The sequence below is a fragment of the Acipenser ruthenus genome, chromosome 6 (genome assembly GCF_902713425.1).
Source record: "Acipenser ruthenus chromosome 6, fAciRut3.2 maternal haplotype, whole genome shotgun sequence".
Classification (NCBI taxonomy): Eukaryota; Metazoa; Chordata; class Actinopteri; order Acipenseriformes; family Acipenseridae; genus Acipenser; species Acipenser ruthenus.
This window is the reverse complement of record NC_081194.1, coordinates 55,087,281-55,221,483: the sequence shown is the minus strand read 5'-3', so window position 1 is coordinate 55,221,483 and position 134,203 is coordinate 55,087,281. Positions and strand designations below refer to the sequence as shown.

At 39.3% G+C, this 134,203-nt stretch overlaps 1 protein-coding gene and 1 long non-coding RNA gene across 5 annotated transcripts; both read right to left on the bottom strand.

The window, feature by feature from the left end:
- Positions 1-15,158: 15,158 nt before the first annotated feature.
- On the bottom strand, positions 15,159-112,927 carry LOC117411313 (tau-tubulin kinase 1-like). 4 transcript variants are annotated; one of them, XM_034018627.3, is made up of 15 exons: positions 112,791-112,927; positions 106,450-106,608; positions 101,971-102,118; positions 94,967-95,040; positions 76,862-77,002; positions 71,823-71,927; positions 58,778-58,843; positions 58,157-58,249; positions 57,878-58,003; positions 56,618-56,772; positions 47,962-48,163; positions 45,499-45,674; positions 38,480-39,035; positions 17,539-19,124; positions 15,159-16,283 (listed from the first exon to the last, which is right to left on the bottom strand). In XM_034018627.3, the coding sequence occupies exons 2-15, from the start codon at positions 106,555-106,557 to the stop codon at positions 15,827-15,829; spliced, it is 3,993 nt and encodes a 1,330-aa protein (XP_033874518.1). In that variant the 5' UTR covers positions 106,558-106,608; positions 112,791-112,927; the 3' UTR covers positions 15,159-15,826. The 4 variants fall into 4 exon arrangements, with proteins under 4 accessions (XP_033874518.1, XP_033874519.2, XP_033874517.1 ...); XM_034018628.3 differs by lacking the exon at positions 112,791-112,927 and adding an exon at positions 111,978-112,108; XM_034018626.3 differs by lacking the exon at positions 112,791-112,927 and adding an exon at positions 109,700-110,298.
- Positions 112,928-118,023: 5,096 nt separating this feature from the next.
- On the bottom strand, positions 118,024-121,331 carry LOC117410487 (uncharacterized). Its single transcript, XR_004545695.2, has 3 exons — positions 121,200-121,331; positions 118,795-118,999; positions 118,024-118,481 (listed from the first exon to the last, which is right to left on the bottom strand). It is a non-coding gene; the product is annotated as an uncharacterized LOC117410487 (long non-coding RNA).
- Positions 121,332-134,203: the final 12,872 nt, after the last annotated feature.

The following is a 134,203-nucleotide window of genomic DNA, read 5'->3' as shown; positions in this document are numbered from 1 at the left end:
CCTTTTCAATGTTAAATGCTATTAGGAATGCAATGTTGTTTTTTTTCATGTGATTGCTGCTAAAGGTTACAAGCGGAGTTGATAATTTAAAATATTAATGTAATATTTAATCCAGCTGGGAAAAATATGCAGTTTTAGGTTTCTGAAAGGCACTGAATATAACCACTTTTGTGGCGTATTAAAGGCGGCTGTTATGTGATTGTAAGTAAAAACCAAAATTAACTGTTTAAATAAAGTTTGTTTATCATGACTATGTTCTAGATTATTGTTGGTTTCTTAAAAAAGTCTGACATGTCTACTAAACATTATTTAATTAAAAAAAAAAAAAGATTTTAAAGAAAATTACATTTTCACATATACATTTTTTTTAAACTACCTTTTATATTGTTTGCAACTGTTCTTAGTAGTTCTGAGTACTCAAATATTGAGTGGTATTGATTTTTTTCATATGACCAAAGTGTTTCAAAATTTTTTGAATTGTCTGGTGAGTGATGCAAATACTATCCCCATGGATACCAATAGTGTTCCTTGAACCCCACCCCTAACCCACCCCCACCAAGTAAGGCACTGTAGCTCTTAAAATAAAAAAGAACCAGATTCTATCTGTTATTACCATAAATTATCCAATTTCTGATCATGTGGCAATGTGACCTTTCCTATTTTTCAACTTATTCTCTCTCACTATACTAAAAATGGCCTGGACTAGAGACTGTGAATTCTGCTTACGACCTCCTTTGTCTCGCACAGATACCTTGCTTTGTGGCAGTACAAGTTCCTTTAAAAATACATTTGTTTGCTTGCTTGACTTGTAGCTAGATAAGTGGTTAGGGATCCAAGCACAGCACAAGGACACACTGCTGCATATTAACCCTGACTGACAATGCCCAGGATGGGAGCTTCAGGCCAGATCTATACCAGTTGAACTTTCCCCATCTCTAATACATACTGTTTATATTGGAAGCATGTGATACTATTCTCATTGGAACTGATTCGAATCACAAAACATTTGTGTGGCTAAAGCATCAAAGGAACCATTGTTAGATTATATATTTTTTTGAGTGCTTTAGTTTTCTAATTAATGGTTTCTAGTTGATCAATATCAATTGCATGCACTGTAAAATACAATCATTAATTGTATTGAGGGACAACCAAACTCAGTAATTTTTCAATCTAAATTTATACCCATGCCTCAGCCTATTCGTTTTTTAAACTACCAGAATTTGGACAGACATTGGAGTGCATACAAGAAGACAGTCATATACCGTAAGAGGCAGGCTTACTGCAGACATTAACTTATTTAAAATAATCTCTAGTTAAAGGGCTGTGGCAAAGTGGTAAGTGGTACATGCAGGTGCAGGGGTAATACAGTGCAGTAATGAAACACAGAGAGTTATAATCCCGTTTGAAACAGTTTCTAATTGTATCCGGGTCTGGTGACCAAATAATAATCTCCGGCAATACACAACAATGTGTAGTGCACCGAGTATATAACAACAGGGTTACAGTCCGAAATAATAAACACGAATATCCGTCCCACAATATACTAACACGGTCACCAGTCCTGGGTGCGTGCAGTACTTGGAGCTAAGCCAGGCCAGGGGCGGGGTTAAGGATGTTCGTCATTACGTTGCATCAGTCACTACACTCCAGAAAGACAAACAACAAACATGGCAGGCAGAGAGTGTGATGAGAGAAAAGTACAGCCTTGGGACACTGAGGAAGTGCAGGCTCTAGTTTCTCTGTGGGCAGATAGAAGTGTTTAGGAAGACCTGCAGTCGTGCGCCTGAATTTATGACGATTTGAACAGTACACTTAACTCACACACTCAAAAACACAAAATTCTACCAAATTTCTCATGTTTGATCTTTATTATATTAATATAAAGATAAAAAATGCTGCAAAGAAAAGAAAAACTTATTTACAAAAATATAATAAAACAAAATGCTGTACAGCTGTACCATACATACACTACAGTTCTCGTAGCGCTCGCGCAGCTTCCTTTTTTAAGCACCCAAACAAAAAACAAATCTAGAAAAAACAACAACTAGCCTTAAAGGGGATATCTTTGACAAATCATATTTTTAAAAACTTATTTTTCCCCTTGAACAGATATAGCGATACAAGATAGAGCTGTACCATTAGTCTATTAATTTCTTAACACCTTCTGTTTGCGTATCTTATGGCAAACCGAGTTCATTAATAACAATAATTAATAAAAGCTTTTTGTTGCGTGTGACGTCAGTAGCACAGCACAGCTCTGCAGTGGAACAACAACCCAGTCTCTCCTTAACCGCACTGTGAGGGCTCGGTACGGCCCAGGTGTGGCTCGGTTGTACAGTGGAAAAGAGGCATTAGATTTAATTGCTCTCATCCCATGACTTCAGTCAGCTCATGAACTTCAAACAGTTATTATTCCACATAATGAGTTTAACCTCAGATCTCTTTAACTACATTGGACAAGCACGGTACCAAAATTCAATGTTAAAATTCAATGTTAAATATATGTGCATGTTACTTCTCGTCTGATATTAAACTGTGAATGTTTACTTTTGGGGAAGGAAAACTCTTTAGCAGCAGCTCTTCATAAATCAAGCTCATTGTGGTAACAGTGTACACTTGTGGGGTGTCAGAAATGTTCAACATTGCGGTATTGAACAAGTTTACACTATTAAGCAACAATATCTATTGCAGTAGTGATTACCTCAGCAACAGTTGGGTATCCTAAGCTGAAGATGATGACACTTAGCAAAGGTCAATTATCTACATGAAATGGCCGCTGCAGAGGATATTCTCTCTGCCTCGCTTCGCCCACGCTACTCCACTACTCCGCTCGCTCCACTGGCTCCCGATCACCGCTCGCATCCAGTTCAAGACTCTTGTACTAGCCTACAGATGCCTTGACCAGTCTGCACCCAGCTACCTCCAGACCCTCATCTCTCCCTACACCCCCACTCGACCTCTCCGCTCCGCCTGCACTAGAAGACTAGCTCTACCACCGCTACGCTCCCCTGCCTCCAAAGCCCGCTCCTTCTCCACCCTTGCTCCGCAGTGGTGGAATGACCTTCCTACAGATGTCAGGACTGCCCAGTCCCTGACCACATTCCGGCGCCTCCTTAAGACTCACCTCTTCAAAGAGCACCTGTAGAACTCCTCTGTTTGTATCCTGGGACACTATCACCCTTCATGTAAATGTGCTTTATTTTGCTCTTATCAGCCCCCTATTTTACTGCATTTAATCCTGTACTTCAGAATACTGTAATCTGCCAAGTTTTTAACCTGTAGTACTGTGTATTTAATCACATCCTGATGTAACTATCACTATTTAATCATATCCTGATGTAACTATCACTATTACCTGCTGTATTATTGAATTGTGGTTTGTCAAACTTGTACTTTGCTTGAACAAAAGTTATTGTATTTCTTGCTCTTATTGTATTACTTGTATTGTAACGCTTGAAATGTTTTTGCTTACGATTGTAAGTCGCCCTGGATAAGGGCATCTGCTAAGAAATAAATAATAATAATAATAATAATAATGAATGCTATTATAAACAGCATAAATAACTTTTTAATGTAACTATTCCACACAACAGTGAGTGAGATACTGTAATATGTTACCTTGACAAATGTAGAGTACTGTGTTGGCCATGATGTCCTGGCCCACCTCTTCTATGGTGTCTTACTTCGTACCCTATGTATTACCTCAAGATGTTCCATTGGACTGAGGTGTAGGAACAACATGTTACGAGCACTCAATGTTACTCAAGGTCTTTGCCCTGACAATAAACAATGCTCCCTTTTACTGTACATAAAGTAAGGGAGTGTGAATGGCAAAGGAGCATTTATCCATCAGCAACTTGGTTCTGCTCAATACCAATAGACTGATTGACAAATCCAGTCTAACCAGATGGCTAAAAGACTGTGTGCTGTTGATAACCCATTACAGCCTAGAAGTCATTACTACAACCACAAGTGTGTAGTAATGAGTCCCAAACTGCATAAAATCCATACGTGTCAGTCGTTCTGAGAGAAGTTTCTTCAGACACCTTTATTGGTGTGAAAAATCTATCTTTTAGTACAATGTTAGCTCTGACACCAAAAGTCAGCTATAGAACTTGTTTTGTACTTTATTAAATTCTTGGGAGGGGACTCCAAAAAAAATTGTTCTTTAGGTTGAATACAAAAACAGTATGAGTGACATTCAAGCACCAATGGGATGTGTGCGGTTGTAGCGATTAGGGTAGGTGACAAGACGACGTTCATGATATGGTAGGTAAGACTTTGGTAGGACATAATAGACTGTGAATGCTTGCAACAGGTAAAATAATTAATAACATGCATAGAAATGATGATCATTCCTATTCACAATTTTGATTGGGTGGACTGTTTTATTCAGTGGAAGACTACTGTGTAAGCTGAGGCTACAGAATATAGGTACGTACAGTATCTCAGCCTGTTGTTGATGTTGAAAGATCTCCAGACTTGTTATAAACATCATCTGTATTTAGTTCTACCATTACATCAATGTGTGTTTAGATTATAGTTATTTCCACAGGGGGTTTACATGGTAATCATCAGTCTCTGAAGAGAACCTCTCCTAAACTACTACACCTAACCTAGCAATGATGGCATGGGCATGGGCACCACTCTCACTAACGAATTGCTTTACCCTTCATCACTCAAATTCATTATGTACTAGACAATATATCATTTTTGTTTCTGGTTTAAAATGCATAGAGCTAACAAAATAATCTTACCTGCTAATGGACACTGAGAAGAGTCTAGTAGTTTGAGTTGTTGCAAAGGAAATAAATGAAAAAAAAATGTAGAATGATCCTAGCTTTTTTAGATTGATATATATATATATATATATATATATATATATATACACAGTGGTCCCTCACTATAACGCGGGTCTCGGGGTCACACAATATGAGCGTTATAGAGAGTTATAAACGAGGGGAGGGGGTTTTACTGGATATTTTTTGTTAGCTCCCCCCCATGCATTTCCCCACATGATATATTATATATACTGTATGAAAAATTGCATGCATTTCATTTTAACAACATTCTTACAGACATCTACAAATCATATGACTTTAGAAAAGACAAAACCTGTGAGAGCTTAAATATGTGTTTAATCTATATTTGGTTTGAAACGGATGCACACTGGATTAAGTTGCAAACATTGATTTAGGAAAGTTTCTCTCTAGTTTGCTACAGTCCATTAGCTTGTCTGTCCAACATCTATTCAGATCAGTGGATTATGTTACATTATATATTGTAATGGGGGTTGCTCTAATTGTTATTGACTCGAGCTTTTATTATTATTTATTTATTTCTTAGCAGACGCCCTTATCCAGGGCGACTTACAATTGTTACAAAATATCACATTATTTTTACATACAATTACCCATTTATACAGTTGGGTTTTTACTGGAGCAATCTAGGGAAAGTACCTTGCTCAAGGGTACAGCAGCAGTGTCCCCTACCAGGGATTGAACCCACAACCCTCCGGTCAAGAGTCCAGAGCCTTAAACACTACTCCACATATGTTCTAGCAGACCTGGTCATTTATAAGTAATGAAAATATACTAAAGGGTAAAAAAAAAAAAAAGAAAAAAAAAGAAAAATGATCTAACAGCCTTTGTCAAAGCCACAGGGCATTGGGTATTTTCAGTTAATGAAAAATTCAGATCAGTATGTTTGAGGGTTCTCTTTTGTTTTTTTGCTTGTTTTTTAAGTACTGGTACTGTGCCGTATGTAGTCAGATATATATGATTCACAATGGTTAAAGCTGGAAAAGACAATATTTGTAAAGTTATAGAAGATTAAGTAACTCAAGCTGTTTCTAACCAGGCTAAGAAACCCGCAATTAAGTGAATGATTTAATCTTTATTGCTGCCACAGTATTTAGAATGCATTGTTTGGCTCCCAGTCTCTTCACTGAGAATAAGTAGAAATCTTAATTTAAAACTCAAGTTTACCTGATAGGAGTTATAATAAATTAACTTACATTTTCTCTTTGCTTTTTGTTTAATGTTAATATTACCAGCAAAAGCACTGTTATTTGAAGATCCAATAAAAACATAATAATTGTAAATTATGATTGATATAAATACATAATTTATTTGATTAGTATTGGGTTAAACATAAATATGTAATAATTCTTTGCCTATTTCTCATAAATTAATGTTAGGATTGTAATTTTACTTCATAAAAAGTATTTACTAATTTGAACATAAAACATTATTATCATAACCCTGGTTCCCTGAAATAGAAATGTAACCATTACCGAATGGGTATTTACCTCCTAAAGACCCGAAAAACCTGAACAAAGCTGCTCGGTCGAGCCTGTGACGCAGTCATGCCCGCCCCCCAGAGTATAAATGACTCAGCATCATTTTTCCTTCAAGCCTGCTGCAATCATGGACGCAGCGACCTTGAAAGTTAATGGTTACATTTCTATTTCAGGGAATCAGGGTTATGACAATAACCTAACGTTCCCTTTCAAGTACGAAATGTAACCATTACCGAATGGGTCAGTATACCGAAACCTTTGCAAGAGCAAGATTGCTGCAAGACTGGAATGCTACAAGGCTAAGCAACATAATACGCTAGGGCCTGCACTGGAGTGTATGGAGCTGCAGCTTTCTGTCCGACTGGAAAAGAGGTGGATGGAAGGCCTCCAATTCCAATGACAGGTTGACATGAAATGTCGAGATATTCTTCTGCAAAAATGAAGCAGGCTTTCGCAATTGAGAAGGCCTGCATCTCACTCACCCGCTTTGTGGAGGTGATTGCATGCAAGAAAGCTGCTTTGAGTGGTAGAAATGTCAGCTCAGTTGAATGCAAAGGCTGAAATGGAGGCTTCATGAGTGCATCAAGCACCACATTAAGGCGAGTAACAATATCCTTCATAGGCGGCCAAAGCTGCTGAGCTCCTTTAAAAAATTACCCTGTCAAGAAGTGAGCTCTTGGGGAGACCAAGTCAATTTTGACATGGCAAGCTGAAATTGCTACCAGATATACGGTACCTTTGATTACAACCCTCGTCAAACAGGTCCTGCAAAAATTGCAGTATAACTGCCATGAAACAGGTCGTGGGGTCGAACCTGAGGCGAACCTGAAAGATGCCCCACTTGTACCCGTACTGGGAGCACATGTACTCTGCTCTGGCATTGTGCAGGGTGTCAATAATCTTATTGGACAGGCCCAAATGGCTCAAATGCAGCCTTTCAGGGGCCACACCCAAAGCTGCAGACTTGATAGGTCAGGATGCCATAAGGTCCCCCACGCCTGACTGAGCAGGTCGCGGAGCTTGGGCAGTCTCCACGGCTGGTCACTAATGAGCTGCATCAAGGCTGAAAATCAGAGCCTCCTGGCCCAATAGGAGACTACTAAGAGCACCTTGGTCCAGTCCTGCCTGATTTTATCCAGACACAGCGAAAGCATAGCGAGCGGTGGTAATGGCATATAACAATGAGGGGACAGTGGGTCGATTCCTGGAAGGCAAAGAGATCTATCTCTGCACTCCCGAATCTCTCCCAAATGAGGCTCACCACCTCAGGGTGAAGCCTCCATTCTGAGCTGGGAACTCCCCTTGAGAGAAAGTTCTCGTGTGTCCAGAGCAAAAGCTTGTGGGCCACGCGATGGAGACTAGGAGACCTGAGGCCGTCCTTGTGGTTTATGTACACCACCACTGTTGTGTTGTCCATACGGACAAGCACATGTCTCCCTTGAACCTCCTGCAACAAATTCTGCAAGGCCAGGTAAACTGCCTGCAGCTCCAAAACATTATTTGGAGACTGCAATTTGAAAGGGGGTGTAGAATCTCTATAGGCATTGTAAACGTATTTGATTTATTTGAAATGATCTAATGTTGCAAGTGAGTTTATAATGATTGCACAAGATATAGATCTGTGGCATTGGCACTGCAAAGAGTTAGCCCCACAGACTTTTGTCAGGACATCTTTGCATAAGCCCATGGAGTTGAGTTATATATTCTATTATTCAGGGATCTACGCCTACCAGAAGAAAACAAAACATTGTACTACCTAGGAGGATGCCCTGCCTGGGAGATAGCTCCTTGGCTGCAAGCCACTTCCTTTCAGGCAGCATGATACTGTGTGAATCAGCATACCTGCCAATTCCACCATCTCTGCTGTTCTACAAACCAAATAAATATCATGTCTGTATCAGCTTTGATAATCTGTAGCAAGTTGATACAGTCAAACTATTGTAGCATGCTGATTACTGAGATGCGTGACTAACAAACTGCCTTAAACTATTTCCAGACTGCATCTCAGATTATTGTCAGGAGTTTAGAGACATTCAAATCAGACACCACTCAGCTCTGATTTCCTCTGTGTTGTAATATTTTGTGGCACTGTAATTCTTTAAAAAATATGAAAAAAAGATCATGAAAAATGTTTACAGTAATCTGTTGCGTATCTGCCCGTCATATATCCACCCTAACCGTTTATCGGCCGTGATCAAATCTCTTCAGCTACATTAGTTTATTATTGAAAAGAGAAGATTAGATCAAAGATTGTAGATCCTACCAAAGCTTTTGTACACTGTGTTGCATGTGCTCCGTGTGCTGCCATTGCTGGTAGTGTCACATGAGCTGTGCAGTGTGTTGATATGTAAATAAATCCTGTTCACCTGTGGGTCATATCAACTTCAACCTCCGTCTCAATCTCCTGCCTGTCATTCAGCAGCGAATGCGCGCATCCACACTGCAGACGGCTACTCTGTCACAAGCATTAATACCCTGTATCTTTCTAAACAAGGGATTTAGGGGAGCTCCCTAATAAAAGCTGAATCTCAAAACAATAATTGTGTGAATACAGTTATTGTTACAGCTGTGTGTAATGGTATTTAAAACAGGATTCATTCATCCGACTTTTTACATATCAGCCCTTACTCTGGTCCCACCACAGTCGGATATGGACGGATTACTGTACTTTAATAAATCCTTTTAAATTATAAATCCATTAATTTTTACTTTTTGACTCAAAAGAACTTTCATCAAAAGCAATGTAACATGTCGTTTTGTCCTGTTTCTGTGTCTGAGCTGGTAGCAGAAACTCAAATGAGCTACATTTATTTAGTTGCATCTCCATGCTTTATGTCTCAGTTTATCAGCCACTGTATCTACATTTTTCATTCGTCATAATAAATGGTATTCCAGATATGTAGTACATTTTAGACCACGTCTGCAGTCTCTCCCCAGGGAGATGTAACTGCGTGGCATCCTGCTCCTTATTTTCCACATCTAAGCTAATGAGAAGAACCAATGAAACTGAGATGTTTCATTTCTGGCTGTTAAACTTTTAATAATTGTATTTGTCAACCGAAAAAAAAAACAATGTGTTGTTTTATGTTCATAAGGATTCCGATGTGGGCTTATCTAGAGTGTGTTTAAATCATATTTGATACTTATTTATATTCAAGTTCAGTTTTCATGAACCACTGTTGGAAGTGTTTTGTTAAGCAGTTTTAAAGGTCAAAGTTAATTAGAGAACTTTGTACATGATGGATTTTGATTCAATTTTGTAATGAGTTGCAATTCATTTTTTAAATTAGATAAGACAATTGTATTGCTGTTCTGTAGAGTAGGGTAGACTCAACACACAAACTTGAGTATAATGAAAACTGCTTTATTCAATTACTGTGTCTGGCTGCTGAGGTCTTTTAAAACTCTAGGGTTTTCATTTAAAGAAAATATATTAGTACAGCTGTCTTTAAAGAGTAACCACCGCCCTGTATGATACACTCCGATACAACCCAGTTTACTAATCTGTATAGAGAAAAGGGCGGGTGAGATTGCAGAGAGTGCCCGTCTGCATTATGAGATTCTTGAACATAGAGACTTTTCAACACAGAAAAGTTGGCAACAGCTTGGGAACATATGTTGCACAGTGGTTCTGTTATTGCTATTCTGCAATATATTATCAATTGTGATGCAAAATTAGAATGTGGTCCACCAATGGTTCACAGCATTATGTCTGCATCTTTTGTAAAACATTGCCATTGAAAAACATTTCTTAGAGGTAGATACACAATACCACCAAACTACATGAGCAAACCACATCATAACAGATTCACAAAAGGTCAATTTGTGCAGATGGTTGGGGGTCATGGAAGGATTATTTTTATATTTAGGTGATTAAAGTACCTTACTTGTTCTCTAAAGAAATATGTTTGACTTCTGAGTTAATGTCGCTTTGAACTGCTATAAAGAGAAGATTAAGAGGCAGACAACCAACCTGGCATTCAGTTACCCAGTTTACCTGTTAGTAAAGTAAATGTTTATATATATATATTTATTTATCAGTATCAATCCCAATCATCATAGAACAGAATAAGCAATTTAGAGAATTACTTAATTTCTGTCAGGACCATAATGAGCTGTCTATGATTCCTCATGCTTGGGGCTCAGTGGTTTTGTGCATGCTCATTCTAGGCATGGTGTTGATCTCAACTGTGGTGCATTGGAGACTAGGCTACGGTGGCTCAGGAGGATCATTAATGTTGGATTTTGACTGTCATCTCTGCGTACACTAGCAGAGTATTCAATGGAATGAAACAGTTGTCAGGATTCTATGATGTGTCAACTCAACTTTGTCCAACCCAAATAATTATGTTTCGTTACTTATTTTGACAGTTATGTTTAAAATCAACCGACCAACAACAATAAAAATATGCAGGCTTTTTAATGGCACCTTTTAATAACAAATGATGGCTGCTTTCTGATACAAACAAGATCCATGTTGTCAGATTTTTATAGACATGAGTTGAATATGAAAAAGAAACAATGGCTAATGAATCCTCACAATATCTTCCAAGAATAATATGATGCATGCCATTTTTATGGCCAATAAGTTTGCCATGCAGTTATTTTATTTCAGTTTAGTTTTACATTCTATTTGCGATGTATAAACAATATGTAGCTTCTTTCCTAAAAAATGCTAAACTATGTAGGCATAACCTTTGACCAAAGCTTTATTGTAGTTTATAGATCTACTTCAAACATCGTCTTGTGTGTTTGTGTGTGTGTGTGTGTTTTATTTAATGAATACATCACCGTGCTGTTTCAGATAAGGTATCCCTGATTTAGATGTATACTTAAAGAGGAACACCATTAAATTGTGATTGATACTTAATTATTTCAATGAGGGCAGCAATACCATATACAAGCAAAAAAGCTGCTCCCTCAAGTTCTTCAGAGTAAGATGGCAACTGAAAACGGTGGACGCTGAACTGAATTAAGTGCGGTTAAATTCTATTAAGGTAATTTACTTTAAGCAAACTGGCCTGCACATAGCTTGGAGAGTTGCAATAGCCATTGTTATCATTTTATATATATATATATATATATATATATATATATATAATCTTTGAGAACACATGTAAAATGCATCTCAGCATCTTTTTTTTTTTTTTTTTTTTACCCCACATGCTTAAATCTTTAACTGTGTAGTAATTATTGTATATTTGCTGATTGTGTTTATTGTTTGCACAATCTTCCCTCTCCAAGGAACCCTCATGTTAGAAGTTCATTATTCAATTCAGAATTAAAAGTGGTACAATCAGAACTGGAAGAGTCATTGTTCTTAAAAAAAGAAGCATTACACTTCATTTACAATTCCACCATGAAGACCCCAGCTACAACATAAATGCATGACACAAAACAAAAGTCCATTCACTGATAGGCCACATAGTACACCATTACGATTCTTCTGTTTTTATAGAATACATATAATACAGGGTTCATTAACTTGCAAATATGTTTTTATTGTTTTAAATGTTCAACAAATAAAACAACAACATATTTTAAGATTAACTGATGAGCATACATGAATATATCACTAAGATGATAACTTATAAATACTAGAAACTTTAATAAATGAATACTTCTATACAGTGTTATTCATTTGAATAAATGTAATACATTCTGAGACCAGAACATCAGTGATTTAGGGCCCATGGCATACAGGTCTATTATTATTATTATTATTATTATTATTATTATTATTATTATTATTATTATTATTAGCAATAGTGGAGTTTATACATTTTAAAACCTAAACAAGGGTCGTATAATGCAATCATTCCCTATTTACGATACTATAAACTGAGGATGTAGCCAATTTAGCTCTAATTCAATAGCTGATACATAAGGGAGTTTCCATTTTTATCAGTTGGAGTATGTTTTTAAATCAGGTACTATATTACAACTATAACCTATATATTTATAATAATCATTGATAAAATATCCACCTAATTGGAAGGTACAGTACTGATGCTTTTCATTATTCTTGAAGTCTTTAGCTGTCCTCTGAACCAGTGCAATAATTGTTATTAAAATGAGTGTTATGATTGTGTTATGATTGTCAAAAAAGATAGTTAACTACAGAAATTCATATTTAAAAAATACAATAAAATATTGTCTTGTTTTTCTCTCAATTTACCTTGCTTCCATTTTTTCCCCACAGTATGTGGAAATACATATAGTCTTCTTTACTAATAGGTTTCCATGATATACATTTTTGAAAATGTTTGTTTGTTGTCTCTAACCTTGAATCTCAGAAAAGGGGATGACAAATTTAACAATACATTTTTCAGTGAACTACGATTTATGACAGCATGGTGACAGACAGTGTTGTTTTGGTTTGTTTGATATTGATTGTCAACAGCCCATTTATAAACAATAATATGCATTTTGTGTAATGCACATTAGTATTTGATTCATAACATTATATTGTATTTGTTCTTGGAGGACTTTTGTAAAGATAATTCCTTTTGGTGTAGAACAGTAGTATAACACTGTAGGTCAGTTTTAAGCCATCAGAGGAGTGAATACTATAGGAATACTACAGTACCATCTATGGTCAATTCAGCATAATGGCATCCACATGTAAAGGTGTTCACATTCACTACACCATTTCTAAAACTACTATTCTGAACTTCACATGTGTAAACTTTAAGCACACTTAAGCAGAACTGGTTCTCAGGAGAAGCAAAATCTGAATACTCAAGAATAGGAAAAGCCCACAGCCTTAGCTCATTTCGTATTATGCTTAAATATAGGCCTCTTAAAGTAATACAGAACATTAATAATTTTACATTCTGTTTCATTGCTCAAATTACCCTTTAAATGGACTACGATTGATATATATTTACTGCATGTGTTACGTTTCTCTAGCAATTCCCAAAGCAATGCCAACGTTCAGGTCAAGCTATCACTCCAGATTCCTAAGGAGTGATAATAAGTCTAGAAAAAATCAATTTGTGCACTTTAAAAATAATGTACAATAATAGAAACAGAAAAGGTAGTGGGGCGTTATTGCCCATTGTAACCCACACAGACACCTTACTTACTACATATCTTGGCATCACTGAATAGATAATTGCCACCTCTTTAAATATAAGCAAAATATTTTAATGAGAAGGCCATTTCACAAGTGCAGATACCCCAAATCTTATCCATTTTCTATGAATAAAGAACAACTAGGGGTGGGGATGGGACAGTTATTGCTGATTAACCTCCTCAGACCCTTTGTTTACTAAATATCTTGCAATAATAATAATAATAATAATAATAATAATAATAATAATAATAATAATATATTGTTAAAGAAAACATGCATTAGGCTCAAAAAGTTAATCTGCTGAGAAGGAATGATGTTCTGAGGAAACGTGATAAACAATGGCATAAAAATAAATAATCATAGTTTTGTCTTGATTGATAGAAACATTTCAAACACAACCCTGTAGTGTATAGTATTACAGTAACTCTTTAATCTGTGTAATTTGGAAATGGCATTGAGGACCTGTCAGTTGAAGAAACTTTTGAACCCCCCCCCCCCCACTCCCACCCCTCGATTCAGCACCACATACAGTTTCCCAGTTCATTTTGAAGTCTCCATACATAAACTTACTTTTAATGCTATTCACTCCTCAGTAATGTTATGCTTAATCTACCAATGTTTCCTTGTGTTGCCTCAATGGTTAATAACATTAAAGGTTGACATTTTAGACAGCCTTCATTTTACATGTAATAAAGATTAGCTGAAGTGTTCAACAATGTGTAGCAAGTTGAAGAACCCAAACCTCTACTGCCTGGTTTTGTCAGCTTCTGATATATATTACATATTCAAATGCCTTAAAAAAAAAAAAAAAAAAAAAAAAAGATTTCTATCATCTTTTTTGCCAGATAAAAATAAAGATGTGTTTCTTTTCCAGAAATAAATACATTATATACACAATTTGATTAAATTATTATTACACACTGAAAATCATTCGAAGTATTAAAAGGCATGCCCATTTTCATAAAAGGGGTACAACGGAATCCAGGGCTTATTCAGTGCTGCTGTCTCATGTTATTTTTCTTCTGAGTCCAGACCAAATAAACATTTTGAGGTTTGCAAGACCTTAAAATTTAGCAATTTTTACCACTGTGAGAAAGAAATGAAACAATCGCATACACACCTACATAAATACATACATACATACATACATACATACATACACATATTGTACATACACCACCATAATATTCTTTTAAAACATACTTTTTTCATGTTGAGTTGGGTTAACATTTGTTTAAATGTATTGAATTCAAAAAGTTTGATGGGAGTACCGGGTAATTATCAAGCTATTCAGTATTGTGCCTGTGGCTATAAGATAATAGGTAAGAGAAGGTCAAGTGACAAGGATAAAACAAATGACCTTTTAATCATTAAATTAATAATACAAATTAACTCAATGGCATAACCTTGTTGTATAACATATAATGTATATGTTATAATTACATTAACTCCTTCACTATATACGAAGGCTAAGATCGACTGATGCCTTTGTGTTTTTGGAGCTGCAAGGACAATGCAGTGTATTGAAAAATCAGGGCTACTATAACTAATGGCATGTGTTTGATGTCACTTTAAAACAAATACCCACAATTTGCCTAGGCAAAATGTTATTTTGTTTCTCTTTATATAAAGAAATTGGAAGCCTTTTTCTTTCTTTTTTTCTTTTCTTTACTGCTACGGTATGTCCAAAATGGTCTGCATAACAATGGGACTTGCAAAGACATATCATTCCAGTCTAGCAAAGAGCTATTTTAAGCCCCCCCCCCCCCCGCCCCTTCAAATAAAACAAAAAACAAAAAAGAAAACACAGTTGCTGCATACTTGTTCCTCGATGTACGTCAAGATTGCAAGTTAAAAAGTTGGGCTTATATAAAAAAATTAAAAAGCTACATAAATGTAACTAATAAGCAGCAATTACTGTGCTCAAAGCTTTTTCTTTTTTGGGAAAATGGAAGCTCTGATAATGACAAAGTCCCTTTGGTGCTAAATCCTTCTCACCAATCTAAAGAATGCAATAGTTGTAAATTCTCTGTTAATATGCACTTATAGCGTGTTTACTAAGAACAATTATATCAATGCATGCTCTCCTCATTCTCAATTCAAAACACAATTATTGCAACACCAAGTGATTTGCAGTTTCATAATACTACTGAATAAAGGTCCCATTACATTAATATTATATAGCATACAATACACATCCAGCCCTACTATATATATAGTAAATACACATTTATATGTTTATGAATGTTTATATATAATATACAGGTAGGCAGGATTGGGAAAAATGCCACTGCCAGTTTAACGGTTTCTTCTTTACAGCATGATATCTTAAGATAGAAAGAAACCACAAACATGCATTTGGTCTGGCCCAGGACTTGAGGCAGAATTTTAAAGTAGATTATAAGCATGAATTATCATGTAAAACATACTTTTAAAAAGCAAGGTTATTAGCTGGCAGTAACCTTGCTTTCAGGAACTTCTTGTTTTCCTTTTGTGGGCTTGATTTGTATTTTCGGTCTCACCCTCCTTCCAGGCTTGCCAGCAGGTGACAGGGGTGAAGAGTCCTCTGTGATCCCAGCAGCCTGAGCTTTTGGCTTAAATGGAGGGGCGTTGTTTGCTCGGAACGAAATATACTGCCTCTTGACTTCAGTGGTCACTGGCTGCCTCCGCTGGCGTGATGGGGAGGGGCTGTCTGTTCGGGAGGTGGAGTAGCTCCTCGGGGAAGCACTGAGGCTACGTGGAGTGGGGAATATGTGGCTCCTAGATGACCCACGGATGGGCATTCTTGGGCTACCAGGGTAAAGAACCGGGCTGGTTGAAGGCTGGGGCTGCGATTGCATCTGTTTTGACCTCAGGTCATAATGGACATTCATGCTTGCATGCCCTGTTTTTTGCTCTTGAAGCCTGCAATGCAAGAAATAATACTTTATTAATTTAAAATTGTTGTCAATAAGTAAAATGTTAATAAAGGAGTACAGAACATGTTTCATTTTAGATCCTTTCCACAATTACATATGATGGCACTTTGTCTTATGATAACATAGTTAATTAAAAAAAAAAAAAATCCCAGATCTCTATTTAGACAATAAGGTAAAAAGTAAAGATTTGGATTAGAATATTTGTTATTTTTGCATATCAAAATTAAATCCACAGATCTCTGCTGTAAATTAAAACATTTACGTAATCCCACCCTGTGATGTAAATCAATTGATCTGACTGTAGACCACTGGAGTAAAATTGATGCACACAGCACCAGATGTAATTTGGTATTTGAAATATCTGCATATCCCAAAATGAAAGTATAAAAGCTAGCAAAGCACCAAAAGATATTCAGCACAACAATAATCTGAGCCAGAGATAATGATGCTAATTATGATAATATGTAAGAAAACGAACTAAAACATTTTTTCACTCCTTTAAAATTAGTATTTCTGTAATAACCCCAGATCCTATGATGCTGTGTCTGCTGTGCATCCCAAGATAAGAACTGCTATGAATACGAGTCCTTTTCAAAATATTATACAGCCAAGAAAGTAGAAAGGAAATTGAATCTGAACTAAATACTGTTATTACTTACTAATGATGTGGCTTGCTTTCTACTTGGCACTGAATAAATGTTAATGTAAATCAAAGGGCTTTCTGTTTGTTTCAAATCATCCCGACACAATGACCTTATATGGCAATATACTATCCACTGCATGTCCAATGAAGCGGAGATGAAAATGTGATGTTTAAGTTTAAAGAAAAGTAATCTCTCTTAAACTTAAACTAGAAATTAAGAGTTTGGGGGTCATTTTTGATCGTGATCTATCATTTGAGACTCATATTAGCTCTAAAGTATCTTTTTACCATTTGAGAAATATAGCCAAACTTAGACCAATTATTTCCATATCTGATGCCGAAAGACTAACGCATGCCTTTGTTTCATCTAGACTTGATTATTGTAATGAACTTTTTTCTGGTGTCCCAAAATGTGTGGTATATCGCTTGCAGCATATTCAGAAATGATTATTTATAATATGTTAAATGAAGAATGCTTATTAATTTAAATCCCTGGTAGCTGTATAAAGATACTATGCTTTTGTAGATATGCTTTTTGAATATAAACTCATGCAAAGTTATAAAAAAAAAAAAAAAAAAAAAAAAAAAGCATACATACCTATTTACAACTGTAGATTCAGATTTCTGCACACTAGGTACTGTCTGGGGGGGTGAGGAGGGGATGTTGGATCCTAAATGGGTTGAAATCTTCTTTACAGGCGTGACAGGTCTGGGGATTCTGCTATTAGACCTCTGTATTTTCTGCTCCTTGTCCAAAGATTGTGCCTTCTGTACGAATGCCTTTTTGGGGAAAGAATCATCAGAGTCATGGGTGTCTTCTTCAGAGCCTGTGGTTGACAGAGTTTCTGAGGCTCTTCTGCGATCATCCGCAGAGGAGACCGAGGATGAGGCCCCGGAGGTCAGCCTCATCAAACGGCCCTGACGTTTCTCCATTATTAGGCGAGCCAGATCTGGCTGCTTTGCCCTCTTGTACAGCCATTCTTTGGAAGAAAGAGGAGCTGAATGCTCTGATCCAGTGTCGTCTTCGGACAGCAAGATGGGTATTCGGCTCCTAAATCTGTACATTAGGACATTCCTTAGCATAGCTTTCTCTGCTGATACACTGGGACCTTCTAATGGTAATTCAGATGCTTCTTTAACTTCTTCAGGTAGTGGCCCCTCCTGTGGCAAACCATCTTCCTCCACAATGTTTTGATCAGACACTACGGAGACCAAAGCAGGTAAATCTTCTTCTGCCTTCTGATCATGTTTGTTTTCAACTGAAACATCAAGGATTTTAAGTTCTTCTGCAGGGCTTTGAGAAGAGCTTTCAGACTGAATAGCAGCCGGCACAGAACTTTCAGCTTCTGCCTCCTTTTGAGTAGAACTAAACTCACCATTCTCCTTCATTGTTTCTTTCTCTTGAAGCTTTTCTTCAGCCAAAGGCTCTTCAGTTGGACAGAAGAAATCAAAGTCGTCCTGTCTAAACTGCTGGCCACTGGAAGACATGATGTTCAAATGTGACTTTTCAGCAATGTGGACAAATGTACGCTCAACTTTGGTGAATGGAGAAGATGTGGCGGTGATTGCAATCAGTGGCTTTGGTTCAGATTTCAGAACTGAGGACAGTGTCCCAGGCTCGGAAACATCCAGTTGGCTACCCATGGGCTGAGGCCTCTCACTCTGAGGGGTGATGGCAGCCATTGTTCCCAAATCTACATCTGGTGCAAGGTCACCAACTATTAGGGACTTTCTCATATCACCTGGGGAAAATAAGACCAGGGTTTTGGAACCTTCTTCCATTTCAAGGTCTCCTTCTACAGTTGAGGCCCTGCCCTTGGATTCTTTTTGATCATCGGCAAGGAGAGTGGATGGGGCTCCATCCTGGCTACGCTCCGTGCTCTTCTGACTGAGCTCACTGCTTGACTCGCTGTGGGGCTCTGCTTCTTCTTTTAGCACGTCTTGCTTCTCTTCATCCTTTTCTTCTAGTGGTGTTACATTAAACTCATGGCGATGTGGCAAGTGGCCAGTTAAGACAACTGCTAGGAAATCCACTCTCTTTGTTCTTTGATGTTGGTGTAGGCCGTGTAGTCGCAGAACTTCTTTTTCAGGGGCCTGGTCCCTTGATCTGTATTCTTCATAAGGCAGACAAGAAGGCACCAACAAAGGCAGACCATTGTGCTCAAAAGATTTGGGGGACAGTACCTGAAACAAACAAGGTAAAGATTTATTAAATCAATGTTTACTAAGGCTGTGTTTGAAATAAGAAATGCCTTTTTCCCCACTGGTGTCATGGAACAGAATGTAAATTTATATTAAACAGATACAAAAAAAAAAAAAAAAAACACATTATATATGTGTATGGCCTGATGAGATACAGTAGAAACTGAAGACTACTAGTAATTAATCAGAAATAATTGTTTTAACATATCTGCAGCTCACCTCCACTATCGCCAGCTAACAGCACTACACCATTGGGAATCACTAACTTGATAAAACTGACAGAGCTTAACAAAGGGAGTATCCAATTCAGCTCATACGAAACCTCTTTATACTGATCCACAATACTACAATAAATACATGTATGTCTAAATATTCTATTTTAAGTTCTCTTTTCATGAAGGTTCTTACTAAAATACACAAAAGTAATCAATTAAAAAAGGATGTCCCAATACTTCTATATATGTCATTTGTACCTATTTCATTTGTTACCGAAATAAACTTTCACAGTGTCTGCTTTTAATAGAAAGCAAATAGGTTAAAAATATCATCACATCATCAGTTTGTATAGGTCATTTGTTCTAAAGTCTTCTTTGAAATGTACAGTCGGCATGGGATTCAGATTCAGACTGCAGATCCACCTAACCTCTATGCAGCCACATTAAGATGATGTCAGCTATTTATCCAGCAAAGTCATACATTTTTTAATGTGTGTTATGTAAGAAGAAGTTTGGAACTCCCAGATCCACTTAAAAGCTAAGGAAGGGCAGTACAGTAACAACAGAAGTTCAACCAATAAAGCATAGAAAGGATTCCTTTGATTGCTAGACAGGGTCATTCTGGTCTTGTTAGCACCCATTCCCATTATGAACAAAGAATATTTATCAGACATCTGTCCTGCCAACCACAACCTACTCTACAACACTACACATCATCATAGGCATTTAACACAGGAGACCATGCAACTTCTTGTAGTCTTAGTACAGCTTTGTTTAAGCTTTTTTATTTTGCTGCAGATGGTGAAGGGGTGGGACAGATGGTATTATCAACTATTAGAAAGGGGATTACCTGTAGTACCAGGACCAGTACCAGGTAGTACTAATGGGTTGACTTCTTACAAGGAACTATATCCAGAGAGCTCATTTTAATGCTGGTCAGCAGTTGCCAAAGTGGACCCAATACATTTGAACCCTCCAACACCACTCCTTCAAGCAGGATTCACTATCATGCTGAATTGCTAATGAGAGTTATTTTTCGTTCTTATGCACATTTTCTTTTCAAAAACAATTAGGTTATTCCATTGATTCAAAACAGAAATATATTCTAATATTGCTGCTTTGTAGATTAATAAAATAGTAGTTTGTATACCCAGGTTTTTAAAAAACATTTTACGTAGTATATGTGATTGTATGTAAAATGCCTAAGACTGGACTACCATTTGTAACAAATCTATAATTACTGTCCCTATTTGAAATCGTATTAACAGATAAACAAACATACAGTGGTCAGGAATTAAACTACCAGCACCGTACAGTATTCTATAAATGCACTGAATTTGATGTTTTTATGTTCTTTCAGCAAGAATCATTCCATTTGAACAGCAATATAAGCAGCCTTATTTACTTGCTTTTTTCACTTATATGAAATCAATAAAAAAGACACAACAATGTTTTAAAGTCCTGCCCCAAAACTTTTAATAACATTTTGGTTGTATACAAGCTTTTCCAGATTGTCTAGATTACATACATGAATAAAAAAGGCACAAAAATCCATTACACAGCTTTTTTTTTTAAATCACTCAGCCCATTTGTGATTTCAAGTTTTTCTTAGATAGTGTTTTGCTTTATATACAGCTGATAAGCACATTGTTGCATGCTAATGTGCATATAATGTGTGTGTGTGTATATATATATATATATATATATATATATATATATATATATATATATATATACACACACATATATATATATATATATATATATACACACACACACATTAGTAACTTGTATCAAAAAGTTTAAAATACATGCTTTGCTTGTAGATATTACAAGCCTACTGTACAGTGTTATTGCGTTACAAAACTGATTACATTTTTAAGAAAGGGTATTTTTTATTGAAAAGACACTCACGGATCACCTATTTGCAATAAAATCAAAATTTTACACATTTTTTTAAATGAATTTCAAACTAAAACGATGTTAATGATGAGGAACACTGAAATACAGGATGCTGCGGGATGTCACAAGTTGTACAGGCGTGTTTAAAGCTATGCTAACTGGGAGATTATGTAACTTTCAAAGAAAGTTAAATGTTAATCTCTAAATAAATATTATAAACTGTATCCTGTACAGTAACCAAAAAGACAACATATCCACATCGTATTTGCAATCTAGTACATTCACTGCACTGTTATGAATTTACTGATACAGTACTTATGAGCATATACCAGTGGTCTTGGGGTTACGGGTTAAGGGGGATAAAGTATATAACTTCATATTTTTTTCTGGGTCGCTTAAAACGCTATATATATATATATATATATATATATATATATATATATTTCCTATTCCCCATTACTAAACCATCAATAAAAACAACTACTAATATGACTACTTCTACTACTACTATATTATTATTATTATTATTATTATTATTATTATTATTATTATTAGCAATAGTGGAATTTATACATTTTAAAACCTAAACAAGGGTCGTATAATGCAATTATTCCTTATTTATGATACTGTAAACAGAGGATGTAGCCAAATTTAGCTCTAATTTAATAGTTGATAATAATAATAATAATAATAATAATAATAATAATAATAATAATAATAATAATAATAATAATAATAATTACAGAATCTCAAATTGTGTAATTAATTATAGGTCATATCAGGCACTGAGGCAACATCACTGATTTTAAAAGCATGCAATTTGTAACAAAATCCCTTAATTTTAAATTAAAATAAAAGATACATGAACAAATAAAATAAGTGGTCCCATGTAAATATTGGTTTACAGTAAGATTTTAGAATTGCTATTTTAACTATTTTGAGGTTTAAATTTAAGAACAAACCACCCATGCTCCAAATAAGTGGCTAGATTATGGTACATACCTTGTAGGCCACCCAATGCACACTAATTCATCTTTTAAATTATTCGCTTAGAAAAATAAAGTAAACTCTGACAAACTGACCCTTTCACAACTGACTGGGCTTTGCCAGCTGAAAGGCTAAGACAACCACTTATAAAAGGCGAATGAATGGGCACAAAACAGCTTGTACTGTTCCACGCCTGGATGGCTTACTTGCTGTTCAAAAAATGCATTTCTCCTAAAACTACTGGAACAGACTATTCTGATAAGATTCAATGGTTAAAAAATAGCCCTAGAAATGGGAAGTTTTAACATTTTGTAAAATATATTTTATTTTTCACTGACCCGTGAGTATCCTTTTACCAGCGCCAAGATACAACAACAGCAAAATAAATAAATAAATAAATAAAATTATTAAAATAATTGAAGTGCTTCATGCAAGAAGAGCTTACGTTTTTTTCAGTCGGTTTTTGTATAGCTATTTTCATTGTTTTATGGTCAGGAAAAAACCCTCATGAAATTGCCTTTGGAAATCTCTATGTGGGCAGTAAAGTGGTGAGTGAACTGGATTTATAAATGGTAATGTTACAAAGCTCATGACTCTCGTGAAGCACCTCTCGTTGAAAATGAATACAGTGAATGTGTGAAATACAGCATGTTTTTATACAAAGACTAAAATACATGCAGACAAACGCAAAATTGTTTACCTTAAAACACCCAAAATTTAGCAGCTTGTTAAAAAGGAACATATACATTCATTATACAGTATATTAATGCCTGATGCAGTGTCATTTACGAAAGAGAGCCTTTTACAGAGCAAATCCTTACCTAAATTTGTTTTGTGTTGATGAAGCCTACACCCTTTTCTTTTCATATACAAAAGGGTAAATAATTACCAGAAATTGGTATTTTGACTTACTATGAAACGTTTTTTTTTTTTTTTTTTTTTAATACGAATTTTGCTACTGCTAACATTTAAACTCAACTTCACGTAAGCTCTTTGAGGTGTATTCTGAACACCTCAATCAGCTTTTTTGATCAAAATGCATAAGTGGGCAAACAATATACTTTCAGGCAACTGAATCTAATAAGTTAATAGTCTGGTTGATGACAATACTTGTTTAAAATTCAAGTTTTAAACAGTGATATCCCTGATTTAGACCCATAAAACAGTTTGTATTTAACTTTCTGAACAGCTGACCCAAAAGTCTTTTAATTTGCCATGTCTTTTTTTGGATAAGACACCTTGAAAACAGCCTGAACAAAAATATATTTTGTTATGGCTTGTGGTTTCAATTTTAAGTTAGGTAATCTGGCATAACAAGTAATAGTTTTCTCCTAAAAATAATAAATAACGTATGTGTAATTCTTCTTTTCATTGTCAACATTGTGGCAACCTTTTACACTTGTAACTTTAAAGTCTGTTTCAAAGCTATTTTCAAAATGGCTGCTCTAGTGCACTGATAGTGTAAGGATTATTGTTCAAATTGTCAAAAAGGTAACACAGTAAAAACGATCCATGATGTGGTACGGAACAGAAAAGCCACAGCACTTATTATGTTTGCTTGTTTTTTAAAATCACTTTTCCTGCAGTGATTCAGAGGACAAATCTCAAACCCCAGTGCACTAGAGTGGCCATTTTGAAAAGAGCTTTGAAACAGAATTTAAAGTTATAAGTGTAAAAAGTTGGCAGGATGTTAACAATGAAAAGAGAAATGACAGGTACGTTATTAAAACAGTTGTAGCGGTATATTTTTCGGAACCCTGCTACTTACTCTTTAAGGTACCCTGTAACAGATCATCACATTCTGACTGCTATTTAGCATATGCAAACAATTGCATTAAGTGCTTGATTAGGCAAAATATAAGCAAAGTCTAAAACATCAAACCAACATAAAAAAAAAATAAAAACAATGAATTTACTAAACAGTGGGTAATCTCAGCATTGCAGTGCTTGCATTCATCATAGCAACACAAAGTATTTACTTTATAACAGAAGAATAACCTCCACTATAGATTATGTTCTTGTGTAACAAAAATTAAATTATGACACAGCAGTCTCACACTTCATTACAATTACAAAGAAGACATTAAATAACCCTGTAACTGTTTTCTTTTTGGTTACTCTCCTATTGTTACTAGGAGAATTATATAAATCAAACAGTTCATTGAAATATATAGTCATCATCAGTAACGCATCAATAAGTATTGCACTCAAGTGATGTACATGGAAGAACACTGTAATAGCAGCAAACACTTTAATGGCACCTAGTAAACTATGGTTTCCACTTACTAAGATAACTCTTTGGAAATAATCATTACAATGAAGTGAAAAACACTAAATAAAGGCATGGTGAATCATTTACTTGCATATTACATTACGTAAAGTAATGATACTAATGTACCAGTCCTAGCTGACTAAAGCAATTACAAATAGGTGCTGGTCTGCTTTGTTAAAAAAAAAAAAAAAAATTATATATTTTCTAGACCATAAGGTATAGCAGTTTATAACAATGGTATTACATATATTGTACAATACTTTTTTTTTAACAGGTAACAAAAAAAGTTTTATGCCTTATTTGCTAACATGTTGACAGTTGTTTTACGCACATCTAACTTAGACAGTACATTCAAGCAAAAACTGATTACATAGCCTATGATCAAAATATCTGTACATTACACTAGGCATTTCTCTAGTAAATGTAACAGGAGCAAAAGTGTTATTTTTGTGGCTTTAATTTGTGGCTCCTTTAAAAGTTCTGTGAACTAACTGTGATGTACAATAGAGGAGAACAACTGGATGACATACAGTACTGCTTCATTTACACAAGCATTGTAAAGAGCAGCAAAATCTATGCTTTTTATTTAATCATACCCAAAGTGTAGCTAATGGGTGAATACAATATAATTTCTGTTTTGTGAACCTAATACTTCAAAAGAAAAAGTAGAGACATTTTAGTCAGTTTCCATAATTTAGTCAGGGGACCACAAATGAGTGATTGAAAGGCAATGTATTCCACATAACAGAAAGAATGTCCAATCTTCTATTGTGTACTATAAAAAAGCAAACTGTGTTTGATACTATTAGATAGACTGTGCTGTCGGCAAAGTAATTATCAATTAGAATATATAAAATAATTACTATGAATGAATCTGAAACCAAAGAAATACTACAATGTGTGAACACTGCAATCACACTTCAGTAAAATGCAAAAAGCTATAAATTTAGCCCATGCATATTTGACAAGAACACCAAGCAACTTTTCTTTTACCATCTCTTGTATAGAACTACAATCTCACAGTATAGAACTACAATAAACTGCATATAGGCCTAACACTGTTTGACACACATTATTAATAGGCAGCATTTGTTATTTTTAAAAAAATATACTGCAAATAACCTATGTCCCAATTTTTCTTTCTGTATGCAGAGAAACCATGAGTGAAAGGTCTTGTCAGGGCATGTATTCTCACTAGGCAAAACTGCATCTTCTATCACACAAAATTGCTTTTCTAAATAGAACAAAGTGACTTTCAGTTTCATTTTAAACTGCTGCAGCAAGTCATGTCTGCATGTTATTGCACTATGTTAGTAGCAAGACACAAAACTGAACTTTTATTCATAATAGATTTCTTTAAGGTTTAAACTCTTGCATTAGTTCTCTTCTTTGTTCAGCTGCTACTGTACAGAGCAGATTTTAAACAGTGCAATGAGGTATTTTATAAAGGGGCTGTAGTGCATTGCAGGGGAAGGTGGGGGTATACGTGTTTGTTAAATTCATAAATGGAAGCACTGCTCTCAAAACAGAGAGACTTAATATTTCAGACACTGATTTAAACACTGGATCCCAGTTAGCTCTTCCACCCACATTTAACTCAGCTCAACTATTTTTTTACATGTACTTAACAACATTGATTTTAACGTGTAGTTACAGTCACCAACATATGATGCCTACAATTGGGGGGGTGGGGGGTTGAAACTATGCTTTACTTTTGGGGTTGTGACTTGAAGACCACAATAATGTCTGTGTCACTTAGACAAGCAAGTTAGATCTTTTTTATTGTTCAGGTTTTTGGGTCACTGCATTCAGTAGCACCTTATAAACAAACTGATGTGCAAAAACTTAATAATAATCCAAGTGATTATCTTTGTGGTAAACTATGAGAAAAATGATCACATTAAATTCCATCTCTGAGACTCCCATTTATTATAACACAAAGAGCCATTTCAAGAGATAAAGTGGGGAACACACAAACTAGGATTTTGAAATAGAGATGTTACTGTCACATCAGAGCACCTTAAGAAATTACAAGATATAAATCGAACTTGCTGATATGCTGAAGAAGCCACAAGTTAACACTGTATCAACACCCCTATACTATTCACATTTTATAACTCTACTGCATCTCTAGTGCTTGCACAATACACACATTAATGAACAAGCCGAAGAGTTGTTCAAGGGTCTTAAAAGGTTGCTTTTAAACAAAACCATTTAAGCTCTATTTTCCGATCAACAGATGCCATCTCAACCCTATTTCTCATGGGCATGTTAAGGCATTGCTAGAACAAAAGAATAGTGCTCTTTATTGTTTTGTAGAAATTAAAAATAAATAAATACATAAATACAGACGAAGCACATACACTACAGTAACAGCGTTATTGGTGGAAGATCATTTAAAAAAGCACAATGGACCCTGAAGAATTTAGCTATTATTTTTAGGCAGTTGTGATTACTATAAACACAGGTAACAGAAAACACACTTGACAACTAGCAAAAGCTTCTATGCCTATATAAATGGGAAGAAGATACAGAGGGTCCACTGTGCTCCTGTGTGAGTTTTTAAGCAAGACCTTTCCAAAATGTGAATAGCAACTTCTTTTTGTATAATAGAAACATCCAAAAAACTATATTATTTAAAAAAAAAATCTAAATTTACAATAGCCGTATTTTCTAATTTGTAATCTTCAACAGTGACATTTCCCCCTTATTTACACATGCAGAAACCAATACGGACACAATGTAATTTACACCGCTTGACAATCTTCTTTTGTTGCTATTCTTCCCATTGCAATAGATTTCATTATTAGTTTCTTGGGCTCAAGTACTGCACTGAACTTTGAATGCATGAAGCAGACAAAATTTATTGCATGAATAAGGTACATCCCTTCTTTCCAAGGGTGTAGTGAGGGCAGAGTGTGAGGGGATATAGCTCATGATTTGTTCATTAATTTGGCCAACATTTGCTGAAATTGTACCCTGGACATAGTGAGGACTGAAGGCCTAACTCTCTGGCCCCCAGACAAGAGGGGCATGTGCCTTCGATGGGGCATGCGAGCAGGGCTGCTCTCGGCTGAACGACTGCGTTGTAGGAAAGTACCACCAGGGTGAGGGTAGTGCTCCGTTTCCAGAGTTGAGGAGGAGAAAACATAGGATGCCAGTCTTCTCAATTGGTTGGACCTCGGGGAAGAGTGTTGGGATTGCCTGCCTTCCTCCAACTGAAAAAGACCAATAAGAGTGGAGGAAAAGGTGTCAGGCGGGGGAAGACTTGCACTTGCTTTCTGTGCATGCTGTTGAAATCTTTGCTGATGGTGAAGACACCAAAAAAAGAGACTGAAACTATTTTTTAGGTTGGCTTAAGCTAATTATTGGGGAGAATTTTGTTTTTGTATGTTTCAGGGCTACAGAGTACTTGACACACTTGCTCTAAAATAATATATTTTTTATCTACTGTGGTTCAAAGCATATCTATCTATCTGTCTATCTATCTATCTATCTATCTATCTATCTATCTATCTATCTATCTATCTATATATATACACACTCACACCATCAATTATATACCATATTTGTACAATATAAATTTAAGGACGGAAAGCAAAATCTCTTAAGCTTATTCAAATTCTGACTGAAAAAAACAAACAAAAAAAAAAAAAAACACACAACATGCTGTTAAACCTAAACCTCTGTTATTACTGTTTTGCAAAAGATACAGGAATCTTGGTCATCAATAACTTAATTATTAATTTGTTTCTGTATATTATGTATGTGCTTTATTTACTGATGTATGTTACTATGAAAGTAGCCAGCCTAGTAAGCATTTGAGATAACAATGCACTTTTTTGACAACCAGTTAACGTACATGTGAGTAAAAAAATCATGAGTTAGTCAGCTTTCTCTTTAAACATTAGACAGTATTTTTTCTTACAGAACTATATTTTCTAAAAGCGGACTATGTATTTGCCTTAGCAAAAAAAATGCAATACCCTATGAAGCAGAATGAATGCAAAACCCTAAGAAAATTTAAGGGCTAATAGTTGTATTTTGTGGCTTACCCCAGATACTTTTTTCTTCTTGTCGATTCCCATACAAATGGCACGTTGATCCCTTTTCCATGTGAATTACGAAAAATGGCTTACATTTAAATTATATTTAGCTGGGACACCAATCAATGTCATTTGAACTGTTACTGAAAGGATAAATGATTTATAAAAAAATTATTTGACTATGGACTAAATTAGCATGGCTAAGCTACCCAGATAAAACCATGAAATCCACCATCAATAGCCTTTGAGAAGACAACATGCAATGGTGGTAAATTGGAAGGAACAAGACGCCATTATGAAAGGGAAGTGGGGAATAAGGAGAATGTATATCTGAATGTACTGTACACTACCAGTCAAAAATGTCAAAACAATGACGACATTTGTGATAAACTTAACTCCCATCATGGGGATGCTTAATAATGTATGTTGATGATGATGTGATGTCATACATTTTGTTGCTGTTTCTAAACTTTTCACTGGTAGTGCATATCACATTGACTTTTTTTGAAAAAAAAAAAAAGAAACATTTGTGGAACAAATGTAGTCGTCAGTGTTCCCCCAACTATTTTGTAATTAAAGGTTCTATTACAATTCTGTTATATTTCATGGTCACCTAATTATTTAACAGAGACCAAATATTACCTCTTTGGAAATACTAGTGCACGAAAGTCTGTGTAAATGGTATTTAGAAACTGGTCCCTACCATTTTTTTGCCCCTTAACCAAAAATGCAACCTTTCTGGGCTCATTTTGAAACTGAATCAAACAATTCTTGAGGCAAGATTGAAAAATCTAGGTCCAGATATTCAAAAGAGATGCGAGTTTCGCAAGGGCAGTTGCAAGGATTTTGCGAAAAAACCCTTGCTATTTTTTTATTTTTATTTAATCGCAAATGTTTTTTCCTCAACTCTGGAGAAGTCCACCCACAAAGTTTTGGGGAAAAATGTTGCAGTGTTTGACTTCACTTAACTAATTCGCAAACAAGCTAATATACAATTTAAATACTATTTACTCCTATCAACACGGAGCTTAGAGCTCACTAAGCTTTGTATGAATTAACTTTAGTTCCAGTTGTTCAGAGTAGTGTGAGAACTGAAAAAAAACCCACAAATAGATATTATCTCCGTTCTGTTCCACCTTTCAACCTTTGTGGTGTTTTTAACTTAATAAAAATAAAAAAAAATTCCAGGGCTCTACACCTCTGCCGTATATTTGAAAGGTAATACTAAAAAAACATTTTTGTGACAAACATCTCTTCAAAGCATTATATATTTACCATAACCTACATATTTCTTATTGCAGAGCTATTCTGTTTTAAACAGAAGATATGCAGAAAAAATCCTCTCCAAGTAATTAATTACGTATGATTTTGTCATTTTAGTACATTCCAAGAATTCATGGAAAGTTCACCAAATAATGTATTTTTAGCTACATCAACATACACAAGAGCTTTTAAATAGTACACCAAAACCAATAATATAAAGACTATTGCTTTTGACTGCTGACAAGTTTAAATGTTACTTCAGATTACAAAACTTACAGTACATACTTCTGACAGACATCATTTCAGGTCAGAGTCTAGGGTCACCGACCCTGTGTGAAAAGTCGGAAGTAAGTAATTTAAAATCTTGCAACGCGTGTCTTTTTGGAAAGGCGTACGTACAGCCTTAACAGATTGTCAGATCTTTCATCTGTCATTCTAAAATACCTAAAATATCTCTCATTGTCACATACCCGCATCTCTCTAAATAATGTTTGAAATGATCCCTTTCGGGTTCCTGTTGGTTGAGAGGACAGAGCAACGACGTCGCTTTTGATTTTTTTTTAATCCTCTTGTATAGAGGTTCAAACTCAGCACATCTACTTAAATGTACATATATAGTATTGCATTCATATGAACAACAGCTGCGACCACTTTGTGCAGTCAAAAGGGATGTGACATGATGCGTCCCGTACAGCAAATAGTGAAGCTACACAGCTAGCTGTTATCATTGGTATGCACATTTCACAGTAAGACATGCAACAAATTCAACACGTGCACTTCTACATTCTTTAGGATATAACAATGAAAATGAAACACTGAACAATTAAATCATGAATCGTTAAATGATTGACAATACAACAAAAGAAATTCGTTATACAATAAACAATGCTGTTTTCTCAAGTCGACCATAAAATGTCTTAACTCTTAATATCCAGGAATATAACTAGCAAACCTCAGTTTATTAACAAAGCACTTCACTTGCCACACATATTTTTACAGCTTGTTTTCTGTGTACATATCTTAATAATAAGTTAATCTATTGATCTATAATGATCACGTAACGTGGATCTGGAAGATGGAAGCCTGAACTGAAGGCAAATTAAATATTGTGTGATTTGATTCGCTGCTGGCTGCTCTGAAAAAGCAAGCTAAATGTAATGTTGAATTTCATTAGCTGACTGTGATGTAATGCTTTGTCATAAGACCACGGGAAGAGCGCTTTTTTCAAATTATTGTATGTTTGAAAACAATGGAAAGAGACAGAGAGAACAGACTGAAAGGAACGAAAAAACTGTTATTAACCGATAAACAAAATCTTGAATATCGTTTTCGTCCCAGAACGTAATAAATAATTTTGTTTTGTTTTTTGTTTCTGTTCCCTGTACTGCTGTAAGGTATAGTGTTGGATGACAATAACATTTCCTGATATCGATTATCAGCTGTAAATAATCATGATTATTGGCTGAATAAATAATATATATAAAAATGCATTGTAACCTGTCTTGTTATTGATAATGCTTACAAAAAAAAAGAGCAAAAATACTGCACTGGTTTACTTTTCTGTCTACACAGCTGAAGAAGGGCTTTTAGTTTGAAATGTCTTGACATAAAATATGTTTTAATCATTTAAACCTTTCGTATACACCCAATATCGATGTATATTTTTCATAAACATATTAGTTAAATACGTACGTTAACGCCAGATGCCCACAGAGAAATAGGAACACAGTATATTTTAGACGCTGCACGTTTTCGCTACACGACAAGATGTAGTTATTCTAAAAAATTTATGTTACGCTGACGCTTGAATTGGCCTGAATTCTCCCAGAACTCGAGTTGATGGACAACGCCGAGTTTTTTACGAGTTACCTGATTTTACCCAGAAATACTTTTGTGTTAAAGGTCAAGAAGTGAATTTGATGCAGACTACATTATAGTCAAATTGTCAACGATTTAAAAGATAAATCCATCTAGATATTCTTTTGCATTTGTTTTACGCAGCACATATACATACGTTGCTCTATAACACTACATAAAGTGACTACAATTTTTAATATAAGCCAGTTGCTGTAAGATGGATCTTCACCTGCACTGTAAACACACGCTACAACACCTTGGAAAATACCTCATGACCAGGGAACTGAGTTTACAGTGTTTTGGAGCAATATTTCACTGGCAAGCCACGGCTAATTTATGCGTGACATCACACCAGGACAAGCTTGCCATCCTGCCCGCTGCTTTCCTGAATTACTGCTCACCAAAACTGCTCGCCATAACACAACGCACCCAGTGGAGAGATACCATGGTAAATATGTGTGTAATATATGGTTGCTCCAACACAGCAGGTGCCATTGGTATCTCTCCACAAGTCTCCTAAAGAGCCGGTACGATGGCTCTTTACCAAAGACAGCTTTATTAATTTAATGATGTTCAAGATGGATGCTGTTAAAGTTAAAGTAAATAAAATAAGAATGTAGTACCATCCATAAATCTGGATGGTACCTGCAGGACAGCAGCATCTTCTTCTTCTAGTAAAAAAAGTAAAATCACCGGGACTCGAGCGGCTGCCAAGAAAAGAGAGGTGCAGAGGGCGAGGGCATGATCCTATCATTTCATTATAATGATCTCTTACTGTTTGATGAAACAGTGACGCGATTATATAGCCAACAACCTCCCATGTACATTATTAATAAATAATGTGATAAAATGATCACGTTATGTCACATTCTCGTATGCATTCCTGTGAAGTCTCTCGATTTTGTCGGGACACTCCCGCGTAAGATCTTCTGCCTCCGGATTATTTAGATCGCCAATATTAACATAAACTTATGTTCCCCATCCGACCTGAGAAAATGTCTTAGGCTACTTTATAATGTTGATGTAGGCTATATCAGATTCTAATAGGCTACAAGTTAAAAAAAAAGTATTATTTACTGTATATGTAAGAATTATTATATTGTTTTGTTCAGAGAAAGTTGTGCAGTAAGTCCAAAAAAGGAGACCTCTTGTTCTCGTGTTTTCATAAGTTGACAGGTGTATTACTGTACTTGTTTTGCATGTTAAATTGCGGCTCATCTGTTGCCACAGAGATCCGACGCACTCTGTGTCTATTGCTCGGCTTTAAAAGCCTACAGTGAAGAAGCGAGAGACTGGCTATATTGTACGGAGTTCCTGAGCTGGGAGAATGCACCTTTTTTTTTTGGTTCTTTGTGTCTCGAAACAAAGACGGTAGATTCTGTATTCTTTTTTGTTTATTTGTTTATGTTTAAAGTGCGTCAGGCGACCGAGTGACTAAGAACCTTTGCAGCAAGGCATAGTCTACATAGACATGAAGGTTATCAGGTTGTGTGTGTGTGACGCTGTGTAAATCGACTGTACTATCATGTAAAGTCTGGTGTTACCTCAAGTAAATCCTATCACTATTGAACATCTTATTATAAAAAAAATGTAACAATAACTAAAACTTTCAGAATACTTCAGGGTCTATGTCTTGTTTTTACTGTGAACCTGAACAATAAACGCTCAGTTTTTTTGCAATCTGCCTCCTTGTTGTTGTGTATACTTCTTATCAGTCACTGATATTCTGCCCAGTTAAATACCTGTGCGGGAGATAATTAGATGTCCCTCACCTTTATTGAGGGTGAAGTAGTCGAAACATACAATTGATAATTTAATCTCTTGTTTGAATAAATAACTAAATTCCACTAACGCATTACAGCAGGGATGCATAGATGCAACAATCAGGCGATATTCTTCAAAATAAATTCACCGTCTGATTAAGGATGCTTGGCACAAGCTTTTCACTAAAAGCAAACGTGAAAATACTGCCAAGGAACAAATTCAAATTAAAAAACCTGAAACTCTGACACAAGAAAAAACTGTCATGTGCTACTCTACCATCAACAGACTACAACAAACCATGGAAGAGAGAGAAGTAAGGGCAAATGTAAACAAGGTTTTTTTTTTGTTTGTTTTTTTTTTTTCATTGTCATTGCACAAGACCAACATTTCTGATCTGTTTTATTTAAGATGCTAAAACATCTGAACAGGTAACATTGCTTTCACTTCTGTCCTCCATCTACTGCAATTGTTTACAACAGTGAATGTCCTGGTGTGACATCATGCTCTTCCGGGTAGAGGTCTCAAAGTTTTTTGAAAACGATCTAACCACAAATTTGCCTTTTTTTCCACTTTATAAGTAACAAATGTGAATTAATCTTTCAGGACATGTATAGAAAGTTTAGCTGCACTCAACAATGACTTTTTATTTGTACCCCACCTTTAAGATACAACAAACCCTATACATACCAATCATTGTTAGTCTCATAGGCAAACACCGCAATTAAAGTATTATTTAACCATTTCATTCCATTGATTGGCGTTTTTTTTTTTCTAAGAACCTGAATAACAAATGTATTTCAAACATTCAATAGCTATAAATCAAGAAAAACAACAAAATCTACAACCTGTGTACCCTCTCTCGTGTGCTCTACTCTCGTTTCTTCTCCTGTTTCCTCTCAAAGGCCAATCTCTTACCGGAAACTATATCCTATTTTCAAAAAAGTTCGCGCATCAACTAATTAAGAAACAGGATAGTCTTTTTTAAAGGGATACACACCTAAAAACAAACTTAACACAGAAAAACATAATAGACAGGAAAATCGGCTTAAATAATTTGATATACAGAACGTGCTTGCAAGATACCAAACGCTATTTGCATTCTGCATTAAGCACTCATGGGATTATTTTCAGATATGTGCGTGCATCAGTGATTCATTGCATTTTGTCCATGTGATTACTTACAATATTATTCATGTATTTTTAAAATATGAACTTTTGATATTATAAATGAGATGTACTTTTAAAACATCTCAAAATAATGCGACATTCAGCATGACACAGTACTTAATACTTTTAGAGGTGTTGTGTCTGCATATACGCAGAGAAGATTAAATTACTTCCAGATTGTCTAGTCTGTGCGCAGTGAAAGTAGAAATATTTCGGTTTTGAGGTGCCTGATGATGGCATGGAAGGAATATTAAAACAATATAACAAGACCTTGTTTTTCTCCATAGATATTGTGAAGCAAAGCACCACTAAGTTAAAGTTATTGCTTTTCTTGTGTAAATATCTGTTAACGTCTATATGTTTGATATTGCAATTGTGTTATTATATTATTTTGTGTTTTGGAAGACTTCGATATTATCGATATCAATATCGAAATACGTGCACAATATCAATATACAATTGTCATATCATATAAAACTGCAGTGTGGAGTGAATAATCTGGGCCTCGTCTCCAGGATTCACTAGCTTGGCTAACTTTGTTGATGAGGTTCTTTCGGTGAAAAGAGGTGATTAGCTTGACAGTAAGAACCAAGAAAACCCCAGTTGATATTTCAGTCCTCCTGATGGGCAAGTGGGTTACTACCATGAGGCAACATTTGCATTGGGCAATACTTGTAGGAGGGTTGTGTATTTTATTTTACAATAAAAAAAATGCTACTGGGCACAGCAGGGCTTACAAAAATAATTAAATGCACTTTCAATGTATTTTTGTCCTTTAAAGTGACGACATTTTATTTGAACCCTGAGCCCATAATTCAAATACTGTTGTTTTTGTTAGTAAACAAGATAATTTGCTCGAAGTCAAAATACCATGGTATTCCCTGTGAGAAGTCAAGCATGGACTGCCCGTCCCTACTCAACCCCTAAATTTGTTAACTAAAACACTGCCTTAATTCAAATTTATTTTTTCTCTCCCATTTTACAGCAAATGCAAAACAGCAAGACTTCAAAATGTTTTGAAATCCTGGCTACTGTATGTCTGTGCTTGTGGAACTGAATGACACTTATCCTGTTTACATCACATTAACGCCAGGTCACTGATGAGCAATAATAAAGCAGTATGCCAAATCCATGAACTCTTCAAGCTATTTCTTGTACGACACCCAGAGACACAGAAGAGAGTGGCTTCTCTAGCAGTTTCAAAATCCCCACAAGAAAATGAACATGACCTGGGACAATAAGTGTTGCTGGAATACAATCTTTAATGATTTCACCAGTATGAAAGCAAGAATATTTTTCATTATAAAACATGTGTTCTCAAAAGCCATAGGGAGCATACATGTCAATGTGTGTTATTTTTTATTTTTAACTTGGAAGTTAGAATGTGTAAATGCACTGCATTATCTGCCCTTAAATATTCAAAAAACACGTTTCAATAAGCAGGAACTAAACAACTGTGGTCTGCAGTCATCTGTATCCAAAACAATACCTACCTCAACAAAGACTTGTAATTAAACACGAAAAAGTACAGCTGGATGCTTCTCATATAATCAAGGTTGCAAAGTTTGTAAATAAAATGTATCCCCCAGTTAACTGTAAAAGCCTAAACTACATATGCAGTATTATAGCTCTGCTGTGTGTGCCATACTATGTAGTGTCACCTTATCAAAACATTTATATATATATATATATATATATATATATATATATATATATATATATATATATATATATATATATATATATATATACACAGTACTGTGCAAAAGGTTTAGGCAGGTGTGAAAAAATGCTGTAAAGTAAGAATGCTTTCAAAAATAGACATGTTAATAGTTTATATTTATCAATTAACAAAATGCAAAGTGAGTGAACAGAAGGAAAATCTACATCAAATCAATATTTGGTGTGACTACCCTTTGCCTTCAAAACAGCATCAATTCGTCTAGGTACACTTGCACACAGTTTTTGAAGGAACTCGGCAGGTAGGTTGGCCCAAACATCTTGGATAACTAACCACAGTTCTTCTGTGGATTTAGGCAGCCTCAGTTGCTTCTCTCTCTTCATGTAATCCCAGACAGACTCGATGATGTTGAGATCAGGGCTCTGTGGGGGCCATACCATCACTTCCAGGACTCCTTGTTCTTCTTTACGCTGAAGATAGTTCTTAATGACTTTTGCTGTATGTTTGGGGTCATTGTCATGCTGCAGAATAAATTTGGGGCCAATCAGATGCCTCCCTGATGGTATTGCATGATGGATAAGTATCTGCCTGTACTTCTCAGCATTGAGGAGACCATTAATTCTGACCAAATCCCCAACTCCATTTGCAGAAATGCAGCCCCAGACTTGCAAGGAACCTCCACCATGCTTCACTGTTGCCTGCAGACACTCATTCGTGTACCGCTCTCCAGCCCTTCGGCGAACAAAATGCCTTCTGCTACAGCCAAATATTTCAAATTTTGACTCATCAGTCCAGAGCACCTGCTGCCATTTTTCTGCACCCCAGTTCCTGTGTTTTCGTGCATAGTTGAGTCGCTTGGCCTTGTTTCCACGTCAGAGGTATGGCTTTTTGGCCGCAAGTCTTCCATGAAGGCCACTTCTGACCAGACTTCTCCGGACAGTAGATGGGTGTACCAGGGTCCCACTGTTTTGTGCCAATTCTGAGCTGATGGCACTGCTGGACATCTTCCGATTGCAAAGGGAAGTAAGCATGATGTGTCTTTCATCTGCTGCAGTAAGTTTCCTTGGCCGACCACTGCGTCTACGGTCCTCAACGTTGCCCGTTTCTTTGTGCTTCTTCAAAAGAGCTTGGACAGGACATCTGGAAACCCCTGTCTGCCTTGAAATTTCTGCCTGGGAGAGACCTTGCTGATGCAGTATAAATACCTTGTGTCTTGTTGCTGTGCTCAGTCTTGCCATGGTGTATGACTTTTGACAGTAAACTGTCTTCAGCAACCTCACCTTGTTAGCTGAGTTTGGCTGTTCCTCACCCAGTTTTATTCCTCCTACACAGCTGTTTCGGTTTCAGTTAATGATTGTGTTTCAACCTACATATTGAATGGATGATCATTAGCACCTGTTTGGTATAATTGTTTAATCATACACCTGACTATATGCCTACAAAATCCCTGACTTTGTGCAAGTGTACCTAGAAGAATTGATGCTGTTTTGAAGGCAAAGGGTGGTCACACCAAATATGGATTTGATTTAGATTTTTCTTCTGTTCACTCACTTTGCATTTAGTTAATTGATAAATATAATCTATTAACATGTCTATTTTTGAAAGCATTCTTACTTTACAGCATTTTTTCACACCTGCCTAAAACTTTTGCACAGTACTGATATATATATATATATATATATATATATATAAACATTTTTTGCATCAAGACACTTTCCATTTTTAATGTATCACATTCTCATGAAGGACTAAGAATAGTTTCATATCACATCATGAAGTATTAAGTCACTGTTTTATGTCACTCATGTAGTCATGAGTTTAACAGTTGCCAAAATAGGTGGTACTATAAAATGAACTTAATATATGATATATAAAAGGAAAAACAAAACAAATGCATGCTAAAAATTCTCACATGAATGAAAAAATAATGTATCCACTTACAAGTAAGAGAACACTGAAAATGCAAACAAAGAAAAATAAAGAAAAACTTTTTTTTTTTAATGGAAAAAATAAAAGGTAACATTTCAGTTATTTTTAAAACTTTAATGTAGCTAAGCAGTATCAATTAAGAAATGATCCAATCCCTGTATTAACTACTAAGGCAAATTCTAAATACAAGCCCAGGGAATGTGATATGTATACCATTCAGTCATGGATCCCTCACTGATAATCAGACCTCTTACCTGTCTGTGGGGGCCTGTAGGCTCGGATTCCCTCCGTTTCGGACGAGTAGAAGGCAGTGAGTGGCACGGCGACTGAGCCGGGCTTGCCATAAGCATTTCTTGCTTGCTTTCTGATATCGAGTGACCACGCCCACCACTTTTACGAGAAGTGTCCTCCTCGGCCACAGTGAGCATGCCCCTTGTCCTCCCTTCCTTTGGTCTCACCACAACATCTGCCCTTCCCAGTCTCCTCCTCTCCTCGTTCTCCTCAATGGGGCGAAGCTCCTCTGGTTCGTCGTCTGTAGTTCCAGAAGTGCTGGGCTCGGCTCCAGGGTGAAAATCCTTAAGCTCAGTCACTTTGTCAATGATTACCCATTCTTTGCTATCAAAGTCCTCCTCCTCCGCCAGTGGGACAGATTTGAAAGCATTGCTGAGGGCCTCATGCTCAACTGACACAGAAACCTCGATCCTCCCGCTGACTTGTCTGTCACAGTGCCCGGTATCGACAGACAGCATCTGAGCAGGTTGGGAAGAGTATACCTGTCTGGAAGGGGAACCGAGTATGTCCATCCTTGACCTAGAAAAACACAAAACATTAGGTTGTTATCATAACCCTGGTTCCCTGAAATAGAAATGTAACCATTACTTAGTGGGTATTTAACCTAAAGACCCTGAAACCTGAATAAGACACACCAAAGCTGCACGTAGTGCCTGTGACGCAGTCAAGCCCACCCCCCAAGGGTATAAAAGGACTGCCGACACAAACATGGTCATAATTTTTCCATCAAGACTGCTGCAATCATGGATTATTATTATTTATTTCTTAGCAGACACCCTTATCCAGGGCGACTTACAAGATATCACATTATTTTTACATAGTCACCCATTTATACAGTTGGGTTTTTACTGGAGCAATCTTGGTAAAGTACCTTGCTCAAGGGTACAGTGGCAGTCCCCACCTGGGATTAAACCCATGACCCTCTGGTCAAGAGTCCAGAGCCCTAACCACTACTCCACACTGCTGCCCCAATTCCACGGACTGGTTGACATGGAATGCCGAGATAGTGTTTGGCATAAGGCAGGATCGGTACGGAGCGCAACCGTTGTCCTGGCCTCTGTAAAAATTAAACAGGTTCTCACGAAGCAGCGACCTTGAAGGTTAATGGTTACATTTCTATTTCAGGGAACCAGGGTTAAGGTAATAAGAAATGTAACCATTACCTCATGGGTAGAAATACCAAAGTTGTTGCAAGGCAATATTGCAGACCAACTGGAATGCTACAAGGCTAAGCCAAATGCCACCTTGCGCGTTACCATTAGGAACCCCAGTCCAAGTAGCTAGGGCTAAAAAATTGAGGGAGAAACTCACCTGTATATCTATTTGTAAGGGTTGACCTGGAAGCCGCCCCTTAATAGCTCAAAAAATCTGAGTTTTGTAGATCAACGACCTAAGTCTGCAGAACCTAGTAAAGGTATGGGTAGTAGCCCACTCCACTGCATTGCAAATGTCATTGACAGATGCACCCTGGAATAAAGCCCATGAATTGCCATGGCCCTGAAGGAATGGGCAGTGAGCTTTTCTGGAGGGGGCAAGTTGGCCAGCTCATAGGCAGTTCTGCATGTGTCTACTATTCAGTTGGACAGCCTCTGCCTAGACAGGGCTTGATCATGGGACTTCGTCCCAGAGCAGACAACACATCGTCCGGAGTGCTCCCTGTCAGACTGGACCCTGCATCTTGCTCACCGGCTTTGCAAAGGTAATAGCAAGCAAACAGTCACTTTAGCGATAACATTTAAGCTCAGCTGAATGCGTGGGATCAAATGGAGGCTTTAAGAGTGCATTGAGCACCACGTTTAACCTCCAGCGAGGAACAATGTCCAATTCAAATTGAAAATGTTTTGCTCTGCCAGGAAGCTCCTGGGGAGACTGAATCAATTTTGATACGACAAGCTGAAATAGCTGCCAAATAGACATTTAATGTAGGGTTTTTATTTCCCCACATCAAACAGGTCCTGCAACAAAATTGCAGTACAACTGCTATGGGACATGTCATGGGGTCAAAGCCCTTAGGCAAGCACCACGTCTGAAAAATGCCCCACTTGTACCCATATTGGGAACACGTGGATGCTGGTCTGGCATTATGTAGGGTGTCAATAACCCTGTTGGAAAACCCCAGACGGCTGAAATGTTGTCGTTCAGGGTCCAGACCCAGAGCCGCAGGCTCAATGGGTTGGGATGCCACAATGTCTCCCACGCCTGACTAAGTAGGTCGCGATGTTTGGGCAGGCTCCACGGCTGGCCACTCAGGAGCTGCATCAGAGCTGAAAAACACACAGTCTCCTGGGCCAGTAAAAAGCTACTAATAGCACCCTGGCCTGGTCCTGTCTGATTTTCTCCAGACACAGCGGAAGCATGGCGAGAGGTGGGAAGGCAAATAGCAGCTGCTTTAGTCACTGGTGTGCCAAGGCATCTATTTGCTAGTGGGTCCCCTGCTCCTGTTATGGATAACCAGCGGGGGCAATGGGTCAATTCCTGAGAGGCAAAGGAGTCTACCTCTGCTCTCCTGAACCGTTGCCAAATGAGGCTCACCACCTCCGGGTGAAGCCTCTGTTCTGAGGCACTGGGAACTCCTCTTGAGAGGAGGGCCGACGCCCAGTTTATCACCCCAGGCAGGTGTACTGCTTGCAGGGAGTGGTGGTGATCGTCTGCCCAGAGCAACAGCTTGCGGGCTACTCGATGGAGACTGGGGGACCTGAGGCCGCCCTGGTGGTTTATATAAGCCACCACAGTAGTTTTGTCCGTCTCCCTTCAATGCTGGCTGATAAACCCTGCTGTTGAACCAGGCTTGGAGAGGGCGCATGCGCAAGACCCAAGTAAAGATCTGGGAAGCTGCTGCCATCAAGCCCAGAAGCCTCTGGAATGTCACTACTGTGAGCTTTCTGTTAAGCAGAAAAAGCTTCAGACAACGGCCATTCTCTGCACCCTGTCATCCGACAGTGGACAGCTTGGACCTGGAGTCCAGGTGCACTCCCAAATAGGAGTCTGTCTGCGAGGGCGTGAGCTGGCTCTTTGCACGATTCACCGACAGGCCCAACCAATGAAGATGGTCGTGGCGAGTTCCGTGTGGGCCTCTGCCTGCACTGGGGACTGAACACAACTGACCCAGTCATCCTGGTAAATGAGTACTCTAATGCCTCGGAGTCTCAATGGGGCCAGAATAGCCTCCATGCACTTCGAAAAGGCATGGGGAGCTAGAGAGGCTAAACGACAAGACCCTGAACTCGTACACTGTTCCCTGAAAGGCAAACCATAGGTACTTAAGTGTGCCGGTTTTTATGGGGATACGGAAATAGGCATCTTTTAAGTCCACCGTGGCGAACCAATCGCCTGGCCTGAATGACTGGAACAGCTGTTGCATCGTTAAACATTTTGAACCTCCTTCGGCTCAGAACAGGTTGACCTGCCTGAGGTCGAGGATTGGTCTGAGGCCACCATCCTGCTTGGGCATGGAGTAGAACCTGTCCTCCAACTGGAGGGGGTATACCATATGAATAGCCTGTTTTTGCAGAAGAGCTGCTACCTCCTGAGACACCACAGAGTGGTCCTGTGGGTCCGTGACTGATGCTGCAGTCACGCCCTGAAAGGGAAGGGGACCGTGCTTGAACTGCAGTGTGCAGCCAGTCTGAACGGTAGTAAGCATCCAGATGTCTGTGGTGCACTGACGTCAATACTCTGAAGGGTCCCTGGACCTGTGGCAGCAAACCCCTAGGGTCGCTGCTAACCTTGTGGCTTGGCCTGAGGCTCTTGCCTCTGCGCCGGGTAGTGGTCTGGCCGCAGGCGCAGCTGGCTGTGCTGGTCCCTTAAGCTGCTGGCAGAGGGATAAAAACCCAGGCATTATGCAATAGCAAGCAATGTACAGTAAGAATGTACAGTTGCTGCCTCAGCTGCTAAAGACAGCAACAGGACTGTCAACAAGGCCTGCTTGGTACCAGACTGGGATGTAAACCCTGGTCGGTAGCGGGCCGGGACAAGATGGAATGGAGCAAACTTTGTCCCCATCAGACATGCGTGGCATTGGGAAACTGCTGCCCAGAGCTTCTCTATTCCCAGGTGCGTGGCTCTCCCTTGGCATAGAGCCATGGGGTGAGGGCGCAGCCACCACACTATGAGAGGGTATGGGGAAGAGCACTGTGCAGGTGAGAGACGCAGAGCGCTCTGTAGCGCTGCAGGAAATAGTTTTTCCAACATGCACTTGGAGAATGCACACAAAACACTTGCAGAAAATGCGGTTTCCAGTGCCTCCTGTGCATGCTGCTGATTCAGGCAGGAAGAACATCTGCTTGTCCACAGGCAGGTTGGCCTTGCATGTGTCACAGGGATAAAACCCAGTCATTATGCAAATAGCAGGCAATGTACCGTAACAATGTGCCTCAGCTTGCTAAAAACAGCAACTGGACTGTGAACAAGGCCTGCTTGGTACCAGATTGAGGATTGTAAAACCCGGTAGCAGGTCGGAACCGGGACTGTACCGGTCGGTTTGGTACCGATTCGGTGCCTGTAGCACCAGGTGGGTACAGTAGTGTACATTACTGTTGCTGCCCTCAAGGGGGCATCTGCTCAAGCAGCAACGCCGCTGTGCAATAATGCAACAGGGTGGACTCTCTGTAGACCAGGGCACCTGCAAGACTGCAGTAGCCTCTTGATCAATGGCATAAGCTCTGCCGTTACAGGGAGAGCTTAACCACAGGGGATGCGCCATCTGACTCCACGTCCTCAGATGGGAACGCCAGCTCCTAGAGACGCAGATGGTCTTGGAGAAATGCACACAAAACACGCAGAAAAACGGTTTGATAAAGACAGCAACTGGACTGTCAACAAGGCCTGCTTGGTATTAGACAGGCAGGCTGACTTTGCATGTGACACAGGGATAAAATCCAGGCGTAATGCAAATAGAAAGCAATGTACAGTAAGAATGTACAGTTGCTGTTTGGTACCGGTTCAGTGCTTGTACATTAGTGCACAATGGGGGGTTATACATCCCCGCGACATCCCCCCCCACCCCTGTCATTCTAGACAACGCCCCAGTGGATGCATCTGGTCAAGCAGCAACTCCGCTGTGTAACAGGGTGGGAGCTGCAGCTCCTGTATACAGTACTTACTGTAACAGGGCTGGTACAGTATACAGTACTTGTAACAAAAACCATGCTGTCTCAATTTGGTGGTATACTAGGTGGTGGTACCCCCGGTACGGTACGGTACGGTACTGTCCAGTTCGGAGGTACACTCGGTACGGTACGGTTTGGGTACACCGGTGAAGTAACCTTGTTTGGTGTGCAGTACGTGTACGGTTACTGCAGAAGCAATATATAGGGGTGCCCACCTATTTAACTTCAGGCAAACCAACACAGCCCTAAGACTGGGGAAAGCCTGCTGTCAGAGCCCTGACAGCCTTCGCAATGGTAATGCAAAAAGGGACCAAGGCGGCAACGACACACTGCGGGAAGGACTGCAAGCAATCAGACCTGACGCAGAGCTAAGCCTAGCAACTGTGTAGTGAATCGGGGTGTTAACCTTGTTCGTTGTACAGTACTTGTACCGATGGGAACGGGATAGGTCTGGAGCTACAGTTACCATGTAAGCGGACTACAGGGATGCCCACCTATAGCACTTCAGACAAATCGACACAGTCCAAAGACTGATGGAAGCCTACTGGCAGAGCCCATACAGTCTTGCAATGGCTCTGCAAGCAGAGATCACTGCGAAAAGCCAAACCCGAAGCAGAGCTAAGCCCAGCAACTGCTAGTGAATTGGAAAAAGGTAACCTCGTTCATTGTACAGCGTACCGGCGGGAACAGGAACAGGACCTACAGTTACCATGGGAGCCCATTTACAGGGAAGCGCGCTTGGCTAACCAGATGTGTGAAAACTGAGGAAAGCCTACTGATAGAGACCTAGCGCTCGTATTTCTGTGAAAAAAACTGAAAAATACACACGAGAAACACATTATCACACAAAACAGTAACATTTTGATTACTGTTAACTTTAGGTTGTTCGATCCTGGGAAAGGGGCGACGGTACCGCTGGCTGTGCGAGGGGGAAACAAGGCCACGATGGGACGAACAAAAGCCACGGCTGAGTGCAAAATACTTGTAAGTAGTAATTACTATAAGCACAAAACAATAAAATCACATAAATAGTGTAATACACAAGCGAATGAAAAGATATAAGTAATGACACTTATCTGTTCTTAGATCTCTCCTGCTTTCAGGTCGGATGAAAGGAAACATGATGACGAAGTTTGTGTCGGCAGTGATTTTATGCCCTTTGGGGGCGGGCATGACTGCTTCACAGGCACTACGTGCAGCTTTTATATATTTTTTATTCAGGTTTCAAGGTCTTCAGGTCAAATACCCATTAGGTAATGGCTACGTTTCGTACTTGATAGGGAACTGATGTAGAGATTGAAAATAAGTTTCCCTTTTTCTGGTTTGAATATCTTGAATTAATATAGCAAACACATCCCGGAAATGTACAATAACTATAATTCAATTACTTATAACAGCAATGAACTATAAAGTACACATGGACCATACTAGAACACTTTACTACTGTTCATTTACACTTGGCCATCAACACTCGATCTTGGCTAGGGGCCCACATGGATTGCTGCATGGCCTCTGTACTCCCATGATTGGGGAGGACCATCTGCTGGGACCTAATTTTGCTTCATTAACCCCTGATGGTCAAGCTCCAACTACCCAGGTTGTGTCTTGTCTCCAGGATTCAGTAGCTTGGCAACATCCTTGCTTTGAAGGTTTGGATGGTGAAAATAGGGCACTGACTTAGAATTAAAGTTAAATAATTGGACACTCAATGATAAAAAAAACTTAACCTGCAGTTTGATACTTTTCTGTTTGCTTTAGGTATAACCGGGATAATACAAAATGTCACAACTGGGCACTGATTTACTACAGAATAGCCTGGACAACATCCTTAATGACATGAGAATAAAATTAGTGGAGCAGGATTGTAGAATGACCTTTTGTCATGAACATCTGTCCTTCCTTCAGCAGCTGATAAACGCTCAGATTCAGGACTGTTGACCCTTCGATACCGGAGAGACTGCACTTGAACACTTGGGGATTCTGGAGGAATCCTGACAGGGGAAACAGGACAGGCACCTCGGCTGGGATCTTCTTCCAATGCAGACTGCGCCTGAGAAACAAAAAGGAGGAGCATGAAAGACACTCCACATTAAATACCATGGCAAACTAATGAATCTATAGCTAATGCTAAAAATGCTTTTAACAACTGTTAGTTACTTGACTAAACATTTACATTGCATTGGTAGTTTAAATACCAGCAGTCACCAGTAGTTCAAATTGCTGAAAATGTATTTAAAAAATGCTTTCAGCACTTAGAAACTTAAAAGTAAGATTCTGGTGCACCTGTATACAAAAAATAAATAAACTGAGTTGAAAATACTGTACATTTATATAATGGGAATTTATGACAATTTTGTATGTGACATACTGCAATGTTGTTTTAAAACAACATTCTATCACTTGTTGGGAAATGGCAGGCTACGCAAGCTTTGCAACTGAAGTAGTTTTTAATCAATTGCTGTTCAATCATGCAGGCAAAGCCATGGCTAAAGGGAAACAAGCAACATAATTTGCCAGAAATATTGCTGTTATACAGATTGTCTGAAATAGTTAGAAATAAGAACTATAAAAATTAATACCAAATTACTTTGCAGCTCTAATGAATAGGATGTAGTAATTCTTCACTCAAAACTGGTAATTGACTTTGGGCTAGATATTGTAAGGAAATGTGTTAGTCCATATTCATATTGTTAGAGTATTTGGAACATATGGTACTTTCAATGGAGAGATATTGAGCACAGAGTTTAGGTGGGGTATTTTGGAATGCAGGGTCTGTCTCTATAAATTGCAGATTGATTAGAGGGAGAGCAAATATGACCATTTATGGGCATTTGTGAAGGGTCCTCTTTTCTGCTCTGCTTTAGGGTGGGGGTAGGAGAATCTCGGAGATAACAGATGTAAAGGAATGTTTGTGAGGCATGGAAACTTGCAACTTAACCCTTTGCGGTCCATTGTCGGACTGGGTCCGACATTGCAATTATTCCTCTCAGGTCCTTTGTCGGACTGGGTCATTATAGCAACGCAAAAAACGGGTTTCTAGTCGTTTTTTCTCCGGAAAAAGCCGAGAACCATTCAATTGCCGAGTGGGAAAGACAGGAGCCGAAACATGTCGGAAAAAAAAAAAAAAAAAAAAAGGCGTATCTCATGAATAGGCATACATGGTATCAGGTATCAGATAACGGGGCGGTCATAGTAAACAAGCTGGCTGAGTGCATCAGCGCACAGAGACTATCATGGACATTTGCAGAGCTTTTTTCAGATGTTATAGTAATAAAATAATGACTTTGATCGCAATATTGAGGAGTTTGGTGATAAAACGAGTGATCCGGAGATGATTGATCGGTATGTACGACTATTATTTTTATTATTATTTATTTCTTACATAGATGAAAGCGATAGCGAAAGAAAGGGTGTGGCGGGGCTACAGAAGCCTAGTGAGTGCTTTGTTGATATGCAGGGCCATTTAAACCTGTTTGACTGTGGAAAAAAATACATTTTAAACAGCGCGTCTAAAATTAACTGCGCGTGTGTGAAAATAAATTGGACCTGACGCGCCTGACGCGCACTTAATAAATGGACTGCAAAGGGTTAAACAGGTATAATGAGGAGGGGTCATAAATGACATGATAAAAAGGGTGTGTTTTGGAATCTACAAAACTGAAGTGAATGCATTGTCTGGGGCTCAGTTCTATCAATCTCACTGCAGCCCAGAGTGACGCGACTCATTACAATTGTCTATTCTACACTGTACCAATAAACATATAATTGACAAAACTAATATTGTTTGTTTATCAGTTTCATTATTTCTTACAATATTATGAAAGATGTGGTTTGTTTTTTCTTCTTCTTTGGTGTAACTGTTTTTTCTGAGTTCTAGAATGTTTTTATTCTAACAGGCAAAGAAAAAAAGAAAATTAATGAATCTTTGGTAGAAAAAAAGGTGTAAATAGCGTGCCTGTCAGTGGTTAAAGCCTGGTTTCCATACGCACAAAGAAATGTGCACACTAAAATTAAAGCCCTTTAGTAAATACCATGTGAATACAGCTCATCTCATTATTCTGAGCTGGATGCTCATTTAAATATATCAGCATGCATTACCATACAAATCACATATTCATTCTGATTACAATAGTAAATTAAGTGCGTGCCATCATACGCTAAGTATCGCATGCAATAATGAATACAATTGCAATAGTAAACATGGAAATCATTAACGTGCACACTAATTGCAATTATTGTGCACCACGAAGTTTAGTACCCTTTCGTAAATGAGGCCCTAGGTGTGTTACTATGCTTTTCTTGGAAGGGTTAAATGCCATTAGTAAGACCAACATTACCTTGCTGATGCTGATCCTGAGTTTGTTGCGGTTGAAGTCGGTGTCTTCCCACACCTCCCCTTCATTTGGCAGCTGGCCCTCTACCTGCCTTCCAGGCAGGACAGGAGGGGCGTTTTCCTGGTCACTTAGGTGTTCATCCTGCAGAACATCATCTGTGTTTTCTCTCTGTAAATCACCGGGCACTGGAGTGACATTGACAACCCTAAACAAAGGGGGGGAAAAAGGCTGCATTTCTAGTTGTTGTAAATTTACATGGCGGCCTGCCAAAATACAGAGACAAATACCATTGACAACGTGTGTAGTTAGCAAGTTACAGCGATCCATAAATAATAATAACATACAAGAAGGCACCCACAGTTAACGAAAACAAAGCATCTCTGGAGGGCAAAAAGTAAGGGAAATGGAGCGATGTGTAATCAAATGATTTGTAAACAGGAAGTTAAATGGATATGTGAAAACGTTCCCTGAAATAGAAATGTAACCATTACTGAATGGATATTTACCACCTAAAGACCCAAAATCTGAATAATAAATCAAAGCTGCTCGCAGAGCCTGTGACGCAGTCATGGCTCGCCACCAAGGGCACAAAATGACAGCGCTCACAGACCACAGCATCATTTTTCTTTCAAGCCTGCTCAATCATAGACACAGCGACCATGAAGGTTAATGGTTAGAAATACCAAAGCTGTCACAAGGCAATATTGCAGACCATGATACAATGCTACAAGGCTCGCAAAGGCCACCTTGCGCGTTACCATGAGGAACCCAGTACAAATAGATAGGGCTATAAAACTGAGGGAGAACTCACCTCTATGTTTATGTTGAAAGGGTCGAGCTCGAGGCTGCCCTTAACAGTCTTGTTCCAAACCCAGGGTTTTGTGGATCCACACTGCTGCATCGCAAATGTCCCTGACAGATGCGCTCTAGAATAAAGCCCACAAAGTTGCCATGCTCCTGGCAGAATGGGGAGTGAGCTTCTCTGGAGGGGGCAAGTTGGCTCGTTCATATGTAATCTTAACCATATCTGTAATCCATCTTGATAGCCTCTGTTTAGAAAGAGTTTTCCCATGGGACTTAACCCCATAACAGATAAAAAAAACTGCTCAGACTGCCTCCAACTTTGAGTTTTGTCCACATAATACGCTAGTGCCCGCTCTCTATCAGACTGGAAAGGAGGCGGATGAAGAGCCTCAAGTTCCACCGTCTGGTTGATGTGGAATGCTGAGATGGTTTTCGGCAAAAAAGCAGGTTTAGTGCGAAGTGTGACTTTAGCCCTGACCTCTGCAAAAATTAAGCAGGCTTTTGCAATCGAAAAAGCTTGCATCTCACCCACCCGCTTAGCTGATGTATTCGCAAGCAAGAAAGTCGCTTTCATAGATAAATAGTGCAGCTCCGCTGAATGCAAGGGCTCAAAGGGGGGCTTTGTAAGCGCTTCAAGCACCACATTAACCCTTTGCGGTCCATTTATTAATCGCGCGTCAGGCACGCCAGGTCTATTTTATTTTCACACGCGCAGTTAATTTTATACGCGCTGTTTAAAAGTATTTTTTTTCACAGTCAAACGGGTTTAACCCTTTGCGGTCCATTGTCGGACTGGGTCCGACATTGCAATTATTCCTCACAGGTCCTTTGTCGGACTGGGTCCGACATCATTATAGCAACGCAATAAACGGGTGTTTAGTCGTTTTTTCTCCGGAAAAAGCCGAGAAAACCATTCAATTGCCGAGTGGTAGCGACAGGAGCCGAGACAAGTCGGAAAAAAAAAAAAAAAAAAAAAAAAAAGGCGTATTTCATGAATAGTCATACATGGTATCAGGTATCAGATAATGGGCGTCCATAATAAACAAGCTGGCTAAGTGCGTCAGCGCACTGAGACTATCATGGATATTTGCAGAGCTTTTTTCACATGTTATAGTAATAAAATAATGACTTTGATCGCATTATTGAGGAGTTTGGTGATAAAACGAGTGATCTGGAGATGATCGATCGGTATGTACGACTATTATTATTATTATTATTTATTTCTTACACAGCTGAACGCTATAGCAAACAAAAGGCTGGGGAGGGGCTGGAGATGCCTAGTGTGTGCTTTGTTGATATGCAGGGCCATTTAAACCCGTTTGACTGTGAAAAAAAATACTTTTAAACAGCGCGTATAAAATTAACTGCGCGTGTGAAAATTAATTATTCCTGGCGTGCCTGACGCGCGATTAATAAATGGACCGCAAAGGGTTAAATGGCCCTGCATATCAACAAAGCACACACTAGGCATCTCCAACCCCGCCCCAGCCTTTTGTTTGCTATAGCTTTCAGCTATGTAAGAAATAAATAATAATAATAATAATAATAATAGTCGTACATACCGATCGATCATCTCCAGATCACTCGTTTTATCACCAAACTCCTCAATAATGCGATCCAAGTCATTATTTTATTACTATAACATTTGAAAAAAGCTCTGCAAATGTCCATGATAGTCTCAGTGCGCTGACCCACTTAGCCAGCTTGTTTACTATGGACGCCCATTATCTGATACCTGATACCATGTATGACTATTCATGAAATACGCCTTTTTTTTTTTTTCCGACTTGTCTCGGCTCCTGTCGCTACCACTCGGCAATTGAATGGTTTTCTCGGCTTTTTCCGGAGAAAAAACGACTAAACACCCGTTTATTGCGTTGCTATAATGATGTCGGACCCAGTCCGACAAAGGACCTGTGAGGAATAATTGCAATGTCGGACCCAGTCCAACAATGGACCGCAAAGGGTTAAGCCTCCAGCGAGGGACAGTGTCCTTCATAGGGGCCGAAGTCGCCGAGCTCCTTTCAAACATTGGGGAGACTGAATAAATTTTAATATGACAAGCCGAAATGGCTACCAAATAGACCTTCAATGTAGAGGGGGATTTCCCCTCATCAAATAGGTCCTGTAAAAATTGTAGTATAACTGCCATGGGACAGATTGTAGGGTCAAACCCCTTAGGCACCACTTGTACCCATACTGGTAACGCGTGGACTGTGCTCTGGCATTCTGTAAGGTGTCAATGACTCTATTAGAAAGCCCCAGACGGCTCAAATGGTGGAGTTCCGGGGCATGTTCGATGTGTCGGTATGCCACAATGTTCTCCACCCTTGACTGAGCAGGTCGCGGCGTTTCGGCAAGCTCCATGGCTGGCCTTTCAGGAGCTGTATTAGGGTTGATAACCACAGTCTCCTGGGCCAATAAGGGGCTACTAATAGCACCCTGGCCCGGGCCTGCCTGATCTCCAAGCACAGCGGGAGCATGGCGAGTGGTGGAAAAGCATACAGAAGCTGCCTCGGCCACTGGTGTGCCAAGGCATCTACTGTCAGTGGGTCCCCGACTCCTGTTATTGAGAACCAAAGGGGATAATGGGTCAGTTCTTGGGAGGCTAACAGGTTCACCTATGCTCTTCTGAACCATTGCCAAATGAGGCTCACCACTTCTGGGTGAAGCCTCCATTTTGAGGCACTGGGGACTCCCCTTGAAAGGAGGTCCGCTGACCAATTTGTCAGCCCGGGCAGATGTACTACCTGTAGTAAGAGGAGGTAATGGTGTGCCTACAGCAACAGCCTGTGGGCTACCTGATGGAGGCTGGGGGACTTGAGGCCGCCCTGGTGGTTTATGTAAGCTATCACAGTAGCATTGTCTGTCCGGACAAGCACATGTCCCTGTGATAGCGTTCTGGTAAACTTGCCTCAGGTAGCCGAGGAGAACACAGACGAGACTGAGATAGAGATTGACGTTGATACGCCGACACAGGCGCACGGGATTTAATCAATAAACATAAACAAAAAGTAAACAATATTGTCATGTGACGCTACCAGCGATGGTAGCGCACAGAGGATGATACACGACTGTACAAACACTCAAAAATAAAAACACAATACAACAAACTATAAATCAAAGGTGCCGTGAAAACGGCAGGCCTTGCAGCAGCCCCGATCACAGTGATCTCTATGTTTTTATACTAACGCTCTGCCGAGACACGCCCACCTGCCTGCTGGAACAGCTCATTGCTTTCAGCTGCTGCTCCACGCAGACAGGTAATCATCCACGGCGGAGCGCCACATCAGTTAAACAATTAATGAAATCAATTTACAACAAATAATGCAAAAATATACAATAAAACTACATATTTCCCCATGTGTAGGGCTTCCGCCCTGCCACAGTCCCCCATGAACCGTCTGTAAAAAATTATGCAAGGCTAGAAACCCTGCCTGCAGTTCCAAAATACTTATATGGAGACCCTGCCACAGGGGTCTCCATACTCCTTACGCTCCCCTGCCGATCCAAACGGCACCCCAGCCGAGGCTGGACGCATTTCTGGTGATAACCTCCCTTCTGGTAACTCTGCTCAGCACTACGCCTAAGCGTAGGTGAGCAGGCTGTGTCCACCAGGATTGTGCCAAGACATTGTCAGCAGATGGCTGTGGTTCAATGTGGGTTGAAAAACCCTGCTGTTGAACCAGCCTTGGAGAGGGCGCATGTGCAGAAGACCCAAGGGGAGGGTCTGGGAAGCTGCTGCCATCAAGCCCAGAAGCTGCTGAAACGTCACTACTGTGAGCTTTCTGTTGAGCTGAAAAGCTTCAGACAAGCGGCCATTCTCTGCACTCTATCTTCTGACAGAGTGGACAGCATGGTCCTTGAATCGAGACGCACTCCTAAATAGAAGGCTGTCTGTGAAGGTGTGAGCTAGCTCTTTGCATAGTTCACTGACAAACCGGCCGAAGTAGATGGTCTGTGACGAGTTTCGTGTGAGACCCTGCTTGCGCTGGAGATTGAGCACAAATGAGCCAATCACCCAGGTAATTGAGCTCACTGATTCCCCTGAGTCTCAATGGGGCCAGAATAGCCTCCATGCACTTTGAAAAAGCACGGGGGGGGGTAAAGAGAGGCCGAATGGCAAAACCCGAAACTCGTATGCTGTCCCTTGAAAAGCGAACCTGAGCTACCTCCTGTGCCCTGATTTTAGCAGGATGTGAAAATAAGCATCTTTTAAGTCCACCGTAGTGAACCAGTCGCCTGGCCTTATTGACTGCAACAGCTGCTGCATAGTTAACATTTTGAACCTCCATGGACTCAGATACGGATTGACCTGCCTGAGGCCGAGGACTGGTCTGTGGCCAGCATCCAGTTTGAGCACCAGGAAGTACCTGGAGTAAAACCCTTCGTCCAAGTGAAGAGGATGAACTGTACAAATAGCCAGTTTCTGCAGCAGGGCTGTCACCTCCTGAGGCAAAACCAATGCGTCTCGCGGATCCGTAACTAACGTTGTAGTCATACCCCAAAATGGAGGAGGACCGTGTCTGAATTGCAGAGACTAGCCGGTCTGTACAGTATTGAGCACCCAGGTGTCCCAGGTGCATTGACGCCAGTACTCTAGGTGACTCCCTGAAAAGGGGCTCTGGGCAGAGCCCAGGAAGGGAGCCTTGTCCAGGTGGAATGGACAAAGAGCGCTCTACAGAGTTACATGACACTCGCTTCTCCAATGTACGCTTAGAGAAACGCGCACAAAACTCACAGGAGTTGCGGTTGGCGAGTGCCTCCTTAGCATGCTCTGGATCCAGAAAGGCAGCGCATCTGCAATGCCTGTCCTCCATGGGGCGACCCGTCTTGCATACATCACAAGAATGAAACCCCGGCATGATGTAATCACAGTAGTGTGCAATGGAAACGACAGTCAGCTGTAATACGTAAAGGAAACTGTTCAACAATGCATGCAGCAATGTTGCTATGGAACCAGCAATGCGTCAACAGTGGTAAATGACTATAACCAGATCAGCTGATAGATCAGGGATGGTACTGTCTAGCCTTGGTTAAAAATACCTGCATTGTGCCTAAATATTACAGGACTGTATAGCAGGGGTCGGCAAATGGCGGCCCGTGGGCCAATGGTGGCCCATTTGAGGTTTGGTGGCAGCCCCTCTGAGTTTCTTTATCAATGTATTACATTTAAAAAAAACATTAATTAGATCCGCCGCCTCTGCATTTGCGCAGCCAGTATCTGTGTTGTTGTTGCCGGAGTGGTTCTCACACGGCACACAGTCTGTCAATGGTTGCCAGGCAACAGTTCCAAGGCACGCAGCCAACGTCACTTGGAAGTAAGTAATCAATGCTTATGCAGTAACCATATGCGAAGTGCTGAGCCACCGGAATGACCGAGATGAAGTTGGCCAAATTAAATAAATTGTTTGTTTTAATTTGTTAAGAGAAATGTTTTTTTTTTTTCCCTTGCTGGGAGCAATAACCACATGTAATGTTAAATGTAAATAGATTAAACCTGCATTTGTGTGTTATGGCTGCTTTTGGTGGGAATCCACGTACCTTCAAAATACTATTTGTGCACTTACTTTTCGTTGGAGTTTTTTTTTTCTTTGAGAAAGACATTAGTAATAGGCAGCTAGTAAATGTAAATGAAACTCATTTAAATATCTTTTCTGTTGTACAGATTAGTGTTAAGCACTGTTTGAATTCTGTGTGGTTTAATATTGTTGACTGAAAAGACGATAGCAGCGGTATAGCGGTAACGTCTTTGTTCAAAGATTTTGTTTTAATAAATACAGTATAATTGTACTCCATGCTTTGCCCAGTGTGTTTCTGTAAGTTCGTTGGTATTGTGTAGGTATTACAACCTGATAATTGAGTTAAAAATTGTTCAGTTTTGTCGGTGCGGCCCACAAGCCGTTTTGTGGTTGCCACAGCAGCCCCCTGGTTACGTTGAGGTTGCCGACCCCAGCTGTATAGAATGCTTTAACAACACCCACACTGTATTATATTACAATGCATGGCACACACAGTGTCAATGGCACGGCATACGGTGCGGTGCACAATGCACGGTACACAGTGCACAGGGCACAGTACATCTGTTACGGTATGGTGCACGGTACACACGGTACTGTGCAACCGGTATGGTATGGTGCAACAGACAAGTATGCACGGTATAGCGCACAATGCATGGTACACACGGTTCGGTGCAAACAGTACGGTACGATATGGTGCGCAGAGAACGGTACCCCTAGTATGGTACGGTGCACGCTGTGCACGGCACGGTACGGTCGGCAATGCACGGTATACATGGTACAAATCAAACGGTACGGTACTGTGCAATGCTACACACAGTAAAGTGTAAACAGTACTGTATGGTGCCCATTGCACACTATACACGGTACATTGCAACGGTAAGGTACGGTACGGTGCACGGTACAAAGTACGGTGCAGAGTACAGTACACTAACGTTACAGTGACCTTGTTCACTAAGAACGGTGGTAGATCAATGACCTGCAGTTACTGAGGCAATATGCAGGGATGCCAACCTGAATAGCTTCTGGCTTAACACAACACAGCCCTAAGACTGGAGGCAGCCTGCTGTCAAGCCATGACAGCCTTCGCAATGGCACTGCAAGCAGAGACCAGAGCGGCAACAAAACACTGCGGGAAGGACTGCGAGCAGTCAGACCCAAAACAGAGCTGAGCTGGCTTTGCGCGGGGCACAAGGCCGCTGAGGGTCTAAAGAAACAACCACAGCTGAGTGCAGAAACGTGAAGTAAATTTTACTAAAACATGTGACAACAAATCACAATAAGTGTTAAAACACAAGCAAAAAGTCAGATATCACACTTTGTTCACTTATCTGTTCGTAGATCTCTCTCTCCAAGCGGTAAAAGGAAAAATGATGACGATACTTGTGTCAGTGGTCGTTTATGCCCTTGGGGGCGGGTACGACTACGTCACAAGCACTACGTGCAGCTTTGATAGATCTATTCAGGTTAGACGGTATTAAAGGATAAATACCCATGAGGTAATGGTTTCATTTCGTACATGTTCAATAAAACGGCTTCCGGTCAAGGTTGAACAAGGTGCACTGTCACATTCATGCTGAAACGTAGCTGCAGTTCACTTCAGTATCCAGTGCGTTGTTACTACTGAACAAGCTGCTTAAAGATGCCGAAAACAATAAAAATCATCCCAAGATGTCCACTCTACACACACCACAAAATGCAGTACTGGAAGAAGAACTAGCAGTTGGATGTGCTGTTCTTCACTTGTTTTGCAACAGTGAAAACCAGTCAGCTTTGTAAACATTTACTATACAGCAGCAATAATACACAATGGATTCCTTACCTATACTACATATGGTACTTGATATACTACATGCATAGTTTTATCAGAACCAGACTAGTGTTTCTGAAGATTTTACCCTCAACAGCTTAACTAATCAGCTTATAAAAAAAAAGTAGGGCAGCATGACATACATAAACAGAATGTGGAATAACTTAAATTAATATATGTTCAATCATTGTAAAAATCATATTTGAATAAAGAAACAAGTATCCTCCAGTATACTCCAGTATCCACAAGACTTGTTGTACTAGCTACTGTACTGTACATCCCGCTGAGACAACATACTGTTGTCACGAATGCAGCAAAAGCGAACGCAAACCCCCTGAGCAGAACAAAAAAATTCTGCCAAAAGCTGTCTCCAACATAAATGCATTTCAATCATGAAATTAAATCATGTCTAACTACTTATAATTTACTATGCAATAAAGTAATGTGTTGGGTAATGCAAAACCCAAATTGGGGGAAAACAAAAGGTATCTGCAATCCAGTTCCTTTGGAATTATAATTTGCTTACCCGACCATGGCTGCCGTCTGCCTTGTGTTGTGCTGCGGTGGGGTAGAGGTGCTGGTTGATAATAATGAATCAGTTCCTCCTTTCTCCCAGTCGAATGGTTCATTTTCAGTTATAGTTCGTTCTTTCATGCTGTTCTCAAACACTGACATTAAAAGCTGAAAATACAGGTAAAGGTAAAATATGTTTATAAAATATGAGAGGTATTTGCCGTTTTTGTTTGCGTGTGCCTGTGACTGGGAGACCATGTTGCTGGTTCTTGGGAGTGAATGTGTGCCTTTAGAGAAGCAGCTGGGATGAGCAACAGGAGACACGTTGCTAAGCAGCTAATTGAGCAGGTGGGCTCGCCCGGCGCGGACCTAAAATCGGGAGGTTCGGATTGGCTGGGGGGCTTGCCCTGGGAGGCTGAATGGAGCTCAAAAAGCGCCTCTGCTACAGCTCGAAGCTACTGCACGGCCATAGCCATACAGAAGGACGCTGAGCGAATGTTTGTTGTGTTTTGTGCTGTGTTGCAGACTCATATCAACCCAGGAGCTGGAGCTACGAAGCCAGCACTAACCCCGGGAGCATCAACCCCTGCACACAACCACAACCCAGAAAAACGTCTGCTCTGCAGGATTAACTACTACGGAACCTTGGAACTGCAAGACGGTGCTCGTGAAGGAAATGCCTAGTTTAGGCCGTATGAAGAGGCAGGAGTCGTTGTGAGAAGGCAGGGACTCTGGGTGCCCACGATTAGGTTAGTTTAGGGGATGTTGATCCCAAACAGTGTACAGAGAGGGCCTAAATGTGTCTAATCCTTGCTCATTTTCAAACACAAACAAAATTCCAACAAGTATTGTTACTTCCACTACTGTATATCATCTTCCAATAAACACAGCTTTAACATATATAGGGCTCATTTCATAAAAGTACTTGTCTCAGTACATTGAATTTAATTTAAAACTATTAAAAGTCATCAATATTGTTAAAGTGATTTGTGTTGAAGGACTACTTTTGCTACTGTAACAGGACAGAGACTGCACCGAACCAATGACCATGCACACCACAAGCGTGTAAACCACAACTCAAAGGAGCTAAGGTTACTTGCAGGAGTAGTATAGAGATTTTAAACATCCCACCATCAGAATTCAGAATCCGCAAAGGTATTGCATCCGCAAAGTCATTGCATTACAGTGTTCAAGAATCCCTCCCCTTTGTATGACATCACCAACCATAAGGGTTCCCTGTTGATATGTGGATTTAAATGAGTAGTGTTTTTACCTGGTAGTCTGGTTTGGTGAAATAATCAAGGCTTGATACATGATCCAAGAAGATATGAAACTCTGAAGGCATGTGTTTTAGCAGCACTCTGTGATCATATCTCTCCTTGATCTGACCCACTTGCTCCTATTAAAGCACATAGACAATTTGAAAAAAAAAAAAAGTTTTATTGAACCATTACAAATTTAGCATATGTATTTTTATTCTCTGTATGTTAATCATTATTATTGTTTTAATTTTTTTTAAATCAATGACTTTATTTGTAGCAGATGTACCAACCTTATCTTTAATTTTGCGCCAAGGAAGCTGTCCAACTGCAAATTCAACCAACATGTAAAATAAGGACCACAGGTCATCGTGTCGACCCATTTCCTGTAAAATATTACAGAACAAAAATAATTATGTTTTGTCATGTATGTGAAAATAGACACCATTTGCCAACTCATACTGGACTAGAAGGACTAGAAGGGGGAAAATTATTTCACTTCTCTTTCTGTGTCCACACAGGGACAAATCATAATGTATGGGACCAAATTATCTAAAGGTTAAACTACCACAGACATAAGTTGAATATGTACTGAATGAGATGGAAAGTTGAAAACAATTGAAGTGGCTTGAAAAATGCTCAACAAACCTTTAAAAAAAAAAAAAACCATGCACCCTTTGACAAATGGACTTGTGTTATAAAGTATAAAGATTGAATGTTATATACAAGGTGTGCAGTACTCAGGTAATAATAGTGTCTCTATAGTATATTGCTAGGATTGTATACAATAGGTATGTGTTATAGAAGAGGTGCACATTATACAAGGGATGTAACCCAAGGCTGCTAAGTCTTGCGCATTATATTGGATCCCTTTCATCCCACACAGAAGAAATACAAAACAAAATGGTACTCACTTTGTTTTTATGTGCATTTACTGCAGCATAACGAACAGTTCCCCGAAATCCTGCAACATTTCTAGGCTAAAAACAATAAAAAAAATAAATAAATATATTTTATATATATATATATATATATATATATATATATATATATATATATATATATATTACAAATGAATAACAATCATTATTGTTTAAAGTATAAACATTTTACATTTAAAAAAGTTGTAAGATTAATTGAATAAAAAAAACATGATATTAAAACTAAAAAACAACACAAAAACCCAAAGCCAGGGATCTCATCAGGACACTTACAAATGACATGCTAACACCTAAATGACAATTGTTCTGTATCCGTCTTTTTACTTCTATAGATGCCTTACAGTTCAATCTCTTGTTTTATTTTAGGACCTTGAGATGGGATTAATAAAATGAACAATGCCCTGACAGTCCTTACACAATCATTTGAAGATACATATATTGGCACTATGAAAAAAATTATTAAATGTCACTATAGCGAAGAGAATACTGGTTGATGAAACATATGGACAAGAGACACTGGGCTTCAATTTCTCAATAGAATGATTTTGTAGAAAGGAAATATACCCTATTCAGAGTTACCAAAACAGCAATATACTCATATGTGCTATTAACAATTTTGAGTAAAAAAAACAACAACAAAGAAAGCTGAGAAACTGGTCCCTTGCATTTAAATCACAGTTTTCTCTCTGAGTTTCCTGAGCCTTTATTTATGCTGTAAATCTGGGCAGAACAAGTAGATGCTGAAGACCAATTGGAATGCAATCCTACCGATTAAAAAAAAAGGTCCCAAGTCAGATGTCATTGTTATTTTTATTTCCTAAACTGTCCCCTGGCCTCTACGTACTCCTTTGAGACATATCTAAGTCCCACTTCATAGTAGTATGACTATATGACATTAACAATAATATAATTATGTATAATACCTTGTAAACACTTTGTATTGCCAATATTTGTTTGACAGGCAAAGAAATTTCCAGACGAGATCCCTGTCTAGTATTCTGACACAGAAAGCTTGGTGACAGCACACTCACAACTTTACGGCACTGTGATGGTAACAAGCAGCTGATGGAGTAACACTTCAAACATTTGCTTGTAAATAAAAGGCCAAAAGGAACTGTAAAACAAAACAAAAGGAAAATCAACATAATATGACAGAACATAAAAAACAGCAAACGATACAAAAAATGAAATCAATGAGTAAAAAAAAAACTTTTTTTTTTTTTTTTTTAATATGGTGACTTAAGTTCTATATTTAAAATAATTGGTAATGATGATGAATCCCTGAAGTGTTTGTGAAAACTGAATAGACTTTAAGATTCCATAGATGCATGAGCTACTTTTTCCCTGTCATGATTTGTTACAACTGTGCTGCCAGCAAATCTCCAATTGTTCAGTGTCCAGGAAAAATTCGGTAATCAAAATGTGAATTTATGTTGGTGTCTCAGATCAGTAAAAAAAAAAAAAAAAAAAAAAAAGAAACCCAATACGTGGGAAGGGAGTGTCATATTACTTTTAAATTAAATGTTTAGTTTTAATTACATGCTTTTATTTGAATTACCCATATATATATATATATATATATATATATATATATATATATATATATATATATATATATATATATATATAATTTAAATTACACAATTTGCACTACAGTTGTATGTAAACACACAGGACCGTGTTCATAAAGCATTAGTGCTCTTATAAGCGTATGCCGTACATTTCTGATACTGCAGCTCACTGTTGCAAGAGGCGCTCTGATTCCATGCACTTTTTGTCATTCCTCTAATCAATCAATCAATCAATCAATATTTATTTATTTTATATAGCGCCTTTCAGAGTGGACCACCATCACAAAGCGCTTAATGAGTTTGCTGTAAACGCACTGTTTTTGCCAGTTCTTAACAATACATTCATCTGCATACTTCACATAGCAACAAGCAGTACACAGTTAGCTACTAACTCTGCCAAGAAAAATGCAGATCAAGTTCAAAGATTGAAACACACTATGGGGCACTCAGATTTTGTTCAACTAAATATGTTTGAAAAATATCTAGTTTAAAATAAACTCCCCTCTGAAATTAATAGTAGAGCTAGATTTGCACGTTTAATGCGACACCTCTCTACCTTTGTGGGAGTGATTAAAAGCCGGACCAGGACAAAACTACCCATATAGGGCATTAAAACGGTCGGATCGTCAGAAATCCAACACCAAAAGATTACTCCCTTCCCATACACTACATACCAACAGGAATTATCATTATAAGATTTTGTGTTTTTTTTTTTTTATTAACAATACTATGGTCACTTCACCGAGCTCTTGTTTCCTGGTGCTGAAGAAGTTCCCCGTGAAGGCCGGTTACACTCGTTCGCTGGACTGTCGCTCGACTGAAAAACCAGCGACAGCATCGTCCGATCAACACACTGTCATCGTCCATCAACGCACTAAAACCCACAGTGACGCTGTAATTCCACTTGACCCGAGAAGTATTTGAACAGAAATGGAAGATGAAGCGCATCAGTTAGTTTTTACTTCTGCTTTACCTTTAAGAAGGAAAAGACAATGTACTAAACGTACTTATATGATCTGCTTCATCAGTACAATTTGTACAAAAACCTGCAGCTCGTAAAACCCGAAATGGCTCAAATTGCTATGGCTCAATACAGGGTTATAATTTTTTTTTGTATAGAAAGTGAATGTACTAGTTTTTTTAAGGTTTGGTTAAAGGTACAGACCTAACTGGAAAAATAATTACCAACTGATAATATATATAGGCCTAGGTATCGTGGTATGGATATCTGACAATATTTTAAATTAGTAAAGGCATTTCAGCAAAGGAAGTTAAGAAAAGATTTAAAAGTCTGCGGGATGTACATGCCACACATAAATAAATACACAGTAAAAAAGAAGGGCTCTGCAGCTGATGGGCAACCATACATGACATATAGCAAGTGAGTATTGATTCTTAAGTAAGTCTTCTGCTTAATTGATGCGGTTCGAGTGGAATCATGTTTTTTTGTTTGTATTACATAGATCGATGTGAATCACACTCATGACACTGAAACTATAGAGAACACTATGAGAAAAATACGTCTAGCTTGGAGGGAAAAAAAGGAAAACAGAAACTGAAGCTGACAGGGAGTTACTAAACATATTAAAAGAATCATCAGAGGCTTTAAAAAAGAAAATCTTACCACCTGAGCACTTTGTGGGCTCAGTGTGTTGCAATGCAGCTGGATAAGATGCCATCATATCAAAGAGCATTGGCCAGGGTGAAAATTGAGAGCTTTCTGCTTGAGGTTGAATTTCCCGGTTTGAGGTTTCCTATTTCTCAGGGAACTTCTTCACACCCCACTAACCATTCATCACACCATGGTGTACTTCACGCCTTGTCACCTTGTGAGCAGAATCACTATAATTCAATGAAAGGTTTCACTGAAGAAACACATACTCTGTACCATTTATAATGTTTTACAATAAAAAGAAAGTCAGTTAATTTAAATCATTTTAATAGAAGAAAATTTAACAAAATCTCAGAATTCTAGTATTTTGATCCAAATATTAGCTTCAATATTTTGAGTTATTTTGTTTTTAAATAATAATCTTATATATTGTATTTTAATATTTAATATATTTTTTAATGTATTCCCTAGTTATTTTTTTCTTTCTTAAATGCCATTAAATAAAACAAACAATCGTAAGTGCACTAACTGAAAAATGTAATAACTATATACAATTAAACCGTATGTGTTTAGAACACAGGCATATATGTTAGAGCTACACCTTGACGTTCACTGATGAGATCCGTCGCGAAGGTGATGTAGCTGCCAGGTACTTGCCCATCAGGAGAACAGAAATATTCTTTATAACTTTGTCGAACAGATGCAGCATCATCACTAAATGTGTTGGCTCCAATTCGTGTACCATTTTTGATGCACGACCCATCCAATTTGTTTCGCTAACGTCCCTCCACAACATTTCCACCTGCATCTTCACTGTCTACAGCATTTGGGGGGCAGTACGTTTTCTGTTGTGGAGGCAAATACAGTCTACTTGCCGCAGGTAGTTGTGAAGACAGAGACATGTCTTCACAATATACATTACTTTATTCACCTTTGTGTGAATGGGCTTCCTAAATACCCGCTACCTTGTGGTTAGCATTCCAAAGGCATTTTCAATTACTCTCTTCGCCCTTGAAAGCCTATAATTGAATAATCTGTCGTCTTATGGAAGGCCACAGCCAGGAAAGGGTCTCAGTAAATTGAAACTATATAGAAGATCTTAGGGGAAATGCTTCATCCGTAACAAACACATAAGGCACTTAACACTAGTGGCACGCAGATTACTTGCACTGCGTAAATCAAGATCACCAGCTTCCATTTTCTGTCCAAAAGCAGATCTGGTAAATACGCCTCTGCAACTTTGTCATCCTGGACTTCGGATGTCAACCAAAGTAAAACAATATTGAGCAATGCAGACTGCCAACAATACAATGCTATGTGTTGCTTTATAATTAAAATAGGCTGAACTGGCATTATAACAACATGCTTCCCATTTATGGCTGCAACACAGCTTGGAAAGTTCCAGACTTCTTCAAAGAGAAACACTATCTGTCTCCATATGCACAGCCGGGGAACGTGTATAACCTGGGGCTGCAATACATCCCATAAAGCAGAACACGTTCCTCAATAATCAAGCCAATCTGAGTCTCCTGATGCCAGATACCTGAAACAAATAAACTGTGGGAACTGAAACCAACTACACTGTGGAGGAAACAATCTTATCGATTAGATATTCAAATTTACTCAGAATTGAATAAAATTAACAAAGTATGCAAAAAACGTTTTGCAGTTAAATTAACGGCAGTAATATGCCAATTGTGTGAAAGATTTTGTTTTTGACATTTAGAAGTCAACTATTTAAGTTAAAATTTATATTTAAGTTACCACGGCACTTCCCAGTGAAATTAAAATGACCGTCTAGTCTGTAGCATCAAGATGCAAAATAGGAAACAATATGCCTAAACTGTAACAAATCTTTTATTTGATATCATCTGATCCGTTAACAATGTAGCTGTTTTACAGCAGGTGCTATAATGGATCACCTTGTCAAACCCAGTTGACTGTTGCTTCTTGCATTTCAGACATGGATTTCAGACATTATCATAGCAGCAGTTTTCAGATCACTTTACCGTTGTTTCGTTGTTTTAGCTTAATTAAAAAACTTATGGTAAAACAGTGAATGTTTTCTTGGATGAAGAAACCAAATAATATTATGTATTCCTCAAATGTTGTACTTGTTTGTGGTTAGGTATTGTGCATGTGTAGGAAAACGTTATTTAAAAGGTCTCTGAGCCCTCTAAACTAAATATTCATTATTATTATTATTATCAGATTTTAGCATTTTTACATTATAGGAAAATATTAGAAAATAATAATTGGAAAATATATATATTCTTATCACCTGAAAGGAGCCTATTTACTTGATAGTCAACGTCAACCTTTGGTACTCGATTGGCTGGTTTATGATATAGATTAGGTGCCACTATTGAAAGCAGTTGTTCAAAAACTTCAAACGGCATTCTTAAGTATCAAGTGAAAAACTTGATGCCACCCAATTTCATTTCTTGGACAAGCCTGTGGTATTCGCCAAACTGTTATTGTTTGAGGTGGATTTCTCGCATATAAGCAAGTTTAGTACGTTGTCTTCTCCTTCTCCTGTGGGTTTATAGTACGTCGATGGACGATGACAGTGTGTTGATCGGGCGATGCTGTCGCCGGTTTTTCAGTCGAAAAGTCCAGCGAATGAGTGTAAACCGGCCTTCACAGGGAGCTCTTCTTTAGCACCAGGAATCAGAGCTTGGTGAAGTGACCATTAGTATTGTTTTTGTTAATAAAAGAAAAAAAAACGCAACATCTTATAATGATAATTCCTGTTGGTATGTAATGTATGGGAAGGGAGTAATCATTTGGTGTAGGATTTCTGAAGATTCGACCAGTTTTAATGCCCAGTCTGTGTAGTTTTGTCTTGGTCCGGCTTTTACCCACTCCCTCCCTTTGTTATTCTCCCACACGGTTTCAGATAACACTAAATGCGACTTCTGGTTGAATGTATTAGTTTTCTCAGGCTTCAGATAGTATTAAATGCGATTGATTGTTGAACATATTTGTTTTTTCAATGTTGTATTTAGTATTTCATGAAAAAGTGTTTAAATTAAGCTTCATAGTGACCATTTTGTTATTGCATAAAATACCATGAATATATTTGAAAAGGGCTTGTAAATTGCTACGGTACAAGTAGTATTTGATATGTTGCCGAATTCAGAACACAAGCTCATTGAATTTAACAATTAGTATGAGTTTAAAGATCGTACTTTTCATATCACATACTGTAGCTTTTCTCAATTACTTTTTTCAATGCTGTTTTATTATTGCTAATAAAAACAGCATTGAAAAGTATTATTATTTCGCTGCGTTTTAAGATTGCCCAATGGATTTTATATTAAGATGAGGTAATGTAATCAAAACTCTATCTCAGCTATTTCTAATCATTTAATATTAAAAAAAAACACATTTAAATAACTATTAAACGTTTTTCTTAAATAGGCCTGTCATGTTATTGTTTTTATTCAGACTTGCAAAATATGTCACAACAATCAGTCATGTCTACACAGCTGTGTAAATCCATACATATAATCAAACTTTAACGAAATTAAATAAACTTTGACTTAATGTGAAATATAGCTGATGTATTTTATGTTATATTTTTAAAAAATATGCATCCCACCAAATATTACAGATAACACTATGTAGATTCCAACATTTGCAAACCTTAAGTCAATAAGAAACAATGGAGACGATTAGGATCCAAGTCCAGTTACATCCAGACTTACTTTGGGAGAAAATCCCAGCAAGTTTGTAAATAAATCCACCCCAAAAAATAAAATAAAGAACCAGCATTAGTCTTTTAGTGTCCCACAATCCACTGCACAAGAAAGGGTTAACTGATCAAAAGGTATCTGACAAAAAAAAAACAGGATCATCTGCTTGCAAACATCAGCAAAAGGCTCAGCTATGTGATTAAATTCAGCAGGTGTTTTTTTCTTGTTTCCAGAAATGGTCAGTATGATTTACTACTAAATGCCTATTTAGTACTATTGCATTGCAAGTTTATTTTTTATTACGTACACATTTAAGAAATTGTACATACTTGTGTTACATTATGCATTTTATTTACAGCTGACTTATACCATATACAACTGTATACAAATGATATACCATGAAATATATATATATTAATTTAGCATATCTTACCAAACCACATTTTCCTAATGTTACTGCTATGATGCAATGGGCATCAATTGTACTAGGGTATTATTAGCAAAACATCATGTAATTTGTTTATTTATATGTCACTGGTTACAGTAGTTCCTATACGGTCTCATTGATTAAATACCGTGTTCCACTACCAGCAGCTCTCACTCGCTTTTCAGAAAGCCTGTATATTTCAGTATTATAAAAATTTTAGTGGCGTCACCTACTGCTTTAAACTCAGCTGTGCTCTGGCAACATATACGTGGGCACGGAACTACGCGCACTTCATTGATAGTGTGCTTCGATACATTCCGTGCACCCCTCTTCATCCTCCTCAATAATATGCAAATGGTTGTGCGTTATACTAAAACAACTACAGTACTTCTCAATAACTTTAAAACCTGGAAGATGAAATGGTTAGTTAACACTATTATTTCTAAATTAAATATTATATAATCATCTAGTTTCAAAGAACCTGTTTCTTGGACTGCATTACCTAAAATACCATGAGTCAGTTCAAGATTAGTATTAACTGAGGTCTGGGAAACTAGCCGGCCTTGTTTTACCATTACCACACAACAAAATTAAAATACCAAATATTCAGACAAGTTATCCGGTAAATTCCTATCTCAGAGAAACTGGAGAGGAACAGGAAATTAAAGACATTCCTGCCAATGACTTTCAAAATTTAATCATTCAACAACACCCACAATTTGTGTTTTTTTTAGGCACTTTTAACACATCTGTCTGTATGAAGAGTTACAATCATGCTTCACCATCAGGAGCACCAACCAAGCGAGCGACACAAATCTTCGACTGACAGCGACCAAAAAAAAAAAAAAAGCATACCCCATTGAAACACATTTTCCTTAAAAATACATTATTTTTTGCAGTTCATTATCTACCCAGTTTAATTCACCGTTCCTGAATTATCAAAAAGAAAATTATATTTAAGATTTTTTAATATTGACTTAATGTACGTTATTATTCATTAAATGCACTTGCAATTTGAACTTTAACACCCGTTTATTGTCTTTTTTTATTACAGATACTAATATCCATGTATTATAGAATAATAGATGGGTTTCAGTGAGTTACTGGAAAATAATTCCATCTCGGGTTTCTGTGACAGTTTATGAACTACTCGACCTAACAGTCTCGTAGTTTATGACATCACATAAACCCTAGATGGAATTATTTTCCTGTAACTCACTGAAGCCCATCTATTATTCTATATATGTGTGCTAGGCTGAACACAGGATTTTCATGTTCGGATATTTGCTCATAATTGAAATATTTGTTCGGATATTCATTAGTTTTCAAAAAGTAATGAAAGCCATTATATTGCTCAGAATGCAGGCAGAGTCAGCATAGCAGCAGGGGCAGGGGGGCATGGCCCGTGTGTCTGCCTTTATTTTACAGCAAGACCTTACAATATGTAACACGTTAAAATAGAAAAATATCCCAGGAGTAAAGAATAAGTTGTGTAGGCCTTACTTTACCCCTGTGAATTAACTTCAGAACAAAGGATGCCAAATAGCAGTTCAAGTTAAACGTTGTTTTGTTTATTCCCGAAATAAATACATAAAGTTGACATTGCATTTTATCTATTTTTTACTTTTTTTCATTCCATGCCGTTTCTTCACAGTTAACAGTGGCCATAGACACGTTTGAGGTTGACATGAGGCTTACTTGTGTCTTTTTGTAGCTGAACAAGCAAACAAAAACTGAAATTTATCTTTAAACACTTCAAATAAAACAAACGTGGACTCTGACTCGCTCTAAAGCAGCACAATGCGTTTTTTTACCCAGAGATCATAATGCGTGCATGTGCATAATCTGGTTTGTTTATTTTTTGTTGTCTAGAACTTTTAAATAGAGGCTGAAGAGCTGCTGTTTCGATCCTGTTTTTTTTATATATATAAATCTCACATATCACACGAAGCTCTTTTTCATTTGCCATTTCTGAAACTGTTGCGCAACTTCTGGTGAGGCGGTAAATAAGTGCAAGGTATTTTTGTCATTTCTAGCAAATACGAACATCTAATTTTTGTATCCGAATACATGTAAAAAAATATTTGTTTGAATATTCAGATATTTGTCCCAGCACTTTCTCTCTCTCTCTCTCTCTCTCTCTCTCTCTCTCTCTCGCTCTCCGTCTATATATATATATATATATATATATATATATATATATATATATATATATATATACACAGTGCCTTGCATAAGTATTCACCCCCCTTGGACTTTTCCACATTTTGTAGTGTTACAACCTGGAATTAAAATGGATTTAATTAGAATTTTTTGTCACTGATCTACAGAAAAATAGTCCATAATGTCGAAGTGGGGAAAAAAATCTACATATTTTTCAAAATTATTTACAAATAAAAAACTGAAAAGTCTTGATTGCATAAGTATTCACCCCCTTTGCTGTGACACCCCTAAATAAGCTCTGGTGCAACCAATTGCCTTCAGAAGTCACATAATTAGTTGAATGGAGTCCACCTGTGTGCAATTAAAGTGTTACATGATCTCAGATTAAATACACCTGTTTCTGGAAGGCCCCAGAGTTTGTTAGAGAGCATATCTAAACAAACAGCATCATGAAGACCAAGGGGCTATCAAAACAAGTCCGGGATAAAGTTCTGGAGAAGCACCAATCAGGGTTAGGTTATAAAAAAAATATCCCAAACTTTGAACATCCCCTGGAGCACCGTTAAATCCATTATTAAAAAATGGAAAGAATATGGCACAACCGCGACTCTGCCTAGAGAAGGCCGTCCACCAAAACTCAGTGACCAGGTAAGGAGGGCATTAGTCAGAGAAGCAACCAAGAGGCCAATGGTAACTCTGAAGGAGCTGGAGAGATCCACAGCTGAGATGGGAGAAACCGTCCATGGGACAACTATAACCCGGACGCTCCACAAAGCTGGGCTTTATGGAAGAGTGGCGAGAAGAAAGCCATTGCTGAAAAAAACCCATATCAAATCCCGTTTGGATTTTGCCAAAAGGCATGTGGGAGACACAGCAAACGTAGGAAAAGGTTCTCTGGTCTGATGAGACCAAAATTGAACTTTTTGGCCTTAGCGCAAAACGCTATGTGTGGCGCAAAGCCAACACTGCTCATCACCCTGAGAACACCATCCCCACGGTGAAGCATGGTGGTGGCAGCATCATGTTATGGGGATGCTTTTCATCAGCAGAGACTGGGAAACTGGTCAGGATTGAGGGCAGGATGGATGGAGTCAAATACAGGGAAATTCTAGAGGAAAACCTGTTTCAGTCATCAAGAGACCTGAGACTGGGGCGGAGGTTCACCTTCCAGCAGGACAATGACCCTAAAAATGACACACTGGAGTGGTTTAAAAACAAGAACCTGAATGTCTTAGAATGGCCCAGTCAAAGCCCAGACCTCAATCCGATTGAGAATCTGTGGCAAGACTTGAAAATTGCTGTTCACCAACGGTCCCCATCCAACCTGACAGAGCTTGAGTAATTTTGCCAAGAAGAATGGGCAAAAATTGCAGGATCCAGATGTGCAAAGCTGGTAGAGACTTACCCCAAAAGACTCACAGCTGTAATTGCTGCCAAAGGTGCTTCTACCAAGTATTGACTCAGGGGGGTGAATACTTATGCAACCAACAAATGTCTTTTTTTTTTTGTTTAATTAACTTTTGTGTCACAATAAAAAATATTTTGCACCTTCAAAGGGTTAAGTATGTTGTGTAAATCAAATGGTAAAAATCCCAATTAAATCCATTTTAATTCCAGGTTGTAACACTACAAAATGTGGAAAAGTCCAAGGGGGGTGAATACTTATGCAAGGCACTGTATATATATATATATATTATAGAGAGAGAGAGAGAGAGAGAGAGAGAGAGAGAGAGAGAGAGAGAGAGAGAGAGAGAGAGAGAGATTCAGTACATTCACTGTACATGCTAAAAATTTCTTATCCTTAGCTGCCTCACATGTATTAGTAAATTACAGCTTGATATCTATCCAATGAGAAAGCATAGTTCATTCCTAACATTAACTCTAAATCATTGTCTTTCAGCGTCATTTATAGTTTTGGCTGAAGGTCATTTTCAGTAAAAGGTATGTATGGCACTTGCTCACAGTTTACTATTGCTTCTAAAAACTGCTGCAGTGCAGGTTGAATCATGAGTGACTTGAATTCTTAATCACTAAGGAGTGGCTGAGTCATCTAAACAATGCTGCTCAAGCAGTGCTTTAGTACATCACCCACTGACGCATGCAGACCAATAAAATATGAATCTCACGCAGCAGCACTCTAAAGTAAATTTGAAAGGAAGGTCATTAAGATACTGGCACGAATGCTTTATGCTCTAAAAATATATCTGGACTGCAGCCATGTTATGTTTCAGTGACTCCCACCTAGGGGGCTTATAAAATAATTAGCATTTTTACTTCTGCTTGTGGAATAAAAACCACCCTTCAGTGTTGTCAAAGGATGATATGGCAAGAGTTTAAAGCAATGCGACAATGAAAGTGTTTTCCAAACAAGATCTTTAGTAAGGTAAAATCAAGGAATACAGCTGTATACCAAATTGTACTGTCTCTATGCAGCTGTAATGTCAAAGGTCATATGACCTCAATATGGCAGCCACATCATATCAAAGGTCAATGTGTCACCAACACATTAACCATGCTGGGTTTATACTGTATAACCCTGTACATTTGAAATCACTACTTCAAATGGTTTCTGAGATGCAGGACTTTGATACTATGGCGACGACCTTGAGAATCACAGAATACAATTGTGTACAGAGTATGAAGGCAATATCTTGAAGGACAGTTATGGATCTTCTATTACAATAATTATAAAAAAAATTCCATCAGACTAATGCATCTCGTTAACAGCAGCAATTAACTCAAACAGCACATACCATTTAAATGATGGGACTGACAATTTTGGATTTGGGAAAATGTTTCACTATATCCTAGAACAGAATTGCCTGTTCTAGGATCGCATTGACAGTGTTATGGCATGTGTTTTTAATTTGTCGTTCCAACATAGATAGATATACAATTTCATTATAATTCCACAAGTGATCATTTTCAGTAAGCATAATCAAAATGGAATGCATGTATTTAATAATGTACTCTTGCAGCAGTGCCTAGCACTGAAGAATATCATTAATGTAATTTTGATCTCGCTAATGGCATAAATAGACTATTCAAAAATAAACTGTGAAATATGATTTTTTTTTCAAATTCTGAGAAAAAAGACCCTCATAACCTTGTGGTTCCACATGAGTTTTTCCTTCACTCAGTGCTCATGAACCCATGAAGTAGCTCTTTGTAGACCAGTCTATAAAGATAAGCGATCATGCTAAATGCAATTCAAAACAGTTTCAATGGCTTGCATAACAGTTTCTTTCAGCTGGTTGTTTGTCAGCTTTGTGAATTACAGTTTAAGATCAAAAGGGATAAAAGAGAGTATAATGCATTCTGACACTTTTGTGAATCAATCCCTTTCCAAAGCAACAATAGCTATCAAAATCAGCTTTAAGCAGCCTTAAGGAAACTTCCCTCCTTCATTTTTTGTTTCATAAATTAGATCATTTCAAAAATGTATTTTCTTACAGATGTCAAAACTGAGGCACATTTAAGAATGCATTATATTGTAAGAAAATTCAACTTAATAGAATAAAACACAGAAACTTGCAGAGTTACTTACAGGTCTTACTTCTCCATTGGTGTTAGTGTACTGTCGTGCAAGTCCAAAATCTAACATGAAACATTTCCTATACGTTGAAGGGAGTCGTCCCATGGCAAAATTAGACTGGAAGAAAAATACATGTTTTACAATAAATAAACAAATGAATAAATAAAAAGCACAAAGAAAGTTTTGCAATGTACCGCCAGTTTCAAAATTCATACCTGGCTTGCCGTTTAGGGAATTTCATTTGACTGAATTTAGAACGGTAAAACGCTATAATCCCAACACCCACACACTCTTTACATTTAGGGCTTTCGCCCTGCCATAGTTACATTTCTATTTCAGGGAACATGGGTTATGATAGTAACCCAATATTCCCTTTCAAGTACAAAATGTAACCATTACCGAATGGGTCAATATACCCAAGCCATCGCAATGGCAAGATTGCCAAAAGACCAGAATACTACAGCTAAGCAAAAAGGCTGCCCTGTGAGTTACCATTCGGAACCCTGGTAATTATCTAGGGTGAAAAAACTGAGGGCGAAACTCACCTCTATGCCCGTGTTGTAAAGGTCGACTGGGAAGCCGCCCTTAACACTCTAGTTCCAAAACCATGGTTTTGAGGATCCATGACATTCAGCCTGTAGAACCTAGTGAAGGTATGGGGAGTAGTCCACACCGCTGTATTGCATCTGTCTTTGACAGATGCACCCTGAAATAAAGCCCACGGAGTTGCCATGCCCCCGGTGAAATGGGCAGTGAGCTTTTCTGCAGGGGGCAAGTTGGCCAGCTCATAGGCAGCCCTGACCATGTCTGCTGTCCACTTGGACAACAGTTGCTTAGTCAGGGCTTGACCATGAGACTTCGCCCCATAGCAGACTAAATATTGTTGAGATTGCCTCTAACTTTTCGTCCTGTCAACATAGTACTCCAGGGCCCGAAATGGGTAGAGCGTATGGAACTTTCGCTCTCTGTCAGACTCGAAAGGAGGTGGATGGAAAGCCTCTATTTCCACAGACTGGTTGAGATCGTCAATCACAATGTTGGACAGACCCAGACTGCTCAAATGCAGCCGTTCAGGGGCCAGACCCAGTGCTGCAGGCTTGATGGGTCGGGATGCCAGAACCTCTCCCAGATGAGGCTCACCACCTTGGTGTGAAGCTTCCACTCTGAGTTGCTGGGGACTGCCCTTGAGAGGAGGTCTGCAGCCCAGTTCGTCACCCTGGGCAGATGCACTGCCCGCAGTCAGAGGAGGTTCTCATGCACCCACAGCAAAAGCTTGCAGGCCACACAATGGAGACTGGGCGACTGGAGGCCACCCTGGTGGTTAATGTATGCCACCATTGTTGTGTTGTTTGTACGGACAACCACAAGTCTGCCTTGAACCGCCTGCAAAAAATTATGTTTCCACCAAGAGAGTACCTTTAGACAGTGGTGAGACACTGTAAATAGGTGGTCGTGGCTCAGAGTGGGCTGAAAAACCCTGCTGTTGAACCAGGCTTGCAGCGGGCACATGCGTAGGAGACCCAATGGAAGGGTATGGGTAGCTGCTGCCATGAAGCCCAAAAGTTTCTGGAACGTTACTACCGTGAGCGCTCTGTTGAGCTGAAAGAGCTCTAAACAGGCAGCTATTGTCTGCACTCTGCCGTCCAACAGAGTGGCCAGCATAGACCCGGAGTCCAAGCACACTCCGAGATAGGAGGCTGTCTGGGAAGGCGTGAGCTGGCTCTTCACATGATTCACCGTAAGGCTCAACCGTTGAAGGTGGCCGGTGACAAGTTCCACATGGGCCTGTGCTGGAGACTGGGCACAAATTAGCCATTTGTCCATATAATTGAGTACTCTGATGCCTTTGAACTCAAAGGGGCCAAGATAGCTTCCATGGAGAGCTAGGGAGAGACCAAATGGGAAGACATGGAACTGTTCCCTGAAAAGCGAACCGCAGGTGCTTCCTGTGCACTGGTTTTATGGGGATGTGGTAATAGGCGTCTTTGAGGTCCAACGTGGTGAACCAGTCGCCTGGCCTGATTGACTGCAACAGCTGTTGCATTGTCAACATGTTGAACCTCCTTCGGTTGACCTGTCTGAGGTTGAGGATCGGTCTGAGGACACCATCCTGCTTTGACACTAGGAAGTACCTGGAATAGAACCCTTCCTCCAACTGGAGGTTGTCTGTCATGCAAATAGCCAGTTTTTGCAGCAAGGCTGCTACCTCCTGAGACACCACAGCGGTGTCCTGTGGGTCTGTGACTGATGTCGTCTGCATGGCCTGAAAAGGAGGGGGACTGTGTTTGAATTGCAGCGAATAGCCGGTCTGAATGATAGTAAGCCCCCAGATGTCCAGATGGCTCCCTGAGAAGGGGCACTGGGCCTGTGGCAGCAAAATCCTAGGGCTGCTGCTTAGCAAGGGACTTGGTCCTGAACATAGCCTCTGGCAGCCTGAGCTGCCGGCTGGGCCGGTCTTTGAGGCTGCTGGGACCTATGGCACCTATTGCCGCTAGTTTACATACTGGAGGTGGTCGCTTGGGAAGGACCACCTCCTACTCCTCCTCCTCCAGTGCTGCAGCATCTCATCCACCGCGGGACCGAACATATGCCCTGGAGTGATCGGGGCATACAACAGTGCGGTGCTTTGTGCCATGAGGCACATGTGTCTGGGAAAGCCAATGCTGCCTGCGGGCTGCTACCAGTGCAGCCAGGTTTCTGCCTACAGCCAGTTCGTTGAGTTCTGACACATGGAGCAGGTTTTGTTCACCAGGCACAGCTCATCCAGCTGTTGTGGTGAGGGCCTGTGGTTCTCAGAGAGAGACCACAGCAAATGCGACAGGTAGGCTACCAGGGTGCTACTGTAGTTCCCTAGCCGTGCGGCAAACGCCCTGACTGAATAGTCTCTTTTGAGGATCACCTCAGAAATCCGACATTGCTTGTTAGGGTTGGCAGCATCCTTGGATAGGAGCGCCAAATTAGGCATCTGGACCAAGGCAACAATGGAAGCCTCAACCAGCGGAAAATGGGCCAGGCCCAGCTTTTCCACATCATGTACATTATATAGGGCGTCCATCGAACAGAAACCAGCAGGAGCTGTTGCTGGATGGTCCCAGGAAGACTGGATTTCATATAGAAAATCTGGGTGCTGGGGGTAGGCTCATCGTCAAAAAATAGATTGCCTTGTTTCCCCGGATGTAGGCCTGGGCACTTGCAAGGTTGCAGTGTCCCTCTTGATTAGTGGTATGAGCTCAGCCAACAGGGAAAGCTTAACCACAGGGGATGTGCCGTCTGAATGTTCACCCACCTCCTCAGAGGCGGTGATGGACAGTATGTCCTCCTGTGTCCAATCTGCGCTTGCAGCCCCGTGGGGCCCCAAGGGGGCAGGTGGTACCCAACGTTCCCACAGTAATTCAGCGAGAACAGTTCCTTGGTGGGAAACAGCTGCCCAGATCTTAAGTTGCAATTAACCAGTGCCTCCTTGGCAGGCTCTTGCCCCAGGCAGGAAGAGCACCTGTTGTGCTTGTCCTCCATAGGCAGACTAGACTTGCATGTCTTACAGGGATAGAACCTGGTCATGATGCAAGGAGCAAGCATTGCAATGTACAGTATAGGGTTGTACAGCTGTTGCCTGGGCGGGTGAAGACCCAAGCATGACCGGTTCAGTGACCTCGGCACCGGTCAGTAGCGGGCTGGAACCGGGTCGGTACGGGGGTCGGTTCGGTATATTTAGCACAGTCGGTACTGGTTCAGAACCAGTTCAGTAGTGGTTCGGAAGCTGGTCGGCACCAGGCTGGTTCGGTGGCTTTGGCATTGTTCGCAACCGAGTCAGTACCGGGAAAAATGGCGCTGAGATCTGTGTGCACAGTCCTTTTGATACCTTGGGAGCGGTCATAACTTTGTCACAGGCTCGATGAGCAGCTTTGGTATACAATATCCTGGATTCTGGTCTTTAGGAGGTAAATACCCATTCGGTAATGGTTATATTTCGTACTTGAAAGGGAACTGAAAAACATCTAAATAAAATGAAAGACTATGGTGTAGAATGACTCACACCATATTGATTTGTAGCCTTTTTTCACAATTGTTCTAGATAAGGTGTCCTGTACGACACACTTTTAATATTTCTCGAAAATTGTCACTTTTTACACTATATGCAGTTGAGACCTTTTTGCAATAAACTAATTATATTATATTACTGTAACAGAGACCATGACAAATGTCCACTATAAACCAGTGTTTATAAATATATTGCATTCTTTATTAACAAGACTTTTTTTGTATTCAAGGCTGCACTAAGTTTGCTGTGGAAACTTTATAGTATATTGTTTCAAACTGGTTCCCGCTAGTTTGTTTTTCTTAATCTAGCGCAGAGTGCAGGACACAAATGTAAAGTGACCTTTCATAATGTCACATACTGTAGCATTAAAAAGGTGAGCTGGGACCTGACCTGTAGAATATTTTAACCAATAATTAACCTCTTGGCCATATGACATATATTTGTGTATTTTGCAGCACAGTCATCTGTAAAACATACCAATATGTATCTTTTAAAAACATAATCTAATTAAAATTTCTTACTGGAATAGATTGATCTTGCTTATTTTGCAGAAAAGTGCATATTGTGAAACAACAAAGTAAATTCAGTCTATTCATCCTATAGTCCCAAAGTGGTTTATTAACCACTAGACTTGAATTGTAACTTGAAGACAGGATGTTCAAGAAAAGATATATGATGTAAATGCATTCTTCACATTTTTGTACATTGGCAGTGCTGTCCTGTAATAGATCCATGCTTTACCTGTAGATAACATTAGCAGAAGTGTGACACTTAAAGATCAAGCTGCTTTAAAAGATTCATCCAGTTTGCATACTCCAAGATCAAGCAAAAATAACTATTATTACAGTCATATTGCAATGAAGACAGTTTAACCTTTGTGCAAAAACAGACAAAAAAAAAATGCATTAATATGGGCTGGTTTGTGTTTACAACAGGGAGGGGGAGGGTTCATGTACGTCTAAAAAGACAATTATCTTTTCAATGATGCTTACACGTTTAAAAGGGTACATACAGGTTTGATATCCCGGTGCAGGAACCCAACAGAGTGAATGGCTTCTATTGATTCTAAGATCTGTTTTCCTAATCGAAGGGTTGTGCTCATTGTGAAGGTCCCACGTGGCTGGCTACGTCTGAGGTCTGCAAGGTTTCTTCCCTGGGGAAAAGCATACAATTACCTAAAATTCTCAATTTTAAATGGTCAAATTTTAATCATGAAATCATTCCAGACAGCCTAAATAGCCAACATGAAAACACATGTTAAAGCTGATAGACTATGAATACTTATTTCAAGTTAGGAAGGTTAACCAACATACAAGTTCTGAGGCCAAATCTTTATACGACACACACCTTATATCCTAGGTATAAAATGCTGTATGTAATGTTCACATGATTACAGTTGCAAAACACATTTTTCTTGTATGGGTACTAGTTATAAAATGACTTGAATATAAATATACATGTATATGATAGCAAGAAATGAGAATGAAAAAGACATAAAACATACACTAAATGCATTGTTGTCTTATGTATCCTAATTAATAGAATGCTTTGAATGCTTTGAATACGGCAAACAATCAGTTATCGTATAAAGTAAAATCATGATGTACCAAGATGTATTTTATTTTAGACAGCATTTGTAAAATAAAGGTTTCAATCTTAAGCAATAATTTGAAAATTAAATCAACATTTACTAAAACTGTAAAAATCCTTAATTGTACAGTAAATGAACCACTTGATTTCACCAGGTTGTGTGTTTTTGTGCATTTTTTAAAATTATGTATTTCATTATTTATTGCCAGTACAAAACATCTTTAAATAAAAAATACTTTTCAAATAGCCACATAAAATGTAATCTGTTATAGAAAAATAAATAAAAACGTAATGGTACTGCTTAATTACCCTGGGTGACAATAAAATGAAAAAGAATGACAGCACAGTAACATATATCCAGTTTCCAAATCTAATCCTAAACTATATATAGTGATTGGAAATTCTGGCCTGTGATTGGTTAAAACCTGATCATAGGAGTAAAAATAGATTGAACTATTGTCCTAACATCTTTACATCACCAGGCAATAGTCTCCATCTGTCATGTGATTGGTTCACATCACTATCAGTCCCGCCCCATTCAAAGGAATGCCCTCCACATCCACTACTAACAGCAAGATAAAATGGCTAAATGAAAAAACTGCTGAATAGCGATTCTGTGACTTAACAGAAAATGAATTAAAAAAGAAAGAAAAAAACTTGCGTTATGAACTTCAAAAACATTTTCTGTTATTTATTTATGTTAGTTATTTACTTATACTGTATCAGCTATATTTAAACAAAATACTGTAAAGCCATAAATATTTGCGACCACAATATTTGGCGAATAACACCCATAAAACCTATTTTGCTCCAGAAATGTTGCCGACCTGTTGCACTGGTAGCAGTACATTACTTAATTATATGTACAGCAGATATTTGTGCTATATTTTTTTACGTTTTTTTCATATGTGAAAAACGCATAATAAAAGGCTGCAAATATTTATGGCTTTACAGTATATAAAATCATATTAACTATCCAACCCTGCCTCTCATTATTTTGACTGACTCATATATTAAATATGTACTGCTGACTCAGCCCACAGTGGAAAATGATATGCCCCTCGGGAAGACCAATGTTACCTCCCACCCTGTGGCTTCGGGCATTATAGCCCCGTCGCTAACAATAGTCTTCCCTCGGATCAATAATTTATATATATATATATATATATATATATATATATATATATATATATATATATATAATGTGTGTATGTATGTTAAGGGCGAAACCCGGTGGTCTGGCGAGTCTAGTTTCGCCAAGGGCTTCTGGGCGAATCCTGAAGTTTCCACTTTTTTTCGGCACTCGCCCGCGTCCAACCGGCGAATCTAGATTGGCTCAGAACTTGAAAAAGATGACTGGGCGAAACAGTTTTCAATGAATTTCAGGACTAGCCCAGGCGAGTCTAGTTTCATCCAACGCTTCAAAATCGATGCTGGGCGAATCTGGTTTGCCCATGCCATTAATTTGGGCCAGTCTAGTTTTGTCCAAAGCTTCAACATGCCACTGGCTAAAAATAATGGATTCATAATGAAAAAAATTGAATAAAAAAAAAAAAATATTTGACAATGCTTCAATAAGTAGCTCTTTTTATTAACAGGAAGTGTACAGTATACATAAAACCCAATATATACACAATTTCCAAACAGTAATTAAAGGCAACATAATATAATAACGTACAGACTACAATGAATCTATATATTTTGTCTTCAATGGACAACTACAAAATATGAATAAATGTTTACATTAAGTAACATATTAAATACGTTACATAACGCCCAGTCTTGGTATATGTTCAGCTACATGAAGCCTTATAAATAATGTAGTAGAGTACACTCATTGAATGTCAATACCTAAAGTTAAAACAACAAAACGTGTTTTATTTTTATTTATTTAACCGTCCTTCAACAGTGCTGATAGTCAACGTATGTTTAGCTGATAGTCAATGTATGTTTAACTGAAGTCACTGTATTTTATCTTGCTCTTAATTGTACTGTGAATCTTGAAATGTACTTTTTGTTTACAACTGTAAGTCGCCCTGGGTAAGGGCGTCTGCTAAGAAATAATAATAGCGATCGCTTCAACCATTAGGTTCGTTATCCACTCCTTTGTGGGGTGCATTTGGTAGAGCAAGCTGAAATGGTTTGTTGTGATTTATCTGTACTTCTGCTGCTTGTGCAAGGCATGCTATCAATTTTGCAGTCAACAGAGCCTGAGGCTTGCGGCTGGGCTTCTCTCTGCAGGTAGGTGGATTCATGCTTGTATCGTAGGTGTTGATTATTGTCCCTATGCTGTTCATGTAGCTCAGTCTTTTATTGCAAAGTGTGAATTTCACTGTTTTAGTGACTACTTTGGTAAAATGTCCCCAAACAAAACAATTTTTTTTATTTCATTTTTTCAAATCAGACTGGAATTTTTAAAAAGTTTATTGGCTGCAATCTCGTTCATGCTATTTGCTATTGGCTTGCTTATTAATATTAACAACAGGGCATATCTCTTTTTATTAATATTAACCACAGGGCATATCTCTTTTTTTTTGGAAAATACCTCTATTTTTTAGTCTCCTGTATAACTTAAATCTAATAATTAAATATAGTTTTAATATATGCAATGGTGCATTATAACCAGCTCCATTACCCATAGCTACAGTATTGGTATCACCCTGCACTTAAGAACACCTGTTTTTTTATTTTTTATCTGTCATATTTGTTGCAATACAAAATAGATTATATGATTAATAATTTTCTAAACGAGGAACAATTTTGTAATCGATTACTTGAATTAACGATTACAAATGGCCATGCCTACCAATACATAAATAAAATAGTTTAAAACAAACAAATGGCACTATTCTATCTTTTAAAAAATGCAGTATTTCCCCAGGACATTATTATCATTTTCTGAAAATGCATTTTGACAGATTCAGTTCTGTTAATTTATTTTATAGCTACAGATGCATCTATTTATACTCTAGGTTGATACTTATCTGTAGATGCATTCACTTGAAGGCAAATGTGTATTCTCTACTGCATCTATAACTACCTGAAAATATTGCTGTGATTTTCTATTTGTCAAATAGAGAGACACTTTCCAAATAAGGCACACTTTTTCCAATATATATTTAAATTTGCCTCTCATTACTAATTTCTAGGAAAGAAGAAATAAACAAGGAAAGATAAATGGTTGCATTGCTTCCAAAGTTCTTAAAATATGTATTTCCAGCCCATAAAAATGAAGACACTGGTGCAAAAATATGTAATAACATTTACTGTATATTGTTATGGGATACAAGGCCCACTTCACAAACTTAGAATTATCAGTTTAAAGAGCAAGTAGCGGGGTTCTAACAAAGATAGCGTTACACGCGTCTGCTAAGAAATAAATACACGTCCCCCCACGTGTTGCTACAACTGTCTTTTTTAAAATGTTTTTATTGTTAACATCCTGACAACTTTTTACACTTATAACTTTAAAGTCTGTTTCAAAGTTCTTTTCGAAATGGACACTTGTGCACTGATAGTGTAAGGATTATTGCCCAGATTTTCAAACAGGTTACACAGCAATAATAACGATCCATGATGTGGTACGGAACAGAAAAGCCAGAGCAGTTATGTTTTTTTTTTATATAATCACTCTTCCTGCAGTGATTTAGAGGACAGATCTCAAACTCCAGCGCACTCGAGCAGCCATTTTGAAAAGAGCTTTGAAACAGACTTTAAAGTCATAAGTGTAAAACGTTGTCAGGATGTTAATAATGAAATGAAAAATTACAGGTACGTTATTTAAACAGTTGTAGCAACAAGTGGGGATTATAAGGCTATATACGGAACCCCGCTATTTACTCTTTAAGATATGCAACTAGATAAGTTCCATTTTCAAACTGGTCCTGGATAAGAAGGATTTTTAAAAAAAAAAAAAACAACTCAACAAATATAGAAATTAAATAAATATTTTAAATGAAGTGATGCTATTGGAAAGCTGGCTAGCATCAAAAGTGCAGAAAAGTACTTAGTTTGGTTCTTCAGTAGCTCACCTAGTAAAAGCAATGCAATTTTGTGCTTAGTGGGCATAGATTGAGAGTAGTTTGCCATGGTAAAACAACATTCGAATGAGATATTTCAAATTGGGTAGAACTGATTAAAAATGTATCAGAAAAAAAAGAATAGAAAGCAACTTAGATAATGAACAAGGGTACTGGTTTCAATTCAGTTACCAATTAGAATCCAAATCAAGCAGTGAGTTTATAAATTCATTGTCACGGGAACAGCCTTGTTTCTAGCAGTTCAAATTCAGTTAATGTTCTAGATCTCCACAAGGGTGAATAACTGTGCTAAGTGGATACCTGCTACGAATCACATCATCCACACAGTCAGATCCCTTGATGTACAGCCCACACAAGCACGCCGAAGCCTGCCATTTTCTCCACTTAGAGCAATGAATAGGTTACAAACCTGATTTATATGTTTTCCAACAAGTTGTAGTCTATCCGGTTCTGATGAGTTAACGATGCAATTTAAATGTATGAATTACAAATAACAAAAATACTCAAATTACCTAATTATTGGATAATTAAACATCTCGTTTTTTATTATTACTATTGGCTTAAATACATGTTACTAAACACAGAAATGATGCTAGGAAATTAGACCATTAGGACACATCTCATTCTCCGCCTGGTCTCAGGCACATGGTAATTATGATGCCGGTAGGGGTCAATTAACAGCACCATACAGCTTTATGAATCAGGCGAATAATGTTAATGAGAAAATTGCTCCATGCGCACGTTATTCTACGTCGCGATGAGTGATTTTTTTTTTTTTTTTTTTAATGGTAAATGGCTTTTATGAATCACCCTATGTTAACCCTTTGCGGTCCATTGTCGGACTGGGTCCGACATTGCAATTATTCCTCACAGGTCCTTTGTCGGACTGGGTCAGACATCATTATAGCAACGCAATAAACGGGTGTTTAGTCGTTTTTTCTCCGGAAAAAGCCGAGAAAACCATTCAATTGCCGAGTGGGAGCGACAGGAGCCGAGACAAAAAAAAAGGCGTATCTCATGAATAGTCATACATGGTATCAGGTATCAGATAACGGGGCGTTCATAGTAAACAAGCTGGCTGAGTGCGTCAGCGCACAGAGACAATGGACATTTGCAGAGCTTTTTTCAGATGTTATAGTAATAAAATAATGACTTGGATCGCATTATTGAGGAGTTTGGTGATAAAACGAGTGATCCGGAGATGATTGATCGGTATGTACGACTATTATTATTATTATTATTTATTTCTTACATAGGTGAACGCTATAGCAAACGAAAGGGTGGGGCGGGGCTGGAGATGCCTAGTGAGTGCTTTGTTGATATGTAGGGCCATTTAAACCCGTTTGACTGTGAAAAAAAATACTTTTAAACAGCGTGTATAAAATTAAATGCGCGTGTGAAAATGAATTAGACCTGGCATGCCTGACGCGCAGTTAATAAATGGACTGCAAAGGGTTAAACACTATTACTGGCATGATAAAGGACACAGTACATTTTATGCATAGGGGCCATTATGTTTGGCACAAAAGCATGAAATGTGCTGGGGAAAATGATAAGAGTCTGGCAAACATTTTCACCAGTTGCATAAATACTAACAGAACAGAGACAGTATTGACTTGGTATTGACTTAGCATACTGTGACAGAAATATAATGAGTTCTGGTTGTAAATCTCCCTCCCGACCTGTGAGGGCGCTAAGCAGCGAGGACAGAGTTCTTTTGACGGGCTGGACTGACAGTTCTTTCCCGGGTCGGGGAGTTGGCCAGTCTGGAAGAAGGCGAGTTTCTGTTGCAAGAACGTATTGACCCGGAAGGTAAACAATGTAGCAGTCGCTGATTGTAAGGCAGCTGCATTAGTTTACCAAGGGGTCATGCGTGACAGCATAAAAAGGGGACAGAGACTTGTAATCGGTTCCTTCGCTTGGTTTCAGAGACGCACGGAACTGGAAGGACCGGGAGAGTTCCCAAAAATAAATAATAAATATTCGTGAGTGTTTTGTTTGTTTGTAGCACTGTTAGTAATTGTCTTTTGTTTGTGAATTCACTAGACGGCTAACTCGTCTCCGGAGCTGTCGCCTTGGGCCAGCACTACCCGGAACAACAACACCACAGTCACTGTTATTTGTTATCAACCACCTTGAGCACTACTGCACGCACCGGACCGGTGATTTGTGTTAGTGGTATTGAGGGAGCGGATAACGTGTTATTATTTGTTTGTGTTTACAAATCGTTATTATTTTCCAGGGGTGTATTGCCGGAGGATTATTGTTTGGTCATCAGACCAGGATTTCTGTTAAAATAAAAAGAACATTTTCCAAATTGGATTACAGTTTTCACGTGTGATTGTTTCTGCACTGCATCACCTCTGCATCTGGTCTTAATCAGCAGCCACTTTGCCACACATACACTTCTGTAAAGTGTAATTAAACGATGATTCATTTTGCTGATGCACACTTTTAGAAAATCCCAATACATACAAAGGTGTCATTTTTTTGCACTATGACTCACCTCAATAAAGGTACAAAATACATTCTGGGATCCTGCTAGTCAAACTGTCACAATTTATGCCAAATTGACGATTAATATCGACATTTTACATGGTTCCTGCAGCTCTCAGCTGAGCAAATTTAAGACCTTTAAGACTTTTTAAGACCAATCTTTAGAAAATTTAAGACCCATTTTCACATCAAGTATACCAAACGTAAATACTAAAATTGTGACTAGTTCAAATACCATCTAACAATTATTTGTTCAAGCTGTATGAATTGCAAAAGAATCAAACATTTTGATGCTAGTACAATACATACAGTACCAATGCAATGATAACAGTTGATGACAAGGGTTATTGTTCAGTCTTTCTTTAATCAATAGAGCAGCAGTTCATTCCAGCTGATTAACAAACAACTCAATTATATATTTATGAAATCTTAAATGACATTAAGAGCTGTCAAAGCTGAAAAAAACAGCACTCTCACTTGACCTACGTTCTGACACGTTATAAACATTAAATTAAATATAGTTTGACTATATATATATATATATATACATTTGGAATCCTGGAGATAACATAACAGTTTGAACCATTAGCATTGTTTAGCCATCAGTATCAATCAAATTTACTCTTTTAAAAAAAAAAAGTCCATTGCATTTTCTTAATTTTTGTTCTATACATTTGGAATCACTCATTATTGGAGGATGTAACTGATGCCATTTTGGCTCACACAGAGTTCTTATCTTGCACTAAGTAAGCGGGAATTTGGATCCAACATGGCACATACGGTCTTCAGTTTCATAACACTCAACGAGTTGAGAGACAACCTGGTTTCCTTGTTACAACGAACAAATCAGCCACTCGATAGGCTGGTAACTCGACTCCTGTGCGCCACGCAGTTTGTTCATAGGGTGAATCAAAAGAACCGATTCAATGGGGACTCTGATCCGATTCCCATCGTTCACCTAAAGCCAGGTTTACACTACACAATGTTTTCAATCGGGAGACGCAGCGCCACGCACACGTACCGATTAAGCTAAGATTTCTCACTGTAGATCAGGGGATTGCAAGCTACACACACTATACGAGATATCTTGTCACAGACTGTGCCTATTTTCATTGTAGAATCGTAGACATCATTCGGGAGAATCATGGACTCAAGCGAGGAGGCGATCGCTGTTTGTGCATTGTTTTGCACAGATAAAAGAAGAAAATGCGGAGAAGATCCATTTGGACGCGCAATTGGCTTATGTAGATTTTGCTATTAATATTTTTTTCTGATATGAAAAACATTAAATACTAGAAAAATATTCTCATTAAAAAAATATATTTTACTTGCTTCCAAACTGGTTTCATTATGACGGTTCACAAGAAATGGCTTTAAGAATTCAAGATTCTTTAAAATCAATTTCTGCCTGGAAGTGAGGTCTTTTGCTCCACTCCCACTGTGACGAGGTTTCAGCAGTTTTCTGCTTGTGTTTGGACTTCTACCACTGACCAAAAATAATTATAAACACATATTACAGTATCATTATTCATATCTATATAATTGAAAACATACAGTAATGCATTTTGAATATGTAAGTACTATGTGTGTATAATAGGACCGTGGATATTGCTAATGTCATACTCTGCAAATTCCAGCATGAGAACTTATACTTCAGGGACATATACTGCACAAATGTTCAATATTGCGATAAAAAAAAGTTTATAACAGTTATAACATTAGGCTATAGCAATGTCAGTATTTATTTCATTGACGTCTGTGCTCTGAACCAACTCGAGTCGAGGTGCATCCAAAATAATAAAATTGAATCTCTTCAAAAAGTGCAACACTCGCTCCTAGTACAAAATATTTATTAGATTAAAAGATTGGCGTGGGAGATTGGCCGTCAATCGGTCGTCAGAATAATTTGAAGACTTTCATAAATATTTTGTACTACGAGCGAGTGCTGCGCTTTTGAACAGACTAGAATACAACTTTAATAGCTACTACAAGTTTGTTATAGGTTTAAATATGCAACAACGTAATCTACATTCTCTTTATTTCACACACACACAGACGCGCACCCCTCCTCCTCATATTTGATTAAATTAGCAATACAAGCATACAGTACGGGTTTGAAATGGATATCGAATATGAGTGACACACTACCACACACAGTATCTGCTTCGGCGTTAACAAGTTATAACAATTATTTACTTAGGTACCTGAAGTTCCAATAGAATTTCCTTACATCTTTGCTCTTTCAATGAGCGATCATGATAGGAAATGTCACTTATGTCAAAGACACACGGGTGTTCCTGCCACATCTCCACCATCCTTTCCTCAATTTTGAGGCTCCACACCTTGCGGGGCACAACATTTCTCTTCGTCACCATTGCTGCTAGCTTGTCCTATTGGCTACTGGCAGTATTTGTCAAGAAATCGGCCCGTAGCCCCTCACGTTTCACAAATTGCTTTGTCGGTGACTAAAGTTTTCTGACATGTTAAAAATTTCTCGGGACATCGTAAGAACATCGGGAGATCGCAGGCGCCACTCATCTAATTTCAAGACACTGATCATTTTTTATTTTTCGGAATAAAAATGTTGCTCTGCCTTGGAGGTGTCAATCACCGGGCTACGTGTATCAGTTTGGACGGCAGGGATTCCTATTGGTTAAGAGAAGCAAAGTGCTACCTAGCAATAGCCAATCGAGTGTGTTTTGAAAAGCAGTGCCCACCCATTGAAAGAACGTTAACGATGAGAAGACGGCGCTTGCAGGTTTTTTTTGGAGTGCAAGAGGAAGAAGAAAAAAAGGTTAAGCGCCATTTTTTTTAAAAAGGGAATAATATTGTATTCATTTTTTAATACATAAAACCAAAATCCCCACAACACAATTGAGCTCGCTAGTAGTAGTATCAACTCGAGGAGACAGCAACATCTTTACAATACCGCTTAAAATAAAAATTCAAATACCTAAAGTTTTAGACAAGTTCTAGTAGTACATAGACTTTCTGATCTGCATTGGTGTATGTGCTTACTACATTTCACTTCATTTGACCGAATCCTTTGTGTGACGAGTGTGCACTGATAATACTTCTTTGGTTCAGTAAATTAATAGAAGTCAGTGATGAAAAGTGTAGTCGGTTTATTGTCAAAATCTAAATCTTGAACATTTACTGTGCCTTGTTCGTGCTGATATTTTCAGGTTTATTTGTTGTATGTTTTCATTTACTTACAATCACGTTTGCTAGCGATCACTGTTTAGGGTATGGGCGGTTTGCTTATTTAATACTCGGATACGCATGGCAGTTTTCAGAACTTGATCACTGGTATCGTGTTTTTTATTTTTATAGAAAAACATAATTTAAGACCTTTTTAAGACCCTCAACTGAAAATCGGTCATATTTAAGACCTTTCAAGGCCTTAAAAATTAAAAAACTAATTTAAGACTTTTTAAGGATCCGCGGGAACCGTTTTAGAAAGAATTTACCATTTTTTTCAATCTATTTTTCAATTCAAGCAGAGAATGGGTGAAACCTGACTTTTTATGCCATTGAAAAACGTCTCATTTAGCGAAACCACTTCATCATATTCAACATGCAACAAAACCATGTTTACCAACATTCTAATTGAAATAATGTTTGTTCACAGCTGAGCTATACATTTAAAAATGGTCTCAAATAAACAGTAGTAAACATAGCATGTACAAGTGTATAACACAGACCTTTATAGCATAAATGTACAAGTAAAAATAATATCCACAGAACAAAACATTAGATAGTTGAACAGAACTAACTTGCACTTATTATTCGGAGTCTGAGCTCCCCCTCTCCTGCTTCAGCACAGCCGGACTCAGAGTCACTGGAAGGCAAGGCAGACGGGCCCACGGCCCACTATTTTACTGATATACTGTTGTCTTTAATATATGTCCAGTAAAAAACAGAATCAAGAAAACCAAAAGCGCACCATCATGGAACTTAAAGAGAGCTTAAATACAATATAAAAATGGCACCTGAAGCTATTTAATTTTTACAGTGGAGTAGGTGCAGGTGGTGGTAGAGGTTAAAAGGATGAATGCCATAAATGTTAAATTGTTAGCTGCTAGAACTTATTACTTTAATGTAGACCCCAGAGCCACCTCCACACGCTGCCGCTGTGAGTTTTATTTGGTAAACTGCAAAGCCATAAAATATTGGAACCACCTCAAGACATAAAAATGGCCAACAGGCACCAGATTTTTTTCAATTCTGCAAACATTTAACTGACCCTGACTGAGTGCTGCTCCTGGTTGCTAAGGCGACTGCCTCTTGCCAGCTTCTGCTAACATTGTATTGGTTGGCTTTTTGTCATGTGTAAATGTACCTTGACTATGCACCAAAAGAATATTTCTCTGGCAAAAAACATGACTACTTACAGAAATGCAAGTGAGCAGAGAGGTTAAGCTCCGGTGACATGCTGCGGTCCAAATTTGTTGATTGCAGCAGATATTACTGCAGGTAGGCCTATGCAGTTTACTAAAATTCAAAGATTTTGCAAAGTTGCACACTGTTGTACATTGTAGCTGCAAGTTTTTATAATATATAGTGAAATATAAAATAGTTTCCAAAAGTATGGGAAAAAACACTGATCAGACTTTTAAGCATCATGTACATATAACATTGATTAATATGCTTTTTGAGATTTCATGGGATTGGGGCTGAAGATGTATAGATAATAGATATTACTAAATGGGTAGAAATAATTGGCAAAAATACTAGATTCTGATTGTCTGAGACCTTTTCCCTAGCCATTAGATATCTGGTGATAACACAACAGTGCGGAACTTCTTTCTCCGAAGTGGCCTCATCACAGTAAATCAAATCAATACGCCAACTGTAACTGTACGTCTCGGTAAACCAAACCACTCGAGTCAGTCAGTATGACAGCAATCCCTGAGATTAACTACAAAAATTCTGCAGCTAAAAACATTGAAAAAAGAAAAGAACATGTCAACATCTCGCCATACTGAGGTAAATGAAGCAGATTTAGACAACCTAGAAATGAATACAACTGAGGAAAACACCAAGCGCCAGACAAAATGGACTATGAAAGTTTTCTGTGACTGTCTAACTGAAAAAAAACATTGACACTGATTTAAAAACAAAACGTCACAGCAGCAGCACCTCCGTCTACTGGACAAAACCCCATACATACATACATACATACATACATGCTGAAACAATGAATGACAACATCCAGTTCAATATCTATAAAGTCTAAACAAGAAACTATTGTCAAAGCTCCAAAAATATATATATATATATATACGTATATACAAAACGGTTTAAAATCAAATGTTTTATTGTTAGCTAACAATTTTAGTTACTGTGGAACTACTTTCTCTCAGTTGAAGGTTACACAAATAAAAATGATTAAAAACAAGTTTAAAGTCTTCTTTATTTGCCAACAACACACTCATAGACCCATTTAATAATAGCAATAATACACTCCAGGTGTTATCATGAGATATCACCACTTCTTGCACCCAAGGCACTGTGATATAAACAATACCGTTTGATATGCTGATTGTAATTTCAAGCTTGACTTTAAACATTTAACAACCATTTCAACAGTACATATCCTTTAAGTTTTCACTTTAGAAGAAAGACTGTGTGATTTTTTTCATGCTGTAACTGTGTACAGCTCTGTTTATTTTAGTGAGCACAAAAACAGTGTGGTAAATTAAGGGGAGGATGTGTTCAGAGTAGGTGCATGTGTGTGTGGTTGTCTGGTAATGGAAATTGTGTTTAATTGTGTAATTGAGTGATGTGAGGTATGGTTGGGTATGGTTGGGTGCTGTGTTGTTTATTTTGAAGAGTTCTGTGTGTAGGGTTTTGCTCAAACTGTTATTTTGTTCCTGTGTTTTGTTTAAAAGGCTATGGAACGAGGAGCAGAGGCAATGGGAAGCTGAAGGAGCTCCAACCTGCTACAGTTGTGGCGAGTTTGGGCACAACAGTGAAGAGTGCCCATATGAAGAATCTGGCTTCAGGGAAGCCTACGGAAGGGGAGAAGTTGGAGATGCAGCCGACTGATTTTGGCTCCTCATCCAATGGAAGTGTGAGGAGCCCCAACCCCACAACATTTTTGGGGGGGCAGGGGGCTACAATAGACATTCTCAACAGCCACCGGAGGCGCTGTTGAGAAAGCCCCAACCAGAGTTGGAGGAGCCCCGGCCCCACAAAAAGTCCTGGGAGGGGGGGAGGGGGCAAGAAAATTACTTTCAACAGCCACAGAGGGGGAGCTGCTGTCCTGAGAGCCCGAGAGGGAGGAGCTGCCGTCCCGAGAGCCCGAGAGGGACGAGCTGCATTACCAAGAGCCACAGAGGAACAAGCTGCATTCCCAAGAGCCACAGAAAGAGGAGCTGCCATCCTGACAGCCCGAGAGGGAGGAGCAATATTAACTCCCCCCCCCATCGTACACAGCTTCTGCCGTCTATGCTTTCCGCTGCAGCAGCATTCAGTCGGCGGAATTTTTGGGTCACTTTTGCCTGCACAAAATCCTTGTCAAACCTTCATGAATAGCTCATGAATGTATGGCAGTTCATTATCTGTGTTTAACACGCTGCTTTGCATATGTTTACATCATTAATTCAATGGAAATGAGGCGGCAGCGCTATTCCGCCCCTTTCATTTTGCATCCTCTAAATCCTTGTTTTCTGCACGAAAATAGGAATAGTAAATAGGACGGTGAAAGAACTGCGCACGGTAATCATGTTTTGCGTTTGGTAAATGCTTCGTAAATAAGGCCCTAGATGTTACGGTTCATGTGTAAAATCAGTAAATCTATAGATTAACCGGTAAATGTGTAGATTTACCAGCTCATTGGTCAATCTATAAAATAACCGGTATATCTTAAACAGAATGTATTTATTTACATATTTTTTGCCATTAAGCTCCCTGATGTTACTTTATTTCTGAATTCACCTCAAATGCTGTAGCAATAACTACCACCTCCTTAGTTATTTTATACATTGACCGGTGAGCTGGTAAATCTACACATATACCGGTTATTTTATAGATTGACTGATGAGCTGGTAAGCACACACAACGGCTGCGATGCTGGCTCTGGGGATCAACCACAGTGCGGTCTCCCCAGCGCATCAGTATGAGAACATCATATGTTGACCTGATGAGGAAACTGATCCTGCTCTGTTCCATTGACCATAGGTCTTGCCAGCCAATCTTGCGTTGTTCCACACTCTCCCATCTCATCCATTCTCCCTGCTTGGCCTGGGAAACGGCCTTCACGCACCTCATCCTCTCCTCCTGCGTTTGCACCTCGTTGACTACCAGCTTCCTCAGCTGGGGCTGCCTTGTGCCATGTAGGAGGAGCTAAACTGAGACCAAGACCCCATCTTCCATGCCTAACTTGCCCTATGATATCACCAATTCGAAGGGCAGCCTTTGCATCCTCCACAGCTTTCTTTGCCGCCCACTTTCTTCCAGTTTTCAACACAGGTGCTGCCTCCCTTATGCATTTGTCGCGTGACTCTACTAATGTCATTTCCAGTCGGACCTTGGCACACTTAAACTCCTCGGTTAGAGCGGAGACTGGTAGCTGCAGTATTCCTTTACCATAAAGTCCCACTCTTCTGAGGCAGCATGGAACTCCCAACCATTTCCTGATGTATGAACTGATTAAAGCTTCAAGCTTCTCTACTGTTGTCAAAGACACCTCGGACACAGTCAGTGGCCACAGCAACCTCGGCCGTAGACCAAACGGAAAGCACCAGAGTTTTAGTTTGCCTGGTAAAGCGCTGCTGTCTTCCACTGCTTGTTTTCTAACTTCTCCCACACGAACTGTGTCCTTTAGATCCCTGTCGTACCATCTCCCAAGACTTTTCACTGGCTTCTCAGACACTGTTGGTATTGCCTCACCATTAATGAAGAACATTTTATCTACTACTTTACCATTAATTATAGATATGCTCCTTGATTTAGTGGGCTTGAATTGCATTCGTGCCCATTCAATGTTATTGGTTAATTTGCCCAATAACCGATTAGTGCAGGCTACTGTTGTAGTCATGGTTGTCATGTCATCCATGTATGCTCGAATTGGTGGTAGTCGCAATGCAGAAGCCAAGCGCTCTCCTCCCACTACCCATTTTGATGCCCTAATGATTACTTCCATTGCCATGGTAAAAGCCAGTGGAGAAATGGTGCATCCTGCCATTATTCCAACTTCTAGGCATTGCCATGTAGTGCTGAATTCTGAAGTTGAAAAACTAAACTGCAAATCTCCAAAGTAGGCTTTCACTAAATTTGTTATTGTCATCGGTACACTGAAAAAATCAAATGCTGCCCAAAGAAGTTCTTGTGGCACTGAACCATATGCATTATCCAAATCTAGGAATGTCACATGGAGCTCCTTCCTCTCCTTTTTAGCTGATTGAATTTGTTGCCAGATCACATTGATGTGTTCTAAGCATCCTGGGAAACCTGGAATGCCTGCTTTTTGTACTGAAGTGTCAATGAAGCAGTTCTTTAATAGGTAAGTTGACAATCTCTGAGCAATACTGCTGAAGAAAATCTTCTTCTACGTTTAATAGGAAAATAGGGCGAAACTGACTGATGCTTGTAGAATCTTTTTCTTTTGGTATAAAGACTCCACCTGTTCGGCGCCATGCTCTTGGTACAACCTGTTTTTCCCATGCCACTTTCATCAATTTCCACAAGATTCGTAGAACTCCTGAAGCACTCTTGTACGGAACTCCATTAGGCCCTGGAGATGATGAAGCCCTTGCTTTTTTCACAGCTCGCTCTACTTCTTTCCACTTAGGTGCACAGTCCTCCACTTGGTATTTTGGTGGATTGATAGGTGGGATGTCTGAAGGAATTGACATAAGCTACTGCCTTTTTGAATCTGTATGTGTTTCCTCCAAATATCTCTCCAGCTCAAACTTAGATGCTTTTAGTGTGCCATTCTTCTCACTGGTGAATAACTTCTTTACAAATTTGAATGGGTCTTTATAAAAGTTAGTTCTTGCACGCTCTTTCTTTTTGTAGCGTTTCCGTAGGTGCTCAGCTCTGTGCGATGTTGCAAGCTTATCTTTTATGACCCTTTGTAAGAGATTGAGTCCCTCCTTCTGACTTTGTCCTGCTCTTCTCCATTGCTTCCTCAGCTGTCTCCTTTCTCTTACTAAGCATTCAATCTCCTGCTGCCGTCTAGACTTTCCAGGAATAGTTTGTACTTTTTCCTTCCTTTTTTCAACTCCAAACCTCTCGCTTCCATTTACGTAGATGATGTCCCCAGATTTATCCAGCTTCTTTTCAACTGTTCCACTTAACCTTTCCAATGCAAAACAGAGATCCGTGTTTACTGTGTCCCACGCAGTTTTCTCACAAGCTTTTGGCTATTTAACTCCAGGCTTGTGCCCGTTGAGGTTCTTTTCTCTCTTACGCTGGTTCGTCTGACCGGGTTCGCAAGGATCATTAGGTTCATCACTAGTTGTATCCATGCAAGTCTATGCACGTCTATGACAGGGGTGCTGATATCCTGCGAACTGTGGTTTGTTTCCTGTCGCTGGATTTCATTTGACTGACTTCGTAAGAAGTACTGATCAATGCGAGGCCCCTTGTCCCTTCTCCCTCAAGCATTTCATTCTCCCTTGATGAATCTGACCGTTGTCGCCTTGCTCCAGCCGCAGACACAAACCTGGAGTTCCATGTCTTTGCTAACTGCAGATCTTGAACTAGTCTTTTGTGAAGTACTCTCCATACTCATATCCGTTTCCGTTCCTAAGTCATTAACCGTGTTGTCCAACGTTGAGTCATCTTCCACCCCCGCTCTCGCAGACTCTAGGGGTATTTTTCTCTTTAATTTCTTAGAAGCCTAGGGGCTCCCAAGTGGCGCATCCAGTAAAGGCGCTCCTCGCAGGATGTGCCCTATAGCCTGGAGATCGCTGGTTCAAATCCAGGCTATGTCACAGCTGACCGTGACCGAGAGTTCCTAGGGGGCGGCGCACAATTGGCTGAGCGCTGCCCGGGTAGGGAGGGCTTAGGTCGGCAGGGGAATCCACGGCTCACCGCGCATCAGCGACCCCTGTGGCCGATAGGGCGCCTGTGGCTCTGCAGCGGAGCCGCCAGATCTGTGTTGTCCTCCGGCACTATAGGTCTGGTAGCATTGCTGTGGATCTGCAGTGCGAAAGGAGCACGTTTCGGAGGACGCGTGTTTCAGCCTACGTTTCCTGAGTCGGCGGGGGGGTTGCGAGCGGTGAGCTGGGGATACAGATAATAATTGGGCATGCTAAATTGGGGTGAAAAAACCGGGGTAAAAATAATTGGCGACGACTAAATCTAAAAAAAAAAATAATAATAATTTCTTAGAAGCCTTGGGCAGGTGTCTCCAGCATCCTGTAAACACAGAGCTGGATACTGCCGACAAGGGTAAATATAAGATAAATATATTGGTGCCCTAAAGGCTGCGAGGGAGTAGTCGCTTACAAAATTTTAGGACATGTGTAGGGGGATATAGTCTTTCGAAATTATATTTTGAATTTAGTTTTTGTCTACATTTAAAAATATGTATAGTTTACATATTGACCCGACGATGTTCTGTTTTAAATGTTTATTATTATTATTTATTAATATAAATGTTGACACAGCCATGACAGAAACATACTAACTCCTTTTTTTTCTCCATAGTTAACATATCAGTCCCAAATTCAAGAAAAACCTCTAACACTGGGGGTGGAATAACCCTTAGCAGCGAAGGGGTTAAGTTTATATATTATTGTTTGACTGAGTTAACGCAGGTGCTTTACAGTTCATGATTTACAAAATGAGATCTGATGTGTTGACTAAAACTGAAACTTTCATGACTAAAACTGAATTATGTTACAGAATACATGTAAATGAATCTAGTTGTATAAACAAATTAACCATTCATGTGAGGGACAGCATATTTTACACAGAAGTGTTTCTGTCTTTGACCAATTCCTGCACTGTTACTGACTTAAAGTTGTCCAGCTTACCTGAAGTTGCATAACCACATAATTGAATTTTTCATTTCTTCCACAACCAATGAACTTACAAACATGGTCTTTTCCTGGAAAAAAAAAAGAATAATATTATTTACATTTTTTGTATCAATACACAAATAACTTTTCCTTTCAAGAATTAAGTTTTCTGTAAATTAATTAAGAAAGGACAAATCTGAAAACTACATTTAAAAAATATTGTAACACAAATTTGCACACACCACATTTTATGTAAGATATTATAAAATAACAATTACACCAGTTACTTAGCTTATGAATCAATAAAGTATGATTAGGGTTATATTTTTTATATTTTCATATTTTTTGTAAACCCTGTTTGCATAACTCACATCATTCTATAGTCTTGTTGAGAAGGGCCGGTAGCCAAATAGCTTTCCAACTTTAAATTGTTATGCTTTGGTTTCATGTATCTTTGTATCTGTACACAATAATCTTAATATGCATCCCGTAGAATATGTAATTTTCGTATTTCATCTGACCTTCTCATTTGAAATAAACACACATTCAACACTGCTAGATATATTCTTGGTTACTTTAAATCAAAAGTATGCTAAATACAATGTTGCAATTTCACAAACTTTGCATTGGTAGGTACTGTCTTGTTTGTGCAAGAAGTTTTTTAGAGAATAAAGGATTTCTGAAGAAAAAAAAATATAGGAGTAAAATCATATCTGTTTGTACCTGTACATGTGAAATATCCCACTTTCTATTGTGCATTGTGTATAAAAGAATACTATATTTTATATTATTTTCAACAGTTATTTTCAGAACTAATCAATTGTTATTGATTGCTGTATACTATCCCAAGCTATGCTGCACCATCCGCAGTAATAATAATATTATAAAATATGTAGTGCCTTAAAGGCTGCGAGTGAGTAATCGCTTACAACATTTTAGGACATGTGTAGGGGGATTTAGTCTTTGTAAATTATGTACAGTACCAATGTACCTATTTACCTGTATTTCACTGTAATCCCTGCCATTATTAGTTTTATGATCAATGCATTTCAAAGACAACTAAAATAAAAATTAGTAACAGAATAAGTGACTAAGGAGGCAGAAAATTATTATTATTATTTATTTCTTAGCAGAGGCCCTTATCCAGGGCGATGAAATAATGAGTACAAAACGTTCAGCTCAAATGTAAATAGGCTATTATCATTCAATAGTTATATTAAGGTATGTAACCATCCTCTAAATGACCTCTGACGTTTTATCTCCATATTAATTTAAATGAAAAAAATACTGCCTTGTTTAAGTATTTTACTTCACTCCACCAAACAGTTAACACAGCTGGCACCCATGATTTTTAGTAATAAATGTTTTTTTTATTATTATTTGTGTTATTAATATCTTTTAACTTAAACAACAAATTAAACGTTTTTTTGTAAATAAGATTTGATATGAACAGGATTTACTTTTTAAATAGGCCACATTTTATAACAATTTTAAACAATACATCCTACATATTATTAGCCTTGTTCTCAATCAAAAAAAAATATTTAACAAATACAGTATGTGTGTTAATACAGTCCCTAAGAGAGGCTTAACAACAACAGTATACAGCCCAGTACATTTCTAAATGTGGCGCATTCTGGTAGAAAAAGAAAGTATTGATTTTACACTTCAAACTGCACCGCAGGATAACCAGGACTTGCCTCAAGCGATTTACTGTGGTACCAGGGAACATTCCTTATATGGGACTGTGACAGAGATCAAATTATTTTTGGTGTTAGATCTCCCTCCTGACCTGCGAGGCAGCTGCATAAAGGGAACAGAATACCCTGGACTAAATGGCACGACAGTTTATTCCGAGGGTTAGTTGGAAGTTGGCCATCTAGAAAGGGGGCAAAGCTACAGTATACGAACTCAATGACCTGGACGGGAAACGGCGTGGTATCCGTGGATTGGAGGAGCGGATGCGCTCGATGACCAAGGGGTCATGGGTGACGCTATAAAAAGGTGACGTAGTGATGTGATCTGCTCCTTTGTGAATGGTTACGTTAAATGACCAGAAGTAGAACCTGTGCTGTGAAACATGAGCGTTTTTTTTTTTTTTCGTTTGTCGTTAATACTGTTTGTAATTATTTGGATGGCTAAAACGATCCGGAGCTGTCGCTAAAGGCCAGCACTAAACCCAGATCAACAACACTGCACTTGTGTTGTCAGTAAAGAATTGTATTCACCATGAGCACTAGAGCATGCACTGTGGACTGGTGTTTGAGTATGTATTACATGTGGGTGAACTGAAACAGGACTGTTACTATCTGGGCAAACCCGCGGATTATAAATAAGCAACACACGCCGCCGTATTGCTTCATTAACATTGTTATTGTTTACTGCTGTTAGCCATCAGTTATTGGATTATACAATTAAACCTTCATTGCACCTGGATTATCATTGTTTGTCTGATTATTGATCACTTGCACCTGCACACTGTTAACTACTTTGCCACAGGGACCCACTGTACCTATTCTTATGTTCCATACAGAGTTAACAATATCATCATTTTTCAATATGTAGGAAAGCTTACCCAAACTGTTTCTCTCCACTGACAAGGTGGCAGTTTTGGTTTACTGTTTTTTTATCAAGATCAGTGGGTAAATAATGATACTGTATCATCTCTTTAGTTTTCAGCCACAGTTCAGCTGTTCCAGCTAATTTTAAAAGCTGTGTAATCTGCTGGGATCTGCACTACAGAAAAGTTTTTAACAGTACAGGTTACATTATGATGCTAGATCTTAAATTGGTTTTATATTTTGGCATGAGGTTAAAAAAACAGATAAAAATACCATTCAATTCTCAGAGTAAAAGGTATTCCTTGACATTCCCTGAAGCTTAGCACGCAAACTTACAGGCTGATTAAATATGTTATTGTGATAACATACAACTTAATACAGAACCCTTCGTATAACAACCCCCTGTTTTTAACACTCCCAATGGGAAGGATTTTCAAAAGGTAGTAAATGATAACGCCAGTATGTGATTAAGACAGAAAGAATCGATGCTGTAAATCTCCCTCCCGATTGGAAAGGGTGCCGGGTAAGGTTGGTAGTACACTTCCCAATAGACGGGTCGACTCAACGGTGGGCGGAAACCAGAAGTCAGCCATCTTGGTGAAAGTGCGTAACTGCAAGTACTCTAAACAACTCCATTGCAATCAGATACGGGTCAGGCAGCGACTGGATAAACCATGGCAATGGGCTGAGTTCAGGGAGGAGTTTGGTGGTACAAAGGGTTTGCAGTTGCATGAGTACACCCCCTTACGCTGAAACTTACGTGTGCGGAGCTTGGATTTGTTTTTGTTGTTATTTCTGTTGCTGCAGAGGAGTAAGGACGGAGAACGGAGCTGCACCCATGGAGCCAGCATGAACCCGACTCACCGCTTTCACTGCACAGCACCGAACACACAGCCAAGCACCACCCAGGCAAAAGGACACTCACCACAAGAGAACAGTTTCGTGCACGGAGGATTGCGGTACAGGAGTGTTATTGTTTTGTTATTATTTGGGACGGCGACCCGCCGTATTGTACTTCCCATATACCATTGCTGGTATATTTTATTTTTGGAATTTACTTTTGCTTTTGTATTAATAAACACAGACAGTTTTTGGGAGTTAACCTTTGTCTGGATATTGGATTATTACACCCTTTGCACATCCTGGTCACAGTTGGTGTCAAGAAGAGGGATTTACAATGGACCCGACCGCATTGAAGGCAATACTGGAGAAGCAGGAGCGCCGACATCAGGAAGGGATGGCATGCAATATTCTTGGTAGCCAATCCAAGGAGGGAACTGGCGGCTGAACCAGCGGTGCCCCTACCCAAGGTGAGGGTAAAGAATATCTCACGGGAGGATGATCGGGTCAGCTACTCAGGGGAGGCCCAGGCAGTCTACCAGGTCCTGACACATGACGAAGCAATGATTTATGATGTTGTGAAGCGGGCCATTCTCCAGCGACTCTATATTATGGAGGAAACACATCGCCACCAGTTCCGGGAATAACAGAGACCCACAGGAGTATGGCCCCGCGTGGTGGCGCAATCCCTTGTGGATCAGGTGACCCGGTGACTCTGCCCCAGCACCCGCACGGCAAAAGAGATCATGGAGTTAATTGCCTTCGAGCAATTCGTGCAGGTGCTGGGGGTGGACACGCGAGACTGGGTCACCCGACACTGACCCTCCCTTGTTTTTTAGTAATAAAAAAATGATGTTCCGGACTATTTTCTTAGAATGTCATTACTCTGCGGAAGGGTACCCAACGAATCAGTGCAGGCTCAAGGAAAATCACGGTGAAAATGTTCCAAGGTCAGCATCTTTTACCGACTTGACTAAAAAATACGCTCAGTTCAGGCATTTTGCCAAGCAGCTCTTTGCCCCGCTATTGCTTTTCTTTCATTAATTTTCTTTTGGCAGAACAGCTTTCGTATTTTCGAGCAGCAGACATTGTAAAATAAAATATTGATATAGGTTTGCGCGGAGTCAAGTGACTTCCGTATAGCAATCGGTAGCCGCTGAAAACAAACCGTTGTCAAGCTGTGTAACATACGAGCGGTGGACATGGCTAATTATGTTGACAACCTACGTGACCAAAAAAATAACACACAGTGTTAACCAAGAAATCGTTATGTAGCATTGATTTTGGCATTTTCAAGTGGTTGTTATGCCTATTTCGTTATGTCTAATGTGATTTCCGAAATTATGTTGATTTACAAAATATAAAGCCTGTACCAGCTCCAGCAGAGAAAAGGGAGAGCAGCTGGGACGCCTTCCTCAGCACTCTCAGGGTCACCTGTTGGTGCCCCATCTGCGGGGAGTGGGGGGCACTTCCCAGTTAACTGCCCCATCTCAGAAGAGGAGTGCCTAAGGCCACAACGGCTACAGAGAAGTGGGGGGGGGGGGGGCACCACCTCCACCACAGCCCTGACCACCAACCATGTGCCAGAGCTTGGCGCCTGGGGGTTGGATCCCTCGACCTGGTCTCCTAGATACCCGACCTTCGTGTCGGGACCTATGCGGCACCAGGTCGTGGCACCACCAGGCACAGTTGGTTGTCTGGTCTCCTGCGCCGCTCCCCCTGGTAGCCCAGACGTCGCTGCACGGTCGTCTGGGCTCGCACCTCTGCCTGGGGCTGCAGCCGACCGATCGCCTGCCTGTGCTTCCGACACCCCATCCACTGTACCTGGGTCCCCTGTCGCTGGGTTCCTTGTCGCTGGGTCTCGGTCCCGTCTTGAAGGCGCCGGACTGTGGACCAAACCTCCCTCAAGGATGGGAGAAGGACAGTAGGGGACTTGAGGGAGGGTGGTTGTATTTTAAGGGAGAGTGGGAGGTGGCCATGGGGGCCATGTGTGCTGAGCACAAGGGGGATATATGTGGCAGGGAAGGGCCCTGTTTGTAAATACTGTGGTTTGTGTATTGGTGGTGGTTGGCAGGGATGGGGTTAATTCCTATCCCTGCCAAATACATGTTAAAATGTGGTTGGAGCCTTAATTGAGTGATTAATGGTTAACTAGGCTCCAGCCACATGGTATTTTAGGAGGGGGAAAATCCTTTGTTTGGGAGGTTGGTGTTTGGGTGAGTGTAACCTATGGATTAAACTGTGCGTTATTCTGTGGTAGTCAGAGAAGGCGAATGCCCAGCCTGACAGCATTCTTTATTATTGTTTTGTTTAAACCTTTTTTTTTTGGCCCTTGTGCCAGTTACTTTGTTTCTGTGTTTTTGTGACGGTGTTTGTGTCACCACAAAGCAGTCCTATCATGCCCCTTCAATCTAAGTTGTTCAAAGCAGCCAGCATTATCTCTTTAAATCTTTAAAGCATTGACTCGGCAGAATAAGTACAAATCAGTATATAATTCATTATGTAAACCTAACCTAATAATATTCATGTGACTTTATGAAGTAAAATTAGTTAATTCTATAGGGTGATGCAAAACTTTTGGCCATAGCTGTAGATATAAAAATGCAGTTATCTATTGAAGGTGATTTCAACCAGTAATCAGATATAATCTGGATAAATCTATTTCAGAATCTGCAACACTTAGTTAATCCCAGGCTCTATGTAACTTTATCAATGATTTAAATATAGTATATGTGTGGCGCCTGAGAAACAGCAATGTAAGTGATGTTACATTTTTTTCTGCCAGACGCAAGTTTTATTCTCGAATTGATTCAATGTTTCTATCTCCAAAGCTCATTAATTCTGTGTTGATAACTGACATCCTTCCAATTGTTCTATCAGACCATTACCCAGTGCCCTGTAATTTTGCTTGGTAATTTTTTTTCTTTTTCTTAAATTAAAAATAATTGATCACAAAACAAAATAAATCTGAAACTATTCCCTATAACATCTGTGAAAATACTGTAATGTTGTACAATAAAATGCCTTATTTATATTAATCCTTAGATTCCCTTTTTACTGTATGTTGTGTGTCAATTACTCTGTGATCATTCAGATAATGAGGATTTCCATAAGCTCTAGAAAATTAATTACTGCCTGTCATTTGGCTCTGATATCGTTTCTAAACTGATCAATGTTTAGAATCGTTTCCTGCTAACTTCAGTTATACACAAAGGATTTTCTCAGTACCAGCGATAAAAACAACAGTTTTGCCTGCATTGCATAAGTACAAAGCCAAAAAATGAAAAAAAAAAAGTGGCAACGATATATCCAGATTTGGAAAACATAATTGAAAAGCTTATTTTAAAATAATGTATAGTTTATGTTTTAACATCTTGAAAAAGCCTCTACATTCAGAGTAGACACCATTACTGATATAAAATGGAGCAGGGATATTTAAAAAAAAAAAAAACATTTTATAACAATTTTATAACTATTTTAAACCATACAGCCTATTCTATACAGACTTTTTGATCCCTCTCACTCGGGATCTGTGCAGTCTACAACCAGGCAACAGACATCACTCACACTTTTGTGTTCTTTGCAAATCGAAACAAAGAGGTTGAGTTACTGTCCTACCTTGCAGTTTCTTCAGGACAGCTACTTCCATCTTGAGGACCTGTTTTGGTTGCTGTGCCGACTCCACCTTCAATGCCACACTCTCCCTTGTCAGCAGATCCGAGGCTTCATAGATCTCACCAAAACCCCCTCCTCCAATTTTCTTTAGCTAAATAGACCAGGGAAATAATTTATTTTAAATTCAAAGGACGTATTAGAAAAACAAAAAAAAAAAACTATTATTTTTTCAAGTGAATACAGACACTTGTGAACTGAAATCTGGCTCTGCACAAATATAATCATTTTTTGCAGTTTAATTGTTAACCTTCTTACAGATGTTTTACACACCCCAAGCACAGAATGACTGGGGTAGGGCACAACTTGCCCATTTTATATTGTTTGGTAAAATTACTATAAATTAAGACCTATAGTTACTGGTAGATGCAGGATGAATTTCTGCCATTAGGTGGTTTTAAAAATGTGTCAACTGAGTGTTACTAAATGGAAATACATGAACACAGTTGCAGAGGGAACATACATTACAACTGCACACCACTAGTGGTCATTTTTCAAACAACCTCACTTCAGAAACTCAGACTGTCTTAATATTTTCAGAATTAAACCCAGTGGTTGAAACCAGTCAATTTTTCTGGACTAGTTAGAAAGCATGGTAAGTAATGGCTGAGAAAGAGAACAACCAAACCATAATAGGATATTAAATAAGTAATAAATGAGAAGTAATTATGCCATGTGTAGAGTAAAGGACAGTGTTTCTCAAATGCAACCCCCTTGTACACCCTCTGCAGCTTCTCTTGTAAATTAGCTGTAAATTCTGCAGTCTGGGATGAGACAACTATGTAGCGATCTGCTGTATGAATGACAGCAGTCAAATCTACTGTAATATAACTTCAGCTACCAATCTAACTTTAATATGTGACTGAATCTCTACAAAAAACTATTTCTTCAGTAATTGCAACTGGAAATATAATCGTAAATGGATTACCATTGTAACACAAAACATAATGATGAGCCTTTATACAGGTACACTCCACTTTAACAGACCCTGTTAGAAGGGAGTTCCGTTTACAACGTATTGAGGAGACATGCCCCTGCCAAACAACATGGTTTTAATGGGGAATAAAGCCTGGGACAGACAGGCGCGGCACGGCACCGCTGGGCATTTTCACGGTGCGATATGTATACAAAGCGATATGTAATTTCAATATGTCAACGTAACATTATTAATTCTATAGGAAATGATGCAAAATCTGTTTGTTTTTCACTGTTGTTTTTCTGCCAATCTATATGCAGGTGTATGAAATAAGCGATCTGAGCTTAGCAAAGAACATACAATATGTTGCTGACAGCAAGTAGCCTACTACTAAAGTGTTAGAAAATATATCCTTTTACAGCCAGTTATTTAGTAAAAATAGTAGTAAACTACAGAAATACAAAAATGCAGGAAGGATGCTTATCAGGGGTGATGTATAAATTACTGACTTGCCTGATTTTTCCTGTTTCCTGTTTTTGTGTTGTCAGCACTTGGCTGTGACTGGTTAATCCACCGACGGTACCGCGTGGCAGCCATAAAAAAACACGCTCTGGAGTCTATTTGAGCGGAACCGTTCACCGGCACCACGGGACTGGCGGTATCGTCCTGCGCTGACCTGTCCAACACCATATGAAAGCAATAGCAGCGATACAGGCGACAAAATGCCTTGTGTGCACCGCTGCACCTGTCTGTCCCGGGATTAACTCTGGTTAAAACGGACTAGTTTATAACGTATATACCATTTAATATGTACAGTTTTCATGTTCCACAGGCAGAATGTTTTGTGTTTAATACTAGAGGCTGTGTGGTCCAGTGGTTAAAGAAAAGGGCTTGTAACCTATGGGTCCCCGGTTCAAATCCTGGCTCACTCCCTGACTCACTGTGTGACCTTGAGCAAGTCACTTAACCTCCTTGTGCTGTCTTTCAGGTGAGACGCCGTTGTAAGTGACTCTGCAGCTGATGCATAGTTCACACACCCTAGTCTCTGTAAGTTGCCTTGGATAAAGGTGTCTGAGCTAATAATAATAATACGTACAGTTTTCCTGTTCCACAGGCAACTGTTTTGCGTTTAATACGTACAGTTTTCCTGTACCGAAGTTCCAAGGTTTGTGCAAAGACGGAATACCGGGACAGTAAATGACAGTCATGGAGGCATTTGTGACATCAGGCAGGAAAAACAGTTGCTGTTTACTTTTATTTTTCTATGTTTTGGTTGGCACAGGCGTTGTACAGTTTAAACGTATAACATATAGTTTTAAAAGAAGTTTGCCATTATTTAAATTGCCCAGAATTTAAAAGGCAACAAATGTTAATGTGTTCATTTCAATTGAGCATTTTTTTTTTTTTAAAGAAATCCTGTAACTATTATCGATGAGCCTGTGAACACAGTAAATCAGTTCCAGTACAGTGATTTTAACATGTACTGTATATTACACAGATAAGACATCTGAAATGGTATCATATCCTCTATTACAAATAAGTAAATTACCTTTTGATAAGGTCATTTTAAAAGGGAAGATGTACACACTGATAGGAAAAACATGATTACTGTATCTTACTGTCACATTTATCACAAAAGACTTTGAGAAAGACTACTTGTAGAAACGTTTGTCTACTGCAAAGCCTTTTTATATCTCTGCCTCAAGACTCATTACCTTGTATTCAGCACAATTCATGTGAATAGGATCTTGGCAACATATACACACAAAAAGCAAGACAAATTACAATTTTTCAGCATTCAACATTTTCACACAAATACAGTATGCTCAAACAAATGTATTATTAATTTATAGAAACGTGCATAAAAGCCGAGGCTGTTTATTTGTTATGCTTGTCATCCTGCTGCCTTCAAATAATTTTTTTTTAAAAATAAGGCATCAAGGCAGCCACCTCTATTCCATTTATCTTTTTTAGTTGGGTCACACCCAACTACATTAAATGCAAAGAACATCAGTCATTGCTGTACACAGTTGCTGGCCTAAAGATTTGTATTACAGGAGAGTAGTTGTTATTTACTTCATGCGAATACTGGACTCGGCTTTCACCAAGATAAAATGAGATAATAGTGGTGTGAACCAACAAAGACGTAGCTTTGTTGTAATATATGAGCCTTCAGTGCTTTTCCTGTGCCAGGTAACATGGATGACCTATTGGCTCAATAGGAAATGTTGATTGCTGAAGTGTAATTCTGGCTCCAGAGATCAGAATAATTGCAGCCTCCCTGGTGCATCAGCACACACAACGATGGCGATACTGACTCCAGGGAACAACCAAAGTACAACCTCCCTAGCTCCTCAGCATAACAACCATCTGGAATGGACTGTCTCACCAACACCTTGATGATCTTGCAGCTCTCAGAATTTTCCCCTGGCCTACAAGATACATATTCCTGTTTTGCCAATGACAATAACACTTAACAATGATCGACAAAATGTTTTTAAACTTATGAAGCCGTTTTCAAGGATTCCTAATGATTAAACATCAAATAAATTGAGGGGAAGTTTTGAAAAAATAGTAACACATCATAATATATTCATATCAATTTACTCCAAAATGCACATCACACATATTTGCCGTGACATGGCACCAAGCTTGTGACTATAAAATCATACAATGATACAATATCTAAATAGTTTCAAGTGGGTGCAAATCACATCAGTATTATTCAGCATCAGTTATACCCGAGGGAATTATGCACAGAAAAAATCTAAATTTTGCAAAATTCTGCAGTTTCTCTGTACAAGTAACAAAAGTATTGTGCAGTTGTACTGGGTTCTTCTCTCATAATGGATATCAAAATACTAGCATAAGTAAAACAAATAATAATAATAAACTAAGTAGAAAACAATGGATTTTTTAACATAAAGTCTTTCTAAATTCCAAGATTGAAATAAAGGTACAACAGCTCTTTCAGTTTGTCTTCCGAAAAAGAACGCCTCCGATCAGACAGGACAAGACTATACAGCGAGTTGCTGAGCTCAGTATCAGCTGTATTTGTTACTGCATTTACGTATCTGAAAATTAATGTTTTCAAATTAGGAAGACGGTCAGCTGTCGATGACCAAAACAAGTTGATGTCAATTTCTCCTGGCAGTACAGCGCTCTGGATCGCATCGGGTGCCACCTTCACAGTGTACAAAGCAAAACAAAGAACATCTTGTATTCTCTCTTTTGCAGATATATTTGCAATGTGGGACCTTTGTCGTTGCATTTTCTGAAAAAATCGATAAATGTTCCCTTTATCCTCAGTGTGATCCAACATTTTTCTCTATCCTTCTCTGTTAACGGCGATATTATTTAATATTATACGCCTATGTGTGGTGATACATTTTATGCGTGTGGGCGTGTAATTGCATAATTCCCCGGGGTGTATGATTTGTATTGAATTTTACATTGAACAGAGTAAATATCCCCATGCATTTTATTTAAAAAATAAAATATACACTCACCACTTTCCATCTGTCCTTGACCATGCAGTTGGGCAACAGAATGTCGGCCTGCTCCCCTGCACCGTTCATTTTTGCTTCGTCCTGGATAGCTGGCGCTAGGCACTGCATTGGCCAGCCAGTGAAAACTCGGGCAGCTCCCAACTTAAATGAGCCATTTATCTGGAGGATGTTAAAGAAACAGAGTTCAACTCCCATAATTATTACAATACAGAGGAATGACAACCACCATACCATAATTGGAAATTCAGTCTTTTTTTTATTTATTTTTTAATCAGAATGTCATGTCAACAAAATAAACACGGAATGGGCCCGGAAAACAAAGTCCATGGCGCGTGTCAAAAAGAAAATACTGTAATTGTCTTTGAGTTGTCTAATATTGACAACCAATGTAACCTTATATCAAAAGTCCTGAACATCTGCTTATTTGTTTACTGGAACTGTTTCTACAATATACTGGATTGTGTCATATAATAACATTTTTTTTTGTACTTAAACAAATACAATTTTTTATCAATTTTATTTATCAACCTTTAATGTTTTCCGAATTCCTGGCTTTATTGTTATTATTTGCATACCCTTCTGCCAAACTGAAGCAAATTTTATATGTTGGCCTACTATTGGTTTTCTTAAAAGTAAGCCTACTGTACATGTTAAAGTGTACTCATGGTTTCCATACAAAAACTACAGGGAACCAAGCCACAAGATTACCTTGATTTAATACATAGAACACATTTCTGTGGAAATAATCCACAGATGTACAACTTCAGTACCAATGTACAAAATCATTGCACATACTATAAAAATGCCTTAACTCCACTCATACTGTATAGACAAGGCCGCTATTTTAATCTATTATGCCACATAATATACAGTAGGTAGCACAAATTGCACTCTAGACAGTACATGTATGACCTGTATTACTGTAGATGTACAGTATTCACATGGTCATAAGTTTGGCCTACATATAGTACCTCTCTAAACTTGAGTACTCTAACAATACAAATCATGTGGGAGTTGTATTCAAACATTTATAGACATTTCTACATTTGGTGGCAAAGATTTTGCACACTTAAGGCTTACAGATATGGTACATATATGATGTATGCATACTGTAGGTTAACAAGCTTGTATAAACTGTGTACATGGGCATTTGCACATTTCCCGGAGTCATACGGTAACAGCAAACAAATTATGATACAAAATATTTACAGTACTCTTAGTTTCCTTATGCTATGAGGAACGGTGTCACAAGCTGGAAATGACAAGAACTTGATGCAGACTCAAGCCTGTTACCAAGTAGACCAGGTCAAGAGTAAATATTAAAAAATATATACATACACTATATATTTTTTTACAAAAAGATTACACTTTGAACTTCAAATTGTATGTTTAAATCTAATATTAAAGAGTAAGTAGCGTTATACAGCGTTATATAGCGTTACACATCCCCACATGTTGCTTCAACAGTTTAAATAATGTACCTGTAATTTTTCTTTTCATTGTTAACATCCTGACAACTTTTTACACATTTTAACTTTAAAGTCTGTTTCAAAGCTCTTTTCAGAATGTCTGCTCTTATGCACTGATGGTGTAAGGATTATTGCCCACACTGTCAAACAGGTAACACAGCAACATGATCGATGATGTGGTAAGGAACAGAGCACTTCTTATGTTTTGACTTAGAGTACAGATCTCAAACCCCAGTGCACTAGAGTGGCCATTTTGAAAACAGCTTTGAAACAGACTTTAAAGTTATAAGTGTAAAAAGTAGTCAGGATGTTAACAATGAAAAGAAAAATTACAGGTACATTATTTAACGTATCACGCTATATTTTTCGGAACCCCGCTACTTAATCTTTAGACATTGGCATCGAACAGCAGTCATAATATAGCTAATTATATCAGCTTACAAGTATATGCATGCAGTGTCCAGGGCAGCAGACAACCATGCACAGCTGAGTACGAACGAACATAAAATAACAACCCTGTATACCAAATCATGCCAATTAAAATGAATAAATGTTATATCATTTAATAGACTGTGCCTTAATTGGTTTGTTACTGTACCTTTTTAATAATAAAATAGCGAGAGGCACACATTGAATATTGCCAGAAACTAGTAAAATCAAGCAGAAAAGGAATGCATACACAATGGAGATTTTAATTTAGCAGGGATGTATCCAGGCTGTATGCCATTTCCTCATCCTCCATCCCTTGAGTCTTTTTTTTTTTTTTTACAATGAAATTTGGTAAATGCTGAATACCAATACTGGAATGACACACATTTCTGTAAAAACATGATTGTATACCATGTTATGACCTCAGCTCAAATGCTTTTTACTTGCTGATTCAGTTTAAGAGTTTAAAATGATTTACGGATATTCTCATTCTCATGACTCGGGAGGGCGAAGACGAACACACGCTGTCCTCCGAAGTGTGTGCCGTCAGCCGACCGCTTTTTTTTCACACCGACGCTCGGCCAATTGTGCGCCGCCCCCTGGGAGCTCCCGTCCACAGTCGGCTGTGGAATAGCCTGGACTTGAACAGGCGACGTCCAGGCTATAGAGCGCATCCTGCTGCGCCTTTACCGGATGCGCCACTCGGGAGCCCATGCATGATATTTCTAACTTTAAAAACAGTGTTTGTTATTACTAAGTTGGTCCTCTATCAATTTGTAAACTATCAGCCGTATGTTTTTTTTTAACTGCTGCTTCATTCATAGTAAGCTCCTCTGACTGTTTCAGAGTTATCAGTTTCTTTATGTGTATGACCATATCTAGAAACTTGAAAACAATGCAAGTTCCAAGAAACCACATAGGCCTACATGTTTGTAAAATATATTTAGAAAATCCAACTACAAAGCTTCATGTCTGGATTTACAATCTTTTCCTGATTATACTAACTGAAAATGAAATCACATGAGCACTGATCTTTGTTCTTACTGGAACGGCACTTCAGCACAGTAAATAGGAAGATTCTCTGTGATTCAGCAATTGGTGACAATTACATGATTCATTTTAGTAGCATACTTATCTATTAAGAATAGACTCATATTGGGAGACATGGATAAGAAAATGTGAAGGATTTTTGCAATAGCATGGTTTTTGCTGCATCCAGGCAAAGTAGCCTAATATTGAGAAATAATGCCCAGGACAAAAAGCTGCAACGGCCATTTTGTTTTGCGTTGGGAGGTGAAGTGCAGCCAAATTTCTGGTGTTTTCTTTTTTTCAAAAACAGTTAAATCTCTCACCATATTATACAATTTCCCAAAACCTTAGGTCTGATAATGCCAGATATTCGATTCCCAATTTACCAGATGTCATAACCCTCCTCTGTCAGCCTAAGGGTTAATGAAATACATCACATTTTATTTAGGATTGCACCAAAAATATTAGTGAGGATGTCAGAATAAGCCTGCAAAAAAAGTAGCTGTCTTAAATTATAAAATCAATATTTAAATTATTGTCACGTTGCATCATTCTGCAGTAAAATCATTAAAATACGAAAGACCTTTCCTGATGTTTTGCATACTTTCACAGATAAAATTACACCAAAGAGATTAACATGCACTGTTACAGATGCTGTTATGTATCATAACCATGGCCCAATTTCTGTCTCAATTGTATTTAAGATACCTAAAATCCAATTCAGGCCCTCTGATGAAATGCTTTGACCCTAACTTTAAATGAATGTCAAGTTTTTCCCTCATTGACGAATCTGGCAGTTTCTGAAATGAATTAATGGAGAATAATAAGAAATCCAATGTAAAGTACTTTGCTGTACACTCAGTTGCAGCTCTAAAAATCATGTGCTGACACATTTAAAGTCATGACACTGTGTTTATCCCAAACTAATCGTTTCCGGATCAGATATTTAATTAATTCCAGTGTAACATTATAACATGTTTACAGACTTACAGGTTTATAAAAACATATACAAGCAATTTAATAACCAGTACAAGGGGCATTTTTTTATTATAATGAGCCCAAGCTCTGTTAATGCACTCTGTGCACGGGCTATACAATATATCCCTGAGTTGACCACTGGGTTTAGCAAGTCTTTTAGACATATACTCGCACATATTAAAACCATGCACACAATAAAGTCGTTTCTATAAACCAAATAATAAAAAAAACCACTGCCAATTCCATTGTAATGCAATCTAAAGACAAATCAAAGAGAACACTAAGATCAGGGTTTAAAAGAATGCAGAGTAAAATGGCCTTAAACGGTCAAGCTGACTCAGTTACTTTAAGGATGGACAGGTGAAAAATAAGGCGTATAAATTATTAACTCAACATTTGTTGTGGAGAAACTAGAATGACCCTTGTCTGTTTAATGTATATGACATATTTCATACAACCATCCTTTACTCAGTGTTTAACAAAGTGATTTTTCACTGACAGAGGAATTATAGACCGGAAAAAAGTATATGTATTGTTTTTCTACTGGCCACATACTTACTATGGTGAAACAACCCTCATTGCTAGCAGGGAAAAAATGACATACCGTACGCTATGCAGTATCTTCACAAAGCTGTTTCAGTTAACACAGCAGGGGGATAATGCTTTAAACCACAATATTGGTTTAAACAAATTTGGCTAAATGTAAGGAAAACCAATTGTCTACATGAAATGTAAATAAAATGATGGTTAACAGAGATATACATTAAAAAGTATACTGATAGTGCCCACTGTTATTGTCCCATAAGCTGGTCAGTTTAACATCATTGATATTTACCTGGACCAGAAATAGTGGTAGTGATTCCTTCATTTTGAATTTTGTTAGAAGTATCAAATAAATTCATGACCAACACAACTAAACCTCAAGGGCTAATCAGCATATCGTTTAAAATATTCTTACAGTTAAACTCCAGCAAAACAGTTTTACAGTAACTGAGTAACAACATTAGTCCTGCTGGTGATAAGAGTCCCCTTAATTTCAGATTTTAAAAACCTCTTGCCTTACTTAAGTCTAGATCCCGTAACTAGAAATTAACATTTGATTTTATTTATTTTTTAACCGAAATATTGGATAACCTACAGTGTACATTTTCAAGTCTCATCAAGTCCTAACAACACCATCAAGCAAGAAATAAGAATGACAATAAAAACAGAAAATGAAGAATAATATATTCAGAATAAATACTTCTAAATGATATGACTAAAGCTTTGTTTCTGGTCCCATTAATTATTAATGTATATGCTGTATTTAGCTACTCTATTCTATATAAAGGCTGGTCCCATTTGTCTGAACAGATTCTGTTATTTAATTTCAATTGCGCTTTGTGTTTAGATAATATCTGTAACATGTTCAAAGACTGAAAAGCGCATCTTATTTTGAAACCAAGACAGTATCCGCTAAGGCAATACCGTACATTTTGCTTTACCATTTATAACAAAAAAGACTAAAATCTACACAAAACTTATTTTACAACATACATGAGCAATGCACATTAAAACTTTGACATTTCGCTGAGTTAAAACTATTGAAATGTGTAGTTTATATTTTATACTATTTTAACCCACCCCAAATTGCCAAACCCTTTCCTCCTTCAAATTTTTTGTCCGCAGTGCAGCTCGAACCCAGCAACAATCATCTTCCTCGCGACAGGCGGCGCACGAGGACACTGGTTTTCCAAGAAACAACATCAAACCCACGCGCGGTTCTCCACGCCCTTATTAATTTTACACCAATGTGTAAGCTCACCGCCCTTCAGGATCGCCTTCTGTGGTCACCCATTGGACAAAACAGCAAAAACTCACTGTCGCTCAACATAATATATATATATATATATATATATATATATATATATATATATATATATATATATATATATATATATATATATATATATGACAAAAAAATAAGATCACTATACTTTGGATCAGAAATCCGCGATGGAGCAATGAAATGCGTGCGGTGAGAAGAGCATTATGGGAGATGATGTTTTCTGCACTCGATCAACACATACTAATTATGGGAAACTACAACAGTTCAAGACTATAATTCCCAGAACACATTGCCCATGCAATTCATAGGAGGCCTGCATTGCGATGTATTTAAGTCTCTTATTCATAACTGCAAATACACAGACTACACTTTTTTTTTTTTTTTTTGTATTTCCATACTAACGACAAGCTTCATTTTGAAAAAGATGTATATGCAATTGCTGAACAGCTGTGGCAATGACAAGGTGCTCCCGATGGGCGTTTGCTGTATTGTACTACAATAGACAAGGTGCCGATGCAACGAAAAGCGGGTGGTTACAAATGTGACACTAATGCGATGCATATTAACGCAGAGAAAAACAGTAAGTATATGAATATAGGTATTCTGACCTGTTCTTTTGCCGCCGGAATAAGATCGCAGTTTTAGAAGCTTTGCAGACGTGCATTATTCAGTTTGCAGGGTCATTGCGGTTTTTTGCTCATATGCTCCTGCACCATGCTCCACCCTGGTCTTCTCGCTCTCCTGAATCAGCATCACAGGGATTCTCCCACAGTGCACCTCGAAGCCAGGGCTGTGAGATAGTAGCTAGTTAACTACATCACATATGTTTTAGTTGCATAGCAACTTGTCTGGAGTGTTTTACATTCATTTTTGATGGACACACACTTGCATCATGTATTACGTGTGTTACCTTAAAAATGATGCCTGATATATTATTAATATTAAATATGTTATATAAAAAAAAGTTCACCATGGTAATTGTTGCAATGTAATTTTGCAGTTTTACAACATTACATCTTTACTATGCTTTCACTTAGCTTTAGTACACTCTGCATTGCAATGGAATAAATCTTTTTGTCAAGAGCTGATCCAAACAGAGTGATATCTGTATCTGTATGTGTTATTTGTATACATTGTAGTGTTTTCAGTTTTTTTCCAGTGACAGAAATGAGACTGCAACCGTGAGTAGATGAAGGCTCAAGCCGTTTATAATTTACAATAATTAAGTAATCACAAAATAAAATCATAAAGTGAGGGAAAGGGAAACTGGGAGTCGAAAATGAAAATAAATGATTGCAAATTGTTCGTATTTGATTCCTCTGATCCTTTTCCTCTCTATCTCTATCTCTATCTCTCCCCACACACACCCTTCTCTGTCACTCTTGCTTTCTCCAATCTCCCGGATTTTCCCTGCACTCCCTTATATGTCCTCACTTCCCCTGCCCTCCCCACCCGTCTTTCGCGCCAAACCTGCACCCCAGTTCTCCTCCACACACATCCACACACACACACACACAACCCCTGCACGCATACACACAACACACAACCCCTGCACACATACACCCACCATGCAACCCCTTGCACACACACGCACTACACTATCCTGATTCTCCCCTGCCCCCCCCCCCCCCCCCACCCCACATTGCTACAATATGGTATATTGTGGCCTATTCACTCACATATTAAAATCCTACTGTCACATAAATCAAATGTATTTTTCCACTAATCCAACAGTACCTCTTTAAAAAAAAGGAAAACAATTATGAAATCAGACACACAAAGCAAGACAAAGCCATCTTGTTATTGAAAATATTAAACAGATGATTTTACTTAGAAATGCACTGATAGTAATTTCAATATATGTGAATTTATCATTAAAAGATTTACTGAATTTACTGTATAAATAAAACGTTGTATGTAAAGAAAACAAATGCTTTCTGTTTTGTAATTTAGATCCAATATTCACTACAATGATCCAATTTGGAGAAAAGAGCAACTTAAAACTAGATTTGTTTTATCTTGGCTTCAAAGTAATTTGCACCCCTTATGGGAACTGGGGCAGCAGTGTGGAGTAGTGGTTAGGACTCTGGGCTCTTGGTTGTTGGTTCAATCCCAGGGGGGACACCTGCTGCTATACCTTACGCTGCTCAGCTGTAGTTGGGACCTTGCCAGGTCTTGAAGTGCATGGAGGAGGTGGTCTACAGGATCCGGTTATCACCCAGAGGACGGAGGGTGGTAGTCCACCGGGAGCAGCTCGCTCCCTACTGAGGGTGGGACCCTGCACACCCTGGCACAGCAGCACCTGCTCCGCCACACTTCAGCCCTGGCCCTGCCTGACAGTCCTCCTCCACCTCGACTCGACAGACCACCACCTGCAGGTGCAGGGAGCCCTGGGTCACCTGGGCAGCCAAGACCACGATGCCAACGCAGACCCCCAAGTCGTTTCCGGGACTTTGTTGGTCCTCTCGGGGATGAAGGACTTTAAGGGAAGAGCTGTGTAACTGCTGTAACCGCGTTCGGGAAGGTTCTAGCCCAAGGTCAACAGTTCAGTGCAGCAGGTGTTCAGGGACGTCAGAGACGGGAGAATCGTCACCAATCAGGAGCTTGCTACGCCAGCGTTCCCAGTTACAAGTGTAGGCAGAATCAAGGGGGAAGACGTTGCAACTTCAGGGGATCGAAAGCGGGAAGAGAGAGCTTAGGATTGGTAGCTGGTGCACCGGGGGCATGCCCTGGACACAGAAATAAGTAGCGGACTGCTGCTGCTGAGCTGCAGAGAGAGAGACAAGAAAGAGAGCAGAAGAAACCGTGGGAAAGAGCAAAAGAGAAGCGGGACTAGAAAGGACCACAGACTGCACTTAGTGGTTGTAGCACACGGCCGCAACAGTGTGTTTTGGGACTTGCTTTTATTTTATTTTTATAATTTTGTAGCACTATGCTGCTCAGCTGTATTTGTACCACTGGCTGGTAAAGCAACACCTTTAACCTGCCCAGTGTAGGGTCCTGGCTTAATAAACCATGAATTCAAGAGGGAATGCGCTGACTGGGAACCGAGACGAGACGAGACAAAGCCGATATAATTTGTTCAACAAGCAACGCTGTTAATGGATTGTTTAGCTGCTGATTTGAGTACCTGGACCGATCCGTGGGCGTGTGCTTGTGCTGTGCTGGCTGCAGTGAGGAGCTGGACTGTGAGACACGCAGCTGCCGACTGGAGTTAAATTAAAGATAAGTGCAACTGCAAAGCAGTGCGACTGTATTTGTTTCTAAAAACACAGTCCATCTTTAAAGTGGCTGATGACTAAACTCTATTGTTCTCATCCTCTGTTTTCTAGATCTAAACTATACTGTATTATGTGTTTATATGTTTACACCTTCATATATTTGTATGCCTAGATGTCTATATATATACGTTACTATATCATATGCATATGCTGAAGGATTCTAATACTATCTCTCATTTTAGTGCACCTTGCCTTTGTTAGTGATGCTGTATTTAAATGGAGAACTGACGAAGAAACTACGCCCCCCTCTTTGTTCTATTTCCCGATAGTTGATTTGTATGAGCTCAGTGCTGAAGGTCCTGTGAATAGCTTTTACTGTATGAGCTCAGTGCTGAAGATCCTGCCAGGTTTGGGGTTCTTTATAAAGCTGCTATATTTGGACGTTCTTATATTGTGCCTGCAGGCAATTGTTTGATGTAATGATTTCAATCTATTTTCAAATAGATTATATTAAATGGGTTTTTAAGTATTTAATAAATAATTTTTACCTCACTTATTGGTTTGGTTGTTTTTGTTCTGCCGCGATTAAAGTGCCCCAGTATTTATAGAATCATTGCTGTCACACAATTGTAAAAAAAAAATGTATTCTTGTGACAGTTAAAGCACTGAAAACTGCTGTTCTATTTAGCTATTTTTCTGAGTAGATTTCACACTCTTTTCATAATGGCTTTCTTTCTCGATCTCTCTCATTCAGCACTCACCTCTCAGCTCTCCTCAATTGGCGTGCAGCACGACATGGATGCTGACTGAGTCCGGAAGCAAAGGGGTAGTTGGATCTGTTGCTGGGGTTTCAACCCAGTTGGTCTGACGTGAAAGCCAGGGGGGGGATGTCTTCTGCTTAGCCGCTCGAACAGACGTTGAGGATGCTGTGGGGGTTCCCTTGCCTGAGGGATCTGCTTGGGGGAATGTGTTGTGAGGACTGGGGAGGGCTTGACAGGGGGTCCAGGCGCTGTCTCCTATGCTGCTTCTCGGGGGACGGCCCGGGGGGTCGTTGGTTGGTGTGGGGCAGCACGGTTGTGACTCACCAGGTACGTGGTCTCCTTCATAGGGGGACGAGGCGATCTCGGTGCAGGATGAGATGGTGACCGGTGGGAGGCAGCTTCACCTGGTAGATCACTTCAGATAGCGGCCCTTCCTTTTCTTGACGAGCTCCGACCTGCAAGTGTTGCCCCTTCTGCCGCACATCGTAGTTACACTTTTGATGGATTCCTGCGGCCTGGAGGCGGTCCCGAGCAAACTGGTGGGCAGCGTCCAGCCAGTCTTGCAGGCGGCGGGCATACTCCGGCCCAGGTGGTTGTGCACCCGTGTCCGGTGGGCACCCGAACAGCAGCTCAACAGGGCTCTGGAGTTTTCTACCCAGCAAAAGAAAGGCTGGCGTACAGCTTGTGGACTCCTGCACAACTGTCTTGTATGCCAGGAGGATAAGGGGCAGTGGGCGGCTATGACCTCCTACGGTGGCTGTGTACCTTCAGTCAGCCACTGGAAGACAGACTGTAGATCGGGGTCTTGCTTGTGCTGCGCCCTCCAATCTTCGTCCAGAACCGTGGAGATCTCCCCGCACCTCTCTCTCTCTGGATGTAGGTTAACGTCTTGTCCTGGCTCTTTGCCTGCCCTACTTCCATGCGCCCTTCTCCTCTGGCTTCCCTCTCATGCTGCGCCTTCTCTCACAGTGGTGACAGTCTTCTAATAGAATAGGGGCAGCGGGATAGCGCATTCCGCTTTTGTGTGGTGGTTGCCCACTCTGTGTTGGATGGCAAAGTCGTACTCCTGCACCTGCTCCAACCAGTGGGAAAGTTGCCCTTCAGGCTCCCTAAAACTAACTAGCCACTGGAGGGAAGTATGGTCAGTCCGCAGCGTGAAGTGCCTTCCACACAGGTGTGGCCGGAACTGCTTGAGGGCACGGCGAGTGACGCAGTATCTGTGCTCTGGTTTGCTGAAGTAGGCAATCACCCTCTCTCCCCCATCCATCGGCTGGGACAGCAAGGCGCCTATACCCTGGTCGCTGGCATGAGTGTTCAGCCAACCCCAGTACCTCACGTGGAGGAAAAAGAAAATAAAATCCCATGAGAGCCTAGAACTTCTGGTGGAGGAGGTTCTTAAAAACAAGCTGGATTTATTTGTCCCACAAAAATAAAATGTTTCTTTTAGAAAGTGTGGGACTAAATTACACAAATAATAAATGCACTAGGGTTGACCACCAGAAAAAATGCAAGATACAAAGGTGGTACTATGATCTATAAGTGAAGGTAAAAATAAAATATTAAAAACTAAGGCAGGGGTACTAGGGTACAGGGGGTGGAATCCAGTCCTGCTCTCCACTGACCACCACCCAAGAACAGATCCTGTCCACCTGGGATGTGCTCACTCTGGAGGGGCTTGGTGGGATAGACATTGGATTGGAGGTGTAAGTCGAATAAAAGATACAAATATGAAATGACAAAACTGTAGTGAGTAGTTACCCTTCATATAAAGGTGTATTAGTTGTCTTTGAAAAGGGGTCTGACTACTGATAAAGAACTGTAGGACACATTTCAGTAATTAAATGAACTGGCAAAATATAAACTTTGATTTTCTTTTTTATTCTCATAAAAGAACTAACACTGACTGTGCAGCAAACAGGTCCTGAAGAAAACCTGGTAGCCAATGACTCACCCATATTTACAGCCACAGACCCTGAACCCCATTCCCCATTTTATTTTCCACTACATTAATGGGACGTGTTCATGATAAAAATATAAATGTGAATTCATAGGAACAAAAACCAAGGAGGCCCAGTTGCATAATTTAAGGGAATGTTATATCAGATTGAATATTTTTTAAACATAAACTAAAATGGGAATTTATTGTTACTGAATTAGAAATTTTAAAATGCAGCTTTGTATGAAACATTAGGACAGTAGTGTACTGTGCGATATTTGTAGGCGCGGAGGTGACAGCGCTTGGTTTGCAATCTCACACAAGCTCCTCTCACAGGGATGCTTAAGCATTCTTTAGTTTTAGCGGGCAGCCATGACTGATCTGTAAAACAAAAGTGAAAAAACAAAATGAAATACCTGACCAATTATTATGTTTATTTGCGGGAAACATTAAAACTACCTTACTTATTAAAAAAAAAGGAAATATATCAAGGTAAAAGAAAAGTGTCTCCATTTTAATAATCAGATTATCAACTCAACTCACACAAAAAGGACAAATTAGAAACATTTTATGTATTTAAAAAATATAGAATGCATTATTTTAAACTATACTTGTACTTATTATTTTAGACAAAAAGGAGCTGGATGTTGAGTTTTGAGGAGACAATGAAAATAAAATAAATAAAAAATCACACCTGAAAAAAATCTTGTTTTGTTTTTTGCTGGCGTTGCTTGTTGACGTGGTTGGTTGACCGCCGTCTCATTGATCTTTGTTGTGCCCGATTGTTGTCAACCTGCACTGCAGCGGTGTTCTCTAAAACTATGTTAGTTGCCAGTGCTACACTGCAAAGCCAATGGCATTTGTGTTGACTGCCAACGCTACAGCCCCATCTATGTTTCCTTCATGTCAAGAAGAGATGAGAAGTAGTGTTAACTCTGTCTGTGAAAACAGTCATTCTTTACTCCAAAAACATTTAATGAATCACATGCATTTTCCAACTTTCAATGATATGCAAATTTGAAAAACAAGTGGTTTTACCAAACTTTTGGATTGTGGAAAACAGTTACTTTTTGGTATGAAAGGACATCACACACTCCGGGCTGGAGCTCGCCAGCCCAATGCGGACGCCCTGTCCTGCTGCCCCTGCATCGGAGAGGATTGTAACCACTGCCCGAAAAGGAAGGCACGGGAGAGGGAGCTGACGGTGGTCGAGACTGCAGAGGGCCACGACCAGGAACCGAGCCAGGAGGCATCGGTAAGGCCGGGGCAGTCGCTTGCCAGGAGATGGCCCATTCCCACACTAAGACAAGGGAAAACTACATGTCCTGGTAGCCCTCAACTACTTCACAGAGTGGCCTGAAGCCTATCTGCTGCCAGACCAGGAGGCAGAGACGATGGCTGAAGCAGGGGTTATAAAATGTAAAGGGCTGGTGCTAAATTCCAACTGCAGGGAGGAGTGTTTCATTCCTTTAATCTCAAAACTCCCTTAACCTGATGTCTGTAAGTAGAATTATCACCACTCGGCATGTGCTTCTTAAACTATTTTTTCAGTCTTGGCTGTTCTCTAATAATAAATTGTGTGGACTATGTTTCTGGCTTGTGAATTGTCCTTTTAAAAAAAACACTTTTAAACTTGCCATTACTATCACCTGTGCTAGCCTGTATGTATCCTTGCAATACCTTTGTAAAAATAATTGTGATTGCTTTGGTATTTAGTATTAAGATTCCCATGGTCAATAATCAGTTTTGGAATTAAATCAAACCTCAGTATATCTCTGTGGGAACGCATGTTAAACCAGACATACCGGTACTTCAAATTCTAAATGGTGTATTTAAATAAAAGCTTGCTCCATTCTATGCTTTCTTCTAAGAGATGAAGTTGAACTTCCTTGCAAATTGTGTATTTTAAAATTACAGTAAATAGAGTCAGAAAAGTAAGAAAAGTCCCTTGTAGCTACTGTATTTCCCTTTTCTCACAGCAGATGTCACTGTTGTCCATAGGTATTTGAGGCGCCTGTGTGTCAGATTTGTTAAACTAATACAAAATTATTATTATTATTTATTTATTTATTTATTATTATTATTATTTATGTATTATTATTATTATTATTATTATTATTATTATTATTATTATTGTAATTTAATGCTTCTGCAGTCAGGTATGGTGCCAGCTGGTGGCATAAGAGCGTACGCCCATAACTCAACAAACACACCTTAATCCATAAACACCCCCTGCCCATCTGGCCTAGACTGCAAAACTTCTACATTCAATCTGATGGCTTCTTCATTCACAATTTGTTTTAAAACAAAATGTGTTGTTCTGACCCAACAAAGTTACAGTGTTTCATTTATTTCCCCACAAAAGCAAACTGTTTGTCAGACCTTCACATTCCAGATCAGGTCATTGTCACACAGGTCAACTGATTGTTGGAAACATTTGATCTTCAAACGGTCACGGAATTCCAAGTCAATAACCTGTTTTCACAATTCTCATAACAGCAGTGGAAACCATAGTCCAATATTAAACCTTTGAACAGTTACAGCGTTAGGTACAAACCTGGTTTCTGAATTGCGTTTGAAGTAAATTTGTGAAACAGAAATAGATCATGACAGTCATCAAAAATAGGCCCATCCCATAGAATCGATGTGAAAAATATTTTGTACACATACACAATTAGGTACAAAAACATTTTACCTCCCCCCTGTACTAGTCATATGGAAGCAATAAGGGAAATATCCCTGATGAATTGGGGAACTGGATTCAGATTAAGGATATATGTGCTTAATCTCATAAAAATAATGGCTTCTTTCATTAGATACAGAAAGCTAAAATATTATTCTAGTGTTTATTTTTTAAAATCCCCTTGAACCAAAAAATGGAAAGCACTTTGTTTCTCTACCACTAGATGTCACCCATGTATCACAATTCAGTAAGTCAGATGACAGGACCAGCAGAATGTCTCATATAAGTGCTAACATATCTTTACTTCATCCTTTAAGTTTGCAAAGCTGTAGCTGTTTGCTGTGTTATTTTACAACGTAAGAATCCTGATTTACTCCTATATTTCCACATACTGCTGGGGTTACAATAAACCTTACCTTAAATATGGTATCATTATGCGAGTTTCAAATGTCTGTCAAAATCCTGTATTTGGAAAACATTTGTTTTGCAAGAAGTCTGTACTGTAGCTTTTGGAAATGGTCCCTGTCCAAGTCACATCAAATAGAAAGTTCTCCCAGCCCCTGTCTGAGGCTCTCTTTCAGGAGAAGTAAATATGCCCATCTCTTATCACTTTAGAAGATCAAATGTTTCCAACAATCAGTTGACCTATGTGACAATGACCTGATCTGGAACGTGAAGGTCTGACAAACAGTTTGCTTTTGTGAGGAAATAAATGAAACACTGTAACTTTGTTGGATCACAACAACACATTTTGTTTTAAAACAAATTGTGAATGAAGAAGTGTCACAAAGACGGCCAGAGTGGGTGGCGTCAGACCAGAAAGGATTTCAAACACAGACACAGAGACGGTGGTTGTGATGAGCTGAGTGCAATGGTGGCACTCAGCGTTTAATAACAAAATAACAGGTTTAAATAACGGAATACAAAACAGGACACGGCACTATACGCCAAAGTAAAAAGACAAACAAAACGCACTAAACACAAACGGTGCTCGGAGACAAACAAACACGGTGAGTACACACACTTATCTTCACTTTTACGATCTTTAACTTAACTCTCCTCTCTCTCTCTCCCGTTCTCCTCTTCCGAACACCTAACCACGACTGAGTGAAACTGTGCATCTATATATACTGTTGTGCTGGGATTCAATTACTAATTAATTACTCACTTGAATCCCAGCACGTGAATTCATTACGTGAAACCCCGTGTTCACATATTATATTTTAAATGCACGTGCGTGATGTGCAATCCCGTGCCTAAATACAAATATACACCTTTTAAATACACGTGAAACACAGACCCGTTTATATCCCGTGTACCAATGACTATACACCAACATTAACACACACACGCACGCAACATACAACACATAACACAAATGCACACAGGGGCGGGGCGCTTTGCCACATATACCCCCCCTTGTGCGCAGCACACATGGCCTCAACGGCCACCTCCCCCCTTAAAAACCCAGCAGTCCAGGACAAAGTCTCGGGCTGGGAAGGGAGGCTTCAGTGGGCCCATGGCTGGCCATGCTGTCAGCACCCCTGCCGGTAGTGGCACGGCTGACAGCCTGTTGGTCCCGTCCTGCAGCGAAAAAGCTGCGGGGGCAGGTGGTCCCCCGACCTCCCCCTTCTTCGTAGCCGGCAGCTCCCTCCTGTGGGGCTCCGGCCACAAGAACTCCTGCAGCGAAACTGCTGCTGGGGAAAGTGGTCTCCAGACCTCCTCCCCCTTCTTCGTGGCCGGCAGCTCCCCTTTCTGGGGCTCCGGCCACCGTACTCCCTGCGGAGGTACGGGCAGCAGAGGCAGCTCCTGCTCCTCTGCTCTGGGCGGTGGTGGAGGCAGAGGCAGCTCCAGCTCCTCTGCTCCTGGCGGTGGTGGAGGCAGAGGCAGCTCCAGCTCCTCTGCTCCTAGCGGTGGTGGAGGCAGAGGCAGCTCCAGCTCCTCTGCTCCTTGCGGTGGTGGTGGCGGAGGCAGAGGCAGCTCCTGCTCCTCTGCTCCTTGCGGTGGTGGTGGCGGAGGCAGAGGCAGCTCCTGCTCCTCTGCTCCTTGCGGTGGTGGTGGCGGAGGCAGAGGCAGCTCCTGCTCCTCTGCTCCTGGAGGTGGTGGAGGCAGAGGCAGCTCCAGCTCCTCTGCTCCTGGCGGTGCTGGCTCCCTCTGCTGTGGCGGCTGGGCATGTGCGCGCCGTGCTGCCTTCAGCAGCATAGCGAGAGGCTGCTGGGGGACACCAGCATCCTGCCCTTCTCCCCCCCAAAAATTTTCAGGGGGTTGAGCCTGTAACCCCTCCCCTTCCGGCTCTTGGGGCTGAACCAGCAGGCATTTCCCCTCTGCTGGTGGCTTGGGTCCCAGAGCTGTGGAAGCCCCGACTTGCCTCCCTTTGGGCTGTGGACGCACCGACTCCTCCCTTTTGGGCTGTGGACGCACCGACTCCTCCCTTTTGGGCTGTGGACGCACCGACTCCTCCCTTTTGGGCTGTGGACGCACCGACTCCTCCCTTTTGGGCTGTGGACGCACCGACTCCTCCCTTTTGGGCTGTGGACGCACCGACTCCTCCCTTTTGGGCTGTGGACGTTCGGGCTCCCCCCACTCAGGCGTAGGACGTTCGGGCTCCTCCCACTCAGGCGTAGGACGTTCGGGCTCCTCCCACTCAGGCGTAGGACACTCGGGCTCCTCCCACTCAGGCGTAGGACACTCGGGCTCCTCCCGCTTGGGCTGTGGACGCTCAGGCTCCTCCCGTTTGGGCTGTGGACGCTCAGGCTCCTCCCATTTGGGCTGTGGACGCTCAGGCTCCTCCCGCTCGGGCTGTGGACGCTCAGGCTCCTCCCACTTGGGCTGTGGAGGCAAAACCAGCAGGCATTCACCCTCTGCTGGTGGGGATGGGGACAGCAGGTACTCACCCTCTGCTGGTGGAGATGGGGACAGCAGGTACTCCTCTGCTGGTGGTCCTGCTACCTGGGCTGCTGTTCCGTTGATGGTTGCCTCCAGGTAGCTGAGGACAAACTCCACACCTTCCTCCAAGGTGTTTGGGGTGTGTTCCTCCTGATATGCCTCCCATCTCTCACAGTCCATCATCCACAGAGCCCGGACGACCATGGGCAGAGACTGGGCCTCCAGCCCAGCATTCTCCAGGAACCAGCCCCGCAGTTTGATGGCGTCTTCTGCCATTGACTCTTTTTTTCTTTTCCCCCAAAAACAATATTTGTAATCCTTTTTTTTTTTTTTTTTTTTTTTTTTTAAACAAAACCCCTCCTGGTCTGACGCTTGGAGGCGCGGCTATCCCACGATGACACCACGTGTCACAAAGACGGCCAGAGTGGGTGGCGTCAGACCAGAAAGGATTTCAAACACAGACACAGAGACGGTGGTTGTGATGAGCTGAGTGCAATGGTGGCACTCAGCGTTTAATAACAAAATAACAGGTTTAAATAACGGAATACAAAACAGGACACGGCACTATACGCCAAAGTAAAAAGACAAACAAAACGCACTAAACACAAACGGTGCTCGGAGACAAACAAACACGGTGAGTACACACACTTATCTTCACTTTTACGATCTTTAACTTAACTCTCCTCTCTCTCTCTCCCGTTCTCCTCTTCCGAACACCTAACCACGACTGAGTGAAACTGTGCATCTATATATACTGTTGTGCTGGGATTCAATTACTAATTAATTACTCACTTGAATCCCAGCACGTGAATTCATTACGTGAAACCCCGTGTTCACATATTATATTTTAAATGCACGTGCGTGATGTGCAATCCCGTGCCTAAATACAAATATACACCTTTTAAATACACGTGAAACACAGACCCGTTTATATCCCGTGTACCAATGACTATACACCAACATTAACACACACACGCACGCAACATACAACACATAACACAAATGCACACAGGGGCGGGGCGCTTTGCCACAAGAAGCCATCAGATTGAATGTAGAAGTTTTGCAGTCTAGGCCAGATGGGCAGGGGGTGTTTATGGATTAAGGTGTGTTTGTTGAGTTATGGGCGTACGCTCTTATGCCACCTGCTGGCACCATACCTGACTGCAGAAGCATTAAATTACAATAATAATAATAATAATAATAATAATAATAATAATAATAATAATAATAATAATAATAATTTTGTATTAGTTTAACAAATCTGATACACAGGCACCTCAAATACCTATGGACAACAGTGACATCTGTGAGAAAAGGGAAATACAGTAGCTACAAGGGACTTTTCTTACTTTTCTGACTCTATTTACTGTAATTTTAAAATACACAATTTGCAAGGAAGTTCAACTTCATCTCTTAGAAGAAAGCATAGAATGGAGCAAGCTTTTATTTAAATACACCATTTCGAATTTGAAGTACCGGTATGTCTGGTTTAACATACGTTCCCACAGAGATATACCGAGGTACTAATAACGAGCAACTGAAAAATTCTGTTTAGTTTCAAATAATAGAAGATTTGTCTTCTATTTCTCAAATCGAGCCTGCCCTACACAGCCTTCGATTAATACTGCCTGCTCTTCCAAGGCTCCTGAGCTCTCTGTACACGCGGGGGAGATACCTGCAACGTCACTTTCATTTACCTGCTATCGTCACACTTAACCTTTATTCCACTCTGCTCAGCGGGTGCCTCAGTGGGTAAATTGGTGGGTAAAAGTTCCAGTCTTTGGTTCTGGGGCTGTTTAAAAAAAGCTACTCTGGATTTATGGTGTCCTCTCTTCATTCATTTTTTTCTTTAGTATAGTATGCACTTCCGATGATAAAAACAAATTACGGTTTGAAATACAGCAACCGAATGACGTTTACTTAGTTCATTTTCATTGGTTAATTTGCTATGGTGCATACAGCACTACTGTTGGACGACAATGATGGGTGAGTAGAATCCGAGCCTGATCCACTTTATACAGCCGAACTTCATGATCCGGCTCCAGTGAAACCAAACTCCATTCCTTTTTCTTTTACTCATGTTAATCCAATGTGCTACTGATCTTATGGTCTGAAGTGCTTAAACCAAGCTTTTTGAAGTCAGTTTGCACAAAAATGATGCAGCATACATTTATAATTTTAAATATCAGATGTCTAAAATTTCCCGGTGAGACACAGCAATTGGAATGAAATCATATGTAAAAGCAATACATTTAACAGCTTATTATTAGTATTATAACACCCTTTCCTGAATTAATTCAAACTGGCATACAGTTGTATTCTACAGATTGGAATGAACCCAGAACAGTCGGTTCAACCTGCAAACAGACCTGGATCAGTCTAATTCATGCAAACTGGCTTGGAACTCACTTTGATAAAACTAGGCCACCACTGAACACTCTTCACTCCTCAAAATCAACCAAAAAGTTTTTTGTTCATCAAGCTAAACTTAGAAAGATAGATTTGAAAACATGCATGAGATGTGCAAAAACAATGTGACACAGCTTGGTTATAAGAAGTTGAATTGTTGGATTCTAATACTAAAGCAATAAGGCACGAGAGGGCATGGGTTATCGTGGATATTGTCACTGCTTGGTGCGTTGACAATATCAACGTGCAGCGACAACATCCACGATAACCCATGCCCTCAGGTGCCTTATTGCTTTTATAAAACGGATTTACTAACTTTTTATAACACAGAAAAGAGAAATCGATACACTTCCTGAATATCTATTAACAAATTTGAAGTATAATTTGAAGTTCCTATGAACTTTTAACATTCACAATATTTTCTCTTTTGTTGTTTTGAGTTTCAACTTTTTAAATAAGGACTTTTAAATAATTAAAACAAAACTTGCTTAAATGTGTTTCGGTTCTTTTTTTTTTACTTTAAATATTTTTTTTTTATATAATTTACTTGCTGAGTTGCATTTCTGTTCATTTGTATTATTATTTGACATTATTTTGAATATTGCCGTTAAGTGTACAGTCATTAAAGTAATTGTCAATTGTGGCAGTAATTGAGTCATTGAAAAAAAAGGCATTTAATTAGTATACTCATATTTGTTTACTTGGTGATGCCTCAGAGTGTTGCTGCAGCTAGCTAGCGAGAGTAGCTAACTATTCAGAGGTCTTGGATCTGTGACCATTTTCAATCCAGCGTACCATACATCGGAAGAATTGATGGTGCTCTGTTTTGTTTTGTTGCAATGAAAATAAAATTAAAAGACAAGCAGAATGTATTTATTTATTTTATTTTTCAGTTGTGATAGGTAGGCTTTTTTTTTTTTTTTTTTACAGTGAAGCACATGGGTACAAATCTGACTCTTCAAATATAAATGGTCGTGACATTTATATTGTTGTTATTGTTCCGTTCGTAGGGAGTTTTGCGTTTTGCTTGTCATAGTGGCATACTTAGCTTTGTTTTCATCTGTTTTCATAATAAATTAATCTCTTCGTAGTGGTCTGTTTCACGTTTTCTTTAATTTCAGATGAGACGCAGTGATACAGAGTTAGCTAAGGTCTAGAGATTTGCCTTTTTGACCCAACTGTTACTATATCGTGGATATTGTCATGGTTTGGAACCCTGATTGACCAATCAGGATGCAGCATTCTAACAACCCGTTTGATAACATATTTAATATAATAAGACTACACGTTGTTGTATTTTAATCACATCAAGAACAAAATATGTATGTGTAATCTTCTGAATGCTTATTAATAGCAGTGGTTCTAACATGATTTGCTTTTAAACAAATACGGAAGTTTATAACAGTCTCATCTTCCATGCATTTCGTTAGTGGATCAACAATAGAAAATCTTATATGCCCTCGTTTTTAAAAGAGGTTGCAGAGCCAGAATTAATAAATCAATTCAACTCAAATGTGTAGTAATAGGTAAACAATCAAACACCATAAGGCTTCAAAAAGCTGTTTCTGTTTAAATATATATATATTTTTAAAAATAGCAAAAAGGAGTTTTAAGGTTAAATGAAGCATTTCCTTTCCACTGATGAGCTAGGGTTACCATATGGCTCCAGATTAACCGGACGCTTTGAGACAGACCGGGATTTCAAAATTCCCCCTAAATTGAAAGTAATTCACGTATAAATGAGCTCCACTTTTGCTGAGATTAATCCTGCTGTGGTGGAATTGCTTGGGTGCAGCAAACAAGTCACACTGATCAGCTGCTTCTGATCAGATCTTAATGAACGAATAGCTAATCTATCGATAGAGCAACGAGATGATGATGCGATTGTAATTGCAGAATAATATGGCCGATTGAATTTTAACAAACAGAAAAAAATAGTTACTGGCTGCAATTCATTCTTAGTTTAATACAATTATTTGACGCGCATGCAGGTATTTAAGCACCATTCTTAATTGTAGCTAAGGATGGTTAATTTACACCTTCATTTATTTCAATTTAGGGGCAAGTTTGAAATCCTGTTCTATCTCACAGCGTCCGGTTAATCTGGAGCCACATGGTAACCCTAGATGAGCTGACACAATTTGTGGTTTACCTGATCATCAGCCTTGCTACACTGAACTCACAGGCTGTGACCCTTAAAACTCCTTGGAATTAGCAACGTTCTGATTTTTAGCATATATGTCACCCTTTGATACCCCCAATAAAATGTGGAATGAGAAATACTTTATATAGTCAAACAGATGAATACAGAGCCCCCTGTTATATCACAATTCGATTATTAAGAGCATGTGGACAGTAAATTATACATGTGACAAGAGTCTTTAACAAATTCACTGTTACAGAATTAAGAAAATACAGGTGCACTACCCTAGAAGTCATTTTTTATACTGGCCTCATTACCAAAACACACCTTGCTCAGGCTAAAATATGATGACTTACTAAAGCATGCTTGTGACAGAGCAGAAACCCTGCATGTGTAAATAGTGTGGTTTTGGTGTATTGTATAAATACAGTTTCATTACGTTAAATTTAAGTTTCACAGGGATGGGGTTAATTACAACCCTGCCAGACTCACTAATTGATGGTCAATCAAGCCCCAGCCACATGATACAAAAAGAGCCAGACACTTTGTTTAGTGCAGTGTTTCTCAACGGGGGTGGGGATTTCGATTCCAAAACTATTTAGAAAAACATGTCCGTATGTCAATGTGTTAGCAGAAGTTCCGACAATATTGTGCAATCTATGAAATCGCCCTGTATAATTAAAGTTAACAAAATAATCAATAATCTCCAATTTGCACAGTAACAGTTTTATTACAACAGTGAAAGCCATTGTGTGCTTGTATATGAACCTTGTTAATTGCTAATTTCACAAAGCTTACAATTAAAAAAATATTTAACCACATGGCATGTGCTGATATTTGCATCCAGTTCGTCGGTTCCAAAGCAGGAACCGGTTCGCTTATCCACAGTATGGCGCAAGCAAAGAAGATATTGTAACGACCTCGAGCGGTGGTGGGAATCTCGGAGGACCCCCGTGATGGATAGGTGGCGAGGACGCTGATTGGGCAGAGGGGAAAGGTTGCCAAGAGGTCACCTCCAACCGGGTCTGAGAAGCGAAAGGGGGCGGGCCAGCATATAAGAGTGGCGGGAATGACACGAGGGGGGGAGAGAGAGAGATGACAGCCAAACTGATAGGAGTGAGGAGATAGTAAGAGAGCAAGAGAACCACCCACTATTATTACTGTCAGCTGTGAGACGGGCCCTGAGGGAGGGAACGGACAACCTGTCAGGACAAGGGAGCGACTGACAGAGGAAAAGAGCCGGACTGGAGTCCGAGTGACGAGCCAGAGGAGCTACGGCTGTGTGTGTGTGTGTGTGCCCTGTGCTCTTTCACCCCTCTATCCTTTATTATAAATAAATACAGGCTGACCTCACCCGTTCACCACAATCACTGCCTCCATCTGAGTCTACAAGGCCGGAAACCTGAAAACGTAACACTGGTGTCAGAGTGGGATGTAGGGGGCGGACTTGAGGCTGGTAGGGGAGAGTGTAGTGTGCACGGGGGAAGGCAACAGCAGGGCTGGTAGGCATAAGACATAAGACCGATATACGCTCCTTGCAATGGAACCGGCTCTTTTGTACAGCGGTGTCGGCACTATCCTTTAGTGCGAGAGGTCCCGGGTTCGCGTCTGCCCTCCGCCTGTGTGTGGATTGCCTCACCCTGTGTGATGCGCCTGCCTGCGTTAACCGAGATCGCTACAATATGTTGGCAATATTCCATAATAGTAAGAATTTGATGTATGTATCTACATGTTGATTATACCAGTGACTGGGGATAAATTATTTTTGTTTTATAAATTATTTATCTGTAATTCTTGGAACTAGTGGAATTTAATGCAATTAATAATTGATGTTAACTAAAAGGCATTGTTAATCGGCAATAATTCTTTTTTATTATTATTTTCTGTGGCAAGGGGGCGATGACTAAGCTCAGCCGATCCATTGTTACGAAAAAGGTTGAGAAACACTGGTTTAGTGAGAGAAGTTTGAAGATAGTTCGGTGATGGCGACTGTCTGTTTGTTTAACTGATTTGTTTTGTTCAAACCTTTCATTTGTTCACATGTTTATTTTGCTTATTTGTATTAAACTGCAGCTTTCCATCTCTGGGTCATTCCTACCCTTCAACAGCCTTGACCATGATGCTATCCTGCCACAATTCTAAATATCCATGAGTGCAGAAAAAGTAATACATTATTTTTAAAAACACATATCAAGTGGTAATTGAGAGGGTATAAAGTATTCCCCTAATATTGCCTATTTCTTTCTTTATTGTTGTTCACTCTGTTTGCTCTGTTTCCCTAATTGACCCTGTCTAAGCTCATCATGTCTCCTTAAGACCTCATTTATTTGGCACAACATCTACAAACACATCTGAAGTAGCCCATGACCCTGAGACTAGACAAAACTTTTCTAATTCGCTTTCATGGAGATATGCTCTTTTTATGTGTAATACTGTAAGGGAAATAATTCAGTTTTTTCTTTGAGAGTGTCTATGTTTGAATACATATTCCCTGTGGCAGGGCAGTAGCCCTACCCATGTAAATTGTGTGTGTTGTATTATCCCTTCCAAATCCTTGTGCAGAATGTGGCTGGAGCTTAACTTATTAATCGAGGACTGATGAAGTCCAGCCACATGCTATATAAAGGGAGCCAGATCCTTTGTTTGGGAGAGTTAGTTGAGGGAGAGGCTGAGTGCAGCATGGTGTGCTCTCAGTCCAAGCACCGTGATAGCACGGCTTGGGTGCTGTTTTTGTTTAACGCTATTATTTTGAGTTCCTGTATTGTTAATAAAAGTGTGCATCAGTGCTAAAACTGCAGCTTTCTGACTCTGGGTCTGCTTCTTGCTATTCATCAGTCTTGGCCGTAACATTATCCTTTCATACGCCCCTATAAGTATTTATCTGGTCTATGATATATATGTGTAAATATTTGCAGCTTTCTTTCACAAATTACAATTTTAATTTCCGAACCTTTTAGGTTTAATTGTAACCTTGAGTGTTGTTCAGGGGGCAGAAGTTAGGACTCCTCCCCTGTTCTGTCCCGCCAAAATATCTCCCTATTTAAACCCTAAGTCGCCCTTATTCTCTGTCTTGCGTTGTCATTTCCTCCATCCTCCCTTCCTCCTCCACAATGCTGCTCCACCTCTGCAATAGCCTTCCTCTGGGGGCAAGTGAAGCTCACTTCCCAATCTAAAGGCCCAGCCGCGCTGGCCTCGTCCTTTGCCAGGAAGGTTCTCCTGGAGCCAAAGTGGTCCCCCGGTCAAATCTATCCCCTCTTTTGTTTTCCTGTTCTCCACCCTCTCTGCGTTCCCCTTGGGGGACGTAACATTTGCTTCCCAGCCTTGGAGGCTGATCGGTTCAGTCTCACCTTCATGAGGGTGGCTCTCCTTGAGCCAAATGGAAACCCCGTCCTCTTTTCTAAGTCACAAAGCACTTCTCTCCTATTTCAATTCCCGATGTTCTTTCTCCACACAGCCCTTGCTGTTGTCCCATGTACTATTACACAACACAGGACAAGTTCATTTCTTTCAATCAGTTCTATATATTCAATCAGTTCATATATATATATATAAAATACTTAAAAGAAAGTTAGTAGCATATGTAGGTAAACTTTTCAAAGTAATGTTTTAAATGTCTTTATATGTTAAATGGACTGGACTGATGTTCCTTTTAATATTTCAATATTATCAGTCCTCTTTTGCGATGAAATCAAAACAATGGTTCTGTAAAGTTGTAAGATTTTTGAAAAATGATTTAAACCCACAAAGGACATTTTTGTTTTGTTATAAAGTCCCCCACGTCTTGGAAATCATTCAAGAAAACCTTCCAAGATAATCCCAGGTGCTTTATTTAGTTGCTGAGAAGCAAACAATAACAACGTTACAGAAATAGAGAGGTCAGTATAATGTGAAATGCTGAAGAAATAAGAGTGAGTGTGACAGGCTGGCTGCAGGGAGGAACTCAGACCAGAGAGAGAGACACACAGACAGACGGTGGTGATGAGAAGCTGAGTGCAAATGGTAGCACTCAGCGTTTATTAACAAAGTAAAAGGTTTAAACAGAACACAAAACAGGTCACGGCACTTCACGCCAATCACTTGAATCCCAGCACGTGAATTAATTACGTGCAACCTCGTGCTCACATATTAATTACTTTAAATGCACGTGAAGTGATGTGCAATCCCGTGCCTAAATACAATGACATCTTAAATAACTCGTGCTGCACACACCCATTTATATCCTGTGCAGCCATCTCTATACACCAACATTTACACACAACACTCAACATACAACATATAACACACAAATGCACACAGGGGCGGGGCACATTGCCACAGTGAGAAATAAATTGCTTATGTGTTTGAGTTGAGGGGATATTTGTGGGGACGACGGACAGATGATGCTGGCAGAGGTTGTGGAAGGCCTCGAAATGACACACAGAGAGAGTTCAGTATTTTCAAATAAAATAAAATGAAAGTTTATTTACACAAAAGAACGACAAAACTGTTCCCAAACTAAAACGTTACAATGTCTTTAAATAGATGAATATTTACAATTATTTACACTGGTCCCTGGGGTCCCTACAGGTAGTCAAGTGTGTAATTAAACAGTATCGCTGTTTGTTTGCAGGACAAAGTATCACTGCTGCACCAGCCCACAGGTACTGCTCTTGGTCTTCTGAACCAGGAACGCTGTCCTGACCGGTGGAGAGGCTGCCCCTTTTGTATGTCTTGGCTCCGTCTTTCACAGATTACCTGGGCTTGGAACCAGATGCACCTCGTTCCCCTCCACCAGCCTCCTAGCAGGCCGACTCCTATGGAATATTAACCCCGTAGTCGCCAGCGCCTGCTGGATGGACAGGTTCCTCCTGTTCCCCCTGCTGGTGGGAGGTGAACTTTTCAATGCAGGGATTCCATCTACCCTGTCACAGAGGTATACAAAAACATTTTCTTGCTGCAATATTAATATTAACAAATGTAAATCTTTGCAAGGCATACAGACAGCATCTATATACACCCAGATTACAACATTTTTCATGTTGTGGAAGAAATTCGTAGCTGGAATTGAATGTAGTTGGTAAAATGATATTTAAATTCTTAATATGAGACTTGAGATGCTGTGATGTTAATTAAGTTTGTCTTTCCCCAACCTTCCTTCCCCTAAACATTCATGATTGATCTACTTCAAAAGGACTAGATATTAGTAACAGGGACGTAAAGAATAAAATTGCTGTGCTGACCTGCAAGCAAACAAAGCTGATTATTATCTTTTAATTAAGAACGTCTGTCTGGAAGACAATATTCAATTTTCTTCCTATAAAAGGGTCAATAAGTGCGACACCTGGTGGATACGAGGTGCCATGACTCTTTCCCATGAATTCTTTAATTATTTTACTTTAATTATTGTATAACATGTTTAACATGCTTGTAATGGTAATTTGGTTAGGAGAATGAAACCGAATCCTTCTATGGTCAATATAACTAAAGTTATATAAAAATGAAGTTTTGTTCTATACATTTTACTGTCATCTGTCCATGAAGGAGGGACATTGCTTGTGCTAATGATACACTATTTGTGTAAAAAGTGTCATCCAAAGCCAATGAATGGACTGATTTCAGTCAGGGATTAGCTTCCTGTTTTACCTGGAAGTGATTGGATCACCAAAGTAAACTCCTCTTTGGGCGCTATATTTAAAGTGAAACCAGGATGAACTCGTTCTCTTTATCTTGCTCTCCTGAAACAACTTACCATGAAGTGACCATAGCAGTTATTCTCCCTCTAGCGGTGGAGGCTGGAGCGGCAGGTAGTCTCCCTCTAGCGGTGGAGGCGGGAGCGGCAGGTAGTCTCCCTCTATTTCTGGAGACTGGTGCGGCTCTCCCTCGGTCACTGGAGATTGGTGCGGCTCTCCCTCGGTCACTGGAGATTGGTGTGGCTCTCCCTCGTCACTGGAGACTGGTGCGGCTCTCCCTCATCACTGGAGACTGGTGCGACTCTCTCTCTCG

Bases quoted from the DNA above. Each gene is read 5' to 3' on its own strand.
- LOC117411313 (XM_034018628.3), bottom strand. From the start codon at position 112,100: ATGTTGTTTCTTGGAAAACCAGTGTCCTCGTGCGCCGCCTGTCGCGAG. The intron at 106,609-111,977 runs GTGGGTTAAAAT...AACATCCTCCAG, and splicing joins AAAGGGTTTGGCAATTTGGG to ATAAATGGCTCATTTAAGTT. The intron at 58,844-71,822 runs GTAAGTAACTCT...TATTGTTTTTAG, and splicing joins CCAATGGAGAAGTAAGACCT to CCTAGAAATGTTGCAGGATT.